The sequence below is a fragment of the Notothenia rossii genome (genome assembly GCF_949606895.1).
Source record: "Notothenia rossii genome assembly, chromosome: 11".
In the NCBI taxonomy this organism is placed as follows: domain Eukaryota; kingdom Metazoa; phylum Chordata; class Actinopteri; order Perciformes; family Nototheniidae; genus Notothenia; species Notothenia rossii.
This window is the reverse complement of record NC_136910.1, coordinates 29,245,875-29,389,639: the sequence shown is the minus strand read 5'-3', so window position 1 is coordinate 29,389,639 and position 143,765 is coordinate 29,245,875. Positions and strand designations below refer to the sequence as shown.

The window sequence follows — 143,765 nt, the reverse complement described above, 5'->3', positions numbered from 1 at the left end:
TGCTGGATGCAGATAAAATCAAATCAAATGGTAAATGGTAAATGGAATGTACTTATATAGCGCTTTATCCAGTCTTTAAGACCCCTCAAAGCGCTTTGCATACTACATGTCATTCACCCATTCACACCCATTCATACAGAGCAGTGTACCTTACTCTATAGGACCTAACATTCATACACATTCACACACCGTTGGCCATGCCATCGGGAGCAACTCAGGGTTAAGTATCTTGCCCAAGGATACATCGACATGTTGACTGCATGGGCTGGGATCGAACCCACAACCTTCTGGTTGAAAGACGACCGCACTCCCTCGTAGCCACAGTCGCCCAAATCCAGCCAAAAGACAAGTGTCAAAACTATGTCTCAACAGTTTCTGGGGCAAATTTGCCCAGAGAAACAATCTGACTCAGACTAAGATTGTGACCAAAACAGAAGAATTTCTTAATCTCTTGTTTTCAGCTAGCATAAGGTTAAGTATTTCTCATTCCTCAACGACAGGACGGCTCTTGTTCAGTGGTGTTACGGAGAAAATTGCTATTCTCCTCCCAACAAGGTAGATAACATATTCATTGCAGCATTCACCACAGCGTATGCCAGACTGAAACTATACAGTGAGTTGGAGAAATTACAGCACAGAGTTTTCTACTACGACACAGATAGTATAATCTATGTGACAAGACAGGGGGAGACTCCACTGCCCATGGGGGTTTACCTGGGGGATCTGACAGATGAACTGGGGGGCGACACGATTGAAGAGTTTGTTTCAGCAGGCCCTAAAAGTTATGCTTACCAAACCAAAAATCAGAAAAAGGTTGTGATGAGATTAAAAGGGATCACACAAATGCACAAATGTTGTGAACGAGTGAACTTTGACAGTCTAACAGATCTGGTGGAAGGCTACACTGTAAACAATTACCAGCATTTCACAACATTTAACAGTATTATTTTACAGTGACATATTGTAATCAAGACCCCCTGTAATATACCTACAAATACATGCAAAAATGACTGTATCCTTGGATTTCACAGCATTTAACTATTATTTCACAATAAAAAACTGCAATCAAAATCCTCTGTAATATCACATGAAATGTTGTAATATCACAACAACATTGTAAAAATTGCAAGGATTTCACAGCATTTAAGAGTATCATATTACAGAGAAATATTGTAATCAAAAGCCCCTGTAATATCACAACAAAATATCAATAAAACAGTAGAATTGGATTTCACATTATTTAACTATTATTTCACAGTAAAGCAATGTACTCAAAATCATCTTAGCACAACCATGATAGACTATATATATAAAGAGCACAACTCATTACTGTACAATTTGAATTGTGCACCATTGCACATGTGCAGAATAGACTATTCTAACCGGCGTGTGTCCTGGCAACCCTGTCTCCTAAAAATTACGTTCCCACAGAACTAAACTGCATTCTCAATTACGTTTAGCTAGAAATGTATTTTTGCAACGATTCCAGGGATGCCTGACTTGAGTTTCTAGCACCAGGGAAAGTGGAAAAAGTGCCCCAAATCAGCGTCTTAATTTACCCAGGGCCTAGTGCTTGGTTTTCGGCATGAAAATTCAGGAAACTCCCCTGAGCATTTTTGTAAATATCTCAATTTTGGAGAGGACATCCGAGAGGAGTTGGGGGACAAACGACACATCAAATCACATCTCCACATCAAGCCGAAGCTAACTAGAATACTCTTGACTGCCTAGCATGCGGGGAAATTGGCGTGCTCTATCACCACAAGAGCGAGAGTGAAAGCGGCTTAACGGAAGGCTTTTTCCCGTTTTAAGCCGTAACGTTTGACATTCGGAGCAGCAGAGGGATGAATCTGCATGTACTCTTCGAGACGATTCCAACGACACCAAGCTCAAAGCTGTCGGACCTTCCTTTGTGCCGTCTAGAGTATTGAGAGCCATGAAAATATGACCTTTAACCTTAGTTTGCGACCTGGTTGAAGGTCACAGCGGCCCCAAATTTTGCAAGCGGGTTCCACACAAGTTAAGCAACATATTCTCAAAGTCTCGGAGCGCCATGCACCTTTTTTCAATTTTTTTCAATTTTCTCTCCCTCCCTCACCAAAGGGTGTCCAATCCTTTGCTCTAGACAGGATTTTGTGAGAGTTTGACATTAGATTGAAAAAAAATTCTGGGTGGGTTACGGTTCCCATATTTCAAATACCTTATCTGGACCCTATTTAGAGTCCCCTGGTGAAAAAATTATCTTTCCAGCCCTTTCCAAAGTCAGGTTATTAAAGATTATTCAACAAAACATTTCAATAACGTGCTTTAACCACTAGGTGTCCCTATTTACCAATTGGATCAAATATATAAATCAGCCGGATTAGTGTTGAGAAAGTTGAAGATCACGTGACATACACGCCAGAAAAAACGTCATTTCCGGGTATTTGTCAACCGTAGGTGTCACGTTTGAAGGGACGAAACGGAACGTCATCGCTCGAACGTCCAATCATATCGCGCTTTGAGGAACCCAAAGCCTCCTGACAGAGATGCCTTGATCCTTTCGAAAATTCGCACGGAGGCAACAGTCAAGGTGAACATCTGTGAGTTTCTCCAAGGCGGTTACCATCGGTAAACAGCAAGTAAGTACTGCCCATAATGTGGAGTAGTGGTGGATATTATGTGCTTTCGATTGCAAACGCCAGTGGAGTAGTGTCGTTTTGGTTTGTACATGGTAGTGAATAGATAGCTAGCGTTAGCTAGTAACATTAGCTTGATAGCAGCCATGTCCACCTTCAAGCAGGTGGCTTTAACGTTAGCCTAGCTAGTGCTAGCCAGCGCCGTATTTGGCTATGGTAGATGGCTCTGGTGCTAGCCAGCCAACTGTTGCTGACTGTTCCATTTGTTGGCAGAAGGCTTATGCTGTATTCGAATGAAAGAGCGAACAATGAATACTTTAACAGGTAAGACTGGCATAATTGCCATTGGTATAAGCTAGTTAGCTTAGTATTGCTGCTAAGTTTGTATTCTGAAGCCATGGTCTAACTAACTTACTAGTAGGTTAGCTGATGTTAGCTAGCTAATGAATGTTTCTTGTGCTAGGTGGTTGGTGGTTTCATGACATTGTCTTATCAAATTAGGCCTAATCTAAATCGGTGTCAAAGTTGGTAACTTTAGTTGCTCTTATAATGTTCTTAATGAATTCGTCACGAACCCTATTGCACATTCGTGTCACCACGTCTTGGCTTTCAGAATATTAAAAACTTGTGCTCTCTCCTGACAGACTGAGAGGCTGATAACCTCAGCTCAGTGACGTAAAGGCACACCTTTTATATCATCATTATAGTTTAAAAAAAATAAGAGACTAAATGAAAAACAGGTATAAAATACTATATGACAGTAACACAACGGTTGTTAAAAATAACAAGAATACAGTTTAAAAGGTGAGTGATTTGTAAGATATCCATAAAGAAAAATAAAATCTGTTTACAGTTCTGTTTCATATGGGTGTTGAGAGATGTATCCATAGATCTCTTAATGTTGCTCTGAGACACAGAGTTCAACATTTTATGACTGAGCATTCTGCTCTCAAAACATGCTCAGACATAAAAAGTTGAACTCTTTACTTAGAGTTTAAGCCTCGCCTAGCAAGGAAAGTTTCAATCACTCAATACTTTCATCAACACTACTCTGGATGATAAAGGATTACCAAACTCTCTCTCCCTCTTCACAATGTTTACAGGTTCGCAATGTTTATAGGTTTGAAATGTTTATAGGTTATTGCAATGCGTAATGTCTCAGAAAACACAAACATTTTTTATCTTATTTTATTTCTATACTATTCTAGCCTAAATTAGCTTCTACTTTTACCTGCATTTTGTAAACTGTCCTGTTTTGCACTTTTCCTGTCTTGTCCCTGCACCCTGTCCAATGTTGTCTTTATGTCAGTACCTACCAGCAACACATTTCTAGTATGTTGTAAAACTACATGGCGAATAAACAGATATTGTATCTTGTATCTTCCTCTAGGCCTACTGATTGCCTGCCTGGTGTTGACCAACGCGACGAGGTGTATTGCCTAAATCCTAAATCCAATCCACGGATTGCTTCCAAGTTGGAGGTAGGCCTAGTATGCAACACAGACCGTAGTTTATAGACTGTGCATAACTGCAGTACCCAGCTCCAGTGCTTCCCTCCATGAAGTACTGAAGCTCAGACATTTGTTACCTGTGCAGCACACCTGAGATTAATCACTTCATCCAATACTGTTTGACAGTACATTTATGTGAGCTTACCTCTCTTGCTTCCCTGTGGTGGTTTTTTACTGCCTCTATTCCAGATTTGACATCCTCGTGATCCTGGTGTGCGTGCGCCTCGAGGAAATTGCTAGTGACTGTTCGAGTGTTGTTGCAGCTAAGGTAGTTAACATTTCGATATGATTGTGTGACTGCGGTCTCGTCTAAATGGGATGCTCAACTACCTGACTGAATGGCTACACCTTTACAATATGCTCATGTTCATAATCTGCATACAAACTGAAAAATTCCTTTTGTTGGTTGCCTTTGTAATTTCTCCTTTCTCTGGTCTCCTTCTTTCTAGGTCATCAGAGAGGCCAACCATCCTCTTCAGTGTCAAGCAGCCAGGCCAACCATCCTCTTCAGTGTCAAGCAGCCAGGCTAACCATCCTCTTCAGTGTGGTGGAAAAAGAAGAGAGACCAATGCCAGATGAGAGAAGGGCCTTTGTGAACGCGTTGGTGGATCAAATGATGCAGCACGAGCGCAACCCAACCAGAGCCATGTGCCACAGCATCGTCCGATTAATAGTCAGGAGCCACCCAAAAAGCTTTGCTGACATTAGCAGGCGAGGTGAAGTTGTTGGAGATGGATGCCCCTCTCTTCTCCAACAAGTTAAAACTAGAGTGGAATATAAAACTAGGAACAACACTCTGGCTCGACGCCGACGAAGCCGAGAGGGAAGAAGGAACACTGGAGTGGCAGGAGAGTCCAGACTGACGAGAGGTCCTGTCGACCAATACGGGTATGTGTAGGGGTGGACAAAATATAGATATTGCAATTATTGTACGTTGAAGGTTTTGAAGGTTACAGTAATAATAATTCCTTGCTTTTACATAGCTCTTTTAAGGACACCCAGTGCTTTACGATGGTCTTCTCATTCACACACTGAGAAGCGGCGAACATACAGCGCCAGTGTCCTCTCCATTCACACTCACACACTAATGGCGATCAGCAACCATGCAAGGCACTGACACAACCCGTTGGGAGCAATTAGGGGTTAAAGGGGCACTGCCATGCTAGACTAACTTAGGTTATTTGAATTGAATGTTTAAATTATGTGTGTAGATTTTGTATAATCGCCGTCAGTGTAACTGTGTCCATGATAATTGAAATGTTCCCACTGCAAAACCAGTCCAAATGATCGGCCCCAATAGTATTGATTTAACCTATGATTCCTATCCCTAGGTGTGTGAGGTGGTGCCCAGCAGACTTACCAGAGGGGGAGACCGAGGCAACGTTGGAGGATTCGAAAAGGGATCTGCGGAACATCTACTCAGGTATGCAATCTACTTTATTTTTGGTGAATTGACACCTAAATAAACATCCCACATTAAGCAAAAAGGCCACCTTAATATTCAGAATGAGTAATGATGAGAGCATGAAATTAAAGGTTTGACACTCAACATTTCCCAGAGGTGGGGACATTGAATTTAATTGTTGTTACTTGGGTACTCTCAAACATGTATTTGTATGTCTGTACACAGAGGAAGGGATGGGTGGGGCAGAGAGAGCAGAACCTCTGATGGTGAGGACCTACGTCATTCTGCGGAGGTACCTCAACAGAATGCCTGCTCCAGCGATGTTGGAGGTCAAAGAGGAATGGCCTTTTCTCTTTTTTTCCGAGAGGGCTTTTCTCCCACTTTGGCCTCCTGACGGACGTCAACATACTTCAGAAGCTCCAAGAGGCCCTGGGTCAGAGAGGACAGACCATCCTGCATTTCTGCCAGAAACTGGACAACCCGAAGATCAGGGAAGTTCTGGCCAGCTATGATCCAGAGGGTTCGGAGAAGGCTGCCTGCATCCTCCAGCTCCTTATGGTCTACTTTAAGGAGCCTACGGAGAAACTGATGCTCAAAGTTGATGTACGTTATTTTTAATGTATTTAAAATGCTAAACGAGTGATTACATTAGGGGCGACTGAAGCTCAGTTGGTACAGCTGGTCTTTCATCGACCGTAGGGTTGGTGGTTCGAATCCTGGCTCTGACTGTCCGCATGTCGGAAGTATCCTTGAGCAAGACACTTAACCCCCAAGTTGCTCCAAATGGGCCGAGCTGATCTGGGTTGAGCTGTAGTGCGCGGATTAGCTGTTGCCTTAGCATCAACCAGGCGGGGGCTGCACATTGGTTTGCGGACGTCCATTTGTAAGCGCTTTGGGTGTCTTGAAAAGCGCTATATAAATGCAAGTCATTATTATTAGACCATTTATTATGTTCTGATTTACCTCTGACCAATGAACAATCTTCATCCTTGCATAATGTTAAATCTATGCTATTGTGTGTTACTTTGTTACAGACCTGTTCCACTGCTGCTGATGTAGTGAATACTGCAGCACTCCCAAGCACCCCCTGCTTGATCATTCAAGGTAATGTAATGTTCAGGGATGGGATTTTTCCTATTTATACAGGATTTCCTGCTTTTCTGACCTGAATGGCTAGACTTCACTGCTGCTTTTATTCTTGTTATATAATTTCTCTTAGGACATCCCTGTTCTGCTCCACCATCGATGAGGGATAGGATACTGAATGGTTACTCTAAAGAGCTTAAGTGTTCCTTTGCATCGAGGGGAGAATCTGACTGAAGGCCTTCCATCGCTCCTGCACTCCATTCAAGTCCAGTCTGTGAAACGACACTTACGATACTCTGACGCCACATGTTTCAGCGATTCGCGTTAGTTAAAATCTCTAGCCTGTTTCAATGATTCAGGGGTCTGACGAGTTGACATGTTCTCGTTCCAGCTGGGCTCGTAACCATCTACCCATAGAGGAATGAGGTTAAACCGTCTAGCCATAAAGGCAGAGGGAGGAGGGCTAGGGAGTTGCTTTGTCGTTCAGCCAGATTCTCCTATCTGCACAGGGACCTTTGATACTTTTACAGTGACTGTTAAGTAGCCTACCTCACTGATGGTGGAGTAGAAAAGTGCTGTCCACCTGAAGTGGAGGGTTCTGTGTAATGTCCTTGCATGCTCTGTACTGTATATTTTCCTGCTTTTTGGTCCTTGGCCAATCATGAATGTTACTCGGATCTGGTATGGACATTTCTAGCTCAAGTATTATTTTTGTTTTGATTGATTCTAGGAATGTACCTATCCACAATAACGCATGACGGGGTATCTGTTCATTTCAGGTGACACAATGAAGCCTTCTGGGTGGATGCTATCCATCGAGGGACAAGTGGTAATGGGCCCACACCCATTTTTTTTGCATGGGGTAGCTGCTTTATTCAGCAGCTACTATGTCTTCAACATCGAATATCCCGTTGGATCATGCACACTGGAGTTCATCCAAAGGTATTGTAACACTCAAACACATGATCAATGTCATCAGTAAGACTTATCATGCAAAGATGTGTTTCACTATCTGGCTATTAAGTCCATGCCTTTCAACAGAGGCCATAAAGTAGATTAAATGCTTTGAGTATGAAGCCTGGAACCAATTATGCGAATTGGGACCACACCATCACTTGATGTTGCTGGGCTATCTTGTTAAAAAATTTGACATAATGGTTTAATTCACATTTATAGTATGGCTTCAAAATTCGGATAAATAAGTAAACCTTATGTTTAATGCTGTGTACCTGGACTCACATTCAGGTTCAGGTCCGGACTCAAGTCCAGAGGTTCAGGTTCAGGTCCGGACTTATAAGTCCGGACTTGTGTCAAGTTGTGTGAGTAACTAAAGTGAACTTATTGTGAGCTAATTATCAATTGAAAATAAACTCATAATCATCTCAAATTCGTCAGGTTTATTGTGCGCCCTTCCAACTTGTGTCTACACCATGTCTTTTCTAGAACTCTACATGTGTTACTAACTACACAACACAACTACATACAGTGATGTACATACAAGACTCAATATGCAAGAGTACAAGTCTATGTGTTCTTGTTCAAGAACAACAGCATATTGACATTGTCTGGGTCAGGGGTCTGCAACCTTTTTGACCAAAAGAGCCATTTCGCTCCTTTTTCTCCAAAATATTTTTGCCTGGAGCCGCAAAACATATTTCATAGCTTGATAGCTAATAAAGTTGTATTTATTGTTATATCAGACAAAAACTACAGTTGTTTTGCATTTATTAGGCTATTTATTACATTATATAAAACTGTTAGCCTCTAATAAGAAACAAAGAACTCCTATAAGGAGAATTATAAATAATACACAGGCCTACTTTAAGATAAATTAAACACAGCACTTGGGGAGTCCTCTGCACATTTGAAGGAAAACAAATATTATTAAAATAGGCCCACTTTGAAATAAATAAAACATATAGCTGCACCCTAAAAAGAGTTAAAGGTAGGGTAGGTAAGAATGGAGAAACCAGCTCGAGTGCGCTAGAATTTGAAAATACACAACTGGAAAAAATAGGCCTTCTTCATCAATGAGGCCACGAGATAAGTTTGTGCACAGATGGAAGGCTGATAGGCAGGTAGGCCATCCAGTTATTTTAGCCGGGTCGGCTAAAATGATTGGTTGTGCTTTTTACAGCGCTACGGCTTCCAGAGATTCATTTTTGTAAGTATTTATTGTCAAAGCATTTGATATATTCATTGCTATCGGGACGTTAAGAGCATTCCATGGAATATAACAAAAAGTGTTTTCTGAAATAAATTACATACCCCATTGAATTATGACTGAAGATTGTCAGCTGTCTTCCTCTCCCGTGTTGTTCCTCGATACGTAAAGGCTGCAGCACCGTTGACAACTTCTCTCTACATATCAAACATACCGGTAAACCAGCATCGTTTGCTGTGAAAGCATATAACTCTGTCCACACAGAATTAAATCCTGTGTTCCTCCGGTACTTTTCTTTGATTTATCCATAGTTCGCTCATCAAGCCGGGGGTCTCCGCGCGAGCGCCTCCAAGAAAAGGCGCTCGCGTGGGACCGTAGCAGGATGTGACGCATATTTTAGTTGACCTAATTAAAACCGTTTTGTTTTTTATTTATGTGTCACAGTATCACCTCAAAATACAAAACATTTTCAACCGTGCAACAAAATATAAATAGTCCTACAAATACTTTTATTTTATATCCTTCTTATTTTTGTCTAAGCTCAAGGGAGCCAGAGCAGAGGGCTTAAAGGGCCGCTTGCGGCCCGTGGGCCGCGGGTTGCCGACCCCTGGTCTGGGTGAAGTGTTGCTCTTTCGGCAGACACTATATCACCATACATACAAAGGAGTTAGCTTAGCTACACTACCAAATATGGCAACCAGCATCCCACGCTGTCAGTGTCCACTATGTCGAAGCCAGCTTCCCTTGACGTCACACAGATCTCGCGAGCAGTTGCGATATTTTGCGAGACTTTGTGAGTTCAGTAATGGCCGCCATATCAGAAGCCAAAACAATGTTTTTCGTCTTTTCTCAGCGCAAATTTCTCGATCTATGGAAGGTTTTAGATGGTTTAGAACAAAAAGGAGAATATACGTAAGTACCGGTTCCCGACGTTCCGGTTTTAACCGGACTTGAACCGAAACTTTTTACAAGTCCAGTACCGGTTCGGCGTACCGGTACGCAGCACTACTTATGTTAGAGGTACCTGAGGCACTCTGCTAGGCTACAAATAATGTTATTGTGAGAGGATGATCCAACAGGTTTGGACTAGTAACAGTCGGTGTGGGAAAAGACACAGGTGAACACCTTGATAAATGCTGCCTGCAATACATGAGTCTAATTAAAACTGAAACTTATCTTTGCTTATTAACAGGGCTTCTTGGGCATCAACCCGGAGAAAGGCTCCAAGGCAAAGAAGCGAAGCTCCATTAACCCTCACGTGAGCACCCTTCACCGGAAGCTGATAGACTTAGAATGGTCTGCATAGACTGCATGGTGTGCGGGGACAAGTCCAGTGGGAAGCATTACGGTCAGTTCACCTGCGAGGGATTATTTGTTTAAAGGATCCGTTAAGGGTTCATCTGTTTTTTATGGATAGTTCAGGTGAACTAGTTCATGTTCCTGTTTGTTTACTCTGTTGTTTACACTGTTGTTTATTTTGTCAATAAATATGCCATTGGGCTTCCATTGATTTTACCTCATTTGTGCGTTTGGTGTTGTTTTTAATTGTACAATAAGATTACGTGCATTTGTGTAGTGCAGCTCCAGTACTTCCAGGAGGAAGCTCACACTTTGGTTTCCTGTTAAACTTGGACAGGAAACCATTGTATGAGCTTCCTCCAGGAAGTACTGGAGTTGGGGCTTACAGTTATGCACATGTATCATTGTAAATTCACAGTAAATTACTGGCTACTCCTGCATTACTTTCACAGTACACATTGTAAATTCACAGTAAATTACTGGCTACTCCTGCATTACTTTCACAATAGAAATGTAAAAGTACAGGCCCTTGTTGTAATGCATGTACAACAAAATGATGTAATTCCCCAGTAACATACTGTAATATCACAGTAATTGAAGCTGTGAAGTTACAGTATACAGTTGTACCTTTACAACAATGTATTGTAATATCATGGATGTGAAATTACAATACATTGCTGTGAAGACATTCACAGTAAATTGCTGTGAACCTTACTGTGAAAGTCATGCAACAAGTTGCCAGGTAATTATTGTGAATTCACAGTGGATATTTTTACAGTGTACGTTCAAAACTCTGAGAGGGGGAGGGTAATTGAGGCTCCGCAACACAACATTGTACGGAATAAAGAGGGTTTCGTTTTGAGAAATGTGTCATTCACCAAAAAGTTCAGAGTTGTGTTTGATAAGAGACGTCTGCTAGACGGAGGAAATACTTTGCCTTTTGGGTAATCGAGAAATAAGAAGAGACAAAAATGTTTTCACCCAGCCAAATTGATTTTGAGCCTAGACTACGTGTTCCTTTTTCTTGTTTAGTAGTTGGTCCCAATGGGTGTGGAAAAACTTTTTTTGTCAAGAATGTATTGCAAAATTGTATTCATGTGATGGATGTACAGCCTCAAAATATTGTGTGGATTTATACTTCTTTCCAGCCCATGTATGCAGAACTGCAGGAAAATAATAAAAATATGAAATTCATCAAAGGTCTGCCTGAATCATTTGAAGACGAATCTCTATTTCCTCCTAATCAGAGTCATTTGATTATATTGGACAATGTTATATTTCAGGCCTCCGAGCATGCTGAAGTAGTCAGACTTTTCACCCAATACCGTCATCACAGGAATATGAGTGTTATGATCAGTGCTTGAATTGGAATAAAAAAGATACTCTAAATCAGCAACAAGTATTTCGCACAAAGTCATAGTATATCCTATAATGCTGGTGGGTTTATCTCTTTACTGTATATTTTAGAAAGGCTCACTGTACTTAAACAAAATGACTCAGGGTGCATCTGAGATTAGAGGGGGTGCAGTGGTAAAGTGCTATTTTTATAAGTGGGGATTGGACCTGACACCCTCTAGTCTAGGGGGGTCCGGGGGCATGCTCCCCCGGGAACATTTTTTTTAAAATATTGAAGGTAGATGCATCAATCTGGTGCAATTTGAGAGCAAAATGAAGAGATATATGGATACCTCTCAACATCCATAAGGAAACAACTGTAAACAGATTTACTTTTTCTTTATGGATATAAAAGAAAGTAAAGCTTGACTCCTACTGGCTGGTTAAATGACTCCTCGTCCCTGAGGCCACTACCAGTTTTTTGTGCCATTTTGCTGGATGTATTTGTCAATAGCGTTGCTGCAAAAGTGATAGCCCTCTAGTTTAAATCTACTACCCAAAACGAAACATATGGAGATGGGTTACTATTTAAAAAAAATTGCAAATCTATTTGGGAACAGTGGGGCCGGGCCTCAAATCCTATAGGGGGGTCCAGGGGCATGCTCCCCCGGTAAGATTGTTTTTTAAATGTTGGACTTAAATGCATCAATCTGGTGCATTTTGAGGGGGAAATAAAGAGACTACACCCATATGAAACAAAAATGTATACATTTAAATAATCATAAAATCATAAGTACATGGCTATAACCAATAACATACAATATCCAATATGAAAAAACATTGAAACTTGTTTATTTATTTGTTTTTGGTTCATTTATAGTTGTGAGTGTGTCTGGGCTCCTGAATCGGCCTCTCCTGTCTCCCTCCTCTCCCCCCTGCTCCTCTTTGAGGCAACAGCAAAGACTAGTTTTAGCTCTCAACAAGTTTATCTTACCTTTTTTCACCTAGTTAACATTTTTTTTGTATTATTCATGCATATTTTACTAATCACTACCCCCTCAAATGGAAATATGTGTTTACATAAATGGTGACCGAACCGTTTGAGACCCACTGAGATAACTTAAACTAAGTTAACTATCTAAAGACTCAGAGAGTAATTTACCTCACCAGAGCTGTAGTTATCAGCCTCTCAGTCTGACAGCAAAGGACCCTCCCTCCACCTTGTTGTTGAAACAGCTCCTTATATCCGTTAGCGCAGCTAGCTAGCACCAGATGCTAACAACAATACACGTAACCGGTGCGCGCGCTTTCTCGCTCGCTCGCGCCACACATACACCAACACACACCCTCCCGCAACACACACCCTCCCGAGCTTGAATGACACACAGAGACCAATCGAGGGCATTAGTATGATCTGTATGAAAGTGGCAATGTCGGCAGGCCACGTCATGTAGACAGCCAGTCACCCTCTGTGAGGCAGAGTCAGACCCACATTTGCGCTGCGTTGCGTTTACAATATATACGTATATTGCCGGCGGCTGAGTACCGGCATTTTACTGAGTACCGGCACCTTGCGGGTACTCAGTAAGAAGTGCCAGTACCACATGGGTAAAAATCAGAAGTGCCGGTACTGCGTACCGGTGAGTACCGGCCCAATTCAAGCACTGGTTATGATATGATGCTTACACAGAATGTTTTTTATCAGGGGAAAAATAGTCGTAGCATTAGTTTGAATACTAATTACATGGTCTTGTTTAAAAAAACCCGAGACAGATTGCAGATGAACATACTTGCTCAGCAAATATACCCTGGCAATAAATCATTTTTCCTACAGAGTTTTGAAGACGCCACCAAAGAACCTCACGGTTATTTCATCGTAGACATGACCCCCAGCTGTCCAGACATCTACAGACTTAGATCGGGAGCACTACCTAACCAGTGGTTAGTTGTTTATGTACCAAAACCGAAAACTTGAAACAGTATGTCAGCCCGTTTAAAACGAAACATGCCGATGCTGAAGGCCTTTTGTAACGCCAAGCCCTCGAAGCGCAAGGATATACTCAAGAACTGCTCCACGGATTGTATTCAATCACTCTGTGAGCTTTCTTTAAGTCTTCTAAAGGGTAACATTCCACTATCTGGCGCTCAGTATAACAAACTGAAAAAACAAAAGAAGATTATCAAACTCTTGGCCAATAAAAAGGCCAACTTTAAAACTAAATTTAAGGCCTTAAGAAAGCAATCTGGAGGCTTTCTTCTGCCTCTGCTAGGTGCTGTGATTTCCCGTTTTAGCGCAGCTTTTAGGAGGACTCATTCGACCATGAGTCAAAAGATGTTTTTGTTATCACCTCACCAGTTTAATCAACTCAATCTGGCGGGTGTAACTAACCCCCATAGTAAGGAAACAATGAGACGCACTGCCGAAGATGCTCTGGATGAAAAGATGAGAGCGGTGTTAAACGAAACAGGACCCTCTTATGAAAAAATAAGAAAATACAGCGGCTTGCTGCAGCGATATCTCACCTTACTCAAACAAGACGGGAAGGAGGAACGACATATTGCTTTAACTCCAGACACGGGGTTGGTAAAAGGAGAAGAAAAGGATGACATGTTGAAGGAATATTTGAAGTATTAAAGTAACGTGGTATGGCAGGAAAGTTCAATCTGGTATATTCCTTTTAATGTCACCTTATATATATTCATGTGTGTTAAATTAGAAGGGACAAAGTATCTTTTCCCTCCCCCAATATATTGAGGTGAAGTCCTTGTGTTTAGAGAAGAGATGTGAGCAGGGGACATCCTTATTTGGAGATAGTCCCAAGACGCTGGAATGTTTCCCTCGTAAAAGAAGGGTGTGCGTTACACATTCTTGGAGCAGATGTGTGTGTGTTTTCATTGCAGTAAATATAAGTGCTACATGATTACTGGTCAACTATACCTCTGTTCTTATTCTTTCATGTGTGGGTACTAAATGGCTACAAACATTGTGGAGAAATTAGCTTAAACATCTTTTATTACTCTATATGAAATGGAAGCAGTTTTTTATGACAGGGACGAGAGAGTTGGGGGAGGGGACACATTCCGAAGAGTTTCAGCATGTCAATTATCAGGGGAATCGACTTGTTTTCAATAGATATGTGTGGTTGGTTACTTTGTATTAATAATAACAGTATGTGTAAAGGAAGCTGGAAATATACAATGTGAAACCTTTTATTTGAAGTAAAGATGTGAACAATAGCTCAAACAAATGGAAGGGCCATAGGACAAATGAGTGTGTTCTCTGTATTAGGCCTGTGTGAAGTTTGACTATTTGAAAAGCATCTCTAATACTGCTTAAGAGCATAGGTAATGTGTTCCTCGTTATTATTGATATGAAAGTAATTAACATGTATTACGTATATTTAGCCAACTATAACAACTATATCTTAAAACATACTTTTAACTTGTGTGTGGTAACCTGAAGGGGGGAAGATGGACTCAGGGACAAAGGGCCATAAAGGAGGTGTGTGCTGGCTACAAGATGTGAACCAGGTTTCTTCTGCTGTGTCGCACTGATTGGGTGCGACAGGCCATGTGTTGGTCTCTGCCAATAAGATGACCTCGGGGGGAAAGCCCGCACACACCCCCTCCTGTGTTTTTAGTATGAAACACTGTGTTTTCCAGGGGTTCGACCTCTTTTTCTTCAGGCTGACCAGGAGGGTAGGACAGGAGAGAGAGCAGGAAGTACTTCCTTTGTCTTTGTGTTTGTATTTGTATTTTGTATTGTTACTGTTTATCATTAAAGCAAGATTATTGTTTAACTTGTATTCTGGTGTTTCTTAATCCCTTCCTTTTCACGAATTTACCCAGCTTATCAAACGACACGCGGAGACGAGGTTGGTTTTCAACATCCTCCAAATCTCCAACAATGTCCAATGATAAAATAAAGAACGAGGTACTTCAACACCTCCCTAAGCGTTACCGTAAGAATGCAGAGTAGATTATGAGTAAATTAGTCACGAGTACAGATGGATGGACCCCCACGGAGGAATTTGTAGAAAAGGGTACAGCTGTAAAAGGTTCACACATGTTAGATTTATTTAAACATCTGTCGTCCTCGTATAAAACAAATGTCCAGGAGCCTAAAGGCTGTTTTTTTTTTTTAAATAGTATGAATGAGCTCAACATTCCTTTATCAGCTTTTCAAAACCTACACGCTCGTGAACAATATCGTGTAGTCAAAGAGGGCGACCTATATGGAGAAAATATGTCCAAAAGAAGAAGAAGAGGAGGAAATAATAAGTCATCTCCAACGACCCTCAGCCGTGAGGTGTCAGGAACCCTAGACACCGCAGATGCGGAAGAACCTCAGAGTGCCCCTCTTAAGAAGAAAAGAATAAGGAAAGATAGAAAAATGAGCCCCAGCTGGTTACATTTTACCCCATAAAGTTGTATTCTATTTTTGTTTTCAATAAAAGACAGAGTCACCTGAATTAATTTTGTCTTCAGACCTTTTTATTTTTATTTTCTACATTTTGTAACAATCTTTAAACATTTGTAGAGAGCAAACACTGTGGTTAAAATGAGTGTCTTTTTATGACATCTCTCACACCGTTGGTATTTTTTCACAAAATTAGTTACAGCAGCATCATTTTTTATCACATCATCTTGATATAGAGACAACACATTTTCGTAAGACAACCCAGACGCTCTTTTACATAGGTAGAAAACACAATGCTGACCACAGGCTGTAGACATGACATTCTGAAGCTGTTGATTGTGGTGTAAAATAGTTTTACATTGTTTTTCTAGAAATTGGAGGATGCTTTTGGGGTAATGACTAAAATCGGGAGGAAAGCCAAAAGAATCAAAAAAAGTCCCCACATCGTCCTCCTCTAAGCTCACTGCTAGCCAGTGTTCTCCCGGCATGTGGGAGGGGTGGGTATTTACAATCATGTATACAGGGTATCTAAATAATTGTTTTACTCGGGGTAACTGATTTGACGCCCACACCCCACCAAAAGAGTCTCCCACCATATGACGTAGCAGACTATCCAATTGATGATTATTCATGGTGTAATATCTTCTTAGTAATAATCTACCAACACTTGACGTTTTGAATTAATCTCCAGAATCGAATCAAAACAAGAATATACGATTAAAGTGGTAGTCTGTGGTAGCGGTACTCGAAATCTCATTTCCAGTCTTAAACTACCGCTTGTAGGCCTAATAGGGGACAATGCGTCAGCATCTTCCCCTGCAGTGAGATTAAATATGAATAACGAGTATCCTTGTTCGAAATCCTCTCGGTCGATACACAGAGGTAAGTCTTTCATGTATCTCCCTGTAGCCGTAAACATGTTGTAAAACTCTCTGACTGAAGACCCCTGGTTAAATTGAGGTTGGAATGCTTTGGCCGGTACTTTCCTACCGTCCTGACACAAAGCCAGATATTCCATATCATTATGAAGGAAATTAAAAGGTGAAAGCGTTCTCCTTCCGGTGAACGCTTTGTGATTGACCATACCCAATACTATGTATTTAGGCATATTACCCAGAAAGAGATTTTCTTGGGTGCATATTCTGGAATTCACCGGGATGCTGTATGTTTTGATATTCACGCGAGATAAAGGATAGAGGGCGTTGCCTCTCATCAGAGCCGCAGCATGACCTAAACGCACAGCAGGGGAGATGGTGGCTTTCTTGATAAAAAGTGAGGCCCCCAGTATTTTTAGACGACATGTCGAATCATTTGCACACATGAGAGTAAACGCATCGTTAGATCTGGTGAGCTTGATTCTCAAATCTACAGAGTTCAGGAGAAGCCTCTCGCTGAAAAATATATCGGTGTGCAGGGCCCCCATTAGATGGAGTTCTCGAGATTCAGCTGTGAATACAGCTCTCTTTACTAGACCCTTGTTAGGGCCATTGGCGATCACTATGGAGTTCATAGCTCCCGCGGTGTCTTTATAAAATAAACCGGCAGTGAACTGAGTTTTTAAAGTAGAATCAGAGTAATTCAATAGCGTTTCAATCATCGCTCTGTAAGGATGAGTCAAGCTGGACTGAGAAATCAGCCTGTCCCCTAGAATAAAGTCGCTTTGGTTAAAAATTGTATTCAGTGGATAATTAACGAGGGCCACGGGGGCATCAGCTGCCAGATTAGTCCCATCTGCGTTGGTTATTTTGATCCTGAGATGCATCAAGGTGTCATTCATATCGAGGTATTTACCCCCGTCCCCGGGAATGAAAAATTCAATGGGTCCGTCATCTGTAATGGCAGACAACGGAAGGACCTCTGTGTAGTGTTTTTCATCGATAGAAAGCTGCGTCATGGGAGCCGAAAATAAATCCAGCTCAGCCATACTGCATTCAGCAGATTTGTGATGTAAAAGAGCCATATTTAACACTCTAAAATATATCTCTCCCCAATACGTTCCTTCTTCGGGGGTGTTTTTTACCTAATGATTTTCTCTTGACTGTGTGCTTCCCCTTTTTAACGCCGGCCGGAACCCGTTTTCCTGGAGGTCTCTTCCTGGCCCTTCTTGCTAAAACCATCAGACCTCCTGCTTCTTCTTGAGACCCCTGATCTGATTGGCTGCTAAATGTATGGACCGCCTTATTGATAACATCTGATGCAATATTTTTGGCCGCCGATTTCAGATGAGGTTTATCTATGGCAAATCCCTTTCTCACCAGAGGGGCTACAAAACGAAATAATCTGGAGAATATAGAACCAATGCCTCTACCGTACATAACGGTGTTCCATAAAAACCAGGCAAGGACCCCCCAGCTTGATTTTCATAGAAACTCACAAAATGGTGTGGATCGTGATGAATCATCGTTTTGCAAAAGATTGCCCGGCTTTTGAAGGTCGGAAATGAAGTTTCACTACACTCTTGCCGTAGGTAAACTTTATCGGTTCGTTCTGATCATTTTTTATCTCTATCTGTATATTCTCAATATGCGTTTTTGTTACCGGCAAGTAGTACGCAGGACTAAAATACTGGGTGATGGTGTCGCCGAATGTCCCTTTTATATCTACGGTTCTCAGGAGAGGAGCAAAAGCATCACCTACCCGCTAGTGACTGACCACGTTACTATAACAGTAGAGATGAGTTACGCCTGCATTTATATCTGCGGGGTGGGCTGCTGATTTACCATCAACTTTGAGCCACTGGTCTGGTTTTATTCCAAGCATATAAGCCACGGTTTTTGGAAAGCGAAAACGATATTATCCATCTCCTTGAAATTCAATTTTCCTGTGAATTGGACTATAGTACAAACTAACACCAGAGTCAATTTTTCTGAAGCAGGACTCGAGTTCCACCATGAGCTGACTTATGCGACTATAGTAACCTCCTCGAAACATTTGAAGCTTTAACTTGCTCGCTATCGCGGGGGCTTTTGGTTTCTTTACCCATTCAAAATAGGCTACTTCTAAAGGCATGTTATACCAGATGTGGGGGTATGACATTTCTGTCATGGCAACCTGCCACGAACCGTCCAAGTGTAAAGGTTGTGCTAGGTTTACCTGATAACTAGAGCTTGTATTGTTTTGAAATACATCAAGGCTGGCATTGGACGGCAGCGTAATGTAGAACCCTTCATTTATCTCCATGGCTGTAATGAAGGACTGAGCGTTGAGTCTGTTTGTTTTTATACATCCTTGATGGCGCCAGTCTCAACCCAGCTGTGGAATTTCTCGGGCCAGTTTTTCCAGCATACAAACATTTGTTTTTTCCCTCTCACCACACGTCTTTTCAGAATTTTCTCCACTTGAAAAGCCTTGTCACTAGATACCTTCACTTTTTGTAACTCTTTCTCATAAAAAGTCCCCTTGATCTCTTCTCCATCATAATCTTTGAGTTTGTAAACAGGTGGTTGACGAGGTAAGCCTTCAGACACCGTAAATAATTTGTCCGTATAACTCTGCTCATATTTTTTATCAAAGACCCCACTCAATTTGGATATTCTTACAAGCTCCCCCGCCTTAAAGTTCATTTTCGTAGCAGCTTTTTTACGATGGCTGGAGGGGGTGTACAGGTTGCGAAACACTTGAGCCGCATTTTCCTTGGTCACCTGCAGTGGTGTCATTTTAATACTGCGATGATAACTATTATTGTAACTTTCAATTAATTCAGGTAAGACGTCTATATATATATGAGTGTTTTTAGCTGTAAAATACCTCCACATTTTAGTTTTCAGCGTACGGTTAAATCTCTCTACCACACACGCCTTTCATATCACTGGCTGTCTCATAATTTACAATACCTCGTTTCTTCAATAAGGCTTGAAAAACTTTGTTAAAGAATTCTTTCCCTGCGTCTGTTTGTATCTTTTTAGGAATCTGACTGTGTGTTAAAATTGTATCAAAGGCTTGGGCAACCTCTATACCAGTCTTCTTCTTCATTGCCTGACCATAGGCTTTTATCTAAAATACATCTACGACTGTTAACAAATAATTAAAACCATCATTATGTTTGGACAGCGACTGCATATCGCAGAGATCAGCTTGAAATTGTTGTAGCGGTCTGAGTACGAAAACTCTGTTTCTTACAAAATGCACCCTAGACGGCTTATGCAAAGTATATGCATCCTGTTCAGATAAAAATTCTCTGACTTTCTCTACATTTACTTGTTTACCCGTTTCAATCTGTACAGCTCTATGGAGTTTATCAACGCCCCCTAAATTCCCTGGATTAGAAGGAGTGTAATACACCCTTCGCATGACACGTTTCTCAGACATGTTCCCTGTTACAGCCCCAATGAGGTAATGAGTAAAACAGTTTTTCTTACAACGCATTTTATTGATTTGGCACATATATCAAAAAACATTTTCTCCAAACAGAGAATAAAAAAAAACATTTTAAAAACACAAACGGGATTGTTAGGAAGGACACACTAGATCAAGTAAAATAAAAATAAAACAGATAAAATAAAAAAACATACTTTTACGAAAAAACTATCAAACTCTTCCTATTGCTGCCAAGAGTCCCAGGCTGCTGTTATGTTCTTTGTCTGGGTCTTGTCGAGCCGTTTGTAAAACTTGTCGATTTTAGCCTCGAAGAGTCTTGTGTTTCTGAGATTGTGCAGAATCGCCTCAGCAGCTCCAAAGACTCTCCTCCCCGACACATGAAGGTGGTCCTGTTGTAGAGCGTCTCGAATGGCTGGAATGAAACGAACGGTCCACAGTCTCTTTACCACTTCATCATAGTTTCGATCCAGATAGTATTCTTCGGTCGGAAACAAACACTCATGTTGAATTTGACTGGGATGGTCGACTTGACATCCGTAACATTTCTCCTTTCTGTACAGATGTAGCACCCTGTCCAGCAGATGAACCACTACAGCTTTTACCGTATTCAGGAACGAAGCCGTCCTAGCACCTTCTGCAGCATCATCCTCTGGAGCATAAGGAAAGCATGGCGATTCAATGCCTGCTACCGGGGAGTGTGAAGAAGCTGTTGATTCCCCTGGAGACACGGATGGAGTAGATTGAGGTTGATCCATATCCAGCCAACCAGTAACATCAATGGTAGCAACACCATAGTCGATATAGGGTTTCCAGATTGTTGGAGATGATGGGGGTCCTCCAGGCGTTTGTTCCAGGCTGCAACTCGCGGGGAGAGACTTGTTTTTTCTCAGATCCATGGTTAGTGTTCAGTGAATGTCTTTGAGCGGTCCTTACTTTTAAATGATCTGGTGAGGTGGGTGGGACTTGTTATTCTGAGTGGGAGGAGGAGTCATCTGCAAAGGTGAGAGTCTTTTTCACCAGTATAATGTCCATCGATGTCTGACTCTGTTTAAAAAGTTCTTTAAGCTTTGTAGATTTCTCATCAATCATTTTCAGCCAAGCAGTCAGAGGCACACGCAAGGATGTTTGAAAAACCCCGCATGTAGAGTTGAAATACTCCAAAACAAAATCATCAGAGGGGTCCTTCCCCTGCGTCAGCAAACGGCTTGCGCGGTAATACCATCGCCCAGATGGTCCGCTTTTAGTTTCCCAGACGGTGCTTGTCAGGACTCTTTTCACTTCTGGCGGCGGGGGGATATTTCCTTCTTCTTCCTCCACATTGAGGGGCAGGGGTGGACTGGCCATCTGGCATACCGGGCATCGTCCCGGTGGGCCGTTGACCCAATGTGGGCCGGTCCGCAATGTTTTTTTTTTCTTTTCGTTTTTTTCCCTCTAAATTCCCTCCAATTGGGCCGGCCAATTGGCTACAGAGGGCTAGCAGTGTGTTGCCAGCATCGACACATATTATTGGTCTATTGTTTGTCATTGTCAATCAATCATGAGCTGATAAGCTCAGAGAGCCCTGACAGTGCTGTCAATCACAACACAAACCAGGGTGGGGCGGGACCTCATGGCATGGGTGGGAGTCGCGGGACGGGCTGCCTGCTGCTGAGCTGAAAATGGATAAGCAGAAGAAACGCCCGGGTGGTGCTGAAAAACTGCGACTTAAAAAGCTGAAGTCTCTGGAGGTGGAGGCTGCTAAATATTCTAAATTGACGGACCTATTTGATGCCGTGGTCACCGCCCCAGCAGGTGCTTCTGCGCCGGGAGACGAGCGAGTGGAGGCATACATCGTAAGTAACGTTAGCCTGGGCTGGCTAGGCTACATTTTTGAGACATGTCCAAAAAAAAGTAGAAAACGTTTTTACATTGAATGTGATGTGACCTAATTAACTGCATAGTCCTACTTGTGACAACATATTAGCCCAGAGTTGAAGGGCTGTGAATGTTGGTAGTTGTGGTTGATTTTGTTTAAATATGCCGAATTGTGATATTATGGGTTTTTATTGTTCAGATGATTTAGCTAGGCTAGCTAAGAGCTGCTAACGTCAGCGGTTTCTTGTAGCCATAGCAACAGTAAACGTTCACATGGACCAACGAGCTGTAAGTAGAGATGAAGCTGCAGAATCAAGCTGTATTGTAAATACAGATGAGATACTTTGAATTTTAGCAAAAAATATAAGTAAACCTATAGGAAATAATTAGATTAATTTGCAATATTTGCCATTGAATTTATTGTAATCTTTCAATTCATTTATTGTTTACTGAGGTGATAACTATTTCATAATTTGTGTGTAACTTTAATTTCTTTGTAAATGTGTTACTTTTACTGTAGTTTTCAAATGGCTGTGTATAGTGCTGTCTTGAGCATTTTCAGGTATTGTCACAAAGATCTGACTTTTTTGCATTGGAAAACACTAAGTGTCATAATGAAAACATGGCAAAGCCTCTAGTGTTGTTACGCTCGCGAACGTTTCGTTCAATATGAACTAATGTTTTATCTTGTACATTATTCTGTAGTTTTGAGTTATTTCCCCATCTAATGATAAATGCTTTACCTATGTCCAGCCCAGACAGGTTCAGGGCAAGTCCAGCTGGTCAGTTCAGGGAGAGAGCCAGACCAATTCAGGCAGCCCAAAGACTGCACCACCTGAGAGGGAAAAGGCTGTAGAGAGTGAGGAGTATGTCAGCCCAAAGACAGGATCACCTGAGAGGGAAAAGGCTGGAGAGAGTGAGGAGTGTGTCAGCCCAAATACAGGATCACCTGAGAGGGAAACAGCTGTTGAGAGCTATGAGTGTGCCAGTCAAATAACAGATTTGTTTTCACAACCTGATCAGAGAAATCTCCAGTCATTTTTAAATGACCATCCTCAGCAAAAAAGTAGCAATCCAGTGGTGCAGAAAGTGTTCTGTAGCAGAGACGGCACCATTAGAAGGTGGCTGACATATTGTCCAGAGCGTCACATGCTGTATTGTTTCATCTGCATGGCATTCGGTAAGAGAACTGATAGCAGTCTGTTCATCAGTGGAATGTCAGATTGGAGGCATATACACCAGCGCACAGAGGAGCATGAGAGAAGCAGTGGACACAGAAACTGTGCTGAAGCTTACCTTTTGAAATCCGCCAGTGCTGATATCAGCAGTGTGTTTGGTGGCAGTCAGATGTCGGCGCACAGAGAGCAGGTCAGAAAGAGACGGCAGGTTTTGGAGCGCATCATAGATGTCTTCAAGGTTCTTGGAAAGAGGGGGCTTGCATACAGGAGGTCAGAAAATGAGGCAGCATATACTCTGGAAGATCACACAGTTGATCATGGTAATTTCTTGGAACTCATACTTCTACTGGGGAAGTATGATTTCTGTTTAAAAGAGCACCTGGACAGCTGCATTGAGAACAGCAAAAAGTTGCATTTGTCTGGTGGCACGAGAGGCAGAGGCTCCCTTGTAACTTTACTCTCCAAAACCACAGTCAACTCAATGATAGATGCAATTCACCATCTGATTCAAGAAAACATCTCCAGTGATATCAAGAAAGCAGGAATGTTTTTCAGTGCAGCTGGACACAACACAGGACATCACCTCTCAGGATCAATGCTCTATAATTATGAGGTATGTTAGTGATGTTGTTCATGAGAGGCTTGTTGCAGTGCTGAAGTGCAGTTCATCCACTGGACAGGCCTTTGTCAACATGCTGTCAGAAGTTCTGGACAAAATGGGCCTCAGCAAGACCATGTGCATTGGAAATGCGACTGATGGGGCATCAAACATGCAAGGCCAATACAAAGGATTCTCCTCACTATTGTCTGCACAATCTCCAAACCAGGTGCATGTATGGTGCTACGCACATGTACTAAATCTGGTGCTTGCAAACACAACAAAGATTGTTATTGAGAGTGGGTCCCTGTTTGCGCTCCTCAATGGCATTGCGGTATTCATCAAAGAGTCATATAAAAGGATGAATGTGTGGGAAGAGTCAGGCCGAAACAAGAGACGTAGACGCCTTGCTCCTATTGGCGAGACACGCTGGTGGGCCAAGCATGAGGCCCTGAAGAAGGTGTTTGGCTTCTTTGGAAAACCGGAAGATGGTCTGTAAGTTGATGTGCTGTTGACATTATCAGCTATACAGAAACAGGCAACAGTGAAACCATGTATCCGTGTCATGGCCAGAGGATATGCAGAGTCATTGCTCAAGTATGAGACGATCTTGACGGCTCAAATCTTCCTCCGCATATTTGAACATACCTCTCCATTGTCTAAATACCTTCAGACGGCAGGATTGGACATCCTCTCTGCTCACAGAATGGTGGCATCGACACAGGATATGCTGAAAAGCTTGGGAAGAGATTTTGAATCTGTAAAAAAAGCAGCAGACACATTTGTCAACTGGACAAACACAGAAATCCAAGAGAGAGATGACACGGACATTGAAGTGGAGGCCACACTGCCACAAAAGAGGAGGAGGATGAAGAAAGTCTTGCCTGGAGAGATGGCTCAGGATGAGACCCTGGATGATGCAGAAAAATCCTATGAGGTGAATGTGCATAACCGGATCATGGACACAGCAATTGAAGCCATTCATAGGCGCTTTTTAACACACGGCAATCTATATGCTGACTTGGCATGTCTGGATCCCAGAAACTTCCCTCAGCTCTGCACCAGTGCTCTTCCCCAGTCTGCCCTTCAAGACTTAATCAAGCAAGTGCTTGCAAGGATTTGACAGCAGGGCAACCAAGGAAAATATGCAGGCCGAGTTGAAAAGCTTTGCACTCCAGTGGAACAGGCTGAAGGCATCCCCATTGGCAGAGTACAAAGCAAGAACAGTAGAAGATGGATCAGATGGTGAGGAGGACAACGCAGAAGAGGTTGAGATAACTCCCATAAGCTGTTGCTCCTGCAAAGAATGCCCTCTGTGCTGCTACCAGATACTTTGCCGTTTCAACATGCTAACTGATGCATCCTAGGCCTTGCTTATAAATACCTGCTTACATTATCCCTCACACAGGTGGCTTGTGAGCGCACATTTTCAATTTTGAAGTTTATTAAAAACAGACTCAGAAGCACCCTCTCATCTGATAAATTGGAGGCATTTATGTTGATGGCCACAGAGAAAGACATCCTCATGTCCTTGGACTCTGACTCTGTGATAGACAGACTTGCAGAGAAGAGTGAGCTGCTTAAAAAGCTGCTCCACTGATAAGGCGAGAAATATTTAATATTATTGTTATTATCACACATCACACATTATGGATGTAGTAATTCATTATTTGTCATTTTAATGATGCTTTTCAGAAGTTGTATTGTGCTTATGTGTTGATCCTTAATGGTGTGATCATGTACACTAAATTATCAATTATTCTCCATTACAGGTTGTTCTGATATATTTGAGGAGTCGTTCTCCCTCTGTTCTATATGTGGACTTGTTCTCTCATTTGGGACCACTGTTAGAATTTGGTAAGTTTATCATGTATTTTTTAATGTTGTATAAATTCATACTTCATAATTTTAAAAAAGTTTTGAAAGAAACGCACATCCCAAAAGTTTTCAACTCTAGGTGCAGGACAGAGGAAAACATTTTATTTATTTTAAAGACTTAATAATGTATCCAATTCCCTCTCAGGTTGACCACTTGACATGTGAGAGCTTGAGGAGTTGTTCCCCCTCCGTCCATGTTCGAGGACTTGCTCTCTCTCTGCCTCCACTCTCTACCTTCACTGCACCAAAGTTTGGCTGTTGAGTCTCCTCTAGTATGGTGAGTTTATCATTTTTTATGTTTTATGAAATCATACTTAATTTGTGATGATTAGAGACTTAATAATGTATCCGATTCCCTCTCAGGTTGACCACTTGACATGTGAGAGCTTGAGGAGTTGTTCCCCCTCCGTCCATTTTCAAGGATTCGCTCCCTTACCACTTCACCACTTTTTGAGAAGTCTATGATTTGTTGAGTATGTCATGTGTCTTATAATGTTATATGAATTCATACTTGATTTGTGATGATGAGAGACTTAATAATGTTTCCATGTCTCTTTTAGGTGGACCACCCTATATATGAGAGCCTAAGGAGTTGTTTTCCCTCTGTCCCCTTTTGAGGACCTGCTTTGTCTCCTCCATCATTCACTGGGCCACTTTTAGGTTCCTGAGCTTATTTCATGTGGTGAGAGGAATGCAATATGTGTATGTTTAAAGGTTATGTTTAAAGGTTTATGTGAAGAAACATACTATATGTGCGATAAAATGACAATTGGTAATTCATAAATGTCTCTTTATATTCTCTGCTACCATTATCTCCTGTCAAACAGGTTTTCCTGACCTGCTAGAAGTTCTTCTATGATGCTTGAGTCATCCATCATATCTGAGAGCTTCGTCTTGACTTTGTGAGTTTATTATGCAACTTGTTTTGTCTCAGATTGAAACAAAAGGTTTGATTATGATTATTTCCTGGCTGAAGATTTTCATATTGATGGTTTTAATTTCAAACATCTGCATATCTTTTAAGTTCAATTAACAGTTATGCAGGTAGGCCTTAGGGCTCTTTTGAGACTTAAGTCATCCTTCATGACAGATACATTTGTTGACTAAGTGTCACTACGTCACAAAAAGGCTACATGGCTACATATATTTGTCAGTACACAGATACTGAGTACAAGTTCTGTTTGCTGTTTCTTTCAGGTCACGAATTTGGTGAGGAGTGGAGCTGGCTGGCTGCGGACGAGGAAGTATAGAGCAATACATACTTGTGCACATACACATATATGAGAATGCATATCTATTCAGACCTGTAACCCATGTCTTAGACTTTTCACACAGCTACAGTATGTATATATATATTTTTTTTTCCAATTCTCTATTTATGGTTTAATAATGAGTGAGTGAGTTTCAGCTCTAATGCTGCTACTGTCTGTAATATGTTTCTATTGAGATTATTTGTCAGGATATTTTTTTGTTATTATTGTCCGAGTCTGGTTTTAACTAATACTGGGCTTACACCAAAAGATTTTCACAGTCACAGACTAAAAACTGAAAGGGTAGCATAAGGGTTCTTCCCGTTAGTCTCGTCCCACCCCTAGTCATGACATAACTTCTGTTGTGATTTGACACTATAATGAATAAAGATTGATTGATATAGCTGTCAATTTTAGTCCTTGAGTTCATAGTTAAGTGCTTTATTTGTTAACTGCTATCAAGGAATATGACTCTCCTTTGTAGTATGCATGAGAGAAGATGCCGCAAGTTTAGTGGACTTCTATGTAGTGTCCGCTGAAAATGTAGTGGGCTGGTCTGGACAGAAAATGCCAGGGCTGAATTTTTGTCCCAGTCCACCCCTGTTGAGGGGTAACGGTGAAAACTCTTCCTTGACTCGCTTTTTGTTTGCGTTTCTTTGCTTTTTGTTGCACATATCTTGTACACCACTGGTTCCACAGTGTTTTCTTGATGCACTACTTCTTCCGATACAATGGTTGCGTGGAGACCTCTGGAAGACACCAGAGTTAACACAGCCCAATCTGTTGAGGTCAACGTCGCTTTAACACTGTGGGGTCCATACGTTTCTCCATTCTTCAGATTGTAGAAATGCAGTTCATTCGCCATATAGTTGAATACGTATCCCCAAACATGTTCATTTTCCAGAAGCCATTTCTCTTCAAGATCTTCGACCGGAGGTGTTTGAACCCGGCACAGATACTGCATCCGTTTCTTGACTGGCGCTCCGGACGGATGGCGGTAAGTTGTCACAGGCGTCTCGCTGATTAAACCCATATCGAGGCGACTCTTGGCCATTTTTTCTTTTTGGAAAGATGACTTGATGAGTGGAAATGACTGGCTTTTTATCTGCACGGGGTTCTTTTTTTTTTATCTCACTCCACCCCCTCGGTCTTCTGACATCACATAATTGGGGCGGACCCTTCTGTCACTTTTATGCATACTAATGTGATGGAAGCGGCATTTTGTTTTATTAGACTTGGGGGCGGGCCCACCTGTCACTTTTTATGCATACTAATGTGATTGAAACATTTTTTATTATACACCATAAGGCGCAACAGTGGGGGCTTTTCACACCTGTGAATACACATCACCCCCCTCCTATCGACGGATCTCACACCTACTTGGGATATCACACCTACTTGAGATCTCACACCTCGATCAAAGGGGAGGCGGGACTTAGCTCATTAGCATAAGTAGGGAGAGGTGTGACCTGTCACAGCACCTGTCACTTTTTATGCATACTAATGAGACGAAAGCGGGATGAATATTACTACTTATGGTCATTTGTATTTGATTATTGATTTTTAATGGCAGTGTTTTGAAAATGTCACTTATTTGCCTGAACTGTAGAACTGCGTGCAGTGTTGCAAAAGTGCCATGTTGAATTTAAAATTGAGTGCAAAGCTGAAAATGTGTTTAGATTTTTGGAGACTTGAGCTGAGGTTTTACTTTTTGAGTGTCACTTTAAATAATGTTGCTTTGTGTGGAATTTGAGTGTGTTTGCAAATGAAAAATATTGTATTGGTCTGATTATTTATCATTTACAAACCTATTGCAATAAAGTGAAGAAATGGAGAAGATACCACAAATGTGAACAATTATGTTTGGGTGAGGTTAAAAGAATGTCCCTTTTATTTTGTGTCCATGTAGGGTAATAAAGAACGTGTGAGCTGTTGAAATAATTCAAAACACTTGAACTTATAAAAACTGGGATTTTTCATTGCCAGGAAAAAGTATAACTTTATTCAGATATTACACAGAAAGGCAGAAATGACTTGGACTGCTTGCAAATACAAGATCTTAATATTCCTCAGGATAGAAAGTCTGCTCTGCCGGATTTGGAACCCCCTCTTTAGTTTTTCACCTGCTGGGCCCAGAGTAAAGTGCTTTGGTGAGCACAATCTAGAGGGGAACAGCCAACACCAGTGTGATTTTGGTGACGTTGTGACTTTCCTGGACAAAGTTGTAGGGGGGGTGCCATATCTGGCAGGAGAAATACCCGCTCTGCTGAACATGTTATGTAGAGAACAGTGCAGATCTTACCTATTGACACCAGGAAAAACCTAATCTAAAATAAGGAGCATTAATAGTGTGATATAGGCACAGATATAAGATCAATAATACACTTTATTTTAGGGCACCTTTCAAAGCATTCAATGTCACCTTAAAATACAATAAAAAATAAAATAAAATATGAGTGGCATTACAATACAAACATGTGTTGAGTCGGAAACCACAGAGGAAAATTACATTCAAAGGAGCAATTAAAGTGAGTGACATTATCTTTTTGGCTTGCTTGAAAATAACACAGTGTCTGGCATATGTTATATCATTACTGTCATATCATTGCTTACTATTCGTGGTTATCAGACACTTAAACAGAAATAGGATTATACTGACAAATGACATATTATCCTGTCATTGTCCGTTCTGTAGGAAGGAGGAGCATAGCAGAGTGGGACTACACTCAAAAACGGAAGTTTGTTCCAATACGAAGATTGTGATTATCTGAAAAGTGTCCTTAAAACGAGCCTCCTCGCAATTGTATGCACAGCCGTTTGCTGTTTAATCTGATGGGAAATATATAATTCAAAAGAGAGAAAAAAGCTTATTAAACTAGACGAACGCTCAATACAGGCGATGACGTCACGTTTGCGCGTCCCCGCGAATATGGCGTTATATTTGTGCCTCTATCCTGAGCACGCAATGAAACATGTTGAGCATAGAGAAATATATTTTCTTTCATAAAACTCCTGCTCCGTGCGCAAGCAGACCGCTGCACGCGCTCTCTCTCCCTCGCTCGCTCGACCTCTCCACCCTGTGCGCGCTCAGCTTTGCTTATGCTCGCTCAAGTTGTCACAGCGTTACAAATGTGCCACAAAACCAACCAATCGAAGAACTCGAGAAGGTCAATTCTGATTGGCTGGTCGTCTCCAATCATATCTTCTATCTGAGATGAGAGAGGGATTTTTGGTTGCCATCAGGCTGTTGACGTTCTTATTACACATCCGTCGTTGAAATTACAGGACATGACAGACTCGAATGAAGAGAATAGCACGCCACAGTGTCAGGTGAGTTATACATTTCTAGATTTCTGATATCACGTTATTGTTTGCAATGCCTGAGTTTGCTAGCAGGCAACATAGCTATAGGGCTGGTTTAAGCAAACATCTAACAAACCGTAGCCTACATGTACGTCATGAACCCTTCTGAGGTATTGATTACTTCCTGTAAGCATTAGAGGTGGCAGAATGACAAACATGTTTCTCTCTTGTTGGAGATTTGGAGGATGTTTAAAACCAACCTCGTCTCCGCGTGTCGTTTGGTAAGCTGGGTAAATTCGTAAAAAGGAAGGGATTAAGAAACACCAGAATGCAAGTTCAACAATAATCTTATTTTAATGATAAAAAGCAACAATACAAATACATCACCGAATCACGAAGCACTCTGCAGAGTAGTCCGGGCTCAGGTTCTAACCCCGTGTGAGACACGTCTCAGGAACGGCCAGTCAGAAACAAGAGCGCCGATCTTCAAAATCATCACAACATTTATACACAGAGTTCACTTCTGAGCGAGCTAGACAGTGAGTTGGCAGTGTTCCATTGGTCGGTTTCCCTTCTGGGCGGGATCCCAGGTAGTAAGTCAGTTTGTTGATTCCATGTTGCTTCTGTGCGCGTGTGTGTGTGTTTCTGTCCCTCTGCCCTCAGGCAGATCCCCCAATCAATGATTTGGAGTCATGACAGAGGACTCTTTGACAGGACACATACTCATTCCCCCTAAACATCTTCAACACACAAACATCGTATCATGTATCTTTAACAGAAGTTAATTGTTCTTGTGGCTTAATGGCTTCCCTGAACTTCCCTTCACCCCAAAGTCAGCTTACTAGGAATGAATACATTGTATTGATAAGCTCAAAAGGACCTTTATCTCATTTACTGCTGGGTGACCCAAGTCTCAAGGCCTGCAGGATGTGTAGGAGATAAACATTAATTCTACAAGACTTTAACTACATTATATCTGAAAATGTATCCGGGAATTCCCCTGTTAATTGCAAGGACTATTGATAATTAACAGAGAGACCCTAGGGGCCTCTTCTTGGTATCTGCTAGGCAGAAGTCACTCAATGCAGAAATCACAAGTTTAACACACATTCTATATAAGGTGACATTAAAATGAATATACCAGATTGAACTTTTCTGCCATAACACGTTACTTTAATACTTCAAATAATTCAAATAATCCTTCAATTCCCCCTTTTGGTCTCGCCCCACGAGACCAACACACATAAGACATTTGAAACACAGCTACTGTCATTCCTTGCCACTGTGTCTGCTCCCCAACAGTATACCTTTGTGAACAGAACACAACTTTCGATGTCAGTGAAGGAACTATCAGAGTGCGAACCTGAGTGCCAGAAAGCAGCATCCTTGCATGTTGTTGAATCCTCAGGCCCCCCCTCCCCCTCCCTCAAAGGAATACGCCAACAAGGGCAGCTGATAGGGAGGGGGAGATGCGGCCTTTCCTTCAAAGGTGGAACTGATGAATCTGATCAGAGAGAAGTAGACTCCTCTGCTGCCTCGAGAAGTCCCCCAGCCCGCTAACGCCAGCTTCCAAGTCGTCTGCTGTCGGGATGTCCGCGAGGTCCTTCTCCTCCAGTCCGATGATGACAGCTTCCGAGTCGTCTGCTGTCGGGATGTCCTCGTTGATGATAGCCAGGTCCATCCTGATGTCCTCCATGGTCCTATCCGGTGATTTCCTCGCCGCACACTGGCTCCAGTAGTACCAGATGTCCCCCTTTGCTCCTCGGCGGACGGCATGAGATGTCCTCTGGGTCACTCTGTAGAGGCCGGAGAACCTGGGGTTGAGCCACCTTCAGCCAGACGAACTCCGCTGTGTCGGCCTCCTGCTCCTCGGGTCCCCCTTTTGGCGTCAGCAACCTGTGTGGAGAAATCTGATACCCACCCCTCAAGTCTACGCTCAGGGATTCTGGGCCCTCAGGTGTTTGACCCACCACTGGTAGGCCGCTTCAGAATTCTAATACTTGGCCTGTGTCAACAAAATAAACCCCAACATCTTCAGGTGAACTAAATAACATATTTCAATAGCTCTGAATTTCTGACAAGCATCTGTGTTATTATAAATGAAATCCTTGAGATCCTATTTAAAATCTAAATATAATATGAACTGCTAATGTTTCTGGTAATGGAACACACTAATGTTATGGATTAAAAACAACTAAAATCATGATACTGACAAAGTGAATAATTTCCAGGCGAGACTGATTCTACCTGTCACTGCTTAGATATCATCAAGCTGAAAAAATGAATACAGAAATGCAACATACTGTAATCAAATGTCTTTCTATTATGAATTTAAATTAAATCTACATCCCCATAATGATCTAAACAGTCTATGGCTTTTACTTCTTTACCAGGCTAGTTACAAGATGTTGTCTAAATTAAATTCTATCTCATTACATTACTATGTTTTAACTTAGCTGTAATATGTTCTTTCTACATTTCAAACCTCAGTTACTTTAATACCTGTTGAAATATTACAAAATTGTTTTCATTATCACAGTTCACCTTCTCATTCTCATTCTGGAATTACCTCTCTCAGTAGCCCCTTGGCCACTGATTCTGCATCTGTGTTACCTGTTATAACTCAATCAATATTAGAAACATGTCAACATTTTTTAGGAAACCTCTCGTTTCCCTTGGAGCTCCAGAATAATGTGTTAGTCTAAAAACATGCTTGGTTAGTTATTGTTTTAGAATCATGCAGTTACACTGATCACATGCCGGCATTCCATTCACACTCACACTGTCAGGTTTTAAAGTCAATTTCGGTCAGCCCCAGAGTCAGTCATTGATAGTGCTTTTTTCAAGTCATACTGTCAGTCAGGGTCAAAGGTCATTTGGTCTCAGTCTTTTGGCCATGTGTCGTGCTCTGCAGAGACTTTAATATTCTACTAGCTGGAGTTGTACTAGTGACATCATTGTGTTGATGTCAACCAATGCAACAAAGTTTTTCTCGTGTTTGCAGCACCATTTTCTTCAGATGTTTAACAAACAAATTATCAATACACTTTATTAATATACCGCCCCTAGGAAACCCAATACCTGACAAATGTTCATGCAAGGCATTCTTAAGTGAACCTGCAGAAAACGGCCTTTTGAATTAATATTCCAAATTAATCAATAATAATAATAATCCATTTTATCAATTTGTTTACCCTTAGAAATGAACATACCTCATAATGTTACATCAGGATGTTAAACTAAGCTTTGGCCAAATCAATCATTATTACTGTTTCAGATCTAACTGGAGGTTGAACAAACAAAACCTTTTTTTGTTTACATCATGTAAACCACTAACATATTTCCCAATTTCAGCATCAGCCTTGTTACTCTAAAATTACATCCTAAAATAGGAATATCAGGAATGAAACAAATATTTAATCTTCAGAAATGTTCTTAACAAATGGAGAGTAATGCCATCTTTCTATCTAGTGAATAGCCAACATATTTAAAAAATGTCAGATATACAAAAATAAGCCTAAATACTCTTTTACTATCAAAGTCTAAAGCTAGACCTAAGCTGAACAGTTTTTTAATGGACAATTTAATCTAGAAACAAAACAAAACTGGACTTGTGTTCTTGTTATGTGTTCTTCAAAATACGTTAGTAAATACCTTGTGAAGTATTCACAATATAACTAATCCTCTCTAGGATATGAAATCCATTCATCTTTAACCAGATACTATTTCCCTATTTATTGTTAGTTCATGATAATAATGGTATAACGTCCACACGTTTACCCATAGCTAGTCACTATGTCAAGATCTATCATGTGTGACATAATAATCAGATGTCTTGTTTGCCAAACAAGGATATTAAACTTTAACCCTTTCAGCATTCCAGACCATCATTAAACAATCAGCCTCCCTTCCTAAACACTAAGCATATCGTTCTACACCACCTTCTGATAAACTCTTGCACAGTTATGCTGTAAAATCATTGCATGATTTCTTCAGAGTCTGAACAGACTGAGACCAGCCTGTCTCAAGATCTTGTCATATTGAGAACAGTCAATGATTCATTGTCCTCTTCAGCTGTAGTCAGTGGCAGGGCCCCCAAAAAGCTAGAACCGGCCCTGGTCAGTGGGCTCCAAGGAAACTCTCTCTGGCATTGGGATGTCCTGAGGGGGAAGGGACCTCTGGATCAATGTGATACAATCAGCAGACACACGTTGTCCTCTGTACCGCAGAAATCCCCAAAAACTGCAGTACCTCTTCACACCACGGTTGCCTTGACAACGAGGCACAAGCAAACTGTCAAAACCTCCTTTGAGATGTGTTCTTTGCACAGTTCTTCTGTTTGCAATGAGCAACTTTTCACCAACACACTGATTCAGAGTACAACCCAAAGGTGGCGCACAACTATCCAATGCTGCTGTAATCACAGCAAATCAGCTACTGAGAAAAGCTCAATGTAAATCTCTCCCCCAGCGGGTTACAAAATAAAACAGCTGAGTGTCTATATGGTCAGGAATGCTGAAACATGTGAATGCTAAACCCATTAATGGTAACAGTCTTCCTATTCTTCATTACTTCAGTTCTCAGTTAATAGGCAAAACAAAAAACTTTTATTAACCACTATAGATTCATCTTTAATCTTCTTGCTTATTCTATTCTTTTCAAATTGTTTATCTAAGTTGTGTGTTACAAGCATGGTTAGATTTGTAACAGAATACAAAACTAACTGTATCCAGCGCTATATATTTAAAACAAGTAATCTGACTACAGTTAATGAATATATTTTTGGAACACTTAAAGGAATTATTACAAAATGTAATCTTCCTTATTACTAAAGCTGAAACCTAAATAAATCATCACGGAACATTTTTCTGTCCTTATTACTTAATTGTTTCAATAAAAACTAAAAGCATTGTGAAAACTCCCATTTTTGAGAACATCTCTCAACACTTTTATTCCATCTAAGGAGGAATGTTTATGACAAACTCGTCCTATTAATCCCAAACGGTCTTTAATGGTATCAATTGTGAACTTTCTTAATATTAATTATAAATGCAACGTATGTTCTCTTTAGAACAAAGACAGGATAGTTGCAGCTGAAACTGGTTAATAGCAATGTTCTGTTAACCTAGATAAGCCTGTTGTTCTCATATCTAGTAAATATATTCGTATCTTATGTTACTCATAAAACAATATGACCTTTTCCAGAATAGTAGTAACTCTATACAACCTGTACTCTCTCTATACTTCTTCAAACCATCTGACTTTTCTGTCTCTCTTCCTCTCTGCGCCCTGCAGCTGCCGGCCCAAGCTTCTCTCATCCAAACCTCTTTTGTTCTCCAACTGTGTGAGATGGCTTTTAGCCTCGTGCAGCACCTCTGTCATGCTTAAACATTCACAGATTCCCTCTGACAAACTTACAAAAACCTTCTTTTTACTTTCTACTCCTTCTTCATAAACTAAAAAACACCATTGTGGTGGATCGTTTACGTTTTCAGTTTCCTATCTACTTTAAACAACCATCAACTGAGAGTAACTGTATATGATAAAAACAACTCCTAAATAACATTACAATATATATTTCTTCCAATGAGTTCGTTATTTCATGTCTAACAAATTCTCCTCTTTCCATGTCGTATTCTTGATGGAAATATCCACCTATTATATCTAATTTGAATAAAGCCTTACATTTAATGTACTTCATATACTCAGTAAACCTCTTTTTACTTTCCCCTAAGGTTACTGTATGTAATATAATTTTCCTTGAAGTATAATTAAGTACAATCCTTAGTTAATGACAAATACCATAAAATTCACAACGCAATGCAACGGTATATCAATCAGTTCTCAAAGACTATATTTAAATAGCAGCAAATCATTGTTTCTTATTTATTTCAATATATCACACAAATCACACATTGATCTGTTAATTTTCAATGTATTTCAGTCCAACTTCAGGCATTAGAGAAAAAAGCAAGCAGACACCCTCCGGGCTGCTGCTGCTGCTCTCGAGAGGAAAAAAGGTGGGGGGAACTCTCACAGACAAATACTGACACCCCCTTCTCTCTCCCCCGCTGTAGCTCTCAGCCTCTTTAGGAAAAGGGGGGGCATCTTTCAACAATTAACACTTCTGCTATCCTTTTATTCAATTTTTCCGCTTGAACCCACTGTTCTCGTTTAACTCACGCTCCTCTCGTTAAAATTCTCCCTTCATTATGACTTCGTATCTATTCATCTGACTTAGGCTGTTTCATGTTCAATAATATATTCTATTTATTCACAAGAAATATATCCTCCTTACTGTCTGTCCAGCTTTTAAGATGCAATATTTCTTTCAACAGAATGGGAGTTTAAACCCAACAGACTTATAACGCACCTTTTGGTTCCTATGAACCTAAGATTTGTTATTCACTTTAGCCATGGATAGAGACTCAATACTCTACTTGGCTTCCCCAGCAAGTATAGCCTGTGAGGACTCCCATACCTCCACTAGGCCAGGGACTCTATACCCTTCCAGCCGTTAGAGACTCAATACCCTACGCTGAAATACTTGCTGATTCACTTTTAACATAAATAACTCATCTCCAGCCCCGTCGAGCTGTGGATTTGTTATTTTGAGTCAGTCTTATATGGAGACTTAATACTACCATTTGACTACTCCAGACAGTATAACTGTGGGGACTCTATACCTCCACTTTTTAAGCCAGGGACTTCAATACCCTTCCAGCCGCAGGAACTCAATATCCTACTTTACAACTATTTTGAGTCAGTCTTATATGGAGACTTAATACTACCATTTGACTACTCCAGACAGTGTAACTTTAGGGACTCTATACCTCCACTTTTTATATGTATAAAAAATTCCCCGTACAGTCTATTCAGCTTTTATTGTCCGATGTTTATTCCAACAAGTTTAGCAAGCCTCTCAGCGCGCTTCAACACCGTCTTTCAACGATGTGACGCTGACATGGAGTCGTAACCCAGGCTTACAGAACTCTTTATCGTGACGTTTGGCTTTATAGATTCAACCCCCACAGAACAAAGGATTAATGAGGTCCGGTCACTTCAAAATTGGTTTTTGAAGGTTGCGTTTCTCTCCTTTGGATGTACTTATAACTCAACTTCGATTCCTATGAACCTAAGAATTGTTATTCAGATTCGTCTCCTGGATGCCGTCTGAAAACGGTCACTGGACGTCCCCCAACGAGTCTTCAGCTGTCTCCTTTCTGAAAAAAGTACGGGGCCTTTCACCTTCGTCTTACATACCTCGTTGATTCACTTTTATGTTATATAACTTTCCTACCTATCTAAAATATGTATTTGTATATTCCACCGCAACAACTATGACACCGGAATATGTCTCTGACAACTCTAAAATGTAGTTTAGCCAATTACAGACCTTCGATAGAAACAGGCTCGTCTGCTCACCTTTCAATTGTAGGATCCTCGTTTTAGTTGTCAGAGATTATTCTAGGCCTCTTCTCCGGACCATTCGTCCGCTGGCTGCTGAATTTCCTCTCAAAAACCCTACTCATGACGTCACCACGTCATGACGTCATCACGTCGGGGAAACACCATTTGTTGGAGATTTGGAGGATGTTTAAAACCAACCTCGTCTCCGCGTGTCGTTTGGTAAACTGGGTAAATTCGTAAAAAGGAAGGGATTAAGAAACACCAGAATGCAAGTTCAACAATAATCTTGTTTTAATGATAAAAAGCAACAATACAAATACATCACCGAATCACGAAGCACTCTGCAGAGTAGTCCGGGCTCAGGTTCTAACCCCGTGTGAGACACGTCTCAGGAACGGCCAGTCAGAAACAAGAGCGCCGATCTTCAAAATCATCACAACATTTATACACAGAGTTCACTTCTGAGCGAGCTAGACAGTGAGTTGGCAGTGTTCCATTGGTCGGTTTCCCTTCTGGGCGGGATCCCAGGAAGTAAGTCAGTTTGTTGATTCCATGTTGCTTCTGTGCGCGTGTGTGTGTGTGTGTGTGTGTGTGTGTGTGTGTGTGTGTGTGTGTGTGTGTGTTTCTGTCCCTCTGCCTTCAGGCAGATCCCCCAATCAATGATTTGGAGTCATGACAGAGGACTCTTTGACAGGACACATACTCATTCCCCCTAAACATCTTCAACACACACAAACATCCTATCATGTATCTTTAACAGAAGTTAATTGTTCTTGTGGCTTAATGGCTTCCCTGAACTTCCCTTCACCCCAAAGTCAGCTTACTAGGAATGAATACATTTTATTGATAAGCTCAAAAGGACCTTTATCTCATTTACTGCTGGGTGACCCAAGTCTCAAGGCCTGCAGGATGTGTAGGAGATAAACATTAATTCTACAAGACTTTAACTGCCTTATATCTGAAAATGTATCCGGGAATTGCCCTGTTAATTGCAAGGACTATTGATAATTAACAGAGAGACCCTAGGGGCCTCTTCTTGGTATCTGCTAGGCAGAAGTCACTCAAGGCAGAAATCACAAGTTTAACACACATTCTATATAAGGTGACATTAAAATGAATATACCAGATTGAACTTTCCTGCCATAACACGTTACTTTAATACTTCAAATAATTCAAATAATCCTTCACTCTCTATCACAATTTTGGGTTGACCAGAACCTGGACCAACTTCTGTTTCCTGTTCTACAATGGGCATAGAGCTTGCGTTAATTTTCAACCGGACAACTAAACAGATTAGGCTAGGACCGGATAAAGTTAGTAACACACGTTAACCATGAACAGCCTATTAATCCGTTCTCTTAATGTTTATTCCGTCCAACGTTGTGGAATTAGAGAGAAAGGGCTTCTTAACGTGCTTTTATCCGGGTTGGAGGGAGCTAAATATAACATTGGGGCGTGTGATTGTAGTGGGTGGAGGTGGTGAAATGAGGATATCCATTTTGGAGTTCAAGCTAGCATAATATAGTTAACGTTACACACTAATAAGGAAAAGAGCTATTTTTGTGATACATTGCTATTGATATGGATTTAGAGTGGATATTTGAGACTTCTAAAAAGTAAACAAAAACGTAATTTATGGGTGAGTGTTTTAAGCAGAGTCATATTATGTCCTTGTGATTCTGTTGATTATTACCTCTCTGTATTATGTTGCAGCTCAGCTGATTTTGGATTGATGGCAAAGGGAGAGGGACTTAAGTGAGAGTGAAAATACAAGGTAAGTTTAAAATAGGTCAGCAATGTCCCATCCTATAGGTTGCTAGATGTATCTAACCCTTTCTCCTGTCTTTGTCTCCCTCTCTCAGCACAAGAACCCCAGGGATTCAATGGAGCCTGAAGACCTGCAATGAGACCCTCACCCTGAGCCTGAGTCTCAACTCCCAGAGTTTTGCAAGCCTCTCCCTGTTCCTTATTTTTGATTAAACAGACATTAAGCTTCCCAATGGTGTGGTCTTCGTTTTGTGAAAAATATGATTACCTCACATATGTTGTTGCTGTTGTTGTCTTTTGTGATAGTTAAATTGCTCCTGCTGACTTGAGCCAGCCATTCTTTCCTCCTCTCTGTGTCAGTGGGGAAGCCGTACATGTGTACTCCTTTCTATGAGCGATTGGAGCATCCCCCAGCAGCACAGCAAACCATGGGGGAGATTATATGCCAGGACAACACAGAGGAAAAGGCACAGACAAACTGCACGCATGCTATTCAATGTTTATTGAATTCCATTTATTTACATGGATGTTCCTAAAACAACACATTTAACATCATCATGCTGTTGCTGCTTGTGCTTTGACTCATTGTGCTGTCAGTTGACAATCATTGATAGGCATCTGTCGGTCTCCTGTCCTTTCTGAAAGTCATAAAGATTACATTACTCATTTAGATGATTTATGTCCTCAATTACCAGGGGATTACTGAAACCACCATGAATTAGAGAAATGGTAGAAATGATTCTAATCAGAATTTTGAAACCTTCCCTCCCTCCCTCTAAATATATCAATAAGGATGTGATTTTCTTGACTCATAAAAGTTTAAGAAGATAATATTTGTTTTAAAGAATTAAAAGCAATAAACAACAGCAACAGGCTCTGTAACCAAGGCAACGTTAGGCTAACATGTATGTTAACAGGTAAGATAGCTGGTCACACTATCCATGTATATTTTCTACTTTTTGTAATGCTGTTATTTCTATTTAAGATGTTTACATTTTTGATTGTTCTTAATCCTCAAATATTAGCACATTTTACTTTAAAAAAAACAACACACATTGATGTAACTACATACACATATCGATATGTTGTATACATATTGCAAATCAAAACCTTTATTGACCAATAACTACCAAAAATTGCATTTCTATCCTGTTATTAATGCATTCAAATCGTGATTCAAATGGCCCGCCACAAACTTCCGGGAACTTTCTGAGTCTCTCTGAACCACGTGACAATCAAGCATTTTGGACTTCGGCTGTCGCAACTCTTCTCTCTACATGGTGCTGGACCAGCCAATCAGAATTGACCTTCTCGAGTTCTCCGATTGGTTGGTTTCGTGGCACATTTGTAACGCTGTGACAACTTGAGCGAGCAGGCAGGCAAAGCTGAGCGCGCACAGGGTGGAGAGGTCGAGCGAGCGAGGGAGAGAGAGCGCGTGCAGCGGTCTGCTTGCGCACGAAGCAGGAGTTTTATGAGAGAAAATATGTGCTCTGTGCTCAAAAATGTTCAAGTGTGCGCTCAATCGCATTTTCTAGGCTCAACATGTTTCATTGCGTGCTCAGGATAGAGGCACAAATATAACGCCATACGCGAACAGGGATACAATCTACGGCAGGGATACAATCTACGGCATAACACCGGCGTCAGGATGTCACGTTCACGTTCCTCCGCCCCGGTGTGCTGCTCCTTATTTCGGGGAAGTAAACTTAAAAAGTGTCCTGGTACAGGGTGAGGTGGGATGTCCCGAGATAAACTGCCTTTAGGTCCGGGTGTAGTCGTTTTCCTCCTATGGAACCAACGGCTCATCTAAACTGAAGTGAACTGGACCAACGGCAGGGAGTGACGTCTGCGATATCACACACACACACACACACACACACACACACACACACACACACACACACACACACACACACACACACACACACACACACACACACACACACACACACACACACACACACACACACACACCGGGCCCGGCGCCACGAGGGGGCATTGCCCCCTCAGTTTTATTCTTTGCCCCTTCACTTTGAGCATCATTCATCCATCAAAAAGTACAATAAATGTCACAATTATTAAATAACTTTAAATTATTATTTTCCCGAACACACGTTACTATGTTTGGATCAGATATGTGGGCAGGCAGTCAAACAACGTGTAGAAAAGCCTCAACCCCAAGTGAGCTTGTCGTCTTAATGTTAGCCTACGTGCTACTGTAAACACAGTCGGATGGGTGACGTTTTCCGGGCAGAGTCCTCGTTTTCAGTGGCTGGTACCTGGTTGAAACTCCCGAAAATGTTCCCGTTTTTGAACGTGCGTTAAAAAAAATAGAGCAAGGTGAAATCAAATGTTACATGTCAGTAAAAACAGAGTAACAGTGTTGTGCCTGTTTGTAGCGTGAGCGTATTTCTTCTTCTACTACTTCTTCTTCTTCTTCTTTTGTCTTTAATGGCGAATCGCTTCCATTTGGAGCAGTATATCGCCACCTACTGTTGATTTATTAAATGTTCATATTAAATCCTTGTCCTCAGACCAGTGTTTTTGAGGAACTTGAAGATCAGCTTGTTTACTTAATTTCTTGATTTACTTTCGTATATTGACTTGAAATCCATGTTGTTTGACATCAACAAAAAATAAGACAGACAACTACAGATAGCACCACACGTGATGGTTACTTGTGTTACGGTATCTGAGAGGACCCAAACGCAGGACACGGCAGAGTGTTCAAAAAGGGTTTATTAGTGAACAAAAGGTGCGGGAAGGATAATCCGGCAGGAGTGGCGAGGAAGTGGAGGCTGGTGACGACAACACGGCGGTCAGAGAATGATCCTGGAGCACAGGAAGAAAACACGTTAGCGTCAGAACATCCAGAAATAAGGTAGCTGATAATGCTGAGTAGCCTGGAGGTTTACCACTGTGGTTTAACAACGATCTGGCGCCGACAGGTTGTGGAGCCTCTGCTGATATGCCGTTGTAGATGGCTGATGAGAATCAGGTGTGAGGGTGAACAGCTGATTGCAGCAGGTGAGCAGGGAGCCAGAGTGACAGCCACCACGCCCACACAACAGGCAAAGGGAAAACATCCCCAAGGAGGCGGCTGGAAATGGACAGCCACCACAACTTGTTATTATTTAGGACTGCCTGTATGGATCATACTGCCCCAAAGCGAGCCCTTTTACTATAATAATAATATGTTATGTATTATATCAACCATATTGGTACAATGAGCGACATATAGTGACGGATTTTGGAACAGTGATTTGATTTTTCTCATGGCAGTTAGACTCTAGAGACAAACCAGGGGACTTTATTTTAATTTTTAATCTGTGTCTGTCCATTTGGTGTAGTATTTGATCCAATATTACATTTGGTTTATATATTAGTCACTTTCTTATGAAATGCCAGGTTTTAGGCCTTGATTTGAACATTCAATCCTGAAAATAAAAAATCAATCAGATTAATGATTTTTTAATCCTGACCTGACTAGAGTGGATAGTAAGTAAGTAAATCTGTATAGGAAGATGAGTTAAGGGATAGAGGAGAAAAGGTTATGGTATAATTACAGAGCCTGTCAATTTATAAATGGAGGAAATCAATGTTAGTCTGTTAACCAAAGTGCAGCCATCTGATAATGTACTATCTGTTATTAAAGATCAGAGGAAAAGAACAGAATGAGAGGGGTCAATCCGGAAAACAAATAAAGAAGCAAAGATATTGTAGAGCAGTGAGAAGGAAAAAAGCTTGGTGTGTCAATTCATTACATTGCCAGTATTTTTCGTTGTTGTGAAAAAAAAATCGCCCCCTCTGATTTTTTAACAGCCCCCTCAGTCATTTCATCCTGGAGCCGGGCCTGACCACACACACACACACACACACACACACACACACACACACACACACACACACACACACACACACACGTGAATGACTCGTAGCAAAGCCACTATGGAGTGAGATCACATATCATTTTTTTATCGGTTTGTTATAATGTTTAAATAGTGCATTAAACATAAAACATCATTTTAATGTAATCAAAATATTATATCTATTTAACAATGTTCATTTCGGCCAATGATGGGCAAATGGCGGCCCGGGGAAACACTCACAAGAAACACAGGCTGTTGTTATGCCTGCTGTGACATTAAGTTACCGCTTGTAATTATGCCTTTACAAGCTTAAAAGTTGTATTTATCATCTGAATTTGGCGAAACAAGTTTAAAATTCTAAAAACCAAGACTTTGTTTATTTGAAATCAGATGAAAACAAACTGTCACGGACCCTGCCGTGTTATCTATGATTACTATACGCTTTTCATTCATAATTTCAGCGGGAGGGAGGGGGAGCGGCGCTGAGGAACAGCAGAGTGCGGGTTGAAAGGTGTCTGTGTTGACATTCCCCTTATTTTGGAATAAGGGAAATGCAGAGACAGCAGGCTACAAGTGTCTTAGGTTCAAGTTAGTCAACTAATGTCTGGGTTAGTGTTCATGACTTCATGTTTATGTCATCTTTATATTTAATCTTGATGCACACACATTTTCCGTGCTTTCCAATAGTTTAAAATAGTTGTATTCCACTGTTAAATAACCTCAATACAAACATGCCACTTTCTATGAACTGATATTTGTTTTGTGAGCTTTTTAGAGGATGTTCCCTGAAAGATTGTAAAATGTCAATGAAGATGTCAGACTTAGTATATTTGTTAATAATTACATAGGCTACAATACATGGAATTTGTGTTTGTGTGTGTTCCAAGTGAATCTGCGGCCCCCTGGTGGCCAGTGCCTAAATGATGTGGCCCCCACCACCATCTAAATTGCCCATCCCCGATTTAGGCTATAGAAACATATAAATAAATAGCCCGCATCAGTGACGTAACAAGATTGTGATTGACCCCGGTGCAAATATTGGTTTTTTTTTAGTATTGAAGTTAAATGTATCAATCTGGTGAACATTGAGAGCAAAATTAAGAGATCTATGGATAGATCCATACAACTGTCAACCCCAGTATTAAACAGAACTGTAAACAGATTTACTTTTTCTTTATGGATATTTTACAAATCACTTTTTTTTAAAAACTGTTTTCTTGTTTTACTGTCATATATATATTTCATAACTGTTTTTCATTTATTCTCTTATTTCTTTAAAACTATAATGATCATATGAAGGTGTGCCTCGAAATAATTGTTCACATAAATCGTGAGCAAACCGTTTGAGACCCACTGAGATAATTTAGACTAAAGTTAACTATCTAAACACTCAGAGAGTCCTGTAGTTCTGGGGTTCCCAACCCCCGGTCCGCGGCACCGTGTGTTACTGCCGGGCCGCGAAATAGCTGTGAGTTTAATTAATTTTCGCACCTATACCAGTCATATTATTTCATCCAGTAGCCTGGTTAATCTTTCACCAGAAAACCGTTGAAAATGGCTTTTATGATGTTCCGAGGGATTCGGCGGCTTAGCCTAAGGTCTCGGTATGAGAAAGTTACCAGTTCGCCAAGTAGGGAGAGGAGCGCACAGGAGACAACCGTTTTCATTGCATTGCAATTATGTTTATGTGGGGAAATGGCAGTGCATACATTATTTGAGATATACTTCAGACTCGGACTTCATTTTAAGGACATGTCGGCCAGGGGTGTAGAGCTATTTGTTGAAGCACCTGATTGGCAAAACAGGAGAGTAAACCAGTCTGCGTTGATCTATGAATTCATGTCTGGGACTCTCACAGTATCTGCTGCCCACAGCTGTTTTATAGAAGGAAAACCTCCTTCACTTCATGAAATGGCTGCAGCATCAGGAGGCAGTGGGACGTATACTCTGCCTCTGAGAAGTGCAGCACCAGCGCGCCGAGAGCTGTGCCTTTTTACGCACCGCCTTCACTGTGTTTACCTTAATCAGAACAGCTTAAGAGTGACTGCAGTGCTACGTGTTAACCACACACACCTCTACACACATCTCTACACACATCGAACTGCCCGATTAATCCCCCTTTTATTAGTTTTATGAAGGAGATGTCCAGTCACCAAGGCGCATGATGTGTGTGTGTATGTGCTCTGCTCAGCTCAGCTCTGTGTGTTCGGTGTGTTTGTATCTGTCCGACACCGGCAGTAATTTACACACATCTGGCTAACTCCATAGGTAGCCTTTATGCGGGTGTTCCCAAAATAAATTTGTTTTAATCTTAATCTCAATGTAGTGCTAAATGCTGTCGGAGTGCACCGGAACGAACGACACTATCCTAATATCTTCTGAAATCAAATGCCAGTGTCACACAGACACACAGACACACAGAAACACACACACACACACACACACACACACACACACCCTGGCGACCGGACATCTCCTTCATAATGTGCCTTCTCCTCGTTTTCCCAGCATTCACTGGATTATCCGTAAATCATACAAACAAAACCAAAACGTTGATTTATCTGTTTTCCCGTTTTGGTTTAAAGATTGAATAATGACACCGGTTCTTTTTTAAACGTTGTTAATATGTTTTGGATGCATATTGTTCTATTATTTGTTCAGGCTGTTACATACAATTAGCCTCTGTTGCTACCTGCTGGTGATGAGTAAATATTAAAATCATTTAAAATTGACAACCGGTCCGCGATTTTTTTGTAATGTATTTGCCGGTCCTTGGTGCAATAAAGGTTGGGAACCCCTGGTATAGATGTAATTTAGTTGTGTGTGTAGACGGTGGAAGCAGGGATAGGCATATACGTGACTTGATCCCTGCCGAGTCGACGCACAACTGTTGATTGGTGTCAGTGCAAAAAAACTTTTTATGAGCAATGCGCTCATGGTATAGATGTGGCGCATACATCTTAGTTCCTACTCTTTTCCCTCACCCTATCCTAAGAGAGTGCATGTACATTGTGCCTCTCCAGCTCTGTTCCTTACTTCTTACTTGCTACCCTTATCCCTCAACCTATCCTAAGGGAGTCCATGTACGTAGACACGTTAGTTTTGCTGCTATAGGCTTAGACTGTCGGGGGACACCTTACTTCGTCTTTCTGTCAGTCTGTACCTGTGTACTATCATGTTCCATATAACCCAGCTTCCCCCAAATTTATTTTTGGTGTCTACAGATGTAGCGCTTCATTTCAGACAGTTTGAAACGCGAGGGCCGTGATTGGTACGTGATCTGCCCTCGCTCAAGGGAAAACCTCCAGCTTGACTTGAGACCACCCCCTTGATAAATAAATGTAATTATAATGAAGCCAGCTGCAATGGATCATTGATCCACCAGGGGGTGCAGTGGGGTTCCACACTGGAGCTCATGTGAAATAAAGTCAGATACAGTACGCTGGATGTACAGCGGAACTTTGTTAAGATCCATATGTCACGGATATCATACTCTGTGCTAAATAAGAGACATGTAATCATTTACAAAACATCACCATGTTGTTATTTAACAAAATAATGTTGTTTAGTCGAAAAAAACGAACGGGAGGAAATGCAGCCCGGCTCTCGATTTTTAATCCTAATTTAATCATCATCTTCACCACGATCATTTATGTTTATGTTCGCCGAATTGACATGAAATCACTGACACATATGAATATACTGTATTCAACTTCATTAAAACGTTATTAACATGCCTAAACTCAGTAATTCACTAAAAATATTTATATTTTAATGGAGCCTCGTCTCCAGATCAGGATCCCTCCACTACGCTTTGGGATCCTGATCTGCATGAAGGGTGTTATTTTCCCAATAAGGAACAAGTCGCTGTAAATCATCCCGCTTACTACATGGCCACATTCTCAACAAAGTAACGACATGACTCCCAATATTAATTGAAATGCTTTTATGGATTTAGAAAATGTTTTTATTGATTTAAAAAATAGTTGTATGTACTGATTTAAATTGACATGCATCCGCTAAGAAAATAGTCCGTTGTTACCGTTTTTTAAACAGTCTGAATGAAACAGCAGCTCTCTCCCCCCTCCCCCCCTGATCTTTCTTCTCCAGCAGCTAAATTAACTGTAGTGACCATAGACTGTATGTGACAAGCTTAGAGATAGTGATGTAACAACACCATAAAAGCTGGTGGGTTGAAAGCAATACGGGAGGTAAAAATAACTAGAATAATTGTGAATTATTTATTTTGGTTTTATGTTTTTAGGTATAAAATGTTATGTAATTCAGGCTTATAGTTCACCCTTCCACAAAGTTAAGAAACCATTCCAATATGTACATCTTCTGATGTAACAACAATAACATTATAAATAGTAACATAGCTGAACATGGTATTGCACATTTAGCTTTGAGTGTTACTGACCTGAGATGTTTTTATTACATGAATTAAGGTGACTGAGGCTTTTTAACATACAGGGATGCAAACTCATCAGGTATGAAAAAGGTGACAAGGATCCGAGCCCCCGGCTCCCCCACCCCACAGAATAACAGAGGATTTTAGCAGTCAGAACAACTAAAGCAGCAGTGTTAATAATAACAGAAACGCCAAAGAGTCACATCTAATAGAAATATATAAAAGCATTTATTTTAATTGTGTCGCAGTCAGTTTATAATTTTGGCAGCACTGTTGAACATTTTGAAAATGTATTTTCATGCCTCTGTGCAAGGCTTAGTCTTTCTATCTTTATAGCCACATGGTGTAAAGTAACTAAGTTCATAAACTCAACAAGTACTATACTTGGGCACAATTTTGAGATACTTGTACTTTATTTAAGTATTTCAATGTTTTGCTACTTTGTTCTTCTACAGTTCAGAGGTACATGGTGTACTTCTACTCCCCTACATGTATTTAATACCTTTAGTTAATTCACAGATGTGGATGAATGATGTGAAATATAATCAAGTGTTAAATCAGACTTTAGTTCCACCTGGACTAAATCCACAGGCTACCCTGCAGTATACAAAGTCATTCAAACTAGCTGCACCTTTACCAGCTTTGAGAACACTTTCATGATTAATCATTATAAAACATATCATATATATTATTCTGAAATGGACCAATCTGCACAATGACTACTTTTACTGTCGCTACTTTAACTATATTTTGATGATAATACTTTTCTACTTTTACTTGAGGAACATTTTGAATGCAGGACTTTTACTGTAACAGAGTATTCCTACACTCTGGGACTATTACTTTTACTCAAATACAAGATCTGAGTACTTCTAATTTTACTCTAGTACAAGATCTGTGTGCTTCTACTTTTACTCAAGTACAAGACCTGAGTGCTTCTACTTTTACTCCGTTATTTTCCCCATAAGGCCATGGCCACATTCTCAACAAAGTAACGACATGACTCCCAATATTAATTGAAATGCTTTTATGGATTTAGAAAATGTTTTTATTGATTTAAAAAATAGTTGTATGTATTGATTTAAATTGACATGCATCCGTTAAGAAAAATAGTCCGTTGTGACCGTTTTTTAAACAGTCTGAATGAAACGGCAGCTCTCAGCTGTGTATTTACACAACTAATGGCCCATCAACCACAGCTCTCTCCCCCCCTGATCTTTCTTCTCCAGCAGCTAAATTAACTGTAGGTTACTCTGAGTGACAAGCTTACAGTTAGACACAACACTGTCATTGCAAGTGACCCTCAGTTATTTGACTTTTATGTTCAACTGCTAAATTCGTTACTGATAAAAAAGGGCTTCTACTGTACCTAATTACCTTAACACTAGAACCGCCAGAGGTTTTTGTATAGGCCTACCTAAACCCGTCAAATCCCGCTATTAGAATGCAATTTTTAACAACATAGGGTGCTACATAACACACTTTCAGGAAAAGTCACGGACTGGGAGACTTTAATATTTTATTAAAAAAAAGTTACGGTTCTAGTATTAAATAAACTCACTAATTAATGAAACCAGTTCAATACGCATTATTCGTATTCTTATCATTCTTTATGAGCGCAGAAATAGTCTTAAAATCAGATCTGTTTTTTAAATGAAATCTGACGGCAGGCAGTTAGCTCTGATCACCTATGATAAATGCGCCACACCTAATCGCTGGCCATCCAGCCACAGAGCTCCCTCTATACAAATCAAACTGTAGACGGTGTGAAAGCACCTATTGTTTTAAATAATGGTCGGAATGTGACCTGTGAGCCTTCTGAATTACCGTGGGACAGCACATTCTAAACTAAAATGTTCAATCAATAAAGTAACATCTTATCTTATCTTAATAATATCTTCATATGAAGATATTGGAAAATAGTGGGAGGGCTTAACCTTCCTCTATATTGGTTTTAGGCAGGTCGTAGGCAGGAAGCTGTAAGCTGGAGTCTGAAATTAGGCGCTACATCTGTATCTACGCCGGGATCCTGAGTCGTGGCTGATCCTGTTGCTGCGGTCCTGTGTCCTGGATCCTCTATCCTGAGTTCTGCATTTGAGTCCTGGACTACGAGTCGTGGCTAAACCTATCACTTTAGTTGGGTCCAGGACCTCAATCCCGTGACCATTCTCTGGCTAACATGTTTTGACGATTGATTTGACATCTATGGACCTTTTAGAAAAAATTTAGAAACACGGTCCCTCGAAAATTTGCCGGCATTTTTTGCAAGGGGGCCAAATCCACAATGGCCGCCGGCGCCATCTTGAAAAATTTACTTTTGAACCAGAGCACCTACAATCAAGTGTAAATACACTTTTTGCACTGAATCTACCATGGGGAAACCGATTCTGACATCAGTTTGACGATAAAATGTAGTTTTGACCAAAATATCCAAGATGGCCGCCAGCGCCATCTGAAAAAGTAACTTTTGAACCCCATCACCTACAATCAAGTGTAAATACACTTTTTGCACTGATTTGACCATGGGGATTCCGATTCTGACATCATTTTGACGTTATAACATCATTTTTACCCAGATATCCAAGATGGCTGCCATATGCTGGAGTGAAAAGTAACATAAAATGAAAGCAATTCATAGTGTATGATAACAAAATCTATCTTTAATAGTTGTAACTAAAAACAAATGAAAACAAACTTATAAAACAGTTATACAATGTATAATTGTTACATAATATGGTACTTCCATAAATGGAAATAATCACAGTACTGCATACATTTCTAACTTAAACGTCACTGATAATGTTCTGTAGCTTAGGAAGCCAAGCTATATGGTTAATCTAATCTGAATCGGAGCTTTCAGATGCACTGTATTCGGAAGATTCCGACGAATATACGCTCCTCTGTTCATCATTGGATCCGTCTTCATCCCATTCGTTGTCATCTTCTTCGCTATCGTCAGCTTCTCCTGGTGCAGGTAGGGTCACCGGAAGAGCAGGAAGTGTGTGACGAACAGGGCGACAGCGGCCACCCACCAGCTCCCACCCATGCCCGAGTGGAGACGGATGCTTACTCAGGGCAGGGTGGCGCGCTAGGTAGGTTGATTGTGTGCATCAGGGCGGTCGCCATTCTCGTCAGTACGAGCAAGTACATGAATAATGCTCCGCTTGCGCTGAGCATCTGTACTTGATGAGGCAGCATCAGGCTCTGGGCGGATGGGAGGCTCACCACGCTGGATGGTCTTGTATGGTTTAACCGCCTGCAGCTCGGATACTTTCTCTATCAATGCTTTGGAAACAGTCTTGGCATCTTTGATACGTGCATCCACATCCTGGTCGTCCGGGATGTTTGTCTCGACCTCATCCTGCACACGATTTTCGACACGCTGCAGGAACATCCAATTAGTACGGTGTGCAGTGCCCCCTCCCGTCAGCGTGTCGTTGTGGAAGTCATCGTTGTCGATAATGCTAACACTGGGCTTCCCCTCCGCGATCTCGTTGGGGCACACTGCGCATCGTTCAAGGTCATGCATAGCCCAGATATCTCGCAGCAGGAGCACATTGGGGTAGCTTATACCTATTCCAAGCTTGTGAAAGGAGTCGACGAGCTCCTTGCTACGAGTTATACCATGAAGGGTGACTGTGGCATTGATGGTGGTAGTAGTTGGTCGCTTTGTGACATACTGCGTGATGATTGACGTGAGAGAGAGTGTGCTGGGAGACAGATCTAACTCCTTCTTGCCCCGCAAAGACGATAGCAGCTGTACCATGAGAGGGGAGAGCTTTTCTTCCTCCTCAAGCTCATCAACTCTCGGCGGCCACGGGACGAGTTGTACTGCCTTGATATCAGCCTGCAGTCGGGCGGCCACATTGTGCACCAGCTGCTCACTGCTAACACCAATGGAGGATAGCGCTGCTTCGACATATGAACCACACCCAGATGTGTCATAAACTAGGTCACTATGGTTCTTCTGAGGGCGAGAATGGAATCCAATCTTGTCCTCAAATTCCCGGATCAGGATGTCTTTTATGTAGGAAGACTTGACTCCAGATGTTTGGAAGCCATACCGAGACACGATCGAGCTGTAGTCTCGGAGGAGGCTTTGCAGTGACCGTAGCTCATGTTCCTCAAAGATAATAAATCTGATATGGTCGAAGAAGATGGTCTGAGCTTCGCGCAGACTTACATTGTTCATGAGTGGTAGCTTGTCGTCATCAGTCATCTTCTGATATGTACGAACATGTTTCAACCAGCATTTATGGTGATATTTAATCTCAAGTGCGTAGGGTTGATCACCTGCAGAATCAATCAGGCAGTTTATTCTGTCACGCATCACCGGATCGTACAGGGCCACTGTATGACTCTTAAAGGCCGCCCATGCATGATCATATGAAATGAGATTCAGCTTTGATTCTGGGTGCTTGGTCGTCTCCGCCTTGCAACACCAAACACATTTGGTTTTATCGTGTATCGCCCCTAGAGTAGATCGCAGTCGTTTGGCTGCTGGAGGTGCAGTTGGAGAAGGAACATCAGAAACAGATGATGACTGAGCTTGGCATTCAACCTCTTTTTTCTTCTTTCTTTCGATGGCCTGCTCCAGTTTCTTCGCGCTTGATAGGGTGAACCTACACGTATCATGGACACATTGTCCACTGTGACCTTTACCCCAATCCACGGTTGAATGGACGGTCCCGAACTTGTCCAGACCACTCCATAACAGCGCCTTCTGTTCAAGATTGGCCCACACAGCTGCAGAAATGGCACCGGCAGCTTTATCGCAAAACCCTCCACACTGAAGAACACATGGAACTTTTGACATCGTCCTAAGCTGCGCTGTTTATACGCTGTTCATATGCTGATCACTCTGTCTCTGGAAATATATAAAAATAAGACACAATTAGCTAAATGTACAATGTATAATTGAATGTACAATACACAATGAGTATAATTATTCGTATATATATAATGCTTATTCTTGATTAAAAGCTCTCGGTCGAGTGGTGCCTTCGCTTTCATTTTATGTTACTTTTCACTCCAGCATATGGCAGCCATCTTGGATATCTGGGTAAAAATGATGTTATAACGTCAAAATGATGTCAGAATCGGAATCCCCATGGTCAAATCAGTGCAAAAAGTGTATTTACACTTGATTGTAGGTGATGGGGTTCAAAAGTTACTTTTTCAGATGGCGCTGGCGGCCATCTTGGATATTTTGGTCAAAACTACATTTTATCATCAAACTGATGTCAGAATCGGTTTCCCCATGGTAGATTCAGTGCAAAAAGTGTATTTACACTTGATTGTAGGTGCTCTGGTTCAAAAGTAAATTTTTCAAGATGGCGCCGGCGGCCATTGTGGATTTGGCCCCCTAGCAAAAAATGCCGGCAAATTTTCGAGGGACCGTGTTTCTAAATTTTTTCTAAAAGGTCCATAGATGTCAAATCAATCGTCAAAAACATGTTAGCCAGAGAATGGTCACGGGATTGAGGTCCTGGACCCAACTACTTGTATAGTGTAATATCAAGAACAGTTGAATCATAGGGAAAAGCTTTGTTGTAAAGTTACAGGTTAACTTACCTTCAGCTAAAACCGGGAAAGAGTAGCTCTGAGCAGTGACCAGAAGCTGGGCTGTTAGCTATGGCTGTTAGCTTACCCCTGTGAGTATGTTAGCCTAGCTTGGTAGCCTCAGCTAGTTCAGGGAACTTGGAGCCCCGCCTTGTGCTTCAGCAGCAGGTCCTGCCTCGGCTCCGCCTCTTTGCCCTTATTTGGATCAGGGTGGAGCAGGCGGGAGTTCGACTCTGACTTCACTGTCGAGCCGTTAGTGGCCGACACCGCCTACTTTAGGCTTCTCTGCAACTCTGCAGAATCCTACGGGTGACGTCACGGACCCTACGCCCATTTATATATACAGTCTATGTATATAACCCATCTTTTATATCAAAATATACACCATCCTTGGGAGTTTGGCTTTTTGTTAACATTTCATGAGGTTCGGATTTTTGAGAATAGACTGCAATGTTTCAAGAATTGGAACATAGGAAAATCTGTCAGTTACAACTACCTGATCGTAAATTCCAGTACATCTGTTCCTTCTGTTTTATAATCTGACAACAAGTACTTTTTCGAGAGGTTCAACAGTTCTCCATTTCTGTTAAAAAAAACGTGTTTCTTTTAGATTCAGAAATTAAAGAACAAAAAGGGTTTTCAAGTTTTTCAAAACTTTGTTCAATCTTAGCTTTCGAACCGGTATCCTGAGAAGATAAACATTTCAAAGCTGCATCTTTAGCTTGACTCTGTACCTCCAGTACTACTTCTTCCATGGAGGACACAAAACTAGTAGATTGGCCTACACCAGCAACCTGAAGCTGTGCAATAACACACATCACGAGTACTCGTGTTAGTTACTGGCAGGGCTTGAGAGCTACTAGCGGCTTCTTCTAAATCTTGTGATTGTACATTAGCTTCAACACCGTCACTGTCCACAAAAATATCAGTTTGACATCATGCTCAGTTTTCTCAGCATGTTTGGTGTTTAAATGTTTCCGGAAGCCTGAAAAAGTACCAAAACTATGATAAAATTTGCCAATGTCTATTTTGTACATAGTCGTCTGAATGAAGGTGTACAGTACATGTTGTGTACAGATATAGCACTTCATTTCAGACTCCAGCTTACAGCTTCCTGCCTACGACCTGCCTAAGACCAGTATAGAGGAATGTTAAGCCCTCCCACTATTTTCCAAGAGGGCGTTGCCAGATTTCAGGTTTTAACCAGGAGATGGTGCTTCATTCACAAATACAGAGAGACAAGTTTCATGGACTTTCAGTTGTGTTTTGAAGAGAATTTGAACACATCAATATTTTAGATACTATACTAAAGTATATCTAATCTTGTAATTCAATAATATATAGTCTTTATATATTAAATAATCATAATAATGTAAAAGTTTACATTACACTTCTTTATTTGTTATGCTCATACTTTTACCTTTACAATCGTTTGCTTTAATATGCAGTATATTTGTTTTATATTTTTGTGTTTGCTTCCTCCTGCTCCCTTTCGGACACATACTGTATGATTTATTATTATTATTAATATTAAGATATTATTAAGATAAGATGTCTTTATTGATTGAACATTTTAGTTTAGAATGTGCTGTCCCACGGTAATTCAGAAGGCTCACAGGTCACATTCCGACCATTATTTAAAACAATAGGTGCTTTCACACCGTCTACAGTTTGATTTGTATAGAGGGAGCTCTGTGGCTGAATGGCCAGTGATTAGGTGTGGCGCATTTATCATAGGTGATCAGAGCTAACTGCCTGCCGTCAGATTTCATTTAAAAAACAGATCTGATTTTAAGACTATTTCTGCGCTCATAAAGAATGATAAGAATACGAATAATGCGTATTGAACTAGTTTCATTAATTAGTGAGTTTATTTAACACTAGAACCACCAATCGGGTCAATTTGTGTGATGTGTGTTGTGTGTGTGCAATGTAACTTTGTTTCAATAAAATATTAAAGTCTCCCAGTCCGTGACTTTTCCTGAAAGTGTGTTATGTAGCACCCTATGTTGTTACACATTGCATTCTAATAGCGGGATTTGACGGGTTTAGATAGGCCTATACAAAAACCTCTGGCGGTTTTAGTGTTAAGGTAATTAGGTACAGTCGAAGCCCTTTTTTATCAGTAACGAATTTAGCAGTTGAACATAAAAGTCAACTAACTGAGGGTCACTTGCAATGACAGTGTTGTGTCTACTGTAAGCTTGTCACTCAGAGTAACCTACAGTTAATTTAGCTGCTGGAGAAGAAAGATCAGGGGAGAGGGGGGGGAGAGAGCTGTGGTTGATGGGCCATTAGTTGTGTAAATACACAGCTGAGAGCTGCCGTTTCATTCAGACTGTTTAAAAAACGGTAACAACGGACTATTCAGGATCCCTCCGCTACGCTTTGGGATCCTGATCTGCCGACGAGGCTCCATTAAAATATAAATATTTTTAGTGAATTACTGAGTTTAGGCACGTTAACAACGTTTTAATGAAGTTGAATACAGTATTCATATTTGTCAGTGATTTCATGTCATTTCATGTAGATCTGCAATAAAAATATTTTTGGGGTATGGGGGGGTCTGGGACCCGGAGTAATCTGCGGCCGTGAGCTGTTATGTGCCATCATGACATGCATGGTGCTCTTTTTTTATATATTATAATGAAGTGCGAGCTGTGTGCTCGAGTCTTCCTGCCTGTCGGCTCTGCTCATGGATGTATAATAAGGCTCTGCTGCTCCGAGATGATGGTATAGCTTCAGCAGCTACATTACCTACGGGTGCGTTCGTTAATATTAACTGCGCGTCCGGAGTCACTGTGGCACAGACTGGACCGCTGGTGAACAGCTGTTAGAAGGGAGCGTTCAGGTGTTCAGAGCAGAGCTCCCTGTCGGATCGGCAGAGTGTGATGTAAACTGAAAAGTTTTTCTGTGGCAATATTATTTAAGGAATCGTTGAGCTAGCTAGCTAGCATATATTGTCACTATCTGCTAACGTTAGCTTTAGCCTTCTATTTCGAATAGTTTTTTTCATAGGCTATAAACAGAGGTGGTATAAGTATATATATATATAGGCCTATATATGTATTGTACTTGAGTAAAAGTAGAAGCACTCAGATCTTGTACTTGAGTAAAAGTAGAAGCACTCAGGTCTTGTACTTGAGTAAAAGTAGAAGCACACAGATCTTGTAGAGTAAAAGTAGAAGTACTCAGATCTTGTTCTTGATTAAAAGTAGAAGTACTCAGGTCTTGTACTTGATTAAAAGTAGAAATACTCAGATCTTGTACTTGAGTAAAAGTAGAAGTACCAGAGTGTAGGAATACTCTGTTACAGTAAAAGTCCTGCATTCAAAATGTTCCTCAATTGAAAGTAGAAAAGTATTCTCATGAAAATATAGTGAAAGTAGCGACAGTAAAAGTAGTCATTGTGCAGATTGGTCCATTTCAGAATAATATATATGATATGTTTTATAATGATTGATCATGAACGTGTTCTCGAAGCTGGTAAAGGTGCAGCTAGTTTGAATGACTTTGTATACTGCAGGGTAGCTTGTGGATTTACTCCAGGTGGAACTAAAGTCTGATTTAACACTTGATTATATTTCACTGTAGTGGAGTAGAAGAACAAAGTAGCAAAACATTGCTACTTAAATAAAGTACAAGTATCTCAAAATTGTGCCCAAGTATAGTACTTGTTGAGTTTATGAACTTAGTTACTTTACACCAGAGGTGCCCAGTACGTCGACCGCGGTCGACCGGCAATGCTGGTAGATCGCGAGTCATTCATAAATTTAAAAAAATCCAGCTCCGTTAAAATAGACAAAACAGGTTTTGATCCCTCCTCCCTTGGCCTCCCTGTCACTTAATTCAGGAGTTGATTTGATTGACAGAAAAAGCGACCTATTGCTTTCCAGTCTGTTAACCCAGAATGCAAAGCGATACAAAATCAGTCAAGTGCCGGGAGAGACAAACAACAAAATGAGTGCGGGAACGAGCAAAAAGCTAAAGACATAGCACTTCCACACAGAATGGGAGGGAGAATATTTGTTTGTGATGTCACATTCAAAGGTTATTTGCCTTATTTGTAAAGCAAGCGTCGCTCTGCCAAAGAAAGGTAACGTGGAGAGGCATTATCGGAGTGTTCACAAGGCATATGACAGCGACTTCCCTCCGAGTAGCGAGTTGAGAAAGAGAAAGGTCATGTATTATTGCTACACAAACATTATCTCTTAGTCTTAGTGTCGCCAACTCGTTTCTAACATGCAAAAAGACAAACAAATGCGTCTATGGTCGGTGTATTTTCTATCTTTCCAATCCAGAAGAGATCTCTCTCTCCCCCGTCTGTTTGCAAGGGGGCGGGGCAGTTTACACACACGCATGTGCTACATGCAGCAACACACGGAGGAGATGGTGGAGAGAAGCGCTCCAAGGTGTGGTTACATGTTACCCGTCTTGAGGTGGACAATGCTCGTCACCAAAAGTGTTTAGCATGTAAGGGCGGTAACACGAGCAATTTGTCTAAACATTTAGCAAAAGTGCACCACATTCAGACGGACGAATGCACCGGGTTCGACTATCTTTCTAGTAGCTCTGTGGCCCCATCCACGAGTAACGTTTCCACGTCAGGTCTTATGTATGCTAGCAGCAACACACGGAGTTAACTCAATTATACAAACATGGGTTAATGATTAGAGGAAACTGAGTTATTTAGTTTGTTAAAGTTTCAGCTATTCTGTTTCCAGTTCTGTCATCAGATTATTTAATAATATTTGTTAAAACATTGTTGTTTCTTTTGATGTGAAATATTATTTATTTAATTCAAATAAAAAGCAATGTTAATTTTGTTCACAATTTGTTAAGTTAATTTAATAATATATGTATTTTTGAATCAAGTATTCATCTTTATTGTCTTCATTGTTAGTTTCCACATGCCTAAAACAACCTCAAACTAAATCTAAAAGTTGATGGCTAAATAAGAGCGTTTGAGAAATTGTGCAAGGCATGTAGTAATAGTCCGAATAGTCGATTAATCGTTTCATTAATCTATAGATTAATCGATAATCAAATTAGTCGTTTGTTGCAACCCTATTGTAGTTATCCCATGTAAAAATAAAATGTGTTATTCAGCAACCCTTGCAATTTGGGATTTTATTTTTGGTTGGTAGACCTCGGTTAGCTGGTCATTTCAAAAGTAGCTCACCAGCCCAAAAAGTGTGGGCACCCCTGCTTTACACCATGTGGCTATAAAGATAGAAAGACTAAGCCTTGCACAGAGGCATGAAAATACATTTTCAAAATGCTCAACAGTGCTGCCAAAATTATAAACTGACTGCTACACAATTAAAATAAATGCTTTTATATATTTCTATTAGATGTGACTCTTTGGCGTTTCTGTTATTATTAATGGATTACTGAGTTTAGGCACGTTAATAACGGTTTAATTAAGTTGAATACAGTATATTCATATGTGTCAGTGATTTCATGTAAATTCGGCGAACATAAACATAAATGATCGTGGTGAAGATGATGATTAAATTAGGATTACAAATCGAGAGCTGGGCTGCATTTCCTCCCGTTCGTTTTTTTCGACTAAACAACATTATTTTGTTAAATAACAACATGGTGATGTTTTGTAAATGATTACATGTTTCTTATTTAGCACAGAGTATGATATCCGTGACATATGGATCTTAACAAAGTTCCGCTGTACATCCAGCGTACTGTATCTGACTTTATTTCACATGAGCTCCAGTGTGGAACCCCACTGCACCCCCTGGTGGATCAATGATCCATTGCAGCTGGCTTCATTATAATTACATTTATCTATCACGGGGGCGGTCTCAAGTCAAGCTGGAGGTTTTCCCTTGAGCGAGGGCAGATCACGTACCAATCACGGCCCTCGCGTTTCAAACTGTCTGAAATGAATCGCTACATCTGTAGCATGTGATTGTACATGGTCCCAAATACAAAATGTGCCTTGAAGAGTTCATCAAAAGCCCCAAGAGAAATGGTCGACTATGACCTTACTATCCAGAACGACGAAGAACTGATGGATATTACTTCTCTTCATTCCAACGGCAAGAAGATAGGGTTGGGTGGTGCTGTTGATGGCATCGACATGTTCCTGGATGCTTGTTCCAATCTGAGGATTAAAGAAATTAGTAGAAATTAGATCAAAATGGTTTAAATATTACTGGTTCAAGATCTTTTGTATTACTCAAGGTATAAAAAAGTATGTAAAAAAGGTGTACAAGGTAATTTATGGGGTGTGTAACATTATCTATTTAACCAAATTTGCAGTAAAATATTATTACACAAGTATCGGTTTGATACACAGATGAGGCAAAAACACTTTTGACATCTGTATAAGCTACTATACAAAGCTTCTTGAACACCACAAGATGCTTCTCAGCTTGGGATGCAGACACCTTGCCTGGTTTTTTCTGGCTGAAGGAGGAATCAGGTGGAGGAGAAGTATAATGGACGACAGATCACTGTCCCATCCTGTGCACAGAAACAAAAGAGCTAAAACTTAAATTAGTGCTACAACCTTAACATTTAAAAACATAATTCCTTTTAAGCTACAGCAGACCAAAAAAAAGCTAGTGAATTTAAACTGGAATAATTAAAAGACAGAAGCCGTGTCTCAATTCAGGGGTTGCATCCTTCGGAGGACCCAGCCTACGCGGTCGACGAAGGATGCGGCCGACGTAGACCGCTGCTTAACCACCACACATAATGCAATAACCATAACCATTCTCACACACACACTTTTAATGCACTTTATATACTATTTTTATATCAATATTTGTAACTATTTATTCCCCCGTATGATTGTTTATGTTGTCTGTCCTATTGCCGTGTTTTTTAGTGTTATGTACTGTATGTGCAGGGTTGGGAGGGTTACTTTGTAAATGTAATCAGTTACTGATTACTGAATACATGGCTCTGAAAGTAATCTGAATACAGTTACAGTTACGTGTCTTAAACGTAATCAGATTACTTTTAGATTACTTTTGGATTACTTTCTTTCACAGATGGGTATGTTTTGGTGTACAGGAGACACAAAAAGCAAAAAAAACTGAATGTGTTTTTACTGTTTTAATGGCTTATCAAGAGCACAACTGAAACATAACATCTGAAACGATGTAACAACATAATAAACTTTTTGGGGATGCAGCTTGGGATTTGAGGAGTGAGGGACAAGGCTTAGAACGGGCGTGTCGTCTTCTGTCCTGCCAGTGTTGGCAGGACCTCCTTCACTTCATGAAATCTCTGCAGCACCAGGAGGCAGCGGGAGGGTTAACTCAGCCTCTGAGAAGACAAGAGCGCAGTGCATTTTCACCGCCTTTCAAGCACCGCCTTCACTGTGTTTACCTTCAGAATCATCAGAAAGGCTAAAGAGCGGTGTGGCTGATGTGTTTTAACTTTTAACCACACACACACCTCTATACACACACACACACACACACACACACACACACACACACACACACACACACACACACACACACACACACTTTAAACGCAGACTTCTGTTCCTCCATGTTTCGTTGTTATTGTTTCACTAAGCGGACCCGCAATTTTTTTTCAAACGCTCCCTTTTTTGGTCCATCTGCGGCGGTAATAGGTTTTGTGCGCTGTGATGATTCGGCTGTACCTTTGGTAATGAATATTAAATGTTGTGAGGAAAATCTTTCCACCAATAATTCAAATAAGTAATCCAAAATGTATTCACTTCAGATTTACGAAAGTAACTGTAATCAGATTACTCGTTTTTCAAATGTAACGCGAGCTGAATACAGTTACTTGATTTTTGTATTCTGATTACGTAACGCCGTTACATGTATTCCGTTACAACCCAACCCTGTGTATGTGTTGTATGTTTTGCACACCGGGACAGATTTACATTCTGAATCTCGTTATACTCTGTGTATAATGACAATAAAAGGCTTTAACTTTGACAATGTTTAAAAAGTGCTAAAACTTCACGTGTGCTAACAGTCCAGCCGTGAAGACATCTACGGGACACTTTTGAGATTTCTTCAATTGCCGTTGCCATGGCAAAACAAAGCTCACCATGAAACACGATTTTCTCACAACTTCAGTGAAAATGCTCCAAACGGCCCAAAACTTCACAGGTTTGGTAACGATGCAGCCATCAACGCATCTAATCGTATTATGGGATGTCATCAAATGCCGTAGGCATGGCGACATCAAGTTAGTTCAACAGTTTGCAGTTCAAATATTCTGCTGCTTTTCCAAGCCTTTTTACTTTCTTTTCTTCTCTGTCACACATTCAAGCCCCCAGTGTTCATGTATCATTTCAATCTAAATTCTTCACTTTCTTCTTACACATTACATTTCAACATAGCAATTCAGCGTCAGCTTTTCAGCATAAAGCATTCCCACTAGCAATTTCTTCAGGAATTGCATTCTCTAGTTCTCAATAATGTTGTGCTTTATGTATTTAAAGTGGTTTGTTTTAATGATGTCTTTAAAGTGTTGAGTATCTTAAAACGCTATACAAATAATATGTATTATTTTATATATAGAATATATGAAATACACAGTGTGAAGCCGACAATTGAACGGCCCGACCAAGGCAGAGGCAGAACGTCCAAACATATAACCCTATGTACAACCTATGTTGCAAATGTATTATCTTTTCAATTTACACACGGCATCTATTGCACGTCTGTCCGTCCTGGAAGAGGGATCCCTCCTCTGTTGCTCTCCCTGAGGTTTCTCCCATTTTTCCCTTTAAACTGTGGGTTTTCTCTGGAAGTTTTTCCTTGTACGATGTGAGGGTCTAAGGACAGAGGGTGTCGTATTGTCATACTGATATTCTGTACAAACTGTGAAGTCCACTGAGACAAATGTAACATTTGTGATATTGGGCTATATAAATAAACATTGATTGATTGATTGATTGATAACCCGGTGTGGGCATTTATTAAATTTGAGCACAGGACACAGCCTCAATCTTGCTGTTCCCGTGAGCACATTCACCAGCCACAAGGATCTCGCACACACTACCTTCCACTGACAGGGAAAACAGAGCCTCAGGTGCTGCCCACACGGGAACGTTTGCATTTTCAAAAAAGTATTCCGTTCACACGCATTCGTTTCATTTAACGTGTCTGTCTGTTCACACGAGACCGCTGGAAACGCTGTAGTACATATGCCGGGACTGTAAGTGGCGCTGTACTTCCACACGAGACTGCTCGAAAGCGCTGGACACGCTGTAGTACATATGCCAGGACTGTAAGTGGCGCTGTAACTTCCGCCACAAAATACACCAAAAGCAGCGAAGAAGACCCCGGAGCATGGTTGCCCTTCTGTTTATGCTCCGCGGTGGATTTAGCAACATGTAGTAGTTCATGTAATTCTCCATCTCCACTTGTTGCTGATGGTTGTGGTAGAGGAGCTGTAGATTTTGCACTAACATCTGTAGCATGGTCGAGCTGTAGATGTTGTACTAACATCTGTAGCATGGTCAGTAGCAGTAGCACTAGCAGTAGCTACTGACATTAGCTATTGACCACGCTACAGCAGTGAGCAGCAGAGGCGGGGCTATGGCTTCATCAATCGGGAAATGATCGTATAGAGGCAATTACACGGAGCCGTTTGACCCCCCAGAGCGTTTTGCTTGCAAATCTATCCACCTTGGGACCCGTTATCGTTTGTGGGGTCCGTTTCTATCGTTTTTGTTACTGCCTCGTGTAAATGAAAGGGCTATACGCAAGAGAAACTATGCAGATACAACCCGTTTCGTTCTCGTGTAAACGGGGTCTAAATACACACACACTAATCAACCAAGGTGAGGGGGGAGGAGACAACACAGGGCACCAGGTGAACACAATCAGCAACAACAGACAAGACGGGAGGGGGAACACTTTTCAAACACAAACATTATAACTGAACAGAATAACACGGTGGTAACTTGTACAATTAATGCAACAGTCCACAGTCCACTGTACCGGCGGGCACTCTACCCTCCTCCAGGGCAGTACATCCTTGCAGACGGGGGATACCCCTGCCTCCAACATCCACTCCCCCTCATCACTCCCTACAAACGGCCGCTGCAAGGTGTGGGATCCCAGCGCTTTAACAGCCATCACTCCCGGGCACGCTCCATCATCGAGCGCGCCTTCGGGATGATGAAGACACGTTTTAGGAGCATCTTCCTTAAAGCGCTGGAGGTGCACCACAGATTCATTCCTCAAGTAAGTAATCACTCAACAGGATGTTAGTAGTAAGATTCATCCCGCTTTCATCTCATTAGTATGCATAGAGGGTGACAGGTGCTGTGACAGGTCACACCTTCCCCTACTTATGCTAATGAGCTAAGTCCCGCCTCCCTTTGTTCGAGGTGTGAGATCTCAAGTAGGTGTGATATCCTAAGTAGGTGTGAGATCCGTCGATAGGAGGGGGTTGATGTGTATTCACAGGTGTGAAAAGCCCCCACTGTTGCACCTTATGGTGTATCATAAAAAATGTTTCAATCACATTAGTATGCATAACAAGTGACAGGTGGGCCCGCCCCCAAGTCTATTAAAACAAAATGCCGCTTCCATCACATTAGTATGCATAAAAGTGACAGAAGGCCGGCCCCAATTATGTGATGTCAGAAGACCGAGGGGGTGGAGTGAGATAAAAAAAAAGAACCCCGTGCAGATAAAAAGCCAGTCATTTCCAATCATCAAGTCATCTCTCCAAAAAGAAAAAATGGCCAAGAGACGCCTCGATATGGGTTTAATCAGCGAGACGCCTGTGACAACTTACCGCCATCCGTCCGGAGCGCCAGTCAAGAAACGGATGCAGTATCTGTGCCGGGTTCAAACACCTCCGGTCGAAGATCTTGAAGAGAAATGGCTTCTGGAAAATGAACATGTTTGGGGATACGTATTCAACTATATGGCGAATGAACTGCATTTCTACAATCTGAAGAATGGAGAAACGTATGGACCCCACAGTGTTAAAGCGACGTTGACCTCGATAGATTGGGCTGTGTTAACTCTGGTGTCTTCCAGAGATCTCCACGCAACCATTGTATCGGAAGAAGTAGTGCATCAAGAAAATACTGTGAAACCAGCGGTGTACAAGATATTTGCAACAAAAAGCAAAGAAACGCAAACAAAAAGCGAGATCAGAGAAGAGTTTTCACCGTTACCCCTCAATGTGGAGGAAGAAGAAGGAAATATCCCCCCGCCGCCAGAAGTGAAAAGAGTCCTGACAAGCACCGTCTGGGAAACTAAAAGCGGACCATCTGGACGATGGTATTACCGCGCAAGCCGTTTGCTGACGCAGGGGGGAGGGGTTCTCTCTAAAACACAGTGTCCTGCCATCTCTCTCTGTTTCTGCTGATGTGTAAAATATACAAAATAACGTTTTATATACTTACTCTCTTGTTAAAAGGTGATGAAGTTTGTAGCGTAAGCCAGCAATCAGTGTTCTAGTTTTAAGGATCGAAGGATCCAATGTAATTTTTAAATGGAGCAGAAATAGAACTAGTCTCCCAGTGCAAGTATCTTGAACAGAGAGTGTCATATTGGACTCGCACTTGACTTTTTAAGAAACATATCCAGAAAGTATCCAATACCATGAAATTCAACTTGCAACATTTTAAAACAAATTAGACCTTTTTCTTAACTGTCAATGCTGCAAAGTCATACCTCCACTGTATGATTCTATCCCACATTGAATACTGTTTTACAAACTGGTCATTTGCTTGTGCCACACACCTGAAACCCATAGAACAGCTGTTCAAGAGAGCTATCCAGGTGTTTGACAGAAAGCCACAGTCATACCACCACTGTACCATCCTTGAATATGCTGCTCATGCTCTTTCTGCATATCATGTATTTATTTTTGCTGTATATATATATATATAAATGTCATGTTCTTATATGCTGTATGTGACGGGACTATAGATGGAAATGAGCTCAGAGCTAAAATCAGGCTCATTTACACTTGTAAGCATTATATTTGTTTTAAAGTGTTCATCAATGTGCACTACGGTAGCCCTGAAGAAAATTAAACATTAAAATATGTTATCGATGTCCCCATTCCCAGTTTGTTTTGGGAATAATTGCGATGTTTACTATGTTTTGGTAGCTCTTAACAAAACAGAATTTTTGTAAAAGACTGCGACTCTAAAAGGCAAGTTTGTGATTTTAACACTGTTTCGATGAAACAATACATTATACAATATTACGACTTTTTGCCATATTTTTAACACAATCTTTTTTTTGTGGTTGTAGGGCTTCAAGATATTTAGCATGTCATGCATAAACACGGTTTCATCTTTTCCTTGAAACTGACGTGCTGCCCGTTTTACAAAACAAGTTATTTTTCTGCTTCTTCATCCTCTGAATTTTCCTCCCCCCGTCCCTCTTCCTTCAGCCAGCACAACAAGAATCAAGGTGGATCTGTGAAATGAAACACCTCTTCCCAAAGCGTGACTTCCCTATTGAGAGCATGCGTCTAGGGCAGTAGGGTCTAAACCAATTGGCCAGATATACTAACATGCAGAACGTATGGTATGTTTGAAGACTAACCATTTATCCAGTTCAAGCTGTCTTTAAGATGTGACAATGCGCTCTGACTATCCCCCGTAAAATCGTGACAAACTATTACTTATTCTTACATTTGACCTCTTGCTGCTTGGTTGAAAATGATAGATGAAAAAATTGCTTTAAAAAAAAAAAGACTCAAACAGTGAGGGACATTATACTGGTGAAAAAACTCTCAACGACGATGTTCAGTAAACGATCAATCAAAATCAAAGGATCCAATGTATTTTTAAATGGAGCAGAAATAGAACTAGTCTCCCAGTGCAAGTATCTTGAACAGAGAGTGTCATATTGGACTCGCACTTGACTTTTTAAGAAACATATCCAGAAAGTATCCAATACCATTAAATTCAACTTGCAACATTTTAAACAAATTAGACCTTTTTCTTAACTGTCAATGCTGCAAAGTCATACCTCCACTGTATGATTCTATCCCACATTGAATACTGTTTTACAAACTGGTCGTTTGCTTGTGCCACACACCTGAAACCCATAGAACAGCTGTTCAAGAGAGCTATCCAGGTGTTTGACAGAAAGCCACAGTCATACCAGCACTGTACCATCCTTGAAAATCACAATTTCTTGAGTTTTTGACATTTTTATGTCTTTTAAAAGTATGTGTTTTTAAAAAAATAATATTTACATGGGCTGGCCCCCCTCCCTTTGGGGGAATTCATCCACAGAAAACACACTGGACGCAGCACTAGGTCAGAAACCAGAGGAGACTGTGAGGTCCACCACAGACGGACCACCTTTGACAAAAGGTCCTCTCCATTAAAGGCAGCTCATTCTGGAATAGCCCCCCAACTGAGATACGGGATTGTCCCACTCTCAATAGTTTTAAAGGTCAACTTAAAGAATGGTTGAGCAACAAACAGACGTGTAATCACCGCTAAATAAATGCACTTTAACACAGGGGTATCTCCTCTTGCACTTTATGTATTGCTTTTATCTTATCTTGCACTTTATATATCATAGCTGCTACATTGTACTGCCATGTGGTAAATGCTTTTATGCTGCTCATGCTCTTTCTGCATATCATGTATTTTATTTTTGCTGTATATATATATATATATATATAAATGTCATGTTCTTATATGCTGTATGGGACGGGACTACAGATGGAAATTAGCTCAAAGCTAAAATCAGGCTCATTTACACTTGTAAGCATTATTTCTGTTTTAAAGTGTTCATCAATGTGCACTACGGTAGCCCTGAAGAAAATTAAACATTAAAATATGTTATCGATGTCCCCATTCCCAGTTTGTTTTGGGAATAATTGCGATGTTTACTATGTTTTGGTAGCTCTTAACAAAACATAATTTTTGTAGAAGACTGCGACTCTAAAAGGCAAGTTTGTGATTTTAACACTGTTTCGATGAAACAATACATTATACAATATTACGACTTTTTGCCATATTTTTACCACAATATACTTGTACCTTTTTCTTTTTTTTTGTGGTTGTAGGGCTTCAAGATATTTAGCATGTCATGCATAAACACGGTGTCATCTCTTCCTTGAAACTGACGTGCTTTACAAAACAAGTTATTTTTCTGTTTCTTCATCCTCTGAATTTTCCTCCCCCGTCCCTCTTCCTTCAGCCAGCACAACAAGAATCAAGGTGGATCTGTGAAATGAAACACCTCTTCCCAAAGCGTGACTTCCCTATTGAGAGCATGCGTCTAGGGCAGTAGGGTCTAAACCAATTGGCCAGATATACTAACATGCAGAACGTACGGTATGTTTGAAGACTAACCATTTATCCAGTTCAAGCTGTCTTTAAGATGTGACATTGCGCTCTGACTATTTCCCGTAAAATGGTGACAAACTATTACTTATTCTTAAATTTGACCTCTTGCTGCTTGGTTGAAAATGATAGTTGAAAAATAACTTAAAAAAAAAAAAAAAGACTCAAACAGTGAGGGACATTATACTGGTGAAAAAACTCTCAATTCTACAGATGACTCCCCCCATTCAACGCAAAAAGTCCCTCCCTCCACTCAGCAAAGCATATAAAACTAAGGACCCCACTAAGACGACAGTTTGAAAACTAGCTATGGATCTGAGAAAAACCAAGTCTGATGTAGCCTACCCTTATTATCACCAGGATAACGGATATGGGCTTAATGAATGGATGTTACAAAGTAGGGGAGAGGATGTTCCCGAAGAAGAGCTCTCCTCTATATCATATCCATGTAAGGTCTTTAGGACAAAAGAGGACTATGATAATATGACATATGAAGAATATCTTTCTTTAAAAGATGGTATTATAGATAACCTCTATAGAAACAATATATCTCATACCACTCACCAAGATCGCAAACGACATTTAGCAGATAAGAAAAGCAAAAGTAAAGAAAACCGAAGAAAAAGAAAAAGCAAAATGAAAAGGAGAAGAAAAATGAAAAGTAAACGCAGAATGCGAATGAAAAGAAAAGGGACCACAGGATGGAAAACGAAAAAGACAAAAAGAAGGAAGGTGAAAAGAAAAAGGAACAAAGTGCAAAAATGTCAACTAACTATAGAGGATGGTGTTGTAGACCCATTACCGAATCATAATAATCTTATAGATCAGCTACCGCTAACCGACTGTTGCGAATGTGTTGAACAAATACCAAAAGCAATGGCAGAGCTTTGCTTCAATATAATGAGAGAAAAAGCACGATACTACGGAATTGCCCAAATTGGAGACAGTGCCAGAGCATGTATTAAAAGACTGTTGGAGGATCTCTATTCTAGTGTCGGTTGCCATTACATCGAAGGATATGCCAAAACGTGTGACGACATAGACAAAGCTTTTGAAAACAATTATATGGTACCTGTCCTTACAGCTAAACAAATCCTATGCCAGGTATTCAACAGACCACAAGAAGCACAAGAAGCCCCAGAAAGGATTACATTCAGAGCTAATAATGGTGAAACCGAAGAACAAGCAAAGCAGATTATAATCGTTGCGGGTGAAAGGATAGAGAATGTGCAAGTGATGTTAATGCATTTATCTGATATAAAAAATGCATTTGTTTACTTCCAAGAGACCCCTAGACATCTACTTGGGCAATGTGAATTGAACGATAAACCGATCACTGTAAATGAAAGGCGGAGAGAAGCAGCAGTGCAAATCGTTAAGTCTATTACCTTGTATGCACTACGACATTAACTTGGTAAAATGTAATATGTTTTTCTGAAAATGGGGTGAATGTTGTGTTTTCAATTAAACAACCAAAACAAATGAAAATGTGTTTTATTTTTGCTTTCATGTATAGTAATAGTATTGTAAACGAAACATTTAAAGTGGTCCTGGAATCTTCATTTTCCGAAACATTCTGTAACATTACCAAAGAAATGAAACAAACACCAAAAGTGTATCATGTTCTCTCATTGTATGCTCTGTTTGTAGATGTAATGCATCTTTGTGTCAAAAACAGCATACAAATGAATATTTTGACTGAAGTGAAAAAACTCCATCATGATATTTCCAGTAATCTGGGGAATTCTAGCTGGAGACGGTCCTGGGGATGTTACAATCAGTATAACTATTGAATTTGTGTGTGAAAAAATAAAAATGTAAATAGAAGATACAAAAAAAAAAAGTTTTTACATTTTAAAAACTGTTGTCTTCATTATAGCAAGGGGAGGGTAACAGGGAAGATGTATGATACAAGTGTATTGAAACGTGTGTATTATACCCCCACAGAAACACAGAAACGCGGAAGCACAGAAACACAAAAACACAGAAAAAACACTGAAACACTGAAACAACACAGAAACACTGAAAAAACCGAAACACCGAGACACAGAACCACAGAGACACCGAGACACAGAACCACAGAGACACAGAGACACAGAGACACAGAAACACAGAAAACACAGAAACACAGAAACACAAAAACACAAAAAACACTGAAACACCGACACAAAAACACTGAAACACCGACACACAGAAACCCAGAAAACACAGAAACACAGAAACACAGAAAGACACAAACACAGGGAACACAGAAACACAAAATTGCAAAAACACAAAAACACAGAAAACACAGAAACACAAAAACACAGAAACACAAAAACACAAAAACACTGAAACACCGACACACAAACACCGAAAACACTGAAAACACTGAAAACACAAAAAACAGGCTTGTGTGCTAGTATGGTTTTTGAATAAACACATCAGTATTTTAAAAAGTCGATGGGAGGCTGATACAATTTGACTTTTTAAAATACTGATGTGTTTATTCAAAAACAATACTAGCACACAAGCCTGTTTTTTGTGTTTTCAGTGTTTTCAGTGTTTTCGGTGTTTGTGTGTCGGTGTTTCAGTGTTTTTGTGTTTTTGTGTTTCTGTGTTTTTGTGTTTCTGTGTTTTCTGTGTTTTTGTGTTTTTGCAATTTTGTGTTTCTATGTTTCCTGTGTTTGTGTCTTTCTGTGTTTCTGTGTTTTTTGGGTTTCTGTGTGTCGGTGTTTCAGTGTTTTTGTGTTTCTGTGTTTTCTGTGTTTCTGTGTTTTTGTGTTTCTGTGTGTCGGTGTTTCAGTGTTTTTGTGTCGGTGTTTCAGTGTTTTTTGTGTTTTTGTGTTTCTGTGTTTCTGTGTTTTCTGTGTTTCTGTGTTTCTGTGTTTCTGTGTCTCTGTGTCTCTGTGTCTCTGTGGTTCTGTGTCTCGGTGTCTCTGTGGTTCTGTGTCTCGGTGTTTCGGTTTTTTCAGTGTTTCTGTGTTGTTTCAGTGTTTCAGTGTTTTTTCTGTGTTTTTGTGTTTCTGTGCTTCCGCGTTTCTGTGTTTCTGTGGGGGTATAATACACACGTTTCAATACACTTGTATCATACATCTTCCCTGTTACCCTCCCCTTGCTATAATGAAGACAACAGTTTTTAAAATGTAAAAAGTATTTTTTTTGTATCTTCTATTTACATTTACATTTTTTCACACACAAATTCAATAGTTATACTGATTGTAACATCCCCAGGACCGTCTCCAGCTAGAATTCCCCAGATTACTGGAAATATCATGATGGAGTTTTTTCACTTCAGTCAAAATATTCATGTGTATGCTGTTTTTGACACAAAGATGCATTACATCTACAAACAGAGCATACAATGAGAGCACATGGTACACTTTTGGTGTTTGTTTCATTTATTCGGTAATGTTACAGAATGTTTCGGAAAATGAAGATTCCAGGACCACTTTAAATGTTTCGTTTACAATACTATTACTATACATGAAAGCAAAAATAAAACACATTTTCATTTGTTTTGGTTGTTTAATTGAAAACACAACATTCACCCCATTTTCAGAAAAACATATTACATTTTACCAAGTTAATGTCGTAGTGCATACAAGGTAATAGACTTAACGATTTGCACTGCTGTTTCTCTCCGCCTTTCATTTACAGTGATCGGTTTATCGTTCAATTCACATTGCCCAAGTAGATGTTTAGGGGTCTCTTGGAAGTAAACGAATGCATTTTTTTTATCAGATAAATGCATTAACATCACTTGCAAATTCTCTATCCTTTCACCCGCAACGATTATAATCTGCTTTGCTTGTTCTTCGGTTTCACCATTATTAGCTCTGAATGTAATCCTTTCTGGGGCTTCTTGTTCTTCTTGTGGTCTGTTGAATACCTGGCATAGGATTTGTTTAGCTGTAAGGACAGGTACCATATAATTGTCTTCAAAAGCTTTGTCTATGTCGTCACACGTTTTGGCATATCCTTCGATGTAATGGCAACCGACACTAGAATAGAGATCCTCCAACAGTCTTTTAATACATGCTATGGCACTGTCTCCAATTTGGGCAATTCCGTAGTATCGTGCTTTTTCTCTCATTATATTGAAGCAAAGCTCTGCCATTGCTTTTGGTATTTGTTCAACACATTCGCAACAGTCGGTTAGCGGTAGCTGATCTATAAGATTATTATGATTCGGTAATGGGTCTACAACACCATCCTCTATAGTTAGTTGACATTTTTGCACTTTGTTCCTTTTTCTTTTCACCTTCCTTCTTTTTGTCTTTTTCGTTTTCCATCCTATGGTCCCTTTTCTTTTCATTCGCATTCTGCGTTTGCTTTTCATTTTTCTTCTCCTTTTCATTTAGCTTTTTCTTTTTCTTCGGTTTTATTTACTTTTGCTTTTCTTATCTGCTAAATGTCGTTTGCGATCTTGGTGAGTGGTATGAGATATATTGTTTCTATAGAGGTTATCTATAATACCATCTTTTAAAGAAAGATATTCTTCATATGTCATGTTATCATAGTCCTCTTTTGTCCTAAAGACCTTACATGGATATGATATAGAGGAGAGCTCTTCTTCGGGAACATCCTCTCCCCTACTTTGTAACATCCATTCATTAAGCCCATATCCGTTATCCTGGTGATAATAAGGGTAGGCTACATCAGACTTGGTTTTTCTCAGATCCATAGCTAGTTTTCAAACTGTCGTCTTAGTGGGGTCCTTAGTTTTATATGCTTTGCTGAGTGGAGGGAGGGACTTTTTGCGTTGAATGGGGGGAGTCATCTGTAGAATTGAGAGTTTTTTCACCAGTATAATGTCCCTCACTGTTTGAGTCTTTTTTTTTTTTTTTAAGTTATTTTTCAACTATCATTTTCAACCAAGCAGCAAGAGGTCAAATTTAAGAATAAGTAATAGTTTGTCACCATTTTACGGGAAATAGTCAGAGCGCAATGTCACATCTTAAAGACAGCTTGAACTGGATAAATGGTTAGTCTTCAAACATACCGTACGTTCTGCATGTTAGTATATCTGGCCAATTGGTTTAGACCCTACTGCCCTAGACGCATGCTCTCAATAGGGAAGTCACGCTTTGGGAAGAGGTGTTTCATTTCATAGATCCACCTTGATTCTTGTTGTGCTGGCTGAAGGAAGAGGGACGGGGGAGGAAAATTCAGAGGATGAAGAAGCAGAAAAATAACTTGTTTTGTAAAGCACGTCAGTTTCAAGGAAGAGATGACACCGTGTTTATGCATGACATGCTAAATATCTTGAAGCCCTACAACCACAAAAAAAAAAAAAGGTACAAGTATATTGTGTTAAAAATATGGCAAAAAGTCGTAATATTGTATAATGTATTGTTTCATCGAAACAGTGTTAAAATCACAAACTTGCCTTTTAGAGTCGCAGTCTTTTACAAAAATTATGTTTTGTTAAGAGCTACCAAAACATAGTAAACATCGCAATTATTCCCAAAACAAACTGGGAATGGGGACATCGATAACATATTTTAATGTTTAATTTTCTTCAGGGCTACCGTAGTGCACATTGATGAACACTTTCAAACAAAAATAATGCTTACAAGTGTAAATGAGCCTGATTTTAGCTTTGAGCTAATTTCCATCTGTAGTCCCGTCACATACAGCATATAAGACATTTATATATATATATATATATACAGCAAAAATAAAATACATGATATGCAGAAAGAGCATGAGCAGCATACAAGCATTGACCACATGGCAGTACAATGTAGTAGCTATGATATATAAAGTGCAAGATAAGATAAAAGCAATACATAAAAGTGCAAGAGGAGATACCCCTGTGTTAAAGTGCATTTATTTAGCGGTGATTACACGTCTGTTTGTTGCTCAACCATTCTCTAAATTGACCTTTAAAACTATTGAGAGTGGGACAATCCCGTATCTCAGTTGGGGGGCTATTCCAGAATGAGCTGCCTTTAATGGAGAGGACCTTTTGTCAAAGGTGGTCCGTCTGTGGTGGACCTCACAGTCTCCTCTGGTTTCTGACCTAGTGCTGCGTCCAGTGTGTTTTCTGTGGATGAATTCCCCCAAAGGGAGGGGGGCCAGCCCATGTAAATATTATTTTTTTAAAAACACATACTTTTAAAAGACATAAAAATGTCAAAAACTCAAGAAATTGTGATTTTCAAGGATGGTACAGTGCTGGTATGACTGTGGCTTTCTGTCAAACACCTGGATAGCTCTCTTGAACAGCTGTTCTATGGGTTTCAGGTGTGTGGCACAAGCAAACGACCAGTTTGTAAAACAGTATTCAATGTGGGATAGAATCATACAGTGGAGGTATGACTTTGCAGCATTGACAGTTAAGAAAAAGGTCTAATTTGTTTAAAATGTTGCAAGTTGAATTTAATGGTATTGGATACTTTCTGGATATGTTTCTTAAAAAGTCAAGTGCGAGTCCAATATGACACTCTCTGTTCAAGATACTTGCACTGGGAGACTAGTTCTATTTCTGCTCCTTTTAAAAATACATTGGATCCTTCGATTTTGATTGATCGTTTACTGAACATCGTCGTTGAGAGTTTTTTCACCAGTATAATGTCCCTCACTGTTTGAGTCTTTTTTTTTTTTAAAGTAATTTTTTCATCTATCATTTTCAACCAAGCAGCAAGAGGTCAAATGTAAGAATAAGTAATAGTTTGTCACGATTTTACGGGGGATAGTCAGAGCGCATTGTCACATCTTAAAGACAGCTTGAACTGGATAAATGGTTAGTCTTCAAACATACCGTACGTTCTGCATGTTAGTATATCTGGCCAATTGGTTTAGACCCTACTGCCCTAGACGCATGCTCTCAATAGGGAAGTCACGCTTTGGGAAGAGGTGCTTCATTTCACAGATCCACCTTGATTCTTGTTGTGCTGGCTGAAGGAAGAGGGACGGGGGAGGAAAATTCAGAGGATGAAGAAGCAGAAAAATAACTTGTTTTGTAAAACGGGCAGCACGTCAGTTTCAAGGAAAAGATGAAACCGTGTTTATGCATGACATGCTAAATATCTAGAAGCCCTACAACCACAAAAAAAAGATTGTGTTAAAAATATGGCAAAAAGTCGTAATATTGTATAATGTATTGTTTCATCGAAACAGTGTTAAAATCACAAACTTGCCTTTTAGAGTCGCAGTCTTTTACGAAAATTCTGTTTTGTTAAGAGCTACCAAAACATAGTAAATATCGCAATTATTCCCAAAACAAACTGGGAATGGGGACATCGATAACATCTTTTAATGTTTAATTTTCTTCAGGGCTACCGTAGTGCACATTGATGAACACTTTAAAACAAATATAATGCTTACAAGTGTAAATGAGCCTGATTTTAGCTCTGAGCTCATTTCCATCTATAGTCCCGTCACATACAGCATATAAGAACATGACATTTATATATATACATACAGCAAAAATAAATACACGATATGCAGAAAGAGCATGAGCAGCATATTCAAGGATGGTACAGTGGTGGTATGACTGTGGCTTTCTGTCAAACACCTGGATAGCTCTCTTGAACAGCTGTTCTATGGGTTTCAGGTGTGTGGCACAAGCAAATGACCAGTTTGTAAAACAGTATTCAATGTGGGATAGAATCATACAGTGGAGGTATGACTTTGCAGCATTGACAGTTAAGAAAAAGGTCTAATTTGTTTTAAAATGTTGCAAGTTGAATTTCATGGTATTGGATACTTTCTGGATATGTTAAAAAGTCAAGTGCGAGTCCAATATGACACTCTCTGTTCAAGATACTTGCACTGGGAGACTAGTTCTATTTCTGCTCCATTTAAAAATACATTGGATCCTTCGATCCTTAAAACTAGAACACTGATGGCTGGCTTATGCTACAAACTTCATCACCTTTTAACAAGAGAGTAAGTATATAAAACGTTATTTTGTATATTTTACACATCAGCAGAAACAGAGAGAGATGGCAGGACACTGTGTTTTAGAGAGAACCCCTCCCCCCTTCGTCAGCAAACGGCTTGCGCGGTAATACCATCGTCCAGATGGTCCGCTTTTAGTTTCCCAGACGGTGCTTGGCAGGACTCTTTTCACTTCTTGCGGCGGGGGGATATTTCCTTCTTCTTCCTCCACATTGAGTGGTAACGGTGAAAACTCTTCTCTGATCTCGCTTTTTGTTTGCGTTTCTTTGCTTTTTGTTGCACATATCTTGTACACCGCTGGTTTCACAGTATTTTCTTGATGCACTACTTCTTCCGATACAATGGTTGCGTGGAGATCTCTGGAAGACACCAGAGTTAACACAGCCCAATCTGTTGGGGTCAACGTCGCTTTAACACTGTGGGGTCCATACGTTTCTCCATTCTTCAGATTGTAGAAATGCAGTTAATTCGCCATATAGTTGAATACGTATCCCCAAACATGTTCATTTTCCAGAAGCCATTTTTCTTCAAGATCTTCGACCGGAGGTGTTTGAACCCGGCACAGATACTGCATCCGTTTCTTGACTGGCGCTCCGGACGGATGGCGGTAAGTTGTCACAGGCGTCTCGCTGATTAAACCCATATCGAGGCGTCTCTTGGCCATTTTTTCTTTTTGGAGAGATGACTTGATGATTGGAAATGACTGGCTTTTTATCTGCACGGGGTTCTTTTTTTTATCTCACTCCACCCCCTCGGTCTTCTGACATCACATAATTGGGGCCGGCCTTCTGTCACTTTTATGCATACTAATGTGATGGAAGCGGCATTTTGTTTTAATAGACTTGGGGGCGGGCCCACCTGTCAATTTTTATGCATACTAATGTGATTGAAACATTTTTTATGATACACCATAAGGCGCAACAGTGGGGGCTTTTCACACCTGTGAATACACATCAACCCCCTCCTATCGACGGATCTCACACCTACTTAGGATATCACACCTACTTGAGATCTCACACCTCGAACAAAGGGAGGCGGGACTTAGCTCATTAGCATAAGTAGGGGAAGGTGTGACCTGTCACAGCACCTGTCACCCTCTATGCATACTAATGAGATGAAAGCGGGATGAATCTTACTACTGATGTTGTATAGTACTGAAGAAGAGTTGGATGACCTAACATGACTTATTTTTCGAGGTTATAACATATTGCCACTTTTGCAATTTCAGGTCATTACAGCATGTGCTGTAATGCACAATATCTATCAGATTTTGTTGAGGATGTGGATGAGGGGGAGAATGGGTTGGAGGCAGTGAGTGTTACCCCTTGGCGGGACCAACTGTCTGAAGAGGTGTCTGCCCTGGAGGAGGTTCCCGTGGACCATCAATATCTATGAAAGGTATGTAAAAGAATTGTAGAGCAGAGACATTTGTTATGGTGAAAATCATTTAGCAAATGTTTCTTTATTCATCTTTTGTTATTCTCTGTTTCTGAAAACATCTTAGTGACATGGCAGCCGTCGATTGCGTCCGCCCTGTAAACCCACGCGATGGACAGTTCGGTGGACATTGGAGAGTTGAATTGGGACAGCCTTCTTTCGGCGGAAGTGACGCAAGCGGTCTACCAATGCAGCCTTCGAAGGATGCAGCCCCTGAATTGAGACACGGCCAGCGTAATTCAACTAGCAGAGCAACACACTCTCACTCCATAATCGTCCAGGAGCGACGTTTGGTCAGGGTCCCGTGGCGTGCAGTTGTGACGCTTCTAGGCTCCTTCAGCTTCATAAAGGGACGCAAATAGCTTTCAACTGATTGCAATCTATTCCCATCTGCGGTGGGATTTGACGCTCATGGAAGCACGGCATTCCTTTGTGTCGGCTGCCCTTAAAGGATAATCTGGATAACGGAGAATTGTACACCCGGAAGTAAGTATTCCCCTTACTGTCGATTGATTTTACAGTGATATCTGCACTACTCATCGACTAAAAAACACCAGATTATCCTTGTTAATTACACAAAATTGATTGGTTTAAATTGTCTGCAATGCTTTTGTATTTTTCCCCTTCGATTCGGAGAAACAAATATTTTTTCTGAGTAAAATCCCCAGCTATCGTTTAGGACTACACCATGTGTTCTGTTTGACAAACCCCGTGATTAGTTCTCAAGCTCTGTGATTGGTTGACCTCCAACTGCATTCCATATGAAAAAAAACATTTCGTAAAAGATAAAATCTTACTTTATTCAGCAGTGCTTGCTTTACTCTTTGAAAGTCATCACATTAATGCATTGTAATAAATGGTTTGGCTGCATTAAATATATTACACATCTGTCGTAGTTCTTTATTTTTATTTATCTACAGAGATCAGGCTCAGAATAGACCGGAAACTATTCTTTTACCGTTCAGTTTGAATTTCACAATAAAGTTAGTAGTAATATTTTGTTTTGATATTATTGTTTTTTATTAACTACTAGACCGCTGGGTCATGTTAAGACCATCTTTTCTGTGTTGCTGTGGGTTTTTCCCATCGCTTTTGTGTTAAAAATATCAAAACAATAACTAAATATATCCATAGTAAATTAAACCAGAAGCAGCAGTATATTTTATTTTGTTAACACTGTAAACTTGACAGCCTTTTAACCCAAACCACCTACTGGTTAAAGCACGTTATTACACGTTTAGAGTAATGCAATGTAGGTAGATTGTGTTGCTTTTTAATGACTGTTTAAAATACCTTTTTCTTAATGTCTTTTATTATTATTAACTACTTGTTACTTGTTGCTAGGGACGCTGCTGTCAATATTGTGTTTCGCAACATGTTCTCTATCTATGGCACGTCTCTACTGGGAGTTGTAGTTTTAAAAGACATTTTCGTATTTCCCATTATAAGAAGTTGCCAGTATACTGTGAACATCCTTGGAGGTTTAGGGGATAGGAAAAACTCAAATTTAAAACATATAATTAATAAATGGGTGAAAATTGCTTGTGCCCATAATGGGCAGCATTAATATATCTACCCACATGCCAGCTAAGGTCAGAAGAGCTTTATTTAACCGCTGGTCTTGTTTGTGGTCCCTCCTGTTGTTAATTGATAACATTACATTACATTAATTGATAAGCCTAAAACATGCACTTGTCAAGGTTCAGAGCAAATTTTGCAAATATGGCAGTAGCCATCGATCATCTTAAGATAAGATATACTTTATTGATCCCAAGTTGGAAACATTTGCGTTACATCAGCATGTGTAACAGTTGTAACTTGTAAATATGCAGTGGTGTTTATTTGTAAATCATTTAGTATAATCACACAAATTCCATGTTTTTCATTCATTGCATAACTACACCGTTTGTGAATATGATATATGTCAATAAACCTTAGAAAATCTTGAAATCTTGAAAGGGATGTGCAAAATAGTCATTATATACAGTGTTTAATTAACTATTAGTAGAGAATAACGAGTAATGAATATACTTTATAGGGATCCTATTAATATCTAATAATAAAAATAATGAAATTCAATAACATGCTTTAACCACCAGGTGCCCCTTTCTATCAGCTGTGCACCTTTATGGTGTAAACACAGCCTATCTACCAATTGGTTCAAATATAAAAGTCAGCCGAATTAGTGTTGATCCTGCAAAGAGACGTATTGTGTGAAAAGAAATGTAAGATGTTGTTTAATTGCTGATATATGTATGATCCACGTCACGTTTTCAGTGTTGAAAAGTTTCAGTGTTCAGTTCCTCATGTTTGTCTAGAAGAAAAAATTGAGAACTACGGCAGATATGTAATATTTAATGCAGCCGAACCGTGTATTACAATGCCGTTATGTGATGACTTTCAAAGAGAAAAGCAAGCACACTCGGAATAAAGTATTATTTTATTTTTTTTAAATGTTTTCGTTCTATTTGTTAATGAAGATGCTGTGAAATGTCAGACTGGAATTGCACAGGGGAAAATAACGTATCTTTAGATGCGGATTTTGTTAAACTAATACGTTTGCGCTGTGGACCAATACATTGACGGGGAAGGGAGTAGCAATAAAGATAACACCATTAACAGATAACACAACATAACAGAAATAATATCGATAGCAGCGTCCCTAGCAACCACCTTGGTAACAATGAAAACGTTCTATGGACGCAATTTTCTGAAGTAATCTTCATAATAACTAGCAAACTAAAGATCATGTACATCCACTGCACACATAATCTGAAATAACAACTCATATTTCTCGCATCAAATGACATCAAAACGCATTTTAATGGCCAAACTAACTTTAAAATAGGCATTTTCCACAGAGAATAAAACGAAGTTCGGCCATGTTTTTTTTTTCTGCAGGGAGAAATTTGAAGATCACGTGACATAGACGCCAGCCATTGGAATGAATGGTGAAAAAAAACGGGGTTTGTCAAACAGAGCACAAGGTGTAGTCCTAAACGATAGCTGGGAATTCTGGGTAGTGTAGTGTCTTCTGCCATCCTTTACTCCGAAAAAATATTTGTTTCTCCGAATCGAAGGGGAAAAATACAAAAGCATTGCACACAATTTAAACCAATCAATGTTGTGTAATTAACAGGGATAATCTGGTGTTTTTTAGTCGATGAGTAGTGCAGATATCACTGTAAAATCAATCGACAGTAAGGAGAATACTTACTTCCAGGTGTACAATTCTCCGTTATCCGATGGGAATGGACGCTCACATTGCCTTTAAGGGCAGCCGACACAAACGAATGCCGTGCTTCCATGAGCGTCAAATCCAGCCGCAGATGGGAATACATTGCAATCAGTTGAAAGCTATTTGCGTCCCTTTATGAAGCTGAAGGAGCCTAGGAGCGTCACAACTGCACGCCACGGGACCCTGACCAAACGTCGCTCCTGGACGATTATGGAGTGAGAGTGTGTTGACCAGAGGCAAGCGTGTCATCATTCGTGTCCTCTTCATTTGAGGTAGCTTCCGTACAATGGATGAGATCTTCAATTTTGCAAAATAAAATAATTACCCATGAGTTTCAGTAATCTCAGCAGCGAGGATGTTAACCATCTGTCGCCGTGTGGAGTCAGTCAGACCTTTCACCCGGTTTTATTCTTTGATAATACGATCACCACCTGGTTTCTTGGTTAGTGCAGATTTAACCAACTGTGAAAGGACAGAGTAAAAGACAAGACCATTTTCACCAAAAAATAAACAATGTTGAACAATTGACATTAAATACACCGAAAAATACACATTAAAAAATGTATGCAATCCCCAAAGGAAGCTGTCAAAACAAACACATTTTACAACATTATCCTGGTCCCGAAGAAAACAAGGACAACAGGATTAAATGACTACAGACCCGTCGCCCTGACCTCTGTGGTTATGAAGTCCTTTGAGCGCCTTGTCCTGTCCCACATAAAATCCATCACAGACCCCCTACTGGACCCCCTGCAGTTCGCTTACAGAGCCAACAGGTCTGTAGATGATGCTGTCAACATGGCCCTTCACTTCCTCCTCCAGCACCTGGACACAGCAAGAACCTACGCCAGGATCCTGTTGGTGGACTTCAGCTCTGCCTTTAATACGATCGTCCCGGCTCTGTTGCAGGACAAGCTCTCCCAGTGAGGCTGGGGAAACCCTTCTTTGACCCCCGGACCATCAGCAATGGTTCCCCTCAAGGCTGCGTTCTTTCCCCCCTGCTCTTCTCCCTGTACACCAACAGCTGCACCTCCAGTCAACAGTATGTGTAAATGTACCTGGCAATAAACTTGATTCTGATTTTTCATTTTCCCATCGACTACTCTCCTCGAGACTTAGTCCCGCCCACAGGAGATGCGAGCGGAGGAGTCGAGGAGGGGAACCGAGGAGAGAGGAGGGGAAGCAGCAGGCGGTTAGAGAAATGAGAACACCTCTCCTCTGAGCAGTCATCTTAAAGAGACGTCCATTAATGATGACAGGAGGCACAGCAGCCCTCTGTCTGATGGACAGATGTGTTCATGATGACTTATATATTTACTTTGATTCATTCACAGTGCGGTATAATGAGACAATAACAGGCTACAGATGGTTTGACTGAGGGGGAAATATTTGTCATAACATGAAATGAACGGGTTTAAATATGGAATATCCTGTAGACTTGCTAAATAATATATATATATATATATACGCACTTTCATGATAACGTAAATCAATCAGAGACTGGATATACACACAGCTACACACTGTACAACAGATTGAAATATCTGCTCTTTGTTTGTAGACATCTACTAAAGCCTACAAATAAAGAGTTTTATTTAAGCCCGTTATATATTATTGATTGATATATATTATACACACTGTTCTGCTTTCTGCACAAACCTCAATGCTCCATTCAGAACCGGGGTTAGGAGAGCCTAGTGAAATAAAATTGTCTTGGCCCTCCAAACACCGGCAGTTCAGTGAGGAATACATCTCTAATGGAGTCACATGTTCATCTGATGATCCAACAAAGCCACAGTGTTCTTTTAGCGGTGAAGTCCTGGCATATTGGAAGCCATCCCACCTGCAGCAGCAGCAGAGCACCAAACACGCCCGGAGTGTCGGTACAAAAATCGGGTTAAATACAATTACAAAGGGTTTAATACAAGACAAAATGTAGGCGAATCCTCAAAGATGAGTGAGGGGGTTCTTATAGAACTGAAACCAGCTCATGGGGGACACCAGACAAAAAGGTTGGGAACCACTGGTCAAAAGGAATTAATGTGATATTTGGACCGGTAAAACCTATAGAAGAATTAACAATGAAAAAACAAAGAAGATGAGAGGAGAAAGTTTAAACCCCACCCAGCACACACATGCTTAAAGTTAATTTGTTCCTGATCTTTGGATGAAGATCGACCATAAGGTCATCCTTCTGTTGACTTTTAAACTCCAGATATGATGCTGAGTTTGGAATTCAAACACATCCATTATTCTTCCAGAGCGTCTTGTGGCTAGCTTCCTCTTTCCAATTTTAAATCACGATACCCTTCTTATCTAAAATATTTTTGATAAACAACTTTCACAGGATCATAGACAGACACACAATGTTTCTGTATTGTTTTTATGTGAGGAAAAAATAAAACATAGAAAGAAGTAAATCATAGAAAAGTAATACAAATGAACCGTTTGTTGAACTCCTTTTTAGGAGGAATTCCTCAAAAAAACATAAATAGCATAGAAATTAAAGTCACAATTCTTGTTTTTTTCAGGGGGAGTAACATGGTGGACTATTTCTTGAAGAATCCAAGTTTATTCAAATTCGGTTTTAGGTTTAATTGTGTGTAAATTAGGTGTATTGAACATACATTTAAAAAAGAAGAGTAAAACATAATAAGTAGATATGAAGTTGCCTTAAAAGGTGTAACAGATTTGGGTGATTATTTATACGCTATATGCTATGTAAACAGTCAAACCGGGAGGACAACAATTAAAAAGTAAGCCAACACAAGAGTTAAAGCAATTTCAGTGCAGCCTTAACACGAAGAATATGTAAGTAGTTGTTGTACCAACCAATTCCGAGTTTCCTGCTTCCTGCATTCTTACGGAGCCCTTCCTGTCGGGACTCAGGGCTGCGCTGCTGGCTAGGAAGATCTGCGACTGTCTCCTGCTGCTGACAGTTTTATCTGCCTCTCATTTTGACCACTCTCCTTTTCATTAGTTCATGGTTACTTGATGCCTTTGAGTGTGTGGTAGATGTGTTTGGGTAGAATCACGTATCCCTCTCGGAAGGTTGCAGGCGGCTGGCGGCCGGTCCTCGGCGTCTCGCACGCTGCCTTCAGCATCTTCAACTGTCTCTCCTGTCGTCGGCATTTCTGCTGAGTCGTCTTCAGCTTCTTCCTCAGACTCCCCAGCTGCTCCTCCAGCTGCTCAATGCGCTTTTTCTGCCGAGCGGAGTCCTCTGCTGTGTAGTTGTGGTCACAGGAAACTGCCACCTTGTCACACCAGATCTCAGGCAGGCTCCTTCCGGGCTCCTCCTCCTCTTCCTCTTCCACTGCTGGGTCTGAGGTCAGAGGCAGAGAGAGAGGGAAGTTGATATCCGAGGGGAAAGGATCCTCCAGAGACTCCGACTGTCAGAAAACACACCAGAATTCAGATTTTAATTAGAGGTCAACACATTTCAAAGAAAAACTTCCAAATATGAGCGGGGAGAAACCTTGAGGATTTGGCAGCTTTATCAAAAAACCTCACAGCCACTGGAGAATTGATCGAGCAATCAGAGTTAAGTAGGTGGGACTATGGCTGCTTCTCCACCGCTAAGCTAAAGGCAGCTAATGTTGGGCTATAAAGAAACTACAGCACGGCCACATGACTTCACGTCACCAACGCTAAGCTAAAGGCAGCAAATGCTGGGAGTGATGACGTTTAGTCGTCTCATGACTTCACGTCACCACCGCTAAGCTAGCGGTGGAAAATGCTAGGAGTGATGACGTTTAGTCGTCTTATTTAGACACTTGTTAGCAAAATCCACCAGTGGGCTATTAACTGACATATTTGATGTTGTAGAATACAAAATTCTAATCTCTTGTGTTAACCAAAGACCTTATTTCAGACTTTGAGACAAGGGAATTGAAATGCAAAAAGGCTAACTAATTTCCGTATTTTAAGACTCATTCCTGCACCACTGTCTGCCTGTGCTAGCAGCTGGGTCTGGCTATTGGCTGAACTGCTGTGTCTTTGTGTGGTGACACAGACTGCTGCGCTGCTACACTGTTCTTTATTAATCTATAGAACTGTGCAACTCCATCTGTCATTTTTCCAACCACGTTTAGATTTAAACATGCCTACTTCCGCATTAACGTAGCTCTGCGTGACTGCGCCGTAGACGTATAAAGAGAACGTCCCCATGTTAACAACGGCGAAGTAATATCACGTCTACTCTTGGAAAAAAACGACATGGGTTCTTAATGTCTGCACCTTAAATGTATATGTTCAAGGTTCAAGGCTTTTATAAGTCATACGTACATAGTTACAGTCAGCGGTTAAATTGGGCCGAGGCTGTCCGGGGCTCAGCCCCGGCACATAGGACGATGCTCTGACGTCATCACCCTCGCACATTTGTACAAAAAATGATATATACATTAAAACTTTTCGTTCTTAATATAGACTATATTTAAGGTTCGATAAGTATTTACTTTACTTTAAAATAGCAGATCTCTGTGACCGGATACAGTTTTTCGGCTTAGTGAACGTGTGTCTCTGCTCCGATCAGGAGCTGCAGCACCGCCCGGGCTCCGCCGCGGCTCCTCCGTGCAGAGCCGTTTCTTAAACCATGCAAAATGTATGTGTGTGCATAAAGTTTGGTGATGATTAAATAGTTTACAGTGAGATTTACTCACATACTTTTGGCCATACTCGCGCAGCCCTACAAATGAACTGAGATGTACACAAAAAGTTTCTTTAGCAAGTGTGCAGAGCATTGTGGATTTAAAAAAGCAATTTGAAGGTTGGATATTTGTAAACCTTTTTTTGTGTATATATTAATAATTTAAGATGTCAATTAATTCTAGTTTGTATGTAGTACTTTCTATTTTTATTGTGTCCTTTGGTGGCATCAATGTTTGCATTTGATACAGATAACGGAGCGTCCACACAGCAGCGTGCGTTGACGCATGGCGTGTCTGAAGCTTGGGGAGTCAACGCGAGCAACGCGACCAACAACCAATAACATGAATCTCCCGCCCCCGACATACAAAGCAAAATGCTAGCATTCCATGCTACCTATATATACTGTCTATGCCTGCTAGCTGTCCATTCAATGTTTAAACAAGGTACACTGGATATAAACTCCCCAAACAGACGAAAACCTACCAGTTTCATCCACTATCTCTGCCACTTCCCTCCATGCCTGGCTCCTCCGGTTTGTATTCCGCTAGATGAACAGAGACTGATCATACAGCAGGCAGATTTTCATAAACGGGATTTGATTGGCTGACGCTTCCGTCGAAGCTTCAAAAGTTGAACATGGTTCAACTTTTGACGCGAGCAACGCGTAGCTACGCTCCCCACAATGCAGTTCGGCGAAGCGTGACGTCACCCCAATCAAAGTGATTTGGCAGAAGCGTTGAAGCTTCAACGCACGCCGCTGTGAGGACGGGCCGTAATGGAGCAGTTACTTTAGGGCAGGGGTCGGCAACCCGCGGCCCTCGAGCCGCATGCGGCCCTTTAAGCCCTCTGCTCTGGCTCCCTTGAGCTTAGACAAAAGTAAGAAGGAAATAAAATAAAAGTATTTGTAGGACTATTTATATTTTGTTGCATGGTTGAAAATGTTTCGTATCTTGTATTTTGAGGTGATACTGTGACACATAAATAAAAAACAAAACGGTTTTAATTAGGTCAAGTAAAATGCGTCACATCCTGCTACGGTCCCGCGCGAGCACCTTTTCTTGGAGGCGAATAACCTGACCCCCGGCTCGATGAGTGAACTATGGATAAATCAAAGAAAAGTATCGGAGGAACACAGGATTTAATTCTGCGTGGACAGAGTTCTGTTTCACAGCAAACGATGCTGGTTTACCGGTATGTTTGATATGTAGAGAAGTTGTCAACGGTGCTGCTGCAGCCTTTACGTATCGAGGAACAACACGGGAGAGGAAGACAGCTGACAATCTTCAGTCATAATTCAATGGGGTATGTCATTTATTTCAGAAAACAGTTTTTGTTATTTACCATGGAATGCTCCCGATAGCAATGAATATATTAAATGCTTTGACAATAAATACTTACAAAAATGTATCTCTGGAAGCCGTAGCGCTGTAAAAAGCAAGACCGATCATTTTAGCCGGCCCGGCTAAAATTATTGGATGGCCTACCTGCCTGTCAGCCTTCCATCCGTGCACAAACGTATCTCGTGGCCTCATTGGTCATGCACGTTCGTGTGTGTTGGAGGAGGGGCTCTGTAAGAAAGTCTGAAGGAAGGGGCATATTTTTTTCAAAGTGGGCCCATTTTAATTATATATATTTTTCCCTTCAAATGTGCAGAGGACTCCCCAAGTGCTGTGTTTAATTTATTTTAAAGTAGGCCTGTGTATTATTTTTAATTCTCCTTATAGTAGTTCTTTTTTTCTTATTATAGGTTAACAGTTTTATATAATGTAATAAATAGCCTAATAAATGCAAAAAAACTGTAGTTTTTGTGTGATATAACAATAAATACAACTTTATAAGCTATCAAGCTATGAAATATGTTTTGCGGCTCCAGACAAACAAATGTTTGGGAAAAGGAGCAAAATGGCTCTTTTGGTCAAAAAGGTTACAGACCCCTGCTTTAGGGCCTCATATACTTTATGGCCCTTAAGGTCAAATCATGACATCCTCGGCTAACAAGCGACCAACATAAACGTTAATGTTAATGTTGTTGCATGTGCCCAGCTACCACCACAAGTATATTTCAGATCTGTGGGACACACTGTTAGGGGGCGGTCAGTGGCGGCTGGTGGAAAATATTTTTGGTGGGGCTGTGGAAATGGTGACAAAACCATACTAGGGCGGTCCGGGGGATCGTCCCCCGGAATGATTTTTTGAGAAATGACCCCTTCAATTATGACTTCTGGTGATGTCAGAGGGGGGGGGGGGGTGATCTGCAGAACACTGGTGTTTTGGGAAGACTCAAATGATTTAATTCCCATTTAAAATCATCAGACCAAATACAAACATTGTGTGTGTGTGTGTGTGTGTGTGTGTGTGTGTGTGTGTGTGTGTGTGTGTGTGTGTGTGTGTGTGTGTGTGTGTGTGTGTGTGTGTGTGTGATACTTGCCAACCCTCCCGATTTTCGCGGGACACTCCCGCATTTCTCCCGATTTCTGACAAAATCAGATTTACTCACGACTGTTTCCACTCGGACTTTAATACAGCGACACCATTGTTTGGTTTCCATGGTAGCGCGTCTCTTTAGCAGCGCGCAACTCAAAGTCTGAGAGGGTGAGGAAGATGAAAACTGAACAAGAATCGACAACTCGACCCTCTGATCACTCCTTTCCTGTAAAATACAGGTCCAGCCCACACATATGCTCCATGGTGCCACAGGCATTGCCCTTACAACTACCATAAGCATGTAAATGTTAATCTACAGCTCCGGCGATCCACTAGCACAGGAGTCTACACCTGCAGACAACTACTGTAGCGTCACCTTGGATATGAGCCCAAACAACTCACAGACACACAGGCCAGAGCGCTGAAAGGAAGTTGCAGAGTATCCTGGATTCCATGTTGAACCTCCTCAGCCTGCGGAGGAAGAAGAGCCGCTGTAGAGCTGTTTTGATGGTGTTTGTGTGAAGAGTCCATGTCAGGTCCTCAGTGATGTGGACACAGAGGAACCTGAAGCTGCTGACTCTCTCCACCGTAGTCCCATTGATGGGTGATGCTGCTTCCTGTAATCCACAATCAGCTCCTTGGTTTTGCTGACGTTAGGATGGAGGTTGTTATCCTGGCACCAAGATTTCAGGTTTTCGACCTCCTCTCTGTACGCCGTCTCGTCGCCGTCGGTGATCAGGCCGATGACGGTCGTGTCGTCAGCAAACTTCACGATGGTGTTGGAGCTGTGTGTGGCCACGCAGTCGTGTGTGAACAGGGAACAGGAACAGGGTAGAGGAGAGGGCTGAGCACACAGCCTTGAGGGGCTCCGGTGTTGAGGATCAGGGTGGAGGATGTGATGTTTCCCACCCGCACTGCCTGGAGTCTGCCCGTCAGGAAGTTCAGGAGCCAATCACAGAAGCCGCTGTTGAGCCCGAGGTCTCTGAGCTTGATTAGCAGCTTGGAGGGCATGAAGTGTTGAAAGCTGAACTGTAGTCAATGAACAGCATTCTCACATAGGTGTTTCTCTGGTCCAGGTGTGAGAAGGCAGTGTGGATGGTGAGGGCTATGGCGTAGGGCAGGGCTATTCAACTACACATTCAGTTGGGCCAGATTTTATAACTACAAAATTCAGCTGGGCCAGACATTCAGCGGCCTGTAAAAAGCGGGCAGTGACACATTTTAAACCAACACATATTACTGCGATGAAAAACATGCAATTTTTATTCATTGTTTATCTAACAAAGGTAGGTCAAAAAGTGCATAAAATACAACAAATTAGCATTAATTTAACAGAATCCTAAAAAAAAAGTGCACAGTTGTAGCATTACATTTGTTTGCTTTAGAAGTGAAATATTCAGGTTTTTTTTTTTAACCAGGCACATCACAAAGTGCATTTACTGAATACAATTATAGCAGTCTTAATAAATGTCCTCACATACAAAAAAAACAGCTAAAGAGCTCCAATGCAACACAAAGAGGTAGTACTGTAGCAATACTATTTTTTCACTTTACAAGTAATAACAAAAAAATCATACGTTTTGGTCACATTTGACCCAGACACATTACAAAGTGCATTTAAATGAATACAAAAAGAACTGTCAAACCCTTCAGTGCACAAACCCAGAACAAGGGATACGTAGAGCCATATGAAATCCGCGTTCACGGAATCGCGGACGGAATCGCGGAATTGACCAATAAAAATGGAATCAACTGTAAAACGTGGAATATTGCAGAATTTGCCATAATTTGGACTGAAATTCCGTTTTCGGGAGAACGATGGAACGTTTGGTGCAAAGCAAAAATGACCGAGACGCTAACACGTGTTACAACACACACGTCACTTCCACACTGCTTCACAACAACACAGCAATGTCCAAGCGTGTAGCTGCTTCGGTATCAACATCATCATCTAAAAAGCTACGAAATTCCACACTAAACCCTCAATTCAGAGCACAGCAGTATCCGAATGATTTTTATGCCTCCGGCGATAAGTTATTTTGTAAATATTGTCAACATACCGTGGATTGGACCCGCAAAAATACGTGCGACGATCATTTAGTCTCGAAAAGCCATGTCAGAAACAAGGGAAAACACTGTGCTTCCCAAAACACACCTGCACTTCAAACTACAATTACAGCAAGTACCTCGTCAGCAGATTCAAGACGAGAGTTTGTGCAGGACTTTGTAGCTGTTTGCGCCGAGTCAGACATCCCTTTAGCAAAGCTGAAGAAGCTGCGACCATTTCTAGTTAAGCACTGCAAGCAGGGAGGAGCGCTGCCCGAGAACGAAACAGCCCTTCGTCAAATCCATCTGCCCCGTGTGTTTGACCAACATATAACGGCTGTTTTGGAGAAAATCCGTGGGAAGAAGTTGTCGGTGGTTGTTGACGAGACGACCGATACCAGGGACTGCAGTGTTCTAAACATCGTCATTGGTGAGCTAATGAACAGCCTATTAACATGTTGTTTAAATATCCTAATTTTTTTTACATGCTGCAGTGTGCATTGTCAGCATGCAAAGTGCGATGACGATGATCTCTGCCTGGTGATCACAATAGATACAGCTAGAGGGCGAGGCTAATCAATGACACTATTGTGATTAAATAGCTATGTACAGTAGTCCTACATTTAGGACTATAGATGGAAATTATAGCTCCTTGCTAAATCTGGTGCACCAGTCTATTTTTGTAATGCAAATGATTGTCAGTGCACACTGTCCTTTATAAACAAAATAAACTAAAGGTGCATAAATTATGCATTACTGTATTTCATCACAATAGAATAGATACTATAGCTAGGCTACTGACATTGTGATAATGTCAGTAGCTAGCTGTATCTATTGTTTACACTTGAAATGTGTATTTTTATTTTGTGCATTTTTATTTTGTCACAATATTATTTGGCTTAAATATAATAATCTTTTGCTTGTGTTATCTTTCATTGCAGGTGTTGAAAACCAGTACTATCTGGTGGATGTAATTTTCATGGATCGATGCAACCACTCAACAGTTGCCCAAGCCATCATACGCTCCTTCCACAGCAATAATCTGGAACTGAATGATGTCTGGGCAGTGGTCACAGATAATGCCTCCTACTGTCTGAAGGCATACAGGGAGATTCTTAAAGGAGTGATGCCCAACAGTGTCCATGTAACGTGCCTCTGCCATATCATAAATCTGGTGGGTGAGACCTGGCAGCACTACAGATACTTCTCTGATGCTGCATCACTTGTGGCAGCGATGAGATCTGTCTTCTGCAGGAAGCCTGCTAGAAAGAGAAGATGGGTGAGCTTCCTCATCAACAAGGAGTTTGTGCACACCAAGGCTCCTCCTGAATCAGTGGGCTCCAGATGGAATAGCTGGTTTGAGGCAGTGCAGTACCACGCAGAGCATGTTCATCTGTACAGAGAATTTTTGTTGGAGGAAAATTCATCAGCCCAAGCAGTCACAAACATCCTCAGCCTGCTAGAAACAGAGGAAAAGATGCAGGCCCTCACTGTGAAGCTAACCTTCATCGCAGAAGGCTGCTCCAAACTGATGACAGCTCTGACTATCCTAGAAGGAACCCATCGTACCACAGCAGTGTCTGCATACAACATCATGGAGGACCTGGGCTCTTACCTAGTGAATGGAACAGCAAAAACATGCGGGTTTGGTGCCAAGACAGATGAGCTGCTGAGAAAGACGGGTGTTCGAGAGAGGAAGCAGGTTCTTGACGATCTCCATGATGCCTTCCACTTGGCCTTCACAAAGTTCTCCAAGCACTGGGACACGCACCCAGCCAGAGAGATCTACAAGCTGATAAGAGTGTTCGATCCAAGGCAGGCACCAGCCATGGAGAAGCGGATGGAAGCCTACACAAGACTGATACCCATGGCAAACCCATCACAAGAGCTCAGTGAGCAATGGATTGCCTACCAGCACTCCAGGGAGCCCTTGGCAGCTGATGTCACTCTTGCTGATTACTGGAGGGGCATGAGTGTGAGATTCCCAAAAGTTGCAGAAATGGCAATGTCCTACATCTACTTCCCAGTCAGCTCAGTTGACTGTGAGAGGAGTTTTAGCAAGTACAAGACTCTCCTTACAGACAAGCGAGAGGCACTCACCGAGCTCAACACAAAGAGGCTGACCATCATGTACTTCAATGGAGATGTCTCTGATAGATGGAAGACTTAAATGGACAGACAGGAGCTAATAAGGAGTAGTGGTACTAGTCATACTACTACAGGGAAACAGAAACACGTTTTATTGTTTTAGTTTCAAGTTTTCAACTAAATTCAGGTTACTAAGTAAGTTGTTGCATATTTTCTGATGCATTTTTTCATTTATAATGAAAAGCGTAACAGTTTACAGTTATTGTGTTTACAGTTATTGTATTGAGTGTTTTGTTTACAGTTATTTATCTTTTTTACTTGAAGCACAGAGAGAAAAGTTTGCTTAAAATGTGTTAACTCAGAAGCCAGAAGCCAAGGGAATGTTTTGTTTAGAGTTTTTTCTTTACTTGAAGCTTATAAGCACTTTAAAATTGAACTGTAGCACTTAAACATTAAAAAAGACTGTTATATCTTATTGAATTGTGGCCATTTATTCATTCCCACTTATTAGACACTATTTCTGATGGTAAAATTAGCGTAAAAAGCAAAATACAGAATTCTGAAATATTAAAACGGAAAAAACGGAATTTGGCAAAAAATAAAATGGAATTTGGAAAATAATAAAACGGATTTCATATGGCTCTAGATACGGGTAACTATATGAATGAATACTACACTACACGTCTACTATAGTAAACTAGGTGCTTACTATCACCTCATTTGTGATTTGTCATCGCTGACTTTCTCAATGGGAGAAGGGACATTTTTTGTTTTGAACAAGAGCAATGATTTTTGGCTCATAGGATGTCAATGCAATCCTAAGACATTGGGTAAGAGTGCTGTCAGTCAGGGAGCAGCGAGTGCTACTTTTGATTGAGTTCATGTGTGAAAAGCTTGATTCACATGTGTATGTTGATATACTGAGCACACAGATCGCTACTTTCTGAACGTTAGGGAACTGCTGTTTTTTGACATCACTCCAAAACTTCGCTGGCCCGTTAGTGCGCTGCATGTCAATAAGTTCCAGTGTATATTTCCCCTTGTCGATGCAGGGGACCACTTCCTTTGCTCTGGTTGATACGTCCCCCTCTATTGCAACAGTGAAGGGGTCTCTGGCAAAGCCCATCATCACCTCAGTGGGCAGAGCAAGTCCATCCAATCGACCGGCAAAGTTTTCTTTCAACCTCGCACTGAAATCTGTCATCACATCCGTGATTTGTGCCGGAGATGTGATGTGTTTGAGGAGCGTCGGAAAATGCAGCATCCGACCCGTGCTCAAGTCGGTCGCGAAAAGGTCCAGCTTGACTTGGATCTTCTCCACAAGATCAATGACCGTTTTGTCTCTGTTTACGCTTCAGAGTTGAGAGAGACATGTTTTAGAGTTGCTATCATAGGACCACCGTTACTAGCACCACTAGATGCACTTTCAAAAAACGTGCTGCGTTGTGGTTTGGTGGTTTCTATGCAACGCGGAGTGTTGCGTTCATGGCCTGTACTAGTGTAGGAATTTGGCTACGGGACGCTGGGCCACTCAGGAGTTGGTTCTGGGCCGCATCTGGCCCGCGGGCCGCCAGTTGAATAGGCCTGGCGTAGGGGGTCCAGAGAGTCAGGGAAGAGGTGATGAATGTTTTGACTAACCACTCAAAGCACTTCATAATGATGGAGGTGAGTGCCACTGGGCGGTACTCGTTGAGGCTGGTGATTTTTGACTTTTTGGGGACAGGAACGATGGTTGAGTGTTTGAAACATGTGGGGACAACAGACTGCAGCAGGGACCTGTGGAAGATGTCTGTGAACACCTCTGCCAACTGAACTGCACACAAAAAGGATTTGCACACATCTGCCCTGTCTAAAACAAAAGGGCAGGGCTCCTGATCCTTCTGTGTGAGAGATGTGCATGCAGACAGTCCCGCAGCACCTCCCGCTGCTCCTTTGTAATCTGTCATTGTTCTTAGTCCCATCCACATTTCCCGGTGTTACAGCCTCTGAAGTCAGACTCCACTTTGTCTCTACAGGTGCATCGCAATACATTTGAATATCGTGGAAAAGTTAATTTATTTCATTAACTAAATTCAAAAAGTGAAACTCATATATTATAAGGATTCATTACACACAAAGTGAAATATTTCAAGCCTTTATTTGTTTTAGTCCTGATGATTACGGCTTAAGCCCCTGACACACCAACCCGATTTTGGGAGTCAGAGGCAGTCAGAGGCAGTCGGGCATTCGCGGTGCCCTACTCAGGTTGGTGTGTCTCTTTACGGTAGATTTTCACACCTCCCTCCTGCGGCCGATTCAACCAGTCGGCCAAAGAAATCACTCTGATTGGCTGTTCAGCTTAGCGAATCAGTGCATGAGAAGCAAAGCGGAAGTGAGGGACCAAAACAAACGATTAAGAAGGTACACACAGACAGACAGAGCTACTGTCTACCACTGTTTATTCTTCATTTACCTATTGTGAGCATCACATGGAAATGTACATTTTGAAAGAAGTGGCCATTATTCAGATGGGTGTTTCTGTCTGCCCCTCTATTCTTTCTCCCATTATCCTCCACAATCTGCCTAGAAGTATTTTAACGTTGTAGCTGTTCAAGATGGTCATTTTAAAATGTGTTAAAAATATACTGTTAGTAGTTAAACCAATAATAATGTATGGCTGCAACTGACAGTTACTGTATGTAGACACATTTTTTATTTTTTATTAACGCTGTGTGATTAAAAGAATAAACACAAATAGCACGATAGGCAATACAACACTTTATTTCGTACCTTGATACTACAGCCATTGATAACACAGCATTAGAAATTTTTGGTTAACTCTTTTTTTTTTAATTGTATTACACACTATTTTTATCGTATTGTATTTTTGTCGATTGTTTACATTGTATTGTTCTTTAGACATATTTGCTATATCTTATCCCACTGAAAAGGCACTGCACCGACACCGTTAAAATATTGGCATAGTTCATCCCTGTGCTGCTTGGCTCGAGCTGGAATATTGGTGCAGTGTGGCAGGGTGGCCTGCCGTAGTTCAGGGTCTTGTCTCCATCTTCCTGGGACAGCTCTCGACACAGGTTCGGGAAAGCCCCCTGAGCTTCTCGCTGTAGTATCCATGTTTTCACCCATTTAGTGCGGTTTATCCTGATTTTTCGCTTCCGTTTCTTAATCTCTGCAGCCGCAAGCAACACTCCAATTGCTGATAACGCCAGTACCGTACGATACATGTTTTCGATCGACGAGAGAGTAAAAATGGAACCCAGACGCTATTTGTTGTTTGTTTATATCACGTAGTCTGTTCTTCTTCTCTCGTGTATAACGCAGTAAAAGACATAAAAGTCGTGACGTTTTCGGTACGCGTTCTTTGGTCTCAGGTTGGTGTGTAGCGGCCTTTACAACTAATCAAAACCCAAAAATCAGTATCTCAGAACATTTGAATATTACATTAGAGCAATAAAGAGATGTCGGTCTTCTGAAAAGTATGTTCATGTGTATGCACTCAGTACTTGGTTGGGCATCCTTTTGCATGAATTACTGCATCAATGCTAATTAACACAATTAATGCAAAATGCGCAAATTGCTCAACATATGCAGGTTAGCATCCACAATTTCTATGTGCTGGGAACCCTACTATACATTTCTAACATAAAACCTTGGGGCACTCAACATTTCCGGGTTCACAAAAGGACTTCACCATTTATAGTTTTAAATATTCATACAATAATCCCAAATAAATGCAGAGAAAACTGTTTATGAAGCTCTGATGCAACTGAACTAAACCTAATTAAAAACAATCAATCTTGTGTATAATATTTAGCTCAGTGCATATCAAATGTGTGTCTTCAGTGGGAATGCACTGCGCTGTTCACCTTGATGTTGAGGTTGCAGGCGAAGAGCGACGGCACGGCGTTCTCATTCAGAACTCGGTTGTTGCACTCTCTCTTGAAGCAGTCTTTGGTGAAGTGCTGTGAGCAAATGTTGCTGTACTTCGTCGGCTTGAAGTTGTTCCTCCTCATAGCCACCACCCATTTACCACAAACATCTGGGCGAGCCAAAGGAAACCTGGCAAAATAAATAGAAATGTACTTTGACCCAATCACGATTTATTCCTTCCCTAGAATTCATTTTAACATAAGCAAAGGGATATTTCTCAATTCAAAGTCTGATTATAGATGATCAATTTTCGTAATTGAGCAAGTAAACACTATGTCAAAGCCACAGCAAGGGGTCAGAAATCCTTCCCTGGTCAAACTTCCACAGGACATCTAGTGCTCTACAACAGGGGTTCCCAAAGTGGGGGTCGCGAGATGAATAAAAAAATATATATGTTAAATTATTATTATCCAGTATTTCCCACAGAATTTGATTCTATGTGTAGGCGCACCGCACCCCCCCCCCCCCCCCCCCCCCATTCAAATGAGCCATAATCTCATTAAATATGCGCATATTGTAATACATTTCAGGAACACAATTCTGAACATTGGATAAAGTCAGGTTCGAAATTCTTCTTTCATTTTGTAGTCATATTAGAATCTAAAGTTTTTTTTAAAGAAGGGATTTTGGATATCTCTTTGTTGATAAAAAGAGATATCCAAAATCCCTTCTCCACAAATCAAAAAATACTTTCAACAGCAGTAAAATATAAATTTTTTGCCATGTTTTTAGGTTTAAAATGTTATATAATTCAGGCTACGAATGATATATAAACAAATCCTTCTGTAAAAGCTTTAGGGATGGAAATTTGAAAGCAAATGTATATTCGAATATTCAACCCCCCAAAAAACGGTTAACCGGTTAACCGAAATGTACATATCCTATAAAAAAAAAATTGGGTAAAAAAAACATTTTCCCAAAAATGTTCAAATTTCTTTTTTTACCAATTTTTTTTCCAATAATTTTTGGAAATAAATACATACATGTTCAAATAAGTGTAGAAAACAAGTCCAATTTGTCAAATGTATTGAACTGGTGATCACAGTTTGACAGCTATAGGCCTACAGCTTTCATGGGCGGAGGCCATTCACAATCAGCCCAGCTGTAGAGAAGACCCTCTCAGCTGGAACCGAAGTTGCGGGTATAGCAAGGTATAGCATGTACTGTATATATAAGTTTAATTTGGCATAGTTTGACCTCTACACCGCACTCACTAACCTGGTGGAAACATTTCCACACATTACTCCTTTTTGACGCCATGTCTGTTGTGTAGGACTCTTCTTAGAGTGTAAATAATTACCGGACTATGATTGGTAAAATATGTTGAATACCGGCAAAACTAAATCTCTCCAGTCAAAATGTCTAAGTACTTTGCCGCTACACACGGTTGCCAAGCAGCGCTTATTGTTGTTTAGGCTGGCCACTCATGTGCCGCGAGTGTTGACAGGGGGCGAGGGAGCACGCTCATGAACTGTTAGCGCCGGACAGCGGAGCGCATTTGCGCCACATTTGGGCCTAAGATGAGGTTTGATTCTGCGTGATCTGCGTTTAGGGAGGGGCAGCAGCCATATCATTGGCTAGAACTAGCTAGATCTGATGGATTTGGACATAAACACGAGTGAAGTATAACCGGACGCGAGAGAGAGAGAGATCAGCACCTGCAGCTCTGCCCGCTGTGAGGGACCGGTGAGCGGAGCAAAACACACCTTTAGACGTCAACTAACACATTTAGCTATGGCACTGTCGTATACACATTGAATTATTCAATTTGATAATATGTAATCAACTTAGGCATCACTCCCAAAAAAAAAAAAAAAAAGAAGATTCATCACTCATATTCGAATACATGAATAATTATTCAAATACCAGAATAATTTCGAATATTCGATTAATCGTCACGTTAGAATGCTAACTTTTGGTGAATTTAGGAGAAATCTACAGATGCAAATAGACAAACTATAGTCAAATAAACACCTAAATGTGTATTTTGTACGTATTCCTTCCAAAAGCCTGAAAGAAAACATGTAATGGAATCAAAATGGCACAAAATCTCAAAATTGACATGACAATAGACCTATCGCTAAACCACGCCCCAAATAGAATTTGTCCAATCATATCACAGCGAAAATCCCTCCTGGCAGAAAACTCGGACATCATAAAGACATAATATTTGACGGCATGTATTAGAAACGTAGACCAAACTATTAGTTTGCTAACGATTGACTGCCAACTAGCTTGCGTATATCCAGCCCAGCTAGCTAATGTTAGCTGCCAACTTGTTAGCCAGCTAACTAGCTACAGTGTTATCAACATCAACGTTTGCTGTCTGACCTTTCGTAGTGCTAGTGGTGCACGCTCAGGTACTGCGGACAGCATACAGCTTGGCAGACTCTTCACGCTAATGAAGGATCACTTCTAGGCAGGGTTGGGAGGGTTACTTTGTAAATGTAATCAGTAGGGCCTGGACTTTAACGCGTTAATTAAGATTAATTAATTACACAAAAAATGAACGCATTTTAATCGCACCGCGGGACTTTTCTCACTGGATGAGTTTCAGGGGGACCAACTAACGTTCATGACTTCAGACAACATCAAACCACAGTGAACAATTGTCAAACATGAACGAAGAAGCTGATGAGACCGCTTTGGTTGGCCCCGTGAATGGGACATTTTGTTTTAAAAAACGGACGGATGGAAGCGTCAATAAGAGCACGGTTGTTTGCAAATTATGCAAAAAGGAATTCGCATATCACCGCGGCACATCAAGCCTCAAGTATCACCTCAATGCAAAACATATAGCAGCTAGCGTGGAAGCTAGCTTGGACGTTAGCCCGACTCGGAGTACAAGGACCCACACCCAATTCGCGTTGATCAAACAGTGGCCTATGCAACAGAGAGATTTTATTTTTCATCAGGATATTGGAAGAATAGGAGGGATTGAGGTCAATCACTGGCACTTTTTTATTTTATTTTAAATGGTACACTTTATGTTGAACTAGGCTTGGGCGGTATGACGGTATTACGGTATACCAGGGTATTTCGAAATACCGTCGGTATGATTTTCAATACCGTGACGTCACAGACTGTGCGCCAAATCACAGATGCGTTTCATTCTATTACACTGACACGGAGTTTTGACAGGGACGACATTGGTTGTAATGCACAGCACGCGCCAGCAGAGGGCAGGGGAGGGCAGTCCGTCTTTCCCGCTCTCAGAGCTCAGCACAGAGCTGAGCTGAGCAAGATGGCGGCGGCATTTGCCGGCCCCGAACTCGGACAACTAGTAAAAAAGAAAAATGCCTCTGGCCTGTTTGGGACTATTTTGGGTTTACTCGTCGCCAGTGACTTCATCCAGCACAACGAGAGACAGAGGCACTTCTTTGGGAATGTTAAAGACGGGGTGAGTGAGTGTTGACATTTTTTAATCCTATGCAACTGGTTGATGGTTTTGTAGTCGAGGTCGGACGGTTTTAAAAACGAAAGCATTTACGTGCTAAACATTCACGCGAGTAATCCAATGAATCAAATGGAAATAAGGTTTTTAACCCATGCACGGAATAATTTTGCCAAACTAGTTAGTGAATATAGCAAACTTTATTCAATAAGTCAAGTATTTACTCCCGGAAAATGTTTATGTATGATGATATATTGTTAACTTAGCTCACTATGGAAACAACGTCGGACATCTACAAATGCGTCCTGTATCCGATCTCAAAATGTGCCATTTGCACAATGTGTCATGTATGCAGCCCTTGTTTTGCACTTGCGCGCACGTCGCGGCACTTTGCGAGCGTCTACCGGCTCGGGCTGCATTTTACACCGAACATATAATATACCGTTCGAAACATCCATTTGCCGCCGAACGCCACCTCACTCAAGTCGACCCAAGTCATACCGTCAGTGGCGGTTGGTGGAAAATATCTTTGGTGGAGCTGTTGATATAGTGAGTAAAAAACATTTGGGGGGGAGAAATTACCCCTTAAATTGGGACTGATACTGTCATATACCGTATACCACGGTATGATGTCAGCAAGGTATGACGGTATGAAAAAAATGATACCGCCCATGCCTATGTTGAACTATTTATTACGTTGTTGGTGCAACTGGCACTTTATGTTGAACTCTTTATTGTTTTGGCCAAGGTTATTGAGAGAGTTGGACTGAAATTGATTCGATTTTTTAAATCAACTGTTGGTAAATCAACAAAGTCTGTTATGGCCTCTGAAGCAACAGAGAGATGTTTTCTAATAGTCAGGGTTTCCAATGTTCTGAATGTACTTGAAAGTATTGTGTTTTACTTAAAAAACAAAGTGTTATAGTTTACAGAAGGTCTACCTACCTATAGGCTACCTGCATCTCTGAAATGTACTATATTCCTAAATATGCTATTGCTACACTTTATGGCAAAAATTACACTTTTCTGTTGGTCTTGGTTAAGTACCACCTTGAAAAAAATAAACAATGTTTTGTTGCTTAAGCTTATGTATTCAGTCATTATTCAATGGTAGACTAAAATCCATGTGAAAAAAATTGCTTCTCACTGTTCTCAGGTCAAATATTTATATGTGATTAAAAATCCGATTAATTTCGATTAATTAATTACAAAGCCTCTAATTAATTAGATTAATTTTTTTAAACAAGTCCTGGCCCTAGTAATCAGTTACTGAATACTGAATATTCAGATTTAGAATACTTTTGGAATACTTTATTTTTCCATAACAGATGGGTATGTTTTGGTGAACAGGAGACCCTTATTTTACCGTTTTAATGGCTTATCAAGAACTCAAACACAACATCTTGGTGTCATTCTGGACAGCTCCCTCTCATCTGCACCCCACATAAAAAACATCACCCGGACTGCATTCTTTGTACTGTCTTAAAACCTTTCCTTGGAATATGTTATGAATTGTAAGGTGTCCTTGGGTGCTTTGAAAGGCGCCCCTAAATAGAATGAATTATCATTATTAATTATTATCTGAAACGATGTATAACTTTTAAAACTTTTGAGGAATGAATTTAACTTCTGTTAGACAGCTATATGTCATACATTTTTGCACACATTCACAGTAAATATCTATTCAGTATGATAGCTGTCTAACAGAAGTTAAATCCATTCCTCACTTATTCTGACAATGTACTTAACCCCAAATAAAAGAACCCAATAAAAAGAGTTGTTAAATAATAGTGAAGTCACGTTGTAATAACAATAACTCATCTCTCTCTCGTTATATTTTTGAGCTTTGCCAAAAGCCACTGTGTCAATGTTGTCCTACTTGGGTTGCCGTCCGGAGTTGTCCAATATGGCGAACCATCTCGCACATGCGCACTGCAGATCGGGCAGAGCTGCAGATCGGGTAGTGACACGCACAAAGCAGACTCTTCACAATGAAGGATCACTTCTTCTTCTTCTTCTTCTTCAAGGCAGGGACAGTTTAACAGTTCGCAGTCTACTGTCCAGGGTGGGAATTGTGTTGTGTAAACAACGCTAGTGAAGTCATACTAGTGCGCGCAGTAGGATAGTCCCGTGTCTGTGGATCAGAGCGATTGCTCTGCTGTGATTGTTCCTTCAGACATGCCGTGTAAACAACGTTAGTGAAGTCATATTAGTGCGCGCAGTAGGATAGTCACGTGTCTGTGGATCAGAGCGATTGCTCTGCTGTGATTGTTCCGTCAGACTTGCCGTGTAAACAACGCTAGTGAAGTCATATTAGTGCGCGCAGTAGGATAGTCCCGTGTCTGTGGATCAGAGCGATTGCTCTGCTGTGATTGTTCCGTCAGACATGCCTGTAGGGGCCCGACAGCCTCCTCCTCAGCCGCGGGAGCAAGACAAGCACAGGTAAGCATGCGGACCGAGCTGTTTTGATATGATTTAACTGAAGTATGTGGTAGTATTTGAAAGGACTTAACATTTACGTGTTTATAGAAAGTACTATTGATAGGTAATTACCATTGTATTAGCCTATTTAAAGTCGACTCGTTACATTTTGTCATGAAAACTAGCGATAGCTAGCTAGTTTGGATAGCGCTAACGTCTTCCCTTCAAGGGGTCTACATCTAGTGTTGCTTCTACAAGCTAGCAGATAGCTGTCAGCTTTGAATCTAGTATTTTTCTTGCTAAGCGGTTTTGATATAATACATGACTGACTTATGTGGTTTATGGCTGAAATTAACGTATACGTTTAAGAAACACTATTGCTATTCAGCCATTTGTAAAACGACTGGTGTTGACGTTAGTGCTACACTTTTCAGTCATGTTGATTGACTAGCGAAAGCTGGTGAGCTATCACTAGTTAGGAGGATACGTCTCTCTTTGAAGGAATTGTAGGGGTTACTTTTGGAATCCTTCTCATATGATTTTCTGGGCTTTTTTAACTAAAATTCTGACATTTCTCTGAGATGATGCATAATGTTTTAGTTTATCCTATAGTTAAGTTGTGGGTTTTTGCTGGCATCATGTGGGTGATTCAAACTCTGAAATAGCAGCTTGATTCACACTTGAAAAAATGTAAAACAGCGCTGATGTAATCCAAGTATTTAGAATACGGTAATTAGATGGAGTAATGTAACGGAATATGTTACAAATGACATTTTAGGGCATGTATTCTGTATTCTGTAACTGAATACATTTTAAAAGTATACTTCCCAGCACTGAACGCAACTAATAGGTCGCCAATACTATAATAATCGTCTTGCATTTCACCCTTTTCAGAGATGCCTGGATTTGACAGAATCCGTAAAAAAAAAGAGAAACTTCTGCGTGATTCTGCAGCTAAGTGCATGCGTCTTGATGGATTTATACATCGGTGAGTTTTGCAGTTTCATTCCCAAGTATGTATGTGTATGTGTGAGAAAATCGGAACTAATGAAATGTAAAGGTTCCAATTATGTCCTAGTAAAAGTTGTGAACAGGCTATATATATTCTATATTATAATAGTCCTGATCTCAAGCTGAAGCTGTGTTTGTTTAACTTGCACATTCGGTTTTCACATTCGGTTTTCACAGCACCCAGGTCAGTCAGGCTCAAGATGATGGTGCACAGGGAAAAGATGGAGAGCAGAACAGAGATACGCAGGAACAGGGAAGCAGAGAGCAGACCCAGGAACCAGAAAGCATGGAATTGACACAGGAACAGGGAGATACACTAACAACGGCCAGGACAGGAACCCAGATAGAAACTGAGGCTAATGCAAAACATAGGACATCAGCTACCCACACTGTGGACTCTTGGGGCTTTGATTGGCTCCGCTATGAGGCTAACAACAAAGTAGTAACAAAGGTCTGGTGTTGCACATGCAGAAAATACTACAGCAAACACAAGGGGTCTATCCCACTGCATGCAGGGCAAGAAAGACTTTGTAACACTGAACCGTCCATCTCAGGAACTACAAATATAAAAAAAGATACAGCTAACACACATGGAAAGTCCAAGTCACATATTGCAGCCTTTCAGGCACTCACTACTCCATCACCTGAAGTGTCTGACACAGTTCAATGTCTGCAAAGGCTTAATGATAGAACAAAAGAGAAGATGTGTAAATTATTTGACATTGCATACACTGTGGCCCACTCTGAGCAGCCTTTCAGGGTGTTTAGAACTTTAGTGGGACTGGAAAAGAAGCATGGTGTGGAGCTTGGAATTACATATCAAAATTCAAAAGCCTGTCGACTTTTCATAGAGCACATCGCTGGGACAATGAAAGACCAGCTTCATGACCTTGTTAAAAAGAAGCCATTCTACTGCTCTTTGCTTTTTGACGGGAGCACAGACAAAACGACGACGGAGAAAGAGGTGATAAGCATTAAGGTCATTGAAAATGGCACACCAAGAATTTGGCTTCTTGGGTAAGTACTGATAGCTCCCTCACATACTTGTTTATACAGTCATTTACTTGTTTTTTGTTTATTAATGCGCCTGGCTTTTGAATAACTGGTTTTTAGTGTGTTGTTGATTCAGTTCAAATGATTTTCCATTTCAGCCAGAGCCAACATATGGCTCAATGTTAATAACTTAAGGTGAATAAATGTTTTGGTATGTTTTTTTTTTCTTTTCAGAATTGTAGAGCCAGACACCTGTGATGCTCAGGGGATTTTGAAGGCTGTTGCACAGAAGTGTGAGGAGAACCAGCTCAACCTCAGCAACTGTCTGACTGCAACAGCAGCTGATGGTGCCAGTGTACATTTTGGAAAAACCACCGGTGTCCTGACAAGACTCGAGCAGCAGTCGGCCCCCTGGATGATCAAGGTTCACTGCATTGCTCACAGGCTTGAGCTGTGTCTGAAGGATGCTTTTAAGGAAACATACTTTACCCAGGTGTGTTCAAATAAGCATACATTAGGGGATTTTCTGTGTGTTTGTGCAGAAATGTTTTGTTACATTCTATAACTTAAGAAGAAATGCATGTCTTATTTTTGTCCATTACAATGCTGTAGGTAAAAAACACACTTAATATGAAGAATTCCATAGCTTATGTCTCTCTCTCTCTCTCTCTGACGACCCCCCCCCCCCCTCCAGATTGATGACCTTCTCACCCTCCTTTACTCACTCTACCGCCGTTCAGCCAAAAAATTGAGGCAGCTGAAGGACCTCGGAGAGGCTCTTGAGGAGCATGTATTGAAGCCAAGACGTGCTCAGGGGACAAGGTGGATCAACCACAGAAGGAAATGGTAAATGGTAAATGGACTGTACTTATATAGCGCTTTATCCAGTCTTTAAGACCCCTCAAAGCGCTTTACATACTACATGTCATTCACCCATTCACACCCATTCATACAGAGCAGTGTACCTTACTCTAGGACCTAACATTCACACAAATTTACACACCGTTGGCCATGCCATCGGGAGCAACTCAGGGTTAAGTATCTTGCCCAAGGATACATTGACATGTTGACTGCATGGGCTGGGATCGAACCCACAACCTTCTGGTTGAAAGACGTCCACACTCCCTCACAGCGACAGTCAAGGAAAGCCTTAGTCGCCCTTGCTGCCAACTATCGTAGTCTCTCGGTCCATCTTCTCCAGGGTGCAGATGAACCTGGACAAGGCAAAGTCAAACTGAAAGCGTACTGGCGGCAACTAACCTCGTCTAAATTCGTCCTGCATATGGTCTTATACCAGGATCTCCTGGCTGAACTGCCTGAACTCTCTCTGGACTTCCAGGCAGATGAGCTGTCCCTTTCCTCTGTCAGGAGTAGGGTTGTGGCCTCCCAGACTGCTCTGCTCAGACAGAGGGAAAAGCCTGGCCCTTACTTGCGTCTTGTCCTCAATGCCTTCACCAGCACAAGCAGCGCTGGTGTTTTTGAGTTTAAGGGAGTGGCTATCAGCCACCATTCTACGTCTGATGAGGCCTTCCGCCACCAAAGGGTGGAAATAGTCAACAGAATCACTGACTGCATCTCTCAACGGTTTGCGACTTTCTCCACAGACCCTATGCTCCTGGCTGCTGAGATCTTCGATCCACACAATATGCCAGAGAACATCAGTGCAATCGACCCTTACGGAGACGAGGAAGTTCAGAAACTGTGTGAGCATTTTGAACCACTGCTTTTGAGTAATGGCTGCAATGTGGCCGAAGTGGAGAGAGAGTGGCTGAGAGCCAAACATGACATTCATCAGCATCACAGGAGGGAGGCCTTCCTTGTGCTATGGCACAGGATGCTCACAGAAAAAGAAGCCATCTATCCAAACCTCCTTCATCTCATCAGGATTGTACTGGTCTTCCCTGTCTCCACAGCCCAAGTTGAACGCCAATTCTCAATTATCAAGAGGATCCAGGGAGACTGGCGCTTGAGATTGAAATCGAAAACAATAGAAGATCTCCTCTTAATCAAATCACAGGGATGTGATCCCTTGGAATACCAAAGTGAGGATGCAGTGGCAAGGTGGTGGAGAGCTGGCCTCTCAAGCAGGAGAACAGACATTCAGCCGTATGGGCCAAGACTGAACTCTGACCCTGTTCCAGATTCTGATTCTGATTCCGAGTCAGATTAAAACTCCCTGTCTCTCTCACTCACACACTCTCCGTCTCTCTCATACAGTCTCCATCACTCTCTCTCACTCACATTCTCTCTCTCTCTCTCACACACACACCGTTTCAAATTGAGCTTGTATTGTTAAGTAGTTTTGTTTGTGTGTTTGAGTGTAAATGTTCATATTTATGCAATGTTTTTCAATGTTTTTAAATTAAAACAAATGTTTTAATACAAAATTAATGTTTCTTGGTGAATGAGAATGTTACGGTATTAATCTGAAAGGTAAAACCAGCGTAATTTAACCAAACGGCCTTTGTGCCCTGTCATGTGGCCTTTGTGCCCTTAAAAAAAATGTGAACGGGAAGGCCAAATGGCCTTGCTCCTAAAATGACGAAATTCCAAGCCTGCTACTGTCCCGCAGCTGCTGCCTCTCTGTTGGACTCTTGTACTGCACCTTACTCACGAGACGTTGTAAAAAAACAATGGGTGGGGGGGGCACCCAAACACTCCGCCAACGCCACAGTCACCCCCGTCATGCGGGCCGGATGTGGCCCGCGGGCCGCCAGTTGGTGGCCACTGCTCTAGGAGGTGCCCACATGGCCCTAAATGTCCTGGGCAAGATAAGCGCCAGAACAAGGTTCCTAGCTAGGAAGTCAATTTTTCTTAACTTTGACTGCCTAAAAACCCTTGCCTCATGTCTGGTCCAGTGCCATTTCGACTATGCCATCAGCTCATGGTACTGGAGCCTTAACAAACCCCTGCAACATAAACTCCAAACTAATCAGAGTAGTATTAGGCCGAAATTCCAGGACCCATATAGGGAGGACTCAATTTACACAACTCCACTGGCTATCAGTGGAGGCCAGAGCCAAACAACTACAGCTAGGGATGGTCCACAAGATTTTAAACAGGAGAGCCCCAACATATTTTAACAACCACCATGAAATGATTGCACACACACACAACACAAGAGGAAGCCTGAGAAATGTAGTCCCCTTAAACACAACAGGAAGATAGGTTAAATGTCATTGATATATATAGGTGCAGTGGAGTGGAACAAACTACCACTCAATATTAAGGAAACCGAGAGTGCTGCAGTGTTCAAATCAAGGATAAGGGAGCAGCTGTTGAGCAACCTGACACTGTAATGTTGGTGCGACGGTATTATTTGTTGAACCTCTGGTGAACGATGAATAATGTCTCTATGCACTTTGTTGATGAAAATAATTGTTTTTAATGCACCAATGAGCATGAATGATGCTTTTTTTTTATAATAAAAAAAAACTGAAACATGAATACTACTACATGCACTTTAGATTATGCACTAAGAATGCTCGATGCACTTCAGATGCCATAGTGCCACTTGAAACCAGTAACAACAGGGACAACGATGGAAATAAGTCCTGGACTTTTCGTTTTATCCCTGACAAGGCAAATACAAATGTTAATCTGTCAATGTTGTTATGTTTGTTGTCAATAAAATCCACTTTGAGCTGCATTTTATGTATGAAAGATGCTCCATAAATGAACTATTATTATTATCTGTCTATGCATAGCTAATACTCAGCTTTTTGTGTTTTTTTCACAGAATGAGGTGTGCTGGAGATGTTACTGCCCTCACAGAGACGACACAGGTCAACCCAAGACAGGACATGAGTGACAATGAAAGAGGTCTGATTTATGTCTTTGGACTAAAGTAAGCATCATGGAATGTGTGCAGCTTTACAATCATGTCATTGATGAACTGAATATCTCTGTGAACTCTCTCAATATATATATCTCTTCTTGTAAAAAGTACAAAGTCACAGAAGTCGAGTCCGCTAAGTAGTAGTTGCCCTTGAATTTGGTAATAACAGTTATGCCTCTCTGAGATGTGCATGTCTTCTCCGTCTTTACGCACATAGAAATCTTTTATGGCTGTGGCTGCCTCTGCTACCGTTATGTCCCTTGCTGCAAAGGGACATTTCACCTCAAGCAAGCCTGTTTGACCATAGTCACATACATCTGGTGTTGCCCCAAGGAAGGGGAGATCTGGTTGCAGGAGGAGGCCAGAGCTATGAACATGCCTATCTGGAAATGTCTCCTGGTACAGCTGCTTGGCCTTTGACTCATTGGCAGAGCCATAGGTTGTTGCAGTAGCAGTGAAGGGCTTGGGGTAATATGTGGACTGTATGAAGGCATCTGAAATGTTCTTTCTCTTTACTATTGTGCCAAATTCTGAGGCAGTCAGCCTGCCCTATTGCTCCTTGTGCTACAGTGGACATGCAGCCTGTCCCGTGGTTTGCAGTTGTAGTATTCTTGTTTCCTCCAGATCAAAGCTCTGCTTGTGCTGTGGTGTTGGTATGGGTATGTCTGGAGAGAGGGGCATGGGGATGGTCTTGGTACAGGAAGAGGATACAGGCAGGGATGTTGCTGGGTTGGTCTGTGGGAGCTGCAACAGTGGGAGCTGCAGCGAGAGAAAAGATTAGAAACCTCAAGGAGTCATTTGTCTCCTCTTATCCCTCTCTCCTCTCATTTCTTTCTCCCCTCATTCACCTCTCCATCTCTCCTCATTCACCTCTCCCCCTCATCCCTCTCCCCTTATCCATCACCCCTCTCTCTCCTCCCCTCTTACTCCTCTCTCTTCTCTAAGAAGGTCAGGGTGTGGAGGAGCCTCCAGATGAGGAGCGCCGGCCTGTGGAGCAGCCTCCCCCAATGGAAGGTGGACAAGAGGAGCGAGATGAATGATTTGAGAAATCAACAAGCACAAATCGAATCACTGACGAGTATAAATACTGTTCTGAGACATAATCATGTACCAAATAGATTAACACCAGAGGTCTTGCAGCACAGCCGTGTACCAGCCTATTTCAAATATGCCACTGGATTCACTTATGATCAATTCAACAATCTATGTAGTGTGTTTAGTATACCTAGCAGTGAAACAGCACAGCAAACTTCAGTCCCATTGACATATAGCAGAACTGATTGGCAAATTAACACAATGCCCCTGCGTGTGCAGCTCTTGCTTGTTCTTATGAAACTGAGACAAAATCATGATTTAAAAGATTTGGCATTTAGATTTATGATTGATGAACGTAGTGTTGGTACTTTGTTCAACGCATGGGTGGACTACATGTTCACAGTTCTAGGGGAACTACCCGCATGGCCTCATAGAGACATAATAATGGCACAAATGCCAGGAAAGTACAGAGAGGAATTTCCTAAAACGATGGCAATATTAGACTGTACAGAGTTAAAAATTCAAACCCCAACTTCACTAGTATTGCAGAGCCAAAGCTACTCAACCTACAAGTCTGCAAACACATTGAAATCCCTCATAGCATGTGATCCACGAGGTTCTGTAATATTTTGTTCAACTCTTTTCACTGGATCTATGTCTGACAAAGAAATAGTTAGGCAGAGCAACTTTATTGAGCTAATGAAAAATCTGCTTGAACATGGCTATCTGCAGGAAGGGGATGGGCTTATGGTAGATAAAGGATTTTTAATTGAAAGTGACCTACACAAAATTGGACTTGAAATAAACATCCCACCCTTCGTCAGAGGAAAAAGGCAGATGCCCTCTACAGATGTCTGCCTGACAAAAAAAGTGGCTGCACACAGGATACATGTTGAACGTGCTATATCAAAGATAAAGAAATTTAAAATTGTGTCAGAGAGGATCCCTAACATAAGGTTGAGAAACATCAACCAGATCTGCTATGTTGTGAGTATGCTGTCTAACTTCCAGCCTTGCATCCTCAAGAATACCATTACCTGATAGCTCAAGCCAAAACCAATGGGGTAGTCCTTTCCACCTACTGCTACCTGTATTGGGGTCTGGTTAACGATGTAGCTTATAGGTGTGCCTCTCATTCCTCTCAGTGTCTCATATATTTCCTCAGATTCCTGACTCCTAAAGGCAGAAAGATACATGTTACTGTTAACTGTGTTATGCATAGTATTAACTATTCACTGTAGAAATGTATCTGATGTTGTGCCTAGGCTATTATTCTTTCACAACAAACTGCATGACAAACTGCATGCGGTTCAGTTTGGCTTTTGCCACCACTGCAGAGGATATAGGCTGGCCTGCTACCTTCTTCCCTCTGGGTTTATGCCACTGCTGTGGCCGACTTGTACAGGAGGCAGTGTCTTAATTTTGGGCACGAGAAATGTCTAAACTGTACATGAGCCCAATGATGTGCGAACAGTAACCTGGTGCCCTATGGTTTCAACAGCAATGAGAAGGGGAGAAAAGAAATAGGCTACTGTTTGAGAACACTGCTCGTACTAGCTGCTACTTGTATATAGCTCCCCAGTGCAGTGGGACTAGGCTACTCATTGAACCTGGTGCAACCTACTTTAATGTAGCCTGCCTATCACTAACGTTAAATAAATGACACAGCTGTCGGGTCTAGCTACTGGCCTACACAGTGGCTTTGACATATGCAAATCCAATGTCTACCTGACTTTAGCCCTGCCCCACCCACTCAGTATACCGGGTGAGTGAGAGAGCTCGTATACCTCGTTGGACCACTAGCCTAAACTAAAATATCAGCAATAGTAGTAATCATGGATTATCGTCATAGTTCTTGTAATCTTCAATCAAATGAACTGTAAGTAATGCTTGAGAGTAGCTAGCTAGCTAATGTTATCTATAGCTAATGCTTGCATCACCATGGAGGTCTAAGGTAATAATGTGTTAGAAATTACTTACCCTGCAATACACGAACAACAATGCTCCATGATGGTGTTGTCATCAGCAACATTGATACAGAGCCTGTGGGGTTTCTCACTTTTCAGTTGCAAGTGGTAGCATTTGGCCTCGATTCTAATGGTTTCTTTTCTGTAAATTTGTATCTCATGAACGTACTTTTCCACTGCATACTGTAACCCTCTCTGTCTGCTTCTAGACAAAATATTTGTGTCATCTTTAAAAAAAACAGGTCTATTACCTGCTGTGGTAAATCTGACAATTGAACTTGAACTCCCACCATGGCCATTGTCAACAGTCATTCACAGTCGGCTTTGTTTGTCCGAGTTTTCAAAGGGGGCGTGGCTTAGCGATAGGTCTATTGTAAGGAAATCAGTGAGGATATTGAACAGGAAACATTTCAGTCAAGGGGCATCATATGACCAATATAGACAGAAGAGCAACATTTATTTGAACATTTAAAGGAGACCTATCATGCTATATTTAAATGATATAGTGTATGACCATACCTATATAAGGTATATTTATACATTTTATTTTTCAAAACACCAAACAGATCATTTTTTAGCCATGCCTCGTTTCGCAAATTTTCGCTCTATTCCAAGCCTGTCTTTAAAAATTCTGAGCAGCAGCTCACCACGTCCCCCTGCAGAAGAGGGGGGCATGAGCCGGCGAGAGTCACGTTACCATGTTTGCTGGGATTACGAGTGTGGAATAAACATGTCATCTCAGAGCAATGCATGTGTTCAAGCATATTATCAATTTGATCCAGAAACTGACCCTGAAGCAGCGGAGGTGTTGGTGGAAGTTCAAACATCTCGGTTGCAGCAGGACGTTTCTGAATGGTTAGTTGACAAGCTGTTGTCCCTATTTATTTTTACTCCGTTTGTTACGATGCTTGCTACTTATTCCGTTCATATTTTGGCTAATCAGCAAGAATGCAATGTGTACAGTTTGTAACTTAGAGTTTGTAACGCAAAAACAGCGATACATATATATTAGGGGTGTAACGGTTCACAAACATTTTGATTCAGTACATACCTCGGTTTTTAGGTCACGGTTCGGTACGTTTTCGGTACAGCAGAAAAAATGATCACAAAACATAAAATATTTTTGTTTTTTTTGAAATTAGTATTAAACTGTGAATAATATATTCACTCAAATAAATACAAAATATAATAAAAATAAACATTAAGGTGCAGCATTTCGATGAACTGAAATAATCTGTATTTTAACTTTACTGTACTAGTACTCACAAAACATAAACTATTAGTTTTGGGTTTTTAATTATTATTAAACTGTGAATATTCACTCAAATAAATACAAAATATAATAAAATAAACATTAAGGTGCAGTATTTCGACGAACTGAAATAATCTGTATTTGAACTTTACTGTACAGCCAGGTAGCACTTTGCTAACATAGCAACATAAGGATATTTGGCGTTTGTAATAGCTTTGGCTCGGTCTGAACTTTTTGCGAGTGGTGGAGGCTTAAATGCTAGTGGGAGTTGGGTTTGCACTTCAGTCTTTTTTCTTTTGGTACCGGTGATATTCACGTTCGGGTGATGCCTTTTCAAATGAGTGTGCAAGTTTGATGTATTGCCAGCCGCGTAACCAATTTTAGTTGAACAATGCCGACAAACAGCTTTGGTTCGGTCCACCTCTCTTTGTCCGTCATCCTTGTACGTACAGAGGGGCAAACAAGTATTTAGTCAGCCACCAATTGTGCAAGTTCTCCCTCTTAAAAAGATGAGAGGCCTGTAATTTTCATCCTAGGTATACCTCAACTATGAGAAACAAAATGAGAAAAAAAAAATCCACAAAATCACATTGTCTGATTTTTAAAGAATTTATTTGCAAATTATGGTGGAAAATAAGTATTTGGTCACTTACAAACAAAACAAGATTTCTGGCTCTCACAGACCTGTAACTTCTTCTTTAAGAGCCTCCTCTGTCCTCCACTTGTTAACTGTATTAATGGCACCTTTTTTGAACTCGTTATCAGTATAAAAGACACCTGTCCACAACATCAAACAGTCACACTCCAAACTCCACTATGGCCAAGACCAAAGAGCTGTCAAAGGACACCAGAAACAAAATTGTAGACCTGCACCAGGCTGGGAAGACTGAATCTACAATAGGTAAGCAGCTTGGTGTGAAGAAATCAAAAGTGGGAGCAATTATTAGAAAATGGAAGACATACAAGACCACTGATAAGGGGGGGGGGGGGGGGGGGCTAGTCAATGACCTGCAGAGAGCTGGGACCAAAGTAACAAAGGCTACCATCAGTAACACACTACGCCGCCAGGGACTCAAATCCTGCAATGCCAGACGTGTCCCCCTGCTTAAGCCAGTACATGTCCAGGCCCGTCTGGAGTTTGCTAGAGAGCATTTAGATGATCCAGAAGAGGATTGGGAGAATGTCATATGGTCAGATTAAACCAAAATATAACTTTTTGGTAAAAACTCAACTAGACGTGTTTGGAGAAAGAATGCTGAGTTGCATCCAAAGAACACCATACCTACTGTGAAACATGGGGGTGGAAACATCATGCTTTGGGGTTGTTTTTCTGCAAAGGGACCAGGACGACTGATCCGTGTAAAGGAAAGAATGAATGGGGCCATGTATCGTGAGATTTTGAGTGACAACCTCCTTCCATCAGCAAGGGCATTGAAGATGAAACGTGGCGGGGTCTTTCAGCATGACAATGATCCCAAACACACCACCCGGGCAACGAAGGAGTGGCTTCGTAAGAAGCATTTCAAGGTCCTGGAGTGGCCTAGCCAGTCTCCAGATCTCAACCCCATAGAAAATCTTTGGAGGGAGTTGAAAATCTGTGTTGCCCAGCGACAGCCCCAAAACATCACGGCTCTAGAGGAGATCTGCATGGAGGAATGGGCCAAAATACCAGCAACAGTGTGTGAAAACATTGTGAAAACTTACAGAAAACGTTTGACCTCTGTCATTGCCGACAAAGGGTATATAAAAAAGTATTGAGATGAACTTTTGTTATTGACCAAATACTTATTTTCCACCATAATTTGCAAATAAATTCTTTAAAAATCAGACAGTGATTTTCTGGATTTTTTTCCCCTCATTTTGTCTCTCATAGTTGAGGTATACCTAGGATGAAAATTACAGGCCTCTCTCATCTTTTTAAGTGGGAGAACTTGCACAATTGGTGGCTGACTAAATACTTTTTTTCCCCACTGTAACTGCGAAACCAAAATGTTCCCACAACGGAGACTTCAATGATGCTTGAGGATTTTCGAGCTCAACTTTATCTGCGTTCGCCATTTCGACAGTTCCTCAAATTACTGACTACATTTGAACGCATCCCTGTGACCAGCTCCCATAGTATGCCTCTCGTCCAATGAAATGACTTGCTTGCTCTATGACGCGTTGAACCCAATGTGAGCAAATTACTCTGAATGCTGCAACGCAGCAGCGGAGATTACTTCAAAAACGTTGTTCACGTTCTCAATTTTTTACGTTTAACGTTATATTCGTTCGGTACACACTTGTACCGAACCGAAGGGCCCATACCGAATAATTTCGGTACGGGTACGTGTACCGTTACACCCCTAATATATATATGTATAAAGGGAGACATTCATATTTCCAGCATATATACAATGGCCTCATTGCATTTAATAGTTTACAGTCCTTTTCTTCCAACATCGTGCAACAACCGTTGGAAAGTTCAATAACTTAGGGTGATAAAAAGTATAACTCCAACAACACCTCATTTGTCAGCAATGTGAGTAGTTTCATGTGTTTTTAAAAGCTCAGTTATTGACCTCTTTCTACAGGTGTACATGTGCAAATTGCGCCACAATGCCTTCTGAACCGGAGAATGTGTGCTGCATGGAGATACCACAGGTAACATTTTTGATAGCTTCACTAAGTTGTCTGTTTAGAGAATACATTTTTCACATGTCATTCAATATATGTTTATCACACTAGGTGTCAAGACGGATGCAGGAACTTGAGGACTCTGTAACTTGTATGGTGGACCATCCTGGATTGGAGCGAGTGTGCCTGAATGTGTTCTCCCTGCAGAATGCATTGAATATTTACAGAGCTGAACATGGTGGACTACAGTTGAGGCAAATAGAGCAGTGAGTGGTTGGTTTGTTTTGACTGAAATTGTAAAATGAATGCCAATATTGTTCATGGAAATAAATACTGGTGTATATGGCTTTATGCAATCTTTCATTCTGTCATTGTACATGTACTATTATATTATATACTACACATCAATGGCATAACACACCCAGGTGTACGACAAAAAAAGTCCACACACAACCTTATGCTTTTGAAATCAGAATATTCTTTACCCATCCAAACATGAATAAACACGACACATTTGATATCAACTCGAAACTTTATTGTCAAAAACGGTTCTTTGAACCCATAAAAAATAAAAATAAATGTACTTGTATTTTGTATAAATGACACTAAATGTTTTTTTTAATGATTTCAGGCGTCACAGGTATCTAGCCTACAGAAGCTTTGTGAGCTGGTGCTGGGGCTTCCTTGGACGCAGGATCAGAGTGGTGATTCCGGCCTGCGTTGTCCTCAGGATTCGCAGGGAGTTTCCTGATCCGCGAAATGTCTATGTTGGGTTCAGACAGCAGCCAAATTGAACCGTGTAGCATAACCGGCGATGACCTGCTCCCTTTCAGGTCGCTCATATTGGGAACACAGGTCCTCTGGGATGGGTATCTTCAGAAGCTCCTGTGTGAATGGTGCAGGGTCCACAAAGACTTGGTCGAAGATGAGGTCCATCAAGTTGGCCACGTAGCCTGTGCAATGTTAAAAAAAAGCACAACAAAAAATGTGGTTTAGATTAGTATATGCATGTAAAAAACTGAAAGTTCTTTCTAATTTTTTTTTTTATATTTGTAAATAGTTGTATAATAAATATTTTAAACACTTACGGAATGTGAGGTCAGTCTTTATTGGTTTTGCTCTGCATTCTCCCTTCCTGGCCTTTGGGAACTGCAGTTTATACAGAGGGTTTCCAGTGGATGTAGTGGCTTGTGCACGCTCAGCGTTTTCATTGTAGTGCAGGGCTGCCAGGTACAGTCTTTCATTTCCGCCATGAGAAAAAAATATGTAAATAATAGCAACGGCTGTACAAATTGTCCCTAATTAGTAAGTAACTATGGTTTATTTTACCTGCACAAAATTCCAAGAAATGGAAACACAACATTCTTTGGATCAAAGCGCAGCATGGTGGCGTGGAATGACTCCAAAGATTAAGTCTGGTGGTGTGGGCTGAGTTTGGCCACACCTTTCAAAATCCTCTTGGTTGAGAGAATTGTCTCCAGCTTGTGAAAGGCCGGGGTTCCAAAGAATTTGAAAATCAAAGTCATATTTGAATTGTCATGCTTTACAGATTGTGTCTGACAACATCCTGTATTCAATAGTTGTTCCTTACAAATATTTATAGAGGAGTAACATTCCGTACTTGGGTGGGTCAGTCTGACATGCAGAATCTATCATCACAGGTAATCTGCTGGTAGCATGTGAGGTGCTGGCCTGTAAAGAAGAAAACATAGTTAGAACAAAATCATTTCAACTTAGAATTCAGGATGAGAAAATACTATTTGGATAAATATAGTCTGAAATCCCAAAAGATGGGGGCTAAAACTCTCTATTTAGCAAAGCTCTTTGCTTAGCCTTTTCCAATCTGAGTTAGTTTTGAACCGTAATGTGCATGCTGTGTTTCTGACTCAATACAGATGATGTGTTGGAGAGGGGCTGAGCTCAGTAGACTGACTGTAATGAGTGCTAGCCACTAATTAGCCTGTTGCTAGAGGTAAGGCCTCGTCAACAACAACAGACCAACGGGGCTTTAGCTCCGTTTTACTCGTGGTGTGTGTCCCCCCTCGCATACATACACAGCGTTTTATCCTAACACACCCCCAGTTATATTCATGCGGGAAACAAGGAAACACACAAAAGCTTTTACATATAACGCTGCAAAAAACGGCATGTCTCATTAGCGTAGCGTAGCTTAGCTTACAGATCGATGATATCTGATCGTTCTTACAGACTACAATCACAAAAGCTTTTACATATAACGCTGGAAAAAACGGCACCTACCTACAGAAGATTACGTTTGTTATTATAACTTACTCAATATGATTTTAGAGGATACAAAATACTAATAAATAGGAGACTAAATAATTGTGTTATCGGCTAGGGCGTGGCCTTCACACAGATCGCCATTAAAGCAGTATGTCTGAACATGTTAGCAAATGCCTGATAATTAAAATAAAAGACAAAGCAAAGACTGCGGAGCGTACAAAATAAAATGTTACAAAAACATATAAACACCTAACCGATTACTATTTGGGTTTGAGGTGACATTGATACAGCGAAGCTACATGCTACATACTACAAGCTAGAGTTAGCTTTATCAGGAAAAACACAGCTAAATAAAAACTTACAGCTTCAAAATTGGATGTGTCCTCACTGGCCTAGTCCCGGATGGTTGGTATTGATCCCGGGTTTAGCATTAGTTTGGAGGCATATCCGTGTTGGACTTGAGACAAGTTCATAAACATGTCCGTGGTAAAATGTTTGTTACACACAAACAGAAATCTGCCGGGGTCTTCTGGCACATGTCCCTTGAAAATGAAGTCTAGCCACAGATTATTTTCTTTTTCCACTGATGGCATTGCATGCAGTCCCCTGTCCCGAGTCTTGCAGCCAACAACAGCACAACGTTTAACTGGCTTAGACATCCTGGCAAGAGCAGGCAAAAACACAGATGTGACTGGGGTTGATTTAGCCTGCCGATAGCCCATATGCGAATGAGAGGTTTGGCAATGCACGTGGCCCATTCCCCTGATAGGTGGAGAGTTGTCCAATAAGCGGAGCACCTCTTTATGACGTAGAAAAGTGTTGAAATCTGGATCCGTTTTTTTCAGATCTGTTGCAGACCCTTTTTTAGAGATTTGGCTAAGGAGGAAAATAGAGAGGGTTGTGTTTTCTGACACTAGGTGAGTTCCCTGGAACACGTATAAAAGACGTACAAAAGGTGCATTTTGCATGATAGGTCCCCTTTAAGTCAATTATACCATTCCTAGGTGAACTTAACATCCGTATGGAGTCAGATCAGTCTCAATATTAATAAATGCTCACAGAAGGATTCACAAATGTATTTTGCGTGTTATATATAAATGGCTCTCCACAACAATATCTCTCAATGCAGTCACAAATATGTATTGTTGTATATAAATGTACAAAAAAATGGGCATTTAAACTGCTTTTTATTCATTCAAAGACAGCTCTGAATTAATAATCAAATATGTTTCCTTTCTCTACTACTGGATGAAATTACAAAATGTACCAATCATTTCCCTCATGCTAGTATAGCCACATAAAAGTATAAAACCACCTGTTAAAATGCACCAGAATATAGGAAATCTATTTTTTTTTTTGTGGGGCAGGACCCCCACACCCCCCGTTAAAAATGTCCCCTCCACATTTAGGATGCTTCCTACGCCCATGATAGAATGGTAATCAAACTATAATCACAATTCATGGAATTGTATTTCTTAATTATTAAAATATGTTGGAGTTTATGACAAAGTGTTTTTACAAACATGTGTTAGGTCTTGGTAAAATGCCGTAGCCTATAGGCTATAGAAAAAGTGAACCAGAATTGAAGGTACGTTTTAATATTATCACGACCGTAAATACTGTAGGTTGAGGTTCACTTGCTGTTAAAGTGGGGGAGTGGGCAACTCGCGAGCAAACTTGATAAAAGACTTTTAATTTATGAGAGCAGAATGGTGCTTTGTGAAATGTCAGTCACCCGATTTTACCGGTAAAATCTACCGACACAAGGAAGCTCTTGCTTCAACTTCTCCTCACTGATGCTGTTAAAGACGGCTGACTGAGTTTCAATCAGGCAGAGTGGAAACGAATGCTGGTGAACTATCTCTCGACCGTCCTCACAGGACACACAGTGCATATCCGTCATATTTGGCCAGGTAACAACTTACTTGTGAAAAGAAATGTCTTTGTCTTTATGGTAGCGGTTCTTACAGCCGTACGCTGAGCACGTCTGAACCATGGCTGCCGCCGGGCCTCACTCCGAGGCCTGGTAAGAAACTGCACGACGGTCCGCTGGCGCTCCTCCTGCACCTGCGCACGGGCTTCACTGCCACTAACAAACATGGCGGCGGAGAAGAGGTCACGACAAGTGTTGTCGGATCTGATTGGCCGAAGTCGCTTCCATACCTCCCTGTAATATATCTCACTAACCACCAGAGGGAGAAAACGATTCATTATTAACGGCTCTCACTTGATACATTGATTTATTTAATGGTTGAAATACAGATTTGTTTTTGTTGATAATTAGAGGGATATATGTCTGGACCGTAAACTTAATACTTAAACTGAAAAGGCTCCTATTACATTATCTTAAAGTGTCTTGCTCTTTTAGCTGCTTAGCATGAGTAAACAGTAAACACTGTACTTTTTGTATTGTTATTATAAAAATATTTTTTTTCAGGAAAAGAAAAAAGGGAAACAGCAATGCATTTGAGAGACATTTCCAGAATATCTGATGATGTCTACAACAAACACTTGTAGTTGTTTGATTATTTTTTTATAGTTCTGTCCAATTTTTTATTCAACTATGATAACATTTTATTTTTATTGGAAAAGGTTTTGGGGTCAGTCTGAACTCTTTGATCATCTTTCAGCCGTTGGTAAATGAAACTTTAACTCTAGTGTGACATGCAGTGGAAACCCCAGAATAAGCCAGTAAGTTGTCTTTATTATATGCTGTTCTGAAACAAAAACGAACATCTGTGCTCACTGTCAAGGTTTATCAGAGCCCAAACACTCAGTGTTTTTAGACAGTTTGGGTGTTCACCCAGGCCTGCAACAAAAGATTATTCTCATTATTAATTTGTTGGTAAATTATTATATCAATTAATTGTCTTTTTTTTTTTTTAAATATCAGGAAATACTAATGCGACTTCTTATAATGTCTTCCTCCTTCAAACCAACAGTTTAAACCCCAATAATATCTAGTTGACAACAAAATAGAAGAGAAAGAAATAAGCAAATCCAACCATTACAGAATCTTTTATCAGCCAGTAGCTGCTAACTCAAATGTCTATAACTGAGGTGGACATAACTACCAACAAAAGCAAACATTGCCTTTAAAGTGTAACACTTAAAAGGCTTCTGTACAATACACTGTACAGTGTTTAATTGTGTGTCTGAAATCATGTAGTCTACATCAACTGCTGACATAGGCAAGGAGCCTGAACTGACATCACAAGTTCTATATTTTGAAAAAAAAACAGTTTGCATTCATTTGAACTATAAAGTAATGAAAGAGGAAGAGGTGCAACAAAGACAAATGTGAGTACTCTTGACTGGACATATTGAATATCTCTGAATACTACAGTACCCAGAAGCCTCAGCTGCCATTCTTCTTCCAGACCTGTGAAATCCATTAAATCATATTGAGAACGCTGTGTCATGGCGGTCAGGAACTCAAAAACAACTTCAAGCCTTCTTATTCGATATCTCTGACAGCAATTTCTCCTGGGACTCGTAGTTGACTTCTCTGCCACAGTTTTTGCCTTTTACTTTTAACAATAATGAAACAGTTTCTAAGCTCAGTGTTTATCTCAGCCAGGTGAGATTCACGTCCAAATGAGAGTCAGCGTCTGTAGTCTGTAGACCGTAGAGCCTCTGGAGCTTCTGCAGTCCTTAATGCTGTGACAGTGTTGCTTACTGGTGTGCTGCTGATCTGCTGCCTGTTACCAACAGTTTGTCACTCCTTTGGGCGAGAGAGCTCAATCTTGTCTTTGAGAAATGAGTGTGAACAAAAATGTGTCACCTTTTTGTTGTTTTCATGATTTTGCATAATTAGCATTTCATTGCATTATAGTCTATATGGAAAAAAATTGCTTGCCCAATTGATCAATGTTGGAGTGGTTCTGGGGAATATTGAGGATGCAGATCCATGTCTGACCTTTTCAGTATAAAAAGTGGCAGTTTTAACCAAAAGTGGCCATCTGTTGGTCGGCTGTCTTTGACTAGTAGTGTCACAACCATTGGATATAGGGAGCACAAGATGAAAATGAGTCCCCTAGATCAGTGATTCTCAACTGGTCAGGCCTCGGGACCCACTTTTTACTTGGTCAATACATCGTGACCCAACATTTTGAAGCACTCAAATCTATTCAACTAAAAAACATGCTGTAATATATACGCTTTTCAGCATACAATATTAATACAAGTGAAGTACAGTGCATATATCCCTTATATCCCTTCACAGAACTAATGTATGCTTTTAAAGGTTTAATGAGATGATGGAATCAAAGCTGAACTATATAAAAAGGCACACATGCTGAAAACCCAACCCCAGCAGGGGGGTCTGGGGGGATTCTCCCCCAGACATTTTTAGAAATACTAACATAAACTATGCATTCTGGTACACTGAGAAGAAAATAAATAAATCTATTACTACCCGACATATTAATAATATTTTATGCCATTGTTTGTTTTTCACTTTGTTCTGACATCTTGCAGAAGAGTAAAGAGGAGATAGTCTGTGTGACTTACTTTAAATTGTGGGTAAGGGTAGATAGCCCCCATTGTTCTGTGACCTGTCAATCATCAAACCGGGGGTCATATTTCATGTGTTCATTTTTATCTGAAGTTGCGCCCATGGATGTATAAAGAAGAGTTCTACCGCAAAGTTATTCTCTGTGGGGACTTCGGGTAACAAAATAAAAGTTTGACTTTCCTCCCCCCCAAAAAAAAAAATAATTCCAAAAGATAATTTCCAATTTTGTTTCTTCACTCACACATCCGCGACCCACTCGAAACGGGTCCGCGACCCAAACCACTGCTCTAGATCTTCCAAATAGACCCAAAATGAATCAAAATCAGCCCATCGAGAGTACAAGTACTGGGATTTTCTGTTTAAAACTACTGCCATTTTTGATCTTCAGACATTGATTCAGCATCCTCAATAACCCCCAAAACCAATTCACATGCTAATTATTGGTAATTAATGCAACTTGTGCTAATTGTGCAAATTGCCCAAAATATGCAGGATAGCATCCGAAAGTTTCTATGTGCTGGGGACCCTACAATACATTTCTAACATAAAACTTTGGATTACTCAATGTTCACTATAGGACTCTATGAGCTGGCAACTATCCATGTGGGGATAATACATAGCTGTGGCTAGCTCCAACACCTTATAGAGTTTACGTTATCAGCAGCTGTACAACTGCTGGTGTATTGTGGTAACTATGGAATGGAACATAGGTGTCTGACGTCTATCTGGGATCAACAACTTGTTTTGGGATATATAAATAAAAAGGATTTGACATGACAAATTACCAGCACGGAGGACCAGATGATACTGATCATCATCATGTGATACTGAACCAGGAGCGACAATGTCCCATTGAAGCTCTCTAAATAATCTGCACATCTTTTTGTTACATGCCACAAATGTCTGTTTCTATAGCAACAAGCTAAGACAGTGAAAAAAACATGTACAAACCGACAGTAATGAGTAATTTTCATATGGTTTAGGTATTTTGTTTTTCACATTCAAACCCCTTTTCTGTTTTTCCTCATGGAGTGAATCTACTTCTTCCCTTTGTCCTTCTCCTCTTCTTTCTCTTCTTCTGTGGTTTTCTCCTCCTCTCTGCCTCCTGCAGCCTGTTTATTGTTGCTGTTATCTCTTACACCTCCTTCTTCATCACCTCCAGCTTCTTCTTCACCTTCTTTGGACTCTTCTCCATCGCCTGCACTCTGAAAATTCAAACACATGTCATCAACCTGTCAAAGAAACCTTAGCAATGAAGATTAAACTGAGAGTTGAGGTGGTCAGAAGGTTGCTTTATTTACCAAGGGTGATTATCCCGCTATAATTAGAATAAATTGTTATTCTATGTGACATGCAAAGCTACATGATGTGAAGAGTTCACACGAATGAACAAAATTCATAATGTGCGGAATGATCGGGATTGGGGGTTCTATGTTAAACCAATTCGCCTTTAGTTGTTTTCACAAAAATCCGATCACGTTGCCATTAAGAATGAATGTAACATTGCGGTGAGCAGAGGTCAAAACCACACAACCAATGCTCACATTGACCTAAAATACAAGTTAAACGTTTCTCCAGACTTGGGACTTTTTCAGATTAAATATAGGTGGCATGGTTTTTACGAAATGGCAGTTTATGTTTTGGGAATTTTTCAGACCGTTAGCTAGAGTGGATTATTAAAAGATACACCTTTATAACATCATAACAGCACAGCTAGAGTGGAGGAGCTTTAAAATCTTTCAAAATAAATATTTTAAACCTGCTATCAATCCCATAATAATATTTTTTGCCTTTCATATGTAATTTTTCATTTGATAAAGTAGGTTGTTTTGTTGCCGTCTCATATAGACGCGTTTATGATATTAAAGAGACTAACCATCTGTCCCCAGAGTGCCCCTCAAGTGAAAAACTCCAACTGCCTCTCACATAGACCTCCGCCAAAGCGGTTCCAGGGCTGGTTCTGAACCATTGTCCAATTGCAAATCAGTTTCTCATGTTTCCAATGTAGCTCGGCCCCGGGAACTGGTTCAGCTCAGGCACCAACAACTAGTTGGCCGACGACAACAGCTGCTTACTTCAACAATTAACCTGAGCAACAACCGTTGATGGTGAGAGTAGGAAGTTGTTCCAGAATTAGAAGAGCCAATATAAAACAAATGGCTTAAACGCTGACATACACATAAATGTTGCGAGCGTAGAAAGTGTCTGGAAGTTACCGGGAGTAGCAGCAGTATGACAAAGTCACAAATATAAACAACTGCCTCACATTGAATGTTGGATTTTATTTACCGATCCTGCAGACACCCGCTCCACGGGGCAGAAGTCCTGCAGCATGTATCCCCCCTGCAGCAGCAGCTCCTTATAGAGGAGATTACTTTTAAGATATGGCAGACCCACAGTCACAGTTCTAATCCTTAAAAATTATGCCGGACTTCAGATTTTGTCTGTCAGATTTAATAACAACGACGCTAGTGCAATTTCTCCAGGTCCCCGAGCAAAACATAAAGATGGTCGACTGCCATCGGCGAATGTCAGCTTATTTACCGATGTGTCTGTGGTAAATAGGAATAACATCAGCCAATGCCGATGTCCCAACAATGTATCAGTACATCCCTATTTATTTCCAATTTAAAATTGATCACCCATTTGCTATTTCGTGATATTGGCCGTTATGAACAGCGGAAACAACAGTCAGACAGTGAATGACTCAGGACGTCAGGATACGGTAGGACAGGCTTGGATTTTCGTCATTTTAGGGACAAGGCCATTTGGCCTTTGGTGTCATACATTTTTTCAGGGCGCAAAGGCCACATGCCAGGGCACAAAGGCCATTGAGGGAAACATTTGGATTTGGAGCTTACAAATACAGTGGGGCAAAAAAGTGTTTAGTCAGCCACCAATTGTGCAAGCCCTCCCACTTAAAAAGATGAGAGGCCTTTAATTTTCATCCTAGGACGTCAACTATGAGAGACAAAATGAGAAAAAAAAAATCCAGAAAATCACTGTCTGATTTTTAAAGAATTTATTTGCAAATTATGGTGGAAAATAAGTATTTGGTCAATAACAAAAGTTAATCTCAATACTTTGTTATATACCCTTTGTTGGCAATGACAGAGGTCAAACGTTTTCTATAAGTCTTCACAAGGTTTTCACACACTGTTGCTGGTATTTTGGCCCATTCCTCCATGCAGCTCTCCTCTAGAGCAGTGATGTTTTGGGGCTGTCGCTGGGCAACACAGACTTTCAACTCCCTCCAAAGATTTTCTATGGGGTTGAGATCTGGAGACTGGCTAGGCCACTCCGGGACCTTGAAATGCTTCTTACGAAGCCACTCCTTCGTTGCCCGGGCAGTGTGTTTGGGATCATTGTCATGCTGAAAGACCCAGCCACGTTTCATCTTCAATGCTCTTGCTGATGGAAGGAGGTTGTCACTCAAAATCTCACGATACATGGCCCAATTCATTCCTTCCTTTACACGGATCAGTCGTCCTGGTCCCTTTGCAGAAAAACAGCACCAAAGCATGATGTTTCAACCCACATGTTTCACAGTAGGTATGGTGTTCTTTGGATGCAACTCAGCATTCTTTCTCCTCCAAACACATCTAGTTGAGTTTTTACCAAAAAGTTATATTTTGGTTTCATCTGACCATATGACATTCTCCCAATCCTCTTCTGGATCATCTAAATGCTCTCTAGCAAACTTCAGACGGGCCTGGACATGTACTGGCTTAAGCAGGGGGACACGTCTGGCACTGCAGGATTTGAGTCCCTGGCGGCGTAGTGTGTTACTGATGGTAGCCTTTGTTACTTTGGTCCCAGCTCTCTGCAGGTCATTGACTAGGTCCCCCCGTGTGGTTCTGGGATTTTAGCTCACCGTTCTTGTGATCATTTTGACCCCACGGGGTGAGATCTTGTGTGGAGCCCCAGATCGAGGGAGATTATCAGTGGTCTTGTATGTCTTCCATTTTCTAATAATTGCTCCCACAGTTGATTTCTTCACACCAAGCTGCTTACCTATTGCAGATTCAGTCTTCCGAGCCTGGTGCAGGTCTACAATTTTGTTTCTGGTGTCCTTTGACAGCCAAGAAGTTACAGGTCTGTGAGAGCCATAAATCTTGTTTGTTTGTAGGTGACCAAATACTTATTTTCCACCATAATTTGCAAATAAATTCTTTAAAAATCAGACAATGTGATTTTCTGGATTTTTTTTCTCCTTTTGTCTCTCATAGTTGAGGTATACCTAGGATGAAAATTACAGGCCTCTCTCATCTTTTTAAGTGGGAGAACTTGCACAATTGGTGGCTGACTAAATACTTTTTTGCCCTACTGTAAATAACTTCACTATCTGATAAGAAAAACACACGAATGGAAAACAAATCACTTTTTTAATATCAATAATGTCAAACATTATATCATCATATAGGCCTATGCCTCCTTAGTATTACCGTATATTAGGGATGCACCGAATATTCGGCCACCGAAAATTATCGGCCGAAAATGGTTAAAAAGCCGAAAGGGTTTTAGCACCGAAAAAATATCACCGAATGTCAGAGAACAGGGTTACGTTGATCATACTCCATATTTGTCCGGGTGTTTTGATTTCAAGTGGTGGAGTAATCCCGAAGTGGTGAAAGTCTTTGCAGTTACACCCCCTCGAAAAATGTCAGCTGAACACGTTTTACAAATTGCAATCCGCGCCTCTTTCTCTGATATTTTGAAATATCTCCAAGCGGCAGACATGTTGGCTGTGAGCCAGCCGCGAGCATGGTCCTGGCATGGTCGCGCGCCGTGCTTGTCGCCGCGTTTTGATTACGTCATCACAACAACATGTTAGGTTACCAAACTTATAGGTGCATTTGTTGTTGTTGAAGGCCTGGCTGTTTATTTACACTATTTTGTTGTAGGCCTACTGGCCTAGATGTTTATGCAGTTTTAAAGCACCGTGGCTTTGTTCTGAATGCACTTTGTTGTAGTTATCCTACAGAGAAAAGAAAATACACTTCACTTGGAATTAATGTAGCCTACTGTATGCATTCAAAAGTGCTGAATAAATGTTTTATGGACCCATGATAGTGATTATTATTTAAGTTAAGTTTTGCCATAATCATGTCTTTTTCCATAATCAACAACATTGGTCAAAAAATGTATACATTATATTTCTATTAATCATTTTCGGCCTTTCGGCATTCGGTTTTCGGCCAACTGTTTCCTATTTTCGGTATCGGCCAAGAATTTCCCATTCGGTGCACCCCTAACGTATATAAAATGAAATACTCTACTTTGAATAATTAGTGTTTAGTATTTTTTCCATCTACTACTTCTCCCATTCACAAATCAAACATCTAATCTAAAATTTTAATATGTTAATATTAATTAATTAATTATTAATATGTAACAAATATATTCAATTTCAGAGCAGAAGAGACAGCCTTCAAGGGTCAAAGTCTGCATATAGATCATTGAGCAGTGTAATTTGAAATGCAAAAGTGTGTGTGTGTGTGTGTGTGTGTGTGTGTGTGTGTGTGTGTGTGTGTGTGTGTGTGTGTGTGTGTGTGTGTGTGTGTGTGTGTGTGTGTGTGTGTGTGTGTGTGTGTGTGTGTGTCTCTTTAATCAACTCCTCACAGCTCATATCTGTTCCGAAACTAGACAAAAGTTAAACAAGTACAAACTACAGACTGTCTGTGTCATGGCGAATACAGTCGCTGCTTTAATTCTGTCTTTAGGACGTTGTTGTGAGTTTGGACGGAGCCGATACAGGTTAGTTTAGCCTGATCTGATTGAATGGAGATCGCTCCATTCAGAGAACACGCATTTTAAAAGTTTTTCGCCTGCCGTCTTGTCTGCACACTTGTCATAAGCACACTTTTACTAACCGTTATCAGTATTTAGTTACTTTGGCATCATTTTGAAACAAGTATTACAATTAAATCACGTTAAAATAGGTTAATTTTGTTGTAGTTGGTTTCCACCACAGTATTTACATGGATATAAGCCCTGCCTCCTCACCAGCGTCCTGTTTGAATAACAGGAGCAAATAGCTGACAGCCGCGGTGAACCTCCAGCGGTTAGAGCGGTGAGAATATTCGCATCGCGTCTGTTGTGAACGCAGCAGAACGCAGCATAATGCAGTTCAGAAACCACTGTTCTGACGCTTTTAAAGCAACTTTTTTTAACAGTATCAGGGGCACACAGGCCATGGTGGCCGTAGGACGTACAATTATTTTCGGGGCTTCACGGCCAGACCGAGGGGAAATGACGGCATGGCCGCCGGTGAAAATCCTAGCCTGCGGTAGGCAATACAATGGTGGAGCGTGAGCAGCATACCACTCCAGAGGGATAACCATTGTGGCATACTACATTGTGTGCACATTTATTAGGCGAGTATTTTGACCATATCATAATTTTTATGCATACTTTCCAACTCCAAGCTGTATAAACTTGAATGCGTATTTGATTTAAGCATATCAGGTGATGTGTATTTGTGTAATGAGTGAGGGTGTGGCCTAACGAGATCAACACCCTCAGTGTTTCCCACACAATGTTAATACTTGGGCGGGCCGCCCAGGTATATTAAGGCCCGCCCAAGTATATTTCGGACCTTTTAAAAAAAAAATGTATCCGTCCGCGAGCGACGCCATCTGCGAGTGATTAACTAATGGACAATGAGCCCTCGCTCTACGTCTCCTGTGCCTGTTCGCTCTGCGGTTGATTAACTAGGGGACAATAATCCCCCCCTGTTGGCTCTGCGATCGATTAACTAGTGTATGATCCCTCGCTCGACACCTCCTGTTCGTGCTGCCATCGCGTGGAGGGAAACGAAAAACGGAGAAGACGTCGTTAATTTAGAAGACGCGGACACTAAGGTAAAGTAACTATTTTCTCCTTATTGTGTTGCTGTTTTCTGACTTTGGTAGGAGATTCGAATTATTTGAAGTTAGTGGCAACTAAGAGTGTATTTAACGTAACCAGGCCAACTTTGCTGCGTGCAAGTTACGTGTGCTAAATTAAATATAAAAAAGATTATAATTTGTTTTCTCTTCGGGCTATGCCAGTTAGAAGGACACAGATTAACTTTAGCTAAGGTTAGACTGTTAATTTCCCCTGCATTACTCCTCAGATATGAGTATTCAAAAATATTTTAAGAGAATACGGCGTGAGGATGAGGAGGAGAGACGAGGAGAGGAGGAGAGACCACAGGTAACTTAGCCAATGTTAGCATTTTGCTTGCAATGGCAATAATAAATGCATACGTCTCAATAATGATATATGTCGGTTCATTTGACCTGAAATTATACAATTGCAGTCAACAGTGAGTTGCAATGCAGAGACCAAACTAGATTCAAGCTTGTTTTCAATTCTAGCCGGTGGTCAGTGAAGATGCTGGCACAACTAGTCAGAGTACTGAGGGAGAGGCAGCAGGTCCCAGTGTGGTAGAAGCAGCAGCAGGTCCCAGTGTAGAAGCAGGTGCAGGTCCCAGTGTGATACAAGCAGCAGCAGGTCCCAGTGTGGTACAAGCAGGTGCAGGTGAACAAGCAGCACAGTTCCAAGCATCACAGACACAGACACAGACATAGTATAATAGCAAGGAGAACTCTACCATTTAAATGCAGTAATACCAATGCATTATTTTCAGATTCCAAGCATCGCCACTCAGGATGGAACCCTGATTGGCTCAAAATGCCACAGTTCAAGAATTGGCTCTACCTCACCCAGCATGGTATGAATGGCATTTGCAAGTTCATATTTGTAATAAAACTTATTTTTTGTAAGAATTAACACGTTTTTCTTTTTAAAAAGGAATGTTATGCCGAATCTGCAGGCAACACAAGCCTCCAATAAAGAAAGGCCCCTTAAAATGGGCTTTCATAGAAGTTGGGATTCTTGTTTTCCACAAGGATTATATCGAGCGCCACATCTCCTCAGAGCCTCATCAATATAGTGTAAAGCATCAGGTCTCACTTGCATCAGGTATATCATTTTTTTATGTAAAGCTAATTTCTGCAACCTATCAACCATGTTTGGCTCATATAATGAATTATGTCTTTGCCCTTGGTCTAGGCTACTCAGTGATGCAGGCTTTTGAGCCCACAGTTATTATGGAGCATGAGGCCGTCATAGGTGGATTCAGATGCCTTTACTGGCTAGTAAAGAATGAGATGGCTCACCACACCAACTACCCTAAGCTCTTAAGTTTAGCTCAGCTTTTGGGTTGTGATTACTTTGAAAATCTGAAGGTAAACCTAGTACAAAATGATGCTTGTGAAACGAAGAACTTTGACCAGCTAAATGTTAAATGATGTCTTTTTCTCAGGTGGATCAAAGAAACAATTATCAATCACACAGAATAGTGGATGAAATGCTGGAGATCCTTGCAGAGATAGTAGAGTCGCCTATTTTGGAAGAGATAAGGTCATCTCAAGCAATCAGCCTAGAGGTTGATGAAACCACAGATGTATCTGTAAACCGCCAGCTGGATTTACATGTTAGGTGGGGTATTTTTTAAAGGTGTGATGTGCATTTAAATAAAGATGTAGGCCTAGTTAAACTTAATATTTATTAATATGTGTGAAAACCTATACATTTTTATTTTAGACACCTGGATAAAGAGGGTTATGTTTTCAACCACTTCCTTGACCTGGTAACTCTGGAAGATGGGAAAGCTGACAGCGTTGTTGCTGCCATCACGAGTGTACTACAGAAGAAGGATCTCCCGGTAGACAGGCTCTACGGACTCGGGACAGACGGTGCAGCAGTGATGACGGGTATGGAGTTTATGGTTAAATCTAATGGATTGTGTGAAATGTGTATTTTCAGCTGTTATTAAAGGAAACAAAATGACGCCCTCAACACTGCATTTAATTCTTAAACTTAGGCCGTCTGAATGGAGTGGCAAAGCAGCTCACAGACAGTTTTCCAAAGCTGGTTTCTGTAGCGTGTGCTGCTCACAGACTAGCACTGGCATGCAAAGATGCCTCAAATGCTGTCAGGTATATGGCAAACTTCAGGAACCACCTGCAGGGACTGCACCTATTCTTCCGAAATAGTGCAAATAGGTCAGCCACACTGAGTGCTGCCGCTACCACTCTTGGTCTGAACGACTTGAAAGTCAAGGTGTGTTTTCACCTATTTTCATAATACTATTGTGGTGTCATATTATTTACATATATTTTACTTACCAGTGTTTCTACTTGTTGTTAGGAGGTGAAAGATACAAGGTGGCTATCGCAGCACCTAGCTGTTCAAAACCTCCAGAGGAACCTTCCAGCTGTGCTGGCTGCTCTGGCAGAAGAAGCAACCACAAGGAAGTGCCCAGTGGCCAAAGGTCTATAATGTCTGTGCCACATACCGCTTTGTGGCTGCCCTCTACCTTCAGGCAGATGTGCTGCCCCACATTGCAATGCTGTCTAAGGTGTTTCAGAGAGCTGATGTGAACTTTCTCCACATAAAGGAGTAGGTAGATTACAAAGAAATGCATTTGATGCTCCCAGTTATTTGCATTATCCATCCTATTATATTGTTGTCTTTTTCCACATTTAGGTGCCAGTCACACTTGTTACTCTGAGGAGAATTCTGGAGGCAGGCGAGACCCCACTCCCCGGAACGTTCCTTGCTCGCCTACACCAAGACTTGGACAACCCAGGTGGACTTGGGGCGTTTAGCATTGCCGGAGAGGATCAGGAGGGGAGCGCCCCCGGGAAGATATGTGGGCCAGATTTGTCAGAGATGTAAATACATCCCTTCTTACTTTTACATTCCAATATTTATTTTCCTTGAACTGAAAAATGTATAATATCATTCCAGGTCCTCAAACCTTACATCTGCAGCCTGGAGAGCAACATTGAGAGCAGGTTCCAGCATATTGAAGTGCTGGGGGCCTTCAGTGTCCTGGGTCCAAAGGCAGTTACCTCCAATGATGTAACCAACATTTCAATGTTGCAGACCCTTGCCAACAAATTCATCCCAGGGCAGGATGCCACAGTTATCCAAGAGTGGACCTCCTACAAGCAGCATGTTCTTGAAGGAACATTTAAGGTTGGTAAATACCTAAATTAATATGAACTTGACGGTTAGAATTGCTTGTTTTGACATCTGTAAATGTTTCAATTATACTGTATACTCATTTGCCCTGCCTTGGCTAATCTCTGAAGGACAAGACACAAGCTGAGATCATGCAGCTCCTGGCCAGTGAGAAGGACGAATGGGCAGAAATATACCCAAACCTCAGCCTTCTCTCTTCAGCGGGGTTGGTCATCCCTGTCTCCAGTGTAAACTGCGAGAGGGATTTTTCTACGATGAACAGGGTACGTGTCTTGCATGTCATTCTGTATAGTTCATTTAAAACAAACTGTCTGTTTTACAGATGAAAACTGACATGAGAAACCGACTGAAAGGGGAGCACCTGGCTGCATGTATGCGGATAGCAGTCAGTGGACCAGCGGGATGGGATGAGGCGTTCTCATACACACAGACGTTGGAGCTGTTCTTCAACAAACCTAGACGGATTAAGTGCTCTGACAAACAGTGCCATCTTTGTACAAAATGAATATTGCCATACAGTAATGTAAAGTTAATGAATAAACCTGTTGTTAAAACTTGTTGTTTGTCACATGTGTTGCACGTCACAAAGCCCGCCCCGCGGTCCGCTCACACCGCTCGCAGCCCCCCCCCCTGGCACCTTCCCCCCCAAGTATATTTCAGATCTGTGGGAAACACTGACCCTACATCAGGGCTATTCAATTACACATTCAGTTGGACCAGATTTTATAACTACAAAATTCAGCTGGGCCAGACATTCAGCGGCCTGTAAAAAGCGGGTAATGACACATTTTAAACCAACACATATTACTGCGATGAAAAACATGCCATTTTTATTCATTTTTCATCTAACAAAGCTACGTCAAAAAGTGCATAAAAACAAAAAAAATTAGCATTAATTTAGCAGAATCTGGAAAAAAAGTGCACAGTTGTAGCATTTGTTTGCTTTAGAAGTCAAATATTCAGGTAATTTTTTTTTTAACCAGGCACATCACAACGTGCATTTAACTGAATACAATAATAGCAGTCTTAATAAATGTCCTCACATTAAAAAAAAAAAACAGCTAAAGAGCTCCAATGTAACACAAAGAGGTAGTACTGTAGCAATACTATTTTTTCACTTTTCAAGTAATCACAACAAAAGAAAATCATACGTTTTGGTCACATTTGACCCAGACACATTACAAAGTGCATTTAAATGAATACAGAAAGAACTGTCAAACCGTTCAGTGCACAAACCCATAACAAGGGATACAGGTAACTAATAGGGATGTCCCGATCACCTTTTTTTGCTCCCGATCCGATTCCGATCATTTGATTTTGACAATTTGCCGATGCCGATTTTTCCCGATCCGATCTTTATGCAATGCATTAAGAGAAAAAAAAGAAAAAAAAAACATTCAAGTTGTCCCTTAAGCAGGGCTCGGCATTAAGAGCTGCCCGATGGCCCGGGGCCATCTAGTATTTAGCTCGGGCCATGAAGCCTCAACTACTGGTTGCCCGATCGGGCAATCTATTATGCTAGTATCATGCAGCTCGCGGATCCAGTAATGAGTGACCCGACAGTAAAACTAAACATATCTATAACTAGTTTAGGTAGTTTGAGAGGTAATTAAAATAGCTACGTGTGATATTCTAACCTGAAGAGTGTGTTTTGTTCCGCTCACCGCTGCATGCGATCAAACAGAGCTGCGTGTCGACTCGTCAGCAGCAGCTGATCTCTCTCTCCCGTCAGATTACACTTCACTCGCGTTTATGTCCATATCGATCAGATCCAGCTAGTTTTAGCTAATGATAGGACTACCTGCTTATTAAAAGACACCGTGACCTAAACAATAAGTGTCGCTATGCAACTGGGTGATGCCACAAAGTATAGCGCAGCATTATGCATTTGTTTACATGCCCACCGGAACCCCGAGGCATTAGCAACAGATCAACGCACAATCAACCCATACAGCACATCTCTTTCTCCACATTAAGTGTTACACATTAGAATTGAATACTCTTGTCTGTCACATACTCTTCTTGTCTGTCACATAAGTGGCACAACTGAAGCGGTATTGCGCTAAAGGGAAATTATTTTGACCGGAGAGATTTAGATTTGCTTGCTAATGGGAACTCTGACGATAATCCATCATTCCATTTTTATGTCAAAAACTGAGTTTTCATTAGCTGCTAATGATAGCTTCCAGAGTGATTGACAGCTTCCTGTTTTGTCTCCTTGGATACGAGTCTAAACAACTCACAGACTGCACCGGGCGCTGACGTAGGCGCCCTGTGACCATCATATTTGACGACGCTGATTGGCTGAAATTATGTTTTGGCGGCATAGTTTAAAGATAGCAACAGTCAGCTGCTAGTGGCTGCTGCTGCACTGGTTGAGGGCTCCTCTCTTAGCGCCCAGACGACGAGAGAGAGAAAGGGTAATGATACATGGCAAGGCCAGGCAGGAAACATGTGACTTATCAGTAACTTTAGACATTGTAACACAATTTTAAACGATATGTTATTGTAGATTATACATTTTACTGATACCAATGATATAATATGTACCTTGTTCATTAAAAAAATATATATATATATTTTTTTTTTTTTAAATATGTTTTTATTTATTTTTTTCATGTGGGAAGAGGTGGGGCGGCTCCCCTAACGCCCCTATGGGCCGGCCACCACTGGTTGTAGGAAAGTTTAGCGAGAACGGCTTTGTTTTGGATTAAGTCAACCGGATAACTCAAAACATATCCAGGATAGGTTGAACTAGATTCGTAGTATACCCCCCTGGTCTATGAAAACAAGCCCCAAAGAAGCAACACATACATGATGTTGTGTAATTTGAAATCAAAACTAAGGCCTCAGGATGACTTTAAGACTTGAACATGGTCATTTTTGTTTTGTAACATTGAATAAAAAAATCCCGATCCCCGATTTTTTTCTCCCGATTCCGATCTTTTGAAAATCGGATCGGGACATCTCTAGTAACTAACATATGAATGAATGCTACACTACACGTCTACTATAGCAAACTAGGTGCTTACTATCACCTCATTTGTGATTTGTCATCGCTGACTTTCTCAAGGGGAGAAGGGACATTTTTTGTTTTGAACAAGAGCAGTGATTTTTGGCTCATAGGATGTCAATGCAATCCTAAAACATTGGTGAATAGTGCTGTCAGTCAGGGAGCAGCGAGTGCTACTTTTTATTGAGTTCATGTGTGAAAAGATTGATTCACATTTGTGTGTTGATCCAAACATACTGAGCACACAGATCGCTACTTTCTGAACTTTAGGGAACTACTGTTTTTTGACATCACTCCAAAACTTTGCTGGCCCGTTAGTTCCAGTGTATATTTCCCCTCGTCGATGCAGGGGACCACTTCCTTTGCTCTGGTTGATACGTCCCCCTCTATTGCAACAGTGAAGGGGTCTCTGGCAAAGCCCGTCACCTCTGTGGGCAGAGCAAGTCCATCCAATCGAACGGCAAAGTTCTCTTTCAACCTCGCAATGAAATCTGTCATCACATCCGTGATTTGTGCCGGAGATGTGATGTGTTTGGGGAGCGTCGGAAAATGCAGCATCCGACCCGTACTCAAGTCGGTCGCGAAAAGGTCCAGCTTGACTTGGAATGTGCGCATCTGCTCCACAAGATCAATGACCGTTTTGTCTCTGTTTACACTTCAGAGTTGAGAGAGACATGTTTTAGAGTTGCTATCATAGGACCACTGTTACTAGCACCACTAGATGCACTTTCAAAAAACGTGCTGCGTTGTGGTTTGGTGGTTTCTATGCAACGCGGAGTGTTGCGTTCATGGTCTGTACTAGTGTAGGAATTTGGCTACGGGAGGCTGGGCCACTCGGATGATTGGCGGGCCGCCATTTGAATAGGCCTGCCCTACATGAAGGTGTAAAGAATTATTATGCAGCTCCTTTTTCTCAGGCAAAATGGGCCAAAAAAGAGATTTAACTGACTCTGAAAATTCAAACATTTAAAAAGGTATTTCAGAGGTATGCAGCACTCTTGAAATTACTAAGCTACAGTGTTTCCCCTATATGTTTTCATATATAAATATGCGCGCCGCTGCTAGGGGGCAGCAGATAAAAAAAAAAATGTATTAAAAGAATTATAAGTGCTGCCCCCTAGCGCTCGCGGCAACTTCGAGCTACCGATACGCGGGAAAGCTGTCATTTTCAGAGCTGAAGGAAAACTGCCTGACAAGACAGACAACAGCAAGTTGAAGCAGACATAACTTTATTTGGACACAATCACCTCAAGAAGAAGGTCATAACGCCATAAATGTAAGTTATTATAATTTAAAATGTTGTTACATTTAGATTAAGTAAATTAATACTTTGATAAAAGCCTACAGTTAAGAATGAATTACATCTAGCTAACTTAGCTAGTTTGTAAGGGATAATGTGCAGCGACGCGGTCATTATGGGGAAAAGAACACCCGACAGGCTGATCAGGAGCCCGACGCGAAGCGGAGGGATCTAGATCTGCATGAAGGGTGTTCTTTTCCCCATAATGACCAAGTCGCTGCACATTATCCCGCTTATTACATGGCCACATTCTCAACAAAGTAACGATATGACTCCCAATATTAATTGAAATGCTTTTATAGATTTAGAAAATGTTTTTATTGATTTAAAAAATAGTACGCTATTATTTATTTAAAATGACATGCATCCGCTAAGAAAAATAGTCCTTTGTTACTGTTTGAACTAACGTAGCAACGGCAGGAACTGCTTCGATAGCGTTTTTGAGGAGCTTTCTGATTACAGATTTGAAAACATCGCTGCTTGCTTTAAAAGTAGCACAATTCATTATGTCAAAGCTTGGAAAGTATCTAGATATCCCTGCCCTAATGCCAAAGTAACTGGCAACTGAATATTTGTCGCCGTTTGATGTCTATGTCTGGACCGTTGCGTAAAAAGGAGGGTTTCTGCCCCGTTAATTCTCCGCTGTTTTTCTTGTCCCAGTTTGAAAAGCAAACTGCATGCAGTTTGCTTTTCGGCCATACTGTATACAGTTAAATCGACCGAAGTTCTTTGTAAGCGTCCTTAACAACGGTCAATAAGTCCTTGACAGCGGTCTGTCTGTTCTGGATTAACAACGTGTCACGTGTTCTGAATTGACCAATCAGAATAGAGTATTCAACTAAGCCATGTAATAAAGCTAGTTAACACCCAGTGTAATAGATTGTTCATCACATCTTATGTTATTTTCAGATGAGTTTAAAAGGCTGGCTTGTCAGCAAACGAAAGAGAAGTGATGATCGTGGTGATGAGGAGGAGGTTAGTTGGGTGAAGTTAGGGAGGTGGGTCTCTGTTGTCTGGCAGCAATGTTTTGAAAGGGGAGCAAATGGATACACACTTTTTGGGAAATCGTTTTTAAGTAGTTGTTTAAATTTACAATTGTATTGACTGATATCTCGTACTAGAAAGGACATGCGATGAGAGTCGGCCAGAGCAGAGGAGGTGAAGGAGCAGGTCAGGATAGAAGAGAGGAGCAAGGTGCAGCTGCTGCTGCTGTCAGAGGGTCAGAGGTAGGAGGATCAGAAAGAGCAAGGCACCGGCAATCAGGATTTGATCCAGGGTGGATGGAGGACCCGAGGTTCAAACCTTGGCTGTACAACATAGCTAACCATGGTCAGAATCTAACATATGGAGCAGTTAGGGGCTTGATCTCTCAGATGTTTCAACGATCACAGTAGCCAAAACCTCTTAAAGAAAATAAATATATATCAAAGATCTTGTCCCGACAGGAATGTTCTGCCGCTTGTGCCGCCAACACAAGCAAGCACCGAAGCGGGGGGTGTCTACACGGCCATTTATTGAGGTTGGGTGCATGCTTTTCCGAAGCGACTACCTTGATAAGCATGCTGCCACTCGGCACCATCAAGAGAGTGTGAAGGCACACGCCGCACTGATTCAAGGTAAAATGCACTAATACTGTAGGCCTACTGTATCTTATTTTTAGCTTATTATTCACAAAACTCTCTGGTTTAGTTTATTTTTTTCAGTTTATTTATTTTAAAGAAAAGAATGCACATTAATCAACATATCAGGTTTTACATCAATGTAAATGTGACAGATTTAGCTAGTAGACCTAAGCTAGTTTTCATCTGCAGTCCCTCAGCAGGTCAACATAGTACAAACAACACAGTAGGCTATAATACATTACAATTTTTATTTTTATTTTCGTTTACCTTTCAACAGGGTCCTCAGTGCTGGTCGCCTTTGACCCAGTTATCACCCTTGAACACGAAGCGGTGATTGGTGGTTTTAAGTGCCTCTACCACCTCACGAAAAAAGAACATGCTCACCATACGAACTATGCTGACCTTTTGGAGCTCGCAGAACTACTTGGCTGCCAGTATTTTGAGAAGTTAAAGGTAAGTTAATGCTTTCTTTACTTCATGATTATTATGTTTGTATTTACAGGTGAAGACTGACTTGAGAAATCGCTTGCAGGGGGAACACCTTGCCACCTGTATGCGATTGAGCATCAATGGCCCCCCAACCAGAGACTTTCCCTTTAGGAGAGCCTTAGAGCTATTCTTTAAGACCCCCAGAAAAATAAAGTGCTCTCAGGCAGGATGCCAACTGTGCCATCATCACTAAATGGAGTGAGTCATTTTATGTATAGAGCATAAAAAAAACATCATTTTATGTATAGAGTATAAAGAAAACATATATGGATCAAGAAACAAGGCAGGACAAATGATATATGAGAGAAAAACTAAGGAAGTAAACCCCTTGGCAGAACCCAAGATATTCAAGTCACTGGGGCAGTGGAACGAAGTGGAGACATTTGGCACATTCATTACTAGGTGCCATGCTCTTTTGACACCTGATATTAAACAAAAAAATTGCCTGATGAAAGTGATGTAAATGAACAACTAAAATAAAATAAGTTACATATGTGTTATTGGCTATGGTAGTTTATTGGTATGTTCAATTATTTGATTATTAAAATGTAAAACGATCTTTTTCATATGGGTGTTTAGAGTTAGATCTAGTCTCTAGTCATTGTGTGCTCAAAGTGCACCAGATTGAAGCATTTTATATTAAAATGTAAAAACAAATCTTCCCGGGGGGGCATACCCCCGGACCCCCCTAGAGGATGTGATGTCCAACCACCAATTATGTTCATACAATACTGAATGAATTTGAAGCCTTTAATGATGTATGTGTCTTTCTTGTGCTGGCAGACAAATAGAAACATAATGGCGGGAAGCACTTCGCACGCGCACACACTTAAAATGTCCATGCGCGCCGCGCTCACATTTTGCTGGGCCCGCGTGCCTTAGCACCGCTGCTATGACTCCATCCTAGGGGAAACACTGAGCTACTGGAACCAAACATTTTGTTGCTAGAAGTCAACAGGGTGGCAAGAAACGTTGAGACATAAAGACGCAAATTAAGAATCATAAGTGAAGCTACCAGGAAGCCATTATCCTCTAGTGCTGTCATATTCCAGAACTGTGACCTACATGGAGGGCCCAGAAGTACCAGGTGTTCAGAGACATGGCCAATATTACAGCCTTTGTTACCATCACAGGGGATTTTAAATCATGCAAAACTTGACAAATGTCTACCTACATTCACTCAGTATGTTAAATGCCCCACTAGAGACAACAACATAGCACTCTTAACACTGTTTTATATGCTAATAATAAGGATGCATACTGTGCCACAGCCCTCCCCCTTGGCAGATCAGGGGCCTCATTTATAAACGGTGCGTATACGCTCAAAAGATGGCGTACACCAGTTTCTACGCAATGTTTGTTATTTATAAAAAACAAACTTCTCGGGAAAATGTGCGGTCCTACGCACTAGCAAAAAAACGGGAGAGTGAATAAAATAAAATAAAATTATGATATAAGAATTCATTTTCAAACATTGATTAAAGCCAATCTTAAAATGATTTAACAAACGCCTGTTTGAGACTCCTCAGTGCACACAAAAACATAACTTGGAGAAATGAATAAATACGGAAATGTTACTGATCACCACTCGATTATGTTCTCTTGTTAAGAAATGTTTTCTCATAAATGATGCGGTAAACAGAAGGATATAATTACTTTGCATTTCACTAGGTTGAAGATACGAGCATGGTTTTATATACTATCATGTTTAATCATGTTTTATGCCGTTCGCCAAGACTTGATAAGTCGCTCGTAAAACACAGGAGGTATGGAAACTAAGAACACCATATGTGGTAAATTGTACAGCTAATATAACACAACACATTAGTTGTATTTCCTTTAACTGGTGGATTATGGATATATAGTTGCTGATTGAAAGCTGGAACACAAACTACCAAATACAAACAAATAATTCAGATCCATGACTCCACTCCGGAGGGATTCCCCGGTCATTTCTGACAGTTTCTCATCAAGGGGGTGTCTCCTGTCCCCGGTACAAACACACTGCCTGAGGAAGGTTAGGCTATGTGTATTTATTTTGTCATTAACCTTGTTCGGACCACTTATTTATTTATTTTTGGTGATGATCCGACCTCCATGCTGCTACTCTGGTTCAAACTGCATCCACCAAACAATATGATTTATCTCGACCTCCCCAAAATAACCAAAATCTGACACGGTGTGAGATGTCTTTTTTAGCTGTTCTGTCGTCATTTCCTGCGATCTTCTTCATGCAGTCAGTCAAAATGAATGAATGAATGAATAGGCGTTTCTTTGACAATTTATAGGCAAATATGGGCGTTACGTGAAGCGTAAATAAAAAGAAGCTGCGCTGCATTTCGAGTTGATTGTGATTTATAAAAAGGGAAACCGGCGAAGGATGTGCCGCACGCAAGTCCCATGCTGGTACGCAGTGTTTTATGAATCGGAAAGTGTCTGTGCGTATTTATTTGCTTTGTCCTACGTAAGCAACCTTCCCACACTCCTTAGGCTTTATAAATGAGGCCATAGATCACAACCTTGTCTTTCTGGCACCAAAATATGTCCCGCCTGTATCCACAGGAACTATTAGGAAGTGGACTCCGGAGGCCAATGCGGCTCTAGAGGACTGCTTCGAGACCACAGATTGGGACGTGCTTTGTGTGCCACATGGAGAGGACATCATGACACTCTGCATCACAGAATACATCAACTTCTGTGAGCAAACAACATTGCCGGCAAAAACTGTCAACTGTTTCCCGAACAATAAACCCTGGATTACAAGTGACCTGAAAACACTTTTAAACAAGAAGGAAGCTTCCAAGTCTGGGGACAAATCACTGCTGAGCAGTATCCAGCACGAGCTGATGGACAAGCTGAGGAGGGGCAGGGATTCCTACAGGAAGAAGCTGGAGGCCAAGCTCCAGTAGAACAACAGCAAGGATGTTTGGACTGGGATGAAGGCCATCACTGGGTTCAAGGGGAGAGACAGACTGACGGTGGTCACCCTGGAGAGAGCTAACAAACTTAACACCTTTGCATCGGAGCCGGTGACACCAGCAGACTCAATAAACTGATAGGGAAAGCTGGCTCTGTCATCGGCATCAAACTGGACCCCTTTGAGGTGCACGAGAACGCAAACGGTTGTATCTGCTACTTTTCTCTTTCGTATAACCCGTTCTTTCACACAAGGCCGTAATGGAAACGCGGAAACGGACCCCGCAAACGATAACGGTTCCCAAGGTGGATAGATCTGCAAACGGAACGATTTGGGGGGCCTAACGGCTCCGTGTGTACGCCCTATACCAGGGGTGCCCAACCAGTCGATCGCGGGGAGATTCCCAGTCGATCGCGAGATGTGTCTAAAAATAGAACAATAATATTCAGTTTTATCGTTAATGTCCTATAACATAATCTTCCTGTCCCAAAATAATGCACTTGAACGCATCAAAGCTTTGTGATTGGCTGGCGTGACCCCATGTGTCGGGGCGTGGCTGGTGGGCAGTGGGGACTAGTTCGCTGACGTTGTCCGTGGCAACAGGAGTGACAGTCCGCACACACACAAGACCGCAATTATGGCAGAAGCAAAAAAGCCCAAAATATATCATTTTCACTCCGAGTGGGAGGATGATTATTTTTTCATCTATTCTAATTCTAAGTTCATCTGTCTCATCTGCAATGCGAGCATGGCTTTACCGAAGAAGGGCAATTTAGGAGCGACATTTCAAAACAGTGCACAAACGCTACGAGACAGAATTCCTTCCTAATTCTGCCTTATGCTCCCAAAAGGGGAGGGACCTGAAAGGGCAGATAAATGCACAGCAGTCCATTTTCACCAGGCCCAACAACAAGAGCAAGGCTGCTACCATAGCATCTTATCGTGTCAGTCACGTTCTTGCGAAACACATGAAGTCTTTCAAAGACGGCGAAGTTGTGAAAGAAGCATTCCTGGAGGCTGCCGACGCGTTTTTGGGAGACAGTAAAAATAACAGTAGCATTTCAACAGGTTTTTGATATAATAAAAAACTCAAGTTAGATACCGTTATTAATCAGCTGTAAGTTTTAGTTTGTTTGAACTTATTCATTATAATTATTGTACAAAATGGTAAAAGAATGCAAACATTAAGATCTGTTCTGTTTACATTGATTATAGTCTATTATCATTCAGGTTAAGAAACTAGTGTTGCTTGCATCCTATTTTAAAAAAGGCATTTATTTTTGTACTCTACTAAAATGCAACAAAAAAAGGGTTTGATTCTATTAATTTCGTCTTTTTTATTGCACCGTTGGCAGCAGATTCCTGTGTAACTTCAGATCTGAGTTGTCTTATTAGTAAGCCTAATTTATACGTTTGTAGCAACACTATTTGTATATAATGGCAAAGAAAGGGTTCAGAGTATTTTCTTTTTGTCCTGTATCATATGTGGCAGCACTGTTCAATGTTTCTTGAAAACATTACCCACTGTGGTACAGTGGGGCAAAAAACTATTTAGTCAGCCACCAATTGTGCAAGTTCTCCCACTTAAAAAGATCAGAGAGGTCTGTAATTTTCATCCTAGATATATCCTAGACAAAATGAGAAAAAAAAAGCCAGGAAATCACATTGTAGGATTTTTAATGAATTAATTGGTCAAATAAGTATTTGCTCACCTACAAAAAAAACAAGATTTCTGGCTCTCACAGACCTTTAACTTCTTCTTTAAGAGCCCCCTCTGTCCTCCACTTGTTAACTGTATTAATGGCACCTGTTTAAACTCGTTATCAGTATAAAAGACACCTGTCCACAACCTCAAACAGTCACACTCCAAACTCCACTATGGCCAAGACCAAAGAGCTGTCAAAGGACACCAGAAACACAATTGTAGACCTGCACCAGGCTGGGAAGACTGAATCTGCAATAGGTAAGTGGCTTGGTGTGAAGAAATCAACTGTGGGAGCAATTATTAGAAAATGGAAGACATACAAGACCACTGATAATCTCCCTCGATCTGGAGCTCCACGCAAGATCTCACCCCGTGGGGTCAAAATGATCACAAGAACGGTGAGCAAAAATCCCAGAACCACACGGGGGGACCTAGTCAATGACCTGCAGAGAGCTGGGACCAAAGTAACAAAGGCTACCATCAGTAACACACTACGCCGCCAGGGACTCAAATCCTGCAGTCCCAGACGTGTCCCCCTGCTTAAGCCAGTACATGTCCAGGCCCGTCTGAAGTTTGCTAGAGAGCATTTAGATGATCCAGAAGAGGATTGGGAGAATGTCATATGGTCAGATGAAACCAAAATAGAACTTTTTGGTAAAAACTCAACAAGACGTGTTTGGAGGAGAAAGAATGCTGAGTTGCATCCAAAGAACACCATACCTACTGTGAAACATGGGGGTGGAAACATCATGCTTTGGGGCTGTTTTTCTGCAAAGGGACCAGGACGACTGATCCGTGTAAAGGAAAGAATGAATGGGGCCATGTATCGTGAGATTTTGAGTGACAACCTCCTTCCATCAGCAAGAGCATTGAAGATGAAACGTGGCTGGGTCTTTCAGCATGACAATGATCCCCAACACACCACCCGGGCAACGAAGGAGTGGCTTCGTAAGAAGCATTTCAAGGTCCCGGAGTGGCCTAGCCAGTCTCCAGATCTCAATCCCATAGAAAATCTTTGGAGGGAGTTGAAAGTCCGCGTTGCCCAGAGATAGCCCCAAAACATCACTGCTCTAGAGCAGTGGTTCTCAAAGTGGGGTCCGCGACCCCCCGGGGGTCCGTGGCACTCTGCCAGGGGGTCCCTGAAAAGTTTTCAGATTCATTCATTTAAATTATCATATCATTTTTTTTTTTTTTTACAAAAGGCTTCATAGTTCAACAAATAATATTTTATTTTTTTAATCTAAAATAGTTCATAGATTACGTTCTAATCTAACAAATCGATACATTTAAAAATCAAGCGCGTCACCCGTTACCATGGAAACACAATAACTGGTACGTCAGTCAGAGAGCGCCACTGCTAGCATCATAGAGATATAACACGGCTAGCATACTACGAAGTTGGACAGATTTTTAAAACTACCGGTTACGGCTACAAATGAAGTAAATGAAAAACAAAAAAAAGTTAAGAAATACGATGAGGAGTATCTCCAATATGGATTTATTGAAGTGGAAGGGAAACCGAAATGTCTGATATGCCTGCGGTGTCTTGCCAATGAGGCGATGAAGCTTGCCAAATTGAAGAGGCACCTCGAGACCAAGCATCCAGATTATGTAAAAAAAGACCGGGCTTTTTTTGAGAGGAAGGGCGAGGACTACCGCCAGCAACAATAACGGATGGTTAATGTTACGTCTGTTTCTGCTAAAGAGCAGACGACGAATTTAGGACATGTCTGCTGATATCAAATCACAACTGCTGGAAAGACTGAGAGGGTCTAAATTCATGGTTCAATTGGATGAGTCCACTGATGTGTCCGGCTCTGCGCGGCTCATCGCACTGGCGCGAGAGGAGAGGGAGAGCGGCAGAAGTGAGACTGACTGAGATTACGTTGAGCAACATGTATGGGAATAAGTTACAATATAATACATTTGTGTATATTTCTCGCTATTCAGATGGTCTGCTGCCTGGTGCTGCTGTTGCGCAATGTGCAATAGTGTCCTCTTTTCGCACCATGACATTATCAGTTATGATTTATGAATTTGTTTTTCACTGCTTGAGAAAATGGACTTGTGGCTGAGAGCGTGTGAAAAATGTAAATTGTGTGAGAGTTGGCAGCCCTGTGAACTCTCTTGACATTATTATGTGTGAAACTG

At 41.0% G+C, this 143,765-nt stretch overlaps 8 protein-coding genes across 21 annotated transcripts; 6 read left to right on the top strand and 2 right to left on the bottom strand.

Moving 5' to 3' along the window:
* The first annotated feature begins 2,454 nt into the window (after positions 1-2,454).
* Positions 2,455-11,257, top strand: LOC307024470 (uncharacterized protein). Of its 4 annotated transcripts, none has more exons than XR_013803906.1 (10): positions 2,455-2,621; positions 4,009-4,099; positions 4,319-4,397; positions 4,579-5,017; positions 5,461-5,552; positions 5,760-5,800; positions 5,949-6,137; positions 6,569-6,638; positions 6,754-7,301; positions 7,400-7,516. XR_013803906.1 is itself a non-coding variant. In XM_079658603.1 (10 exons), the coding sequence occupies exons 4-10, from the start codon at positions 4,698-4,700 to the stop codon at positions 10,044-10,046; spliced, it is 945 nt and encodes a 314-aa protein (XP_079514729.1). In that variant the 5' UTR covers positions 2,460-2,621; positions 4,009-4,099; positions 4,319-4,397; positions 4,579-4,697; the 3' UTR covers positions 10,047-11,257. The 4 variants fall into 4 exon arrangements, 3 of the variants coding, with proteins under 3 accessions (XP_079514731.1, XP_079514729.1, XP_079514730.1); XM_079658603.1 differs by lacking the exon at positions 6,754-7,301 and adding an exon at positions 9,977-11,257 and having other exon boundaries at positions 2,460-2,621; positions 7,400-7,562; XM_079658604.1 differs by lacking the exons at positions 2,455-2,621; positions 6,754-7,301 and adding exons at positions 2,723-2,942; positions 9,977-11,257 and having other exon boundaries at positions 7,400-7,562.
* Positions 11,258-21,491: 10,234 nt separating this feature from the next.
* Positions 21,492-27,337, top strand: LOC307025768 (uncharacterized protein). 6 transcript variants are annotated; one of them, XM_079660628.1, is made up of 8 exons: positions 21,492-21,987; positions 22,763-25,389; positions 25,558-25,642; positions 25,809-25,940; positions 26,027-26,136; positions 26,224-26,345; positions 26,491-26,565; positions 26,861-27,337. In XM_079660628.1, the coding sequence occupies exons 1-2, from the start codon at positions 21,814-21,816 to the stop codon at positions 23,807-23,809; spliced, it is 1,221 nt and encodes a 406-aa protein (XP_079516754.1). In that variant the 5' UTR covers positions 21,492-21,813; the 3' UTR covers positions 23,810-25,389; positions 25,558-25,642; positions 25,809-25,940; positions 26,027-26,136; positions 26,224-26,345; positions 26,491-26,565; positions 26,861-27,337. The 6 variants fall into 6 exon arrangements, 4 of the variants coding, with proteins under 4 accessions (XP_079516754.1, XP_079516756.1, XP_079516755.1 ...); XR_013804260.1 differs by lacking the exon at positions 22,763-25,389; XM_079660630.1 differs by having other exon boundaries at positions 22,768-25,642.
* A 12,528-nt stretch (positions 27,338-39,865) lies between these two features.
* On the bottom strand, positions 39,866-82,338 carry LOC307024472 (uncharacterized protein). 2 transcript variants are annotated; one of them, XM_079658607.1, is made up of 6 exons: positions 80,434-82,338; positions 76,756-76,822; positions 59,651-59,721; positions 59,245-59,359; positions 42,309-42,493; positions 39,866-42,225 (listed from the first exon to the last, which is right to left on the bottom strand). In XM_079658607.1, exons 2-5 carry the CDS (start codon positions 76,814-76,816, stop codon positions 42,318-42,320), a joined length of 423 nt encoding a protein of 140 aa, XP_079514733.1. In that variant the 5' UTR covers positions 76,817-76,822; positions 80,434-82,338; the 3' UTR covers positions 39,866-42,225; positions 42,309-42,317. The 2 variants fall into 2 exon arrangements, with proteins under 2 accessions (XP_079514733.1, XP_079514734.1); XM_079658608.1 differs by lacking the exon at positions 76,756-76,822.
* Positions 82,339-82,475: 137 nt separating this feature from the next.
* Positions 82,476-118,163, bottom strand: thap1 (THAP domain containing, apoptosis associated protein 1). The gene is made up of 3 exons (XM_079658606.1): positions 117,940-118,163; positions 95,180-95,372; positions 82,476-83,497 (listed from the first exon to the last, which is right to left on the bottom strand). Exons 1-3 carry the CDS (start codon positions 118,008-118,010, stop codon positions 83,096-83,098), a joined length of 666 nt encoding a protein of 221 aa, XP_079514732.1. The 5' UTR covers positions 118,011-118,163; the 3' UTR covers positions 82,476-83,095.
* Positions 88,390-95,160, top strand: LOC307024468 (uncharacterized protein). The gene is made up of 2 exons (XM_079658601.1): positions 88,390-89,655; positions 90,167-95,160. The coding sequence occupies exons 1-2, from the start codon at positions 88,998-89,000 to the stop codon at positions 91,393-91,395; spliced, it is 1,887 nt and encodes a 628-aa protein (XP_079514727.1). The 5' UTR covers positions 88,390-88,997; the 3' UTR covers positions 91,396-95,160.
* A 5,363-nt stretch (positions 118,164-123,526) lies between the features above and the next one.
* Positions 123,527-130,204, top strand: LOC307024469 (zinc finger MYM-type protein 1-like). 2 transcript variants are annotated; one of them, XR_013803905.1, is made up of 9 exons: positions 123,527-127,727; positions 127,892-128,054; positions 128,164-128,247; positions 128,328-128,764; positions 128,842-129,017; positions 129,123-129,292; positions 129,403-129,641; positions 129,729-129,980; positions 130,068-130,204. XR_013803905.1 is itself a non-coding variant. In XM_079658602.1 (8 exons), exons 1-8 carry the CDS (start codon positions 127,650-127,652, stop codon positions 129,858-129,860), a joined length of 1,479 nt encoding a protein of 492 aa, XP_079514728.1. In that variant the 5' UTR covers positions 123,527-127,649; the 3' UTR covers positions 129,861-130,198. The 2 variants fall into 2 exon arrangements, 1 of the variants encoding a protein (XP_079514728.1); XM_079658602.1 differs by having other exon boundaries at positions 129,729-130,198.
* Positions 130,203-131,222, top strand: LOC307024473 (uncharacterized protein). The gene is made up of 4 exons (XM_079658609.1): positions 130,203-130,255; positions 130,332-130,562; positions 130,679-130,773; positions 130,891-131,222. Exons 1-4 carry the CDS (start codon positions 130,232-130,234, stop codon positions 130,892-130,894), a joined length of 354 nt encoding a protein of 117 aa, XP_079514735.1. The 5' UTR covers positions 130,203-130,231; the 3' UTR covers positions 130,895-131,222.
* Positions 131,223-132,073: 851 nt separating this feature from the next.
* LOC307025767 (uncharacterized protein) lies at positions 132,074-137,190 on the top strand. 4 transcript variants are annotated; one of them, XR_013804258.1, is made up of 5 exons: positions 132,074-134,857; positions 135,791-135,856; positions 136,003-136,210; positions 136,327-136,497; positions 136,781-137,190. XR_013804258.1 is itself a non-coding variant. In XM_079660626.1 (4 exons), the coding sequence occupies exons 1-4, from the start codon at positions 135,791-135,793 to the stop codon at positions 136,963-136,965; spliced, it is 630 nt and encodes a 209-aa protein (XP_079516752.1). In that variant the 5' UTR covers positions 132,074-135,790; the 3' UTR covers positions 136,966-137,190. The 4 variants fall into 4 exon arrangements, 1 of the variants encoding a protein (XP_079516752.1); XR_013804259.1 differs by having other exon boundaries at positions 132,074-135,856; positions 136,312-136,497; XM_079660626.1 differs by having other exon boundaries at positions 132,074-135,856.
* The last annotated feature ends 6,575 nt before the right edge of the window (positions 137,191-143,765 follow it).

Coding starts and splice junctions, on each gene's coding strand:
- LOC307024470 (XM_079658603.1), top strand. CDS start 4,698: ATGCCAGATGAGAGAAGGGCCTTTGTGAACGCGTTGGTGGATCAAATG. Junction 5,018..5,460: donor GGTCCTGTCGACCAATACGG/GTATGTGTAGGG, acceptor TCCTATCCCTAG/GTGTGTGAGGTGGTGCCCAG. Junction 6,138..6,568: donor AACTGATGCTCAAAGTTGAT/GTACGTTATTTT, acceptor ACTTTGTTACAG/ACCTGTTCCACTGCTGCTGA.
- LOC307025768 (XM_079660628.1), top strand. CDS start 21,814: ATGGATAAGCAGAAGAAACGCCCGGGTGGTGCTGAAAAACTGCGACTT. Junction 21,988..22,762: donor AGCGAGTGGAGGCATACATC/GTAAGTAACGTT, acceptor ACCTATGTCCAG/CCCAGACAGGTTCAGGGCAA.
- LOC307024472 (XM_079658607.1), bottom strand. CDS start 76,816: ATGGTCCACGGGAACCTCCTCCAGGGCAGACACCTCTTCAGACAGTTG. Junction 59,360..59,650: donor CTTCAGCCAGAAAAAACCAG/GCAAGGTGTCTG, acceptor TTTAATCCTCAG/ATTGGAACAAGCATCCAGGA. Junction 42,494..59,244: donor GTTCTTCGTCGTTCTGGATA/GTAAGGTCATAG, acceptor GTCCATTTCCAG/CCGCCTCCTTGGGGATGTTT.
- LOC307024468 (XM_079658601.1), top strand. CDS start 88,998: ATGGAACGTTTGGTGCAAAGCAAAAATGACCGAGACGCTAACACGTGT. Junction 89,656..90,166: donor TGTTCTAAACATCGTCATTG/GTGAGCTAATGA, acceptor CTTTCATTGCAG/GTGTTGAAAACCAGTACTAT.
- thap1 (XM_079658606.1), bottom strand. CDS start 118,010: ATGGTTCAGACGTGCTCAGCGTACGGCTGTAAGAACCGCTACCATAAA. Junction 95,373..117,939: donor AAAGACATTTCTTTTCACAA/GTAAGTTGTTAC, acceptor TTATTTTGCCAG/GTTTCCTTTGGCTCGCCCAG. Junction 83,498..95,179: donor CCTGCAACCTCAACATCAAG/GTGAACAGCGCA, acceptor GTTTTCTGACAG/TCGGAGTCTCTGGAGGATCC.
- LOC307024469 (XM_079658602.1), top strand. CDS start 127,650: ATGAGTATTCAAAAATATTTTAAGAGAATACGGCGTGAGGATGAGGAG. Junction 127,728..127,891: donor GAGAGGAGGAGAGACCACAG/GTAACTTAGCCA, acceptor TTTCAATTCTAG/CCGGTGGTCAGTGAAGATGC. Junction 129,642..129,728: donor TGAACGACTTGAAAGTCAAG/GTGTGTTTTCAC, acceptor ACTTGTTGTTAG/GAGGTGAAAGATACAAGGTG.
- LOC307024473 (XM_079658609.1), top strand. CDS start 130,232: ATGTGGGCCAGATTTGTCAGAGAT. Junction 130,256..130,331: donor GGGCCAGATTTGTCAGAGAT/GTAAATACATCC, acceptor ATATCATTCCAG/GTCCTCAAACCTTACATCTG. Junction 130,563..130,678: donor TTCTTGAAGGAACATTTAAG/GTTGGTAAATAC, acceptor TAATCTCTGAAG/GACAAGACACAAGCTGAGAT.
- LOC307025767 (XM_079660626.1), top strand. CDS start 135,791: ATGAGTTTAAAAGGCTGGCTTGTCAGCAAACGAAAGAGAAGTGATGAT. Junction 136,211..136,326: donor GTACAACATAGCTAACCATG/GTCAGAATCTAA, acceptor TTGTCCCGACAG/GAATGTTCTGCCGCTTGTGC. Junction 136,498..136,780: donor ACACGCCGCACTGATTCAAG/GTAAAATGCACT, acceptor ACCTTTCAACAG/GGTCCTCAGTGCTGGTCGCC.